The 137,143-nt window shown below is 33.7% G+C and overlaps 11 protein-coding genes and 7 non-coding genes across 18 annotated transcripts; 8 read left to right on the top strand and 10 right to left on the bottom strand.

The window, feature by feature from the left end:
- Positions 1-22,136: 22,136 nt before the first annotated feature.
- Positions 22,137-33,322, bottom strand: LOC106707465. The gene is made up of 12 exons (XM_045684253.1): positions 33,080-33,322; positions 32,360-32,530; positions 31,695-31,793; positions 31,170-31,302; positions 30,110-30,928; positions 26,761-26,867; positions 25,942-26,097; positions 24,991-25,479; positions 24,422-24,507; positions 23,755-24,001; positions 22,930-23,025; positions 22,137-22,306 (listed from the first exon to the last, which is right to left on the bottom strand). The coding sequence occupies exons 1-12, from the start codon at positions 33,170-33,172 to the stop codon at positions 22,178-22,180; spliced, it is 2,625 nt and encodes an 874-aa protein (XP_045540209.1). The 5' UTR covers positions 33,173-33,322; the 3' UTR covers positions 22,137-22,177.
- Positions 33,323-33,854: 532 nt separating this feature from the next.
- LOC106710600 (LHFPL tetraspan subfamily member 3 protein) lies at positions 33,855-54,930 on the top strand. The gene is made up of 3 exons (XM_014502695.2): positions 33,855-34,465; positions 52,026-52,271; positions 54,581-54,930. Exons 1-3 carry the CDS (start codon positions 34,063-34,065, stop codon positions 54,793-54,795), a joined length of 864 nt encoding a protein of 287 aa, XP_014358181.1. The 5' UTR covers positions 33,855-34,062; the 3' UTR covers positions 54,796-54,930.
- Positions 39,332-40,887, top strand: LOC106710589 (tektin-4-like). Its single transcript, XM_014502684.2, has one exon. The coding sequence runs from the start codon at positions 39,382-39,384 to the stop codon at positions 40,885-40,887; it is 1,506 nt and encodes a 501-aa protein (XP_014358170.2). The 5' UTR covers positions 39,332-39,381.
- Positions 41,886-43,434, top strand: LOC106710579 (tektin-4). The gene has a single exon (XM_014502674.2). It carries the CDS (start codon positions 41,906-41,908, stop codon positions 43,424-43,426), a length of 1,521 nt encoding a protein of 506 aa, XP_014358160.2. The 5' UTR covers positions 41,886-41,905; the 3' UTR covers positions 43,427-43,434.
- Positions 54,931-57,572: 2,642 nt separating the features above from the next.
- LOC106710365 (electron transfer flavoprotein beta subunit lysine methyltransferase) lies at positions 57,573-78,882 on the bottom strand. The gene is made up of 5 exons (XM_045684104.1): positions 78,804-78,882; positions 62,858-63,047; positions 58,424-58,554; positions 57,803-57,987; positions 57,573-57,722 (listed from the first exon to the last, which is right to left on the bottom strand). Exons 2-5 carry the CDS (start codon positions 63,040-63,042, stop codon positions 57,573-57,575), a joined length of 651 nt encoding a protein of 216 aa, XP_045540060.1. The 5' UTR covers positions 63,043-63,047; positions 78,804-78,882.
- On the top strand, positions 58,082-58,153 carry Trnaa-ugc. The gene has a single exon. It is a non-coding gene; the product is annotated as a tRNA-Ala (tRNA).
- Positions 75,778-76,439, bottom strand: LOC106707613 (piggyBac transposable element-derived protein 3). The gene is made up of 2 exons (XM_045684103.1): positions 76,361-76,439; positions 75,778-76,150 (listed from the first exon to the last, which is right to left on the bottom strand). Exons 1-2 carry the CDS (start codon positions 76,372-76,374, stop codon positions 75,778-75,780), a joined length of 387 nt encoding a protein of 128 aa, XP_045540059.1. The 5' UTR covers positions 76,375-76,439.
- A 119-nt stretch (positions 78,883-79,001) lies between the features above and the next one.
- Positions 79,002-80,561, top strand: LOC106710523. Its single transcript, XM_014502605.2, has 3 exons — positions 79,002-79,276; positions 79,608-79,824; positions 80,095-80,561. Exons 1-3 carry the CDS (start codon positions 79,215-79,217, stop codon positions 80,311-80,313), a joined length of 498 nt encoding a protein of 165 aa, XP_014358091.1. The 5' UTR covers positions 79,002-79,214; the 3' UTR covers positions 80,314-80,561.
- Trnad-guc lies at positions 79,492-79,563 on the top strand. Its single transcript has one exon. It is a non-coding gene; the product is annotated as a tRNA-Asp (tRNA).
- A 2,368-nt stretch (positions 80,562-82,929) lies between the features above and the next one.
- LOC106710376 (glucose dehydrogenase [FAD, quinone]) lies at positions 82,930-85,486 on the top strand. The gene is made up of 4 exons (XM_014502397.2): positions 82,930-83,211; positions 83,408-83,565; positions 83,891-84,005; positions 84,164-85,486. The coding sequence occupies exons 1-4, from the start codon at positions 82,930-82,932 to the stop codon at positions 85,484-85,486; spliced, it is 1,878 nt and encodes a 625-aa protein (XP_014357883.2).
- A 275-nt stretch (positions 85,487-85,761) lies between these two features.
- Trnas-cga lies at positions 85,762-85,843 on the bottom strand. The gene has a single exon. It is a non-coding gene; the product is annotated as a tRNA-Ser (tRNA).
- Positions 85,844-86,637: 794 nt separating this feature from the next.
- On the bottom strand, positions 86,638-86,709 carry Trnac-gca. The gene has a single exon. It is a non-coding gene; the product is annotated as a tRNA-Cys (tRNA).
- A 452-nt stretch (positions 86,710-87,161) lies between these two features.
- On the bottom strand, positions 87,162-87,235 carry Trnan-guu. The gene has a single exon. It is a non-coding gene; the product is annotated as a tRNA-Asn (tRNA).
- Positions 87,236-89,436: 2,201 nt separating this feature from the next.
- On the top strand, positions 89,437-89,508 carry Trnae-uuc. The gene has a single exon. It is a non-coding gene; the product is annotated as a tRNA-Glu (tRNA).
- A 257-nt stretch (positions 89,509-89,765) lies between these two features.
- Positions 89,766-89,880, bottom strand: Trnal-caa. Its single transcript has 2 exons — positions 89,843-89,880; positions 89,766-89,810 (listed from the first exon to the last, which is right to left on the bottom strand). It is a non-coding gene; the product is annotated as a tRNA-Leu (tRNA).
- An 808-nt stretch (positions 89,881-90,688) lies between these two features.
- Positions 90,689-91,281, bottom strand: LOC106710515. The gene has a single exon (XM_014502595.2). The coding sequence runs from the start codon at positions 91,200-91,202 to the stop codon at positions 90,693-90,695; it is 510 nt and encodes a 169-aa protein (XP_014358081.2). The 5' UTR covers positions 91,203-91,281; the 3' UTR covers positions 90,689-90,692.
- Positions 91,282-91,966: 685 nt separating this feature from the next.
- Positions 91,967-123,144, bottom strand: LOC106710496. The gene is made up of 3 exons (XM_045684162.1): positions 122,905-123,144; positions 93,330-97,793; positions 91,967-93,193 (listed from the first exon to the last, which is right to left on the bottom strand). Exons 2-3 carry the CDS (start codon positions 97,791-97,793, stop codon positions 92,264-92,266), a joined length of 5,394 nt encoding a protein of 1,797 aa, XP_045540118.1. The 5' UTR covers positions 122,905-123,144; the 3' UTR covers positions 91,967-92,263.
- LOC106710506 lies at positions 99,947-100,595 on the bottom strand. Its single transcript, XM_014502583.2, has one exon. The coding sequence runs from the start codon at positions 100,590-100,592 to the stop codon at positions 100,044-100,046; it is 549 nt and encodes a 182-aa protein (XP_014358069.2). The 5' UTR covers positions 100,593-100,595; the 3' UTR covers positions 99,947-100,043.
- Positions 123,145-137,143: the final 13,999 nt, after the last annotated feature.

Below are 137,143 nucleotides of genomic sequence, written 5' to 3'. Positions count from 1 at the left end.
ATTTAGATTCCTAAATCTAAATTATTTTTTTATTAGATTTTTTATTGGTATACCAAAATTCATTATTTTACACTTTATAATAGGATTTTTAAGTATATAACTTATAACTATACTTTGTTTTAGACCTTAATAAAATTAGTACTATTTTGTGAAGTGCGTAAAGTATACAAATTATGTAAAATACATGTCAATACGAGTACATATCGTCACTTAGCTAACAACAACGCATGTCATTTTTATCAACTTTACAGGAGACGAAAAAAAACTGTTATTTAAAAAAAATCGGTTGATTTTTTTAATAAGATCTAAATACGCTATTTAGCGGTTAAGAAGTAATTTCTTTTAATATATTTCTTTAACTTCTTAATTATCATGTGACCAATGATTAGACGCGAAATGAACAACTCCATATAATGGAGTTAAAATGTGTAAACTGCCAATTTTCGACTTGAGCGATGTTGTAAGCTAAGGGACGATTTGTATGTTACATAGCCGTTTGGTTAATGCATATTTCTTAAAATTATAGTTGACAGTGTTCAGTTTAAAAAAATAAGTAGTAAAAAAAAGAAAAACATTATTCATATCATCTGAAAAGTATTCTAGAATTCAAAATTAATAAAGCAAATTAGATGAATGAATAAAGTATTGTAATTTCCTGTCATGAAATACGAATTTTTACTATTTTAGGTTTATATTAAGAGACCGTTACCGTTGGTTTCTGAGATTAAATACTATAAAATATTTCATCCCTGTCATAAAACAGATCAATATGTTTTAAAAGGAGATTTTTGTCTCAGAAACCGCCCACTAACTGAAGTTGTTTTAAATTCAGAAATTAATTTATTTAAATTTAATTAATATATTTTTCTATAATTCATTTAAATTATAAACTATATTTAACACGATAAAGTCGTTTATAAATCAATAAAGTTTTATTACTATAGTTATTCGATTGATTCAATTATTTTCACACCATTTATGAATGTTATTAAAAACATGCGACTGAACAGTAAAACTCCTTGGTCGTACAATAACGAAATGTTAATAAAATATACGAAACGTAGTACAAGTCGACCTTTGTGTGACCTTAGCTCTTACATAAGATATTGTTAACATTACAAGTTATAAAACGTACAGTCGCATTAGTTCGCGGTGTTGCAGTTATGGAAAAACTCCGGCATTTCACAACGCAAACTTAAACTCCATTGTTTTTACTTACAAATATATAATTAGGCTGCTATCGGTCTTTATTCAAATAAAATACAACTATGGGTAATTTTCATTATATCTCTGACTATTGTATAGTGTGAAATACGCTATTGTTAAAATATATACGAACATAAATTGTTTCAATGCGTACAAACGCTAAAATGATCGACTCTTTTAAGATGCGACACAGCGGACGGCGGCGACTGTACTTACGAATCAAAAATCAATGCATTTTGTACTTAATTTTCATAGGAGTAAAGACAATTTCTAGTTTTGTTTGAATGTAAAACTGAAGTTTGAAAGATTGTCCATATCTGCTGACAGGTTGTTATAAAAAATAAATTACATTTTGAACTCTAATCCTCGAGGTTAAAGGTAGTTGTGAATGAAGTTTTATTTAATGATTATAATAATTCATGTTGTTGCTTATAGATGAAGTGATAAATTATTTTCTGATGAGGTACTTCGGTGCCTCAAAAAAATGCCTACTCTTTTCTGTTACAGGTGTATAAAATACGCTATCTATACAGATAAGTAATTTGAGTGTCTGTTTGTAATATAAAAATAAAAATTCAATATTTTTAAATTTTCGTCTGTCTGTCTGCAAGTCTTCGTTTGTTCCGGGTAATTTCCGAAACGGTTGAACCTATATTGACGGGACGGGACGGGACGATAGAAAGTAGCATATATGTACGCAGAAGTAACATAGACTTTTTTTTAACAATTCCACGCCAATGAAGTCGTAGGCAACAACTAGTATAATAATAGTACTGTTTATATTTTGTAGTAAAAGTTGTCTAACGTAAGACCATAGTCAAATTTATGTTAGAAGAAAAAACTAGAGTTACTTTGTAAGTGTGGAGCCATGTTAAGAACTGACATGGACACTGCATTCTAGGTCTGTGATTAGGGTTGTCACCTAATAGGGTTTGAGAGAATGAAACAGACAGAAAGAATGGTAGACAAAAAAAAAAGAAAAAAAACAAACTGGGTTACCATCGTGAATATTCGAGCTACTTGGTTTGACTTCGATGTCTGGGTGTTATGCAACAGATCACTACATGACATTGCTTTTTAGTAGTCCGTCATTATTTTTGTTGTAATTTTAATATTGCCAGCCCTAACCGAGATGTAGATATGTTACTTCCATAGATAGATAGTGATGTTACCTTATTTGTGTTATCGATAAGTTATTTATACGTGTATGCTATGTCCTTTATTTTTAGTTTTCCATTCTTTGCATACAAATATTTTCAACATTATATTTGTTGTTTATTTTATATTAATCGTCAATTAATTAAGTGTTAACATTGATTAACATAATTCGATAAACCGTCTATTTTCCTTCAAATAAACTCAAACCGATTTAACTGTAAAATTGACAGAAGCTTTAGTTACTAACATTTCGACAAGAAATCCAGAAACCGGATCTTAACCTTATATTCTCAAAATAGCTTATCGCATTCCTATTATCAAAATGGTCAAACGCTATCAACATTTATCGATATAACAATAATAAATGTCGATAAATGTCATTAGTATTCGTATGCACATCACTAGACCATCCAAATTAAAATCGATCAGCGTCCTTTACAGTGTCGAACGGATTCCTGTCGCTTACTCACCGTATCTACTGACTAGTGACACCATTTACCATTTTAATCGGTTTTAACTGTATGTTTCGAATGTTTTGAAACTTGTATTGAAACATATTGTCATCCCTCACATTCTCTTTGAAAAAACAGAGACAATAATATGTATGTAAGAATAGTGTTACGGTAGTCAAAACTCTTTCTTGTCGAAGTTGCGAGTAACAGTAATTGTACAATATTGATTCAAAAATAGGCATTTAATATAACTTTTAGCTCGGGTTTCCAAGTCCATCATCTCTGTATAAAACATATCGTCATCCCTGTCATCTATATATATAAAAGAAAGTTGTGTTAGTTACACCATTTATAACTCAAGAACGACTGAATCGATTTGACTGAAAATTGGTGTGCAGGTAGCTTAGAACCAGGAATAGGACATAGGATAATTTTTACCCCGTTTTCTATTTTTTTTTATTCCGCGCGGACGGAGTCGCGGGTAAAGGCTAGTCTTTGATAAAACAGAGATAGCAATATGTTTTGAACGGAGATTTTGGTCTCGAAAACCAACGGTTAGTGAGTTATATTTTCTTCAACCAACGCTACAGTTTAAATAACTATTATTTCAATATTATTGTGGTAATTTTCAATGTATTCTATGAAAGAAACGCTGTCGGTTTTAATCGTTTGGTTACGTTTTTCTTTTCCAAGAAATATTTTCCTTCGATAATTCCCACATTTTTGTTTATACTTTATCGAAACAAAGCTTCATTGTTTTTACTTAGGACAATGACGTTTACTGGAATAGATGTAGGTATGAGAGACCATTTAAGATTTTTTTTATGTATGTATTTTAATACATGGCTACTTATATACATGGTTCTTAAGATGAAGGGAAACATCGTGATGCAACCTGAACATATCTGAGAAGAAATTCAATGATATGTGTGAAGTCAACCCGCACTTGGTCAGCGTGGTTGACTATGGCCTAGTCACCCATAACTTTGGGTAGGCTCCGAGCCCCTCGGTGGGGACGTATAGTGAGCTGATGATGATATAACCATATCTACAGAAAAGGCGTCTTTAAGTAACCACTTAAAGACGCCTTTTCTGCAGTTTTATCATACTGAATCCACCCTTAGTGACCACTTAGCGATTCATTGCGTTTCCTCATGTTTTTACTCAGATGTTGGAGGTTTTTTAGATAACCCCAGAACGGCTGAATGGATCTGGATGAAAGCAACAGAGAGATATTGTTAGAGTCAAAGTTTATTTTTATTTACATTCGGAAAAAAGTCGCGGGCGACAGCTAGTCCTTCAAAAAAATCCACTTAATTGATTAAACATTATTAACATATAAAGTAGCCCGATGTTACGTACACTTAGGGTCACATGTCATTTCGTCACTGCAGATTAGCAGGTTCGAATCCGAGGTCGCGTTGCACATCCACGGAGAAGAATTCTATACGTGTACAAAGTAATTTGTCCTTTAAAAAGCGGGACAAAGACGTGTTTAGAATATATTTAGCTGATTTAAATATTTACGAATACGAAGCCCTAACGATAATAAGCTTGTTTTTTTTTAATGCAGTAATCAGTGATTGTATACTTTAATAGTTATAAATCAACCAGAGAATTATAAATGGCGTATGTTTTTTGCTGGATAACTTTATGTTATTTAATATAAAACATGTTGGAATCACTCTCTTGTTTTTGTATAAGTTTTTGAACAATGGAAACTCTGCAAACAACAGCAAGGATCAGGTTCTTACCATAAGATGACACCATCGATGATATCATCAAAATACCATGTCAACTCTGTTTGTTAAAATCAAACTCTATCCCAGCGTAATAAAGTTCACAATTAATGTATTTAACAATTAGTTTTGTGCGTTTTCGCAGGTCTCTGGGGTCGATGTTTCTCAATCTATTCTCAGAGTACTTGTGATGTTCCGTGAGCGACATTGTTACGAAATAAAACCGCAATACTTTAATTTTACTTTAGTTACAGTTTGGTAAGTATTTCTTCAACTACTAGCTGTCGCCTGAGACTCTGTCCGACGGCGTTATACATCTGAATAACTAGTTAATGTGTTCTTCCAGACTATCTTCTATATCTATGCCAAATTTCATCAAGATCCGTTAAGTCGTTCTAGAGATACCTTCAAACAAACATCCATCCATCTAAACATACGATAATAGCTAATAAAGATGGAAATTAAAGGCAATAATCGCTTGTTTTTCTCGCTAGATATTTGTAACTCTATTATGCGTAAACGTGACATATTTTAAAGGGAATTTCCACCGTCGTTACACTTGTATAACAACAATGTTGCCATCCTTCTTTTAAAACGGAGTTATCAACATGTTTTACCGACATTACGGTGTTCAAACTTTCGTGTCGTATATATTTTTTTAATTACTCAAAAGTTTGAGAAGCTCTTCTTATTTCCCTTAAGGCTTGTTTGATTTTTTGTCATAAGCAAGTTTTTTTTTGTGTTTATTATTTTTCTTACGAATGAAGAAAAAATAAATTGGTTATATATTACTTTTGATAAAAGTACATAAAGTATGTATACATAGTTTTTTCCCCAACAAGTCAATATCAAGATTTTGGCTAAATTTAATGGCTAATAATTTTACATAAAAACCTTAGTTTGTCAAATCAATGTTGTTCTTATTTTATCATTTTAAGTAAGACCGTAAAGTGTTTTTCTGCAATTTACATAAAATTAGATAAACATGTTTATAAATCGAAGACCACTCTGACGATTTTAGAAATCACGAAGCTTGCCAAACGTTGAGTAAAAAACATACAGAGGAATTGAGAACTCCGCCTTTTTTGAAGTTGGTTACTAACTGGGAGAGAATAAACAGTACAATTTCAAGCAGAATACTAACCGATTGACGCCGTTTATTACAAGCAAGAAAAAAACAGATATTAAGAACATTTTCTGAGAAATATCTCAAACACAATAGGCAGTAGTGCCGACGTTTTTACACGGGCGACAGAAGTGGGGCTGGGTAGGGCGACCGCCTCGGGTGCTGGACAGAAAGGGGCGCCACAACTCTTAGAATAACACAGTCTAACATAACCCAGTCATTCCTCCCCCCAAAGGCATTATTATAAAAAGAGAGCACTCTAGAAATCTTGCCTAGGACGCTAGCCGATCTGAAAGTGTTACTGCGTGTTAGCCAATCAAATGCAAGCTAACATTGCTAAACTCGCTACCTAGAGATAACATGTGAATTACATCGTTATCTCATTTATTACGAACAGACACACATTATATACTTGTGAAAAACATAATCTCATAGTCAGTAAATCAACTAATGTACTTAAATACATAAAATTTATACTTTATCCATTTCGACCGGTCATTCCGGTCCTTAAGTGGTCACTAATTAACTGACCGTCCTTACAAATTTAGAGCAAACATCTCGTCGCCACATGTATGGAGATTTACTTAAATTAACCCAATTAACTGTAACAAATTAATACATTTGTTTATAAATTACGATTTAACACGATTGCAAATGAATATTTTAAGTTATTTCCGACGTAATACAGCTAAGATTTGGTATATTGGTTAAGAAAATATCAAATATTTTGTACAAACTTTAATATATTTGGACATATTCTGAGTACATTTAATACATATGCAATATATTAAATTTCTTTGCATTAAAAATCATTTAAATGTTCACTAAAAAATAATTCCAGTAATGATGAATATTACTGACTTAGGAACACGTTTGGTGCTCGTTTATTTGATTTAAATAAACAAAATGTTAGAACATTTGTAATTACAGATAAAAAAAATTGTCACAAACATTTAAATAATGCTTTTACATATTTCTTTTACTTTTATTTTAGTTATTTAATTCATTTGTAACGCATGTACATTTATAGGAAGCGTTCGACTAATAACGTCAGTATAAAGTATACATTAAAAACTTCGAATGTGTGTAAATCGACATAAAAAGCTTTCCTGCCAACAACATTTCACTTTATATGTAATACATATCATTCTAGTAACCTTAATAGATACGTTACTTAAGATTTCTTGCTTCTGTTACGGAGTATCGCAAGGTACAAACCTAGGCCCACAATAGATTGATTTATTACGATATTAATAATTTTGATTAAGTTACGAAAGCTCTATTTCTTCGTATTAAATATGGGCTAATTAAGGTGTGGTACTATACAGTCAGTTTTATTCTCTGTCGCAACGAAGTCGACGATAAAAAGTACTGTTGAGTTAGTATTTTAATTTACACATTACACACTAGAGGTTGCACTTGACAGCATTTAAGTAACAGTTAAGTTACATTAAGTTAATTTATGTTTTAATTTTGAGTCCACTAACCATAGATTAATGAAGGTCATTCAGGTATGTTTAAGGTTTGCATACCTTTTTTAAGTTGGAGTGTATTGCTTAGGAAAACTAATCTTTTTTTTGGTTAAAACAAGTTTGGTAGAAGAAGCATCTCATAAATTAATGATGTTCACTGCCTGTTACTGATAAATAAATTCCAAAGTATTAGATACATTTCCTGCTATTTATTTTAAATGGAAAAAGTACATTACATAACCTCAAACTACAATAAATCATCAGAAATATCTTTACGTCAAACGAAACCCATGATAACGTAAAATTAAGCAATAATAAAAGTTAGATAAATCTCTATAAAACTACCATTAGTTACGAAACGGATTTCTGTGTCGGCCGGCCATTTTTTTCTTAAGTTGGCACGCGTGACGCAAGCGAGAGGCATGCGTCCATTCAGGTTACATTTGTATAGGGTTGCCAACATAAAAAAGATGTAGACCCGAGTACTACCAACGGAAAAAATATGACCAGAACCAATTAGGAGACGCCGCAAAAAATTATCTAGTGACTTGTTTTACATAATCCACACTGACGAAAATTGATGTCCAACCATAGCTCAAATAAGCAGCGTGCATACTCGGATCTCGTCAAACCTGTAGAGGTGGCAACCCTACTTGTGTACCAACTAGTATATTATGCATTGTTTATGTTTGTGAAACTTGTACGCTGTGAGTACTAAGAAACAAGTGTAGTAAATACACGTCTTGAAGCCACTCTTTATACAGGTTAGAAAGATGGAAGTGTAATTTCTGATACAACGAAATGTGTGCGTTAAATATTTTATCAATGGACAGATACGAATGTAAGTGAGAACTTAGTAAAATGTTGGATAATTTCTCTCCAAAAAGGTTCTAATTGCGTGTTCACTTTTATTTGGTTGCAAACAAACAAGCGGCCACCTGAATACGCCGAAATAGTGAAGCGAACGCTGCCCATTCACATCTGTAATTGCAAATGCGTTCCCTACCATTAGTCAACAGAGGTGGGGATGCACAGAAAGAGGATATTTCATCCTATGCGTCCAATCCTCCGCCATACCCACTTCCCCTTCCCGTAATTTCCTTATAAGAAAAGGGTAGGAAGGGAAAGTGGACTAAAATCAAGTCTCCAGCACGCACACTCATCAGGCGAAACGCGGTATAATTTCCACTACACGTCTGTCTTCTGTGTGACTGTGACTTTCAGTCAGAGGCAGTTGCGAGCAACAGCTATTGACCTTAATAAAGTTAGTAATATTACTAATATTATAAATGAGAATGTTTAGATGGATGGATGGATGTTTGTTTGAAGGTATCTTCACAACGACTCAACGGATCTTGATGAAATTTGGCACAGATGTAGAACATAGTCTGGAAAAATACATAGGCTACTTATTAAGTTTTTTTAAGTTCCGCGCGGACAGACTCGCGGGCGACTGCTAGTTCTACATAGAGATACAAACAGTATTTTCCGCAGTCAAATCAACTTTAACTACAAGTTTTTATGTTAAGTTAACATGTTTGTCGTTGAACGGAACGTTTCCGCGAACAAGTTATGTTAACCACTAGTTATTTAAAACTCCGTAACTAACTGCAGTTACGTAAACCTTTCCGTTAACTGGCCGAGACGTTGATAAAATTGTTAGGCACGGAGGGATCTTCGAAACTTAAGCAACTGGCTATATTGTATAATAATTTTGTTGTGTAATAATGAAAATCATAAATCACAGAAAACTTAGTTCCAAATGTTGTGTTCCTTATTTATTTCTTTTGTAGAAAAATAAATACTCTTAGATTTTTATAAGTCACTAATATTTCTTGTTACCATGCCGTGTATATTTGAAAAAGCTTATGTTACGATATGTTTCACGACTTCAAGAAGTCGCATGCTAAGATAGACAGACAGATCTTAGTATCAGACATAGTAAAAACTACTTCATAACCTTATTTTATAGTTACTTTGGTTTATTAATTATAAATAATTAATTTCAAATCAAAATACGACCTACCTTGAAGTATAATCAATTGTATTATTTTATTAACTCTCATACAACATTTGAAACAATACAGATTCCCGTATTCATAATTAAACAAACATGTTATTGATAACAAACTCTTCGTTTCAGTACAAATAGCCGCTTCATCGAGTTTGTAGACAGAACTATGTAAATATTATTGTATTTCTACCAAAGAATTTCTAAACAAATGAGTCGCCTTTGGTTTCACGTATCTTGATTATAGGAGACAAAAGTGTCTATAAAAGTTTCCGAGGAATAATTTATTACAAAAAAGATAAGATATATGCTATCGCGGACTTTTATTTAGCACATTTAAAGAGCTACAATTCGTTCATACATCATTTTATGTAGGTCCTATAGTTAAGCCTACGTAAGCGCTGAAAGCAAAAACGTCCCTAATTTTCGCAACAAATTTTGAAGTTGTATTCAAAATCTACTAGTCTTCTAGTTATTTAGAAAAAAAAACAAATAATGGGACCCATCTGCAAGCACTTCCTTTCGGTTAAAATAATTTTTATCAAAATCGGACCACCAGGGGCGGAGCATCGTGGTAACAAACATAAAAAAAACAGTCGAATTGGTAACGTCCTTCTTTTTGAAGTCGGCTAAAAATTTTGTCATGTCTTATTATATTTGTGAAAAGTAACATATGAGATTACGATTAGTGTTTAGATATAGAATCTCTCAGTAAGAAAGAATACGTGTCGAAGAATTTTAGAGATCATTCTAGAAGTTCTGTTTGGATGTATTTAATTTACATCGTTTCTAAATAATAAATGTAAGAGATTTCTGTCATAAGAAACAATTCAATATTAGTTTGAAATTAGACTGTCATGACATTAATTAGAATTTTTGAAAATGCTCCCGTTTATAAACGTAATATTATTACAACAAATAGTTTGTAAATCGAACTAGTGATGGGACTCGAGTGATTTTTTTTCACTCGAGTCACTCGGTACTGGTAACTTTCTCACTCGAATGCCACTCGAGTGAAAATAAAACTCGAATAATTTTTATTATCATTCAAATAATTATCAATGAAATTGAAATGTTATAATCTACAAGGTACTTTCATGGCTCGAGTCAATAAAAATCACTCGAGTTTTATCTTCACTCGAGTGAGAAAGTTACCAGTACTAAGGACTCGAGTGGAAAAAAATCACTCGAGTCCCATCACTAAATCGAACCTTGATATTATATAGTAATTTAGATATTTGATTATATTTGTTACAACAGTTAGTTTCGTCAACGAAACACTTTCTCTCGTCACACCACTGGCTCTGTTAACGACTCAAAACTATTTGTTTATTGTGTTTTGCAACTTGCCAACTCTAAACTTTCTTTCATAAACAATAAATAATAAATAACTGCTTTATTTTAACACTCATAAACACAATTATGTGGGAGCCTTGTTTCCTGAACTACAAAGTCCTGTGTTTCAGGAGGCAATCCCTTCCCCCTATCATTAAATTGTTTTTTCATTTAGTGACAAAAGTAAAGAAATTATTTTTTTAATTTTGAATTTTCAAAATTAAAAAAAGTTGAAAAAAAAGTAGATTAAAAATAACCTCCTTCTTTTTGAAGTCGGCTAAAAATAACCAACTTAAACTTTATTAAGTAGCCTAATGTGAAAATAATTATCAACATTTTCCATACACAAATGAATGGTAAATATTTAACTCACATCGCCTTTTCTTACGTCATTTATATATATATATATATATATATATATGAATACTAGCTGTCGCCCGCGACTCCGTCCGCGCGCAGTTAAAAAAAAAACTAAATGGGGTTATGAAAAATAGATGTTGGCCGATTCTTAGACTTACTGAATATGCTCACAAAATTTCATAACAATCGGTCAAGCCGTTTCGGAGGAGTTCGAACCCCGTGACACGAGAATTTTATATATTAGATAAATAAAATTGGAATGTCTGCATGTAATAACGAAAAAAAAACACATTTCGTACAAATGATTTATTTACGTTGATGATAATGAATAACCAATTGTGTGTTGTTATCAAGGCAAGCGAGTGATATGTAAGGATTAGTATACATGCTTTACGGCACTGCTACTAGAAGGTCCGCAGGTATGTGAAACTTGCGATCCTTCACGACCGCCTCGTACGTGAGGAATGGCCTAAGGTGACCAAAAGTTGTTGTAATATGGGATATTGAAGTTTGGTATAACTAAAATATCCACAGCTCTATACCAATCAATATATCTTTGTAAATAAACGATGTATATAAAATGGAACTTGTTAATTGTAAGTGGACAATCTGTTAATATTTAAAAAAAAATCTAATCGAAAAAAGGTTGGTGGATGGATGATTCCAGAACATATCTGAGTGTTTGTATATATAGGTTACAGTCTGAAATAAACCATAGACAAGTCAGTTATTATTTAATGAAGCGAACGAAATCGTAGGTAATATTTATGTTTATGTGAATTTTGATACAGGATTGTCCGTCGAAATGTAAGAATAATGGTGGCTTTAGCGATGTCCATTGTGATGCGTACTGCTATGTGACTGGACGACCTTTCTCTAGGCTTTTACTTTTATAATGAACATCGCTAATAAACATTATGTAGACAATGCTATGAACTCGATTCTTAGAGAAATGTTTGTTAATTTAATATAATTAAGTATTAAATATGATTCGCATACTTTTTTTAAATTTAATTTAAGTTAAACTCATTTAATATCTCGCTTTATAATTTTTTTTAAATATTTATGCTTCGTGTTTTGTATTTTAAGATAATACGAGTATGTGACATTGTTTTGGAACAAGATCCAATTGAACACTTCAATTATGTAAACGAGTGAACGTCAAATTCCAAACATGGCGACCATTACGGTATTTGATTTTTTGTCAAAATCTTAAATCTTACTAATATTATAAATGCGAATGTTTAGATGGATATTTTTGAAGGTATCTTCGAAACGGTTCAATGGATCTTGATGAAATTTGGCACAGATGTAAAACATAGTCTGGAACGCATAGGCATATTAAGATTTTTTTAATACCGCGCGGACGAATTCGCGTGCGTCAGCTAGTTGTACAATAAAGTGAAGGAATATTGTATTATATGAATAACTAATCATTACACAATTATGCAATAAAAATTATTTTACCAGTAATAACTCAGAATTGTCTAGATTTAGCATAAAATATTCTGTTTGTTTGTGAACATATTTCGAAGAAGATAACTTAGATCTTTGTCTGGCGTCTAACCTAATAATATTAGCAAGAAATAACATACGAGTAGCATCTAGTATTGCGAGATAACTTGTACTGTCACAGTGAGGAATGCGACGTTAACATCTTACTTGCTAATATTACGTATGTTTGGATGTTTGTTACAAGGTATCTCCAGAACAACTGCATTGATCTCGCTGAAATTTGGTATAGATGTGGAACATAGCCTTGAAGAACACTTAGGCTACTAATATTAAATTAGACAGCTAATATTAAATACAAACTTAATATAAATGTACATTTGTTATTGTATGTTATATATATTACGAATATATTATATATTCAAACATGTAATATTAAGTTTTCTCTATGGATTATTGTCCCATGCCATATGAGAGGCAGTGATCATGGATTTCCATTAGTTGAGATCTTGGTATAGACATCGCCTACGCCTATCATCATCAGCCCACTATACGTCCCCACTAAGGAGCTTGCAGCCTTCCTTAGGTTAGGGTTGCCTAGGACATAATCATGCTGTCTCAGTGCTGGTTGACTTCACACATATTTTTAAATTCCGCAGATATATGCAGGTTGCATCATGATGTTTACCTTCGATACTACGTTACATCGAACCATAATTATATTAAATTATTAATAATATTACCTTTACGTATTAAACAGAAGACAGTATGTTGATAAAACAATGCGTGGGAACGCTCGCTACCACTCTCAAAACACGTAATCTGATAACATCGTAAATATGTCCATCTATAGCCACTACTGTACCACGTACGATATTATGTTTGCACTAGCATACCAGTAAGCAAAATTATTAATAATAACTTCTACTCTCATAATAATGTTCACTGAATGAGGATATTTTTGGTGTGGGTTTCGTGAGAGCACTAAGGAAGTACTTAAGTTGTGTGTATAATTGGTAGTTATACCTTAAGTTGAATCTCAGAAATGCTACGAAAAGAATTTTAAAGAAAATTAAAGGGATAACAATGTCTTTACAAATACATGTATTTCGAGACTAGCACTACTAGACTACTAGACTACTAGAATACTACTATACTACTAGACTAAAATAGTGGCCACGATATTAAATATTTTAAAGTAGCAGTTGCCCGCGACTTCGTCTGCGCGGCATAAAAAAAAAACTAGTAATGAATATAGCCTATGTAAACCGGATACAGTGTAGGTTGACAACAGTGAAAGAATGTTTCAAATCGGATCAATAATTTCGGAGCCTATTGCAAACAAACAATCAAATCTTTTCTATTTTTAAATAAAATGTAGATAAAGATTTCTTTGAAATACTTTATAAGCATAGACGTAAGTAGGAGAAGTATATATGTTTTTTATATATATATATTAAACCATGAAATGATATTATGTTGTATAGATTCCTTGCGGACCGGTTTGACGACATAACTGTTTATACGTGGTCTATTCATAGAGTTCGTTCACATGGACAAACTATTTTTTTATTCATATATACTAACTACGACTTATAACAATATTTAACCTTCGCAAATCTTAAATATTCTATAACATCCGCCTTTGTGTTACTAATGAGAAATTCAAATAATAAAGTTTAAATTACAGTACAAAATATTAGTTCTCGAAACTTCCTAATATAATTACCCTGGAGTATGTTAACACAAAAAGTATGTGAATAATTTAAGCACGATTAAAAATATTTTAATAATGAAAGAACCAAACCAAAACGGTTGATAAATCTGGAATAAATTTGCACCAGAGATAACCTGTTATTTGGAATAGTGCATAGACTATTAAGTTTTTTTTAATACAATACAAACGAAGTCGTCTGTGACTGTCCTTCAGTCGGCGCAGAAAAAAAAAGCCTATCATAGTTAGGTAGCATGCATCAGCTATGTTCCCGTCATAATCCTGTCAAAATCACCCCAAACGATTCAGAGACTCTTACGAAACGCGGATTTGCGGACAGACAGACGAAAAAATCCAACAATTAATTTCTCGTTATTAGTAACGCAATTAAGAACACTTTTATTTTATTAATACGTAAGATGCATAGGTTTATATGTGCGAAGTGAATGAGGTGTGGAGATGAGTAAAAAAATAAATTAAATATTAGAGTTACAAACCTGTCCTAAAAGATGGCGAGAGAAAGATGATCGCATATAAAAAATTAACATAAATATGTTCTTACATAAGGCGAAAGTGGTCGTTGTAAAGAAAAAATACGGCGAGTATGAAAGTTAAAATATATTTTTACGGAAAATGTTTCGTATACATTAAGTCGTGTTTACACCGATGACATATTCATATAAGTATATATTACTATCTCTTTTTTTCTCTCTCAAAACATTGAGACGGCAACATGTTTTGTATACATGTTTTCTAGTGGGAACGATTAACTTATTCATTGTTACGGCCTAAAAACTTTGAGTTATTTTCATGATGTAACTGGCCACTATGTAGTTTGTAAATTAATGAGCGAATGATATTAAAAAGAAAAACGTAATGAACAAACAAAAGAAAACTTTTCTCTTTTTTTTTTCTTTTTATTTATCTTTTAACTTTGTAAAATACATAACTGTAATTTTATACGATTCGTCAAATTATTTTTTTGTTAACTAATTTTATAACGTGTTAACTAGTTTATTATATGCCTAGTTAAATTATAAACTATCACAGTTAAGTAATAACAGAATACGTGTAATATGACATATTTGGAGTACTAAACAGAATATTTCTCAAAACGCTAATACAAGTGATTGCCATCTCAGTTTTCCCAACAAGAAGATTAAGGATGACGAATATGATTTTGTTCTGTTTCGTCAATGAAAACCCGCACGGGCCTAGCACGAATATTTGTGAGAAGCTCCATCACAGAGAGACACCTATCGGGTGGGAAGTAAACCAAAAATCTCATAGTTATCTTAATCTTACTAATATTATAAATGCGAATGTTTAGATTGATGGATGGATGGATGTTTGTTTGAAGGTATCTCCGGAAAGATTCAACAGATCTTGATGAAATTTAGCACAGATGTAGAACATAATCTGGAAAAACAAATGGGCTATTATTTTTTTAATGCCGCGCGAACAAAGTCGACAGTCACTAGAGCGACAGTTAGTTTTGATATAAATAAAGATGTCGATACGAAGTCGATTGTCGCATATATTCATGCTAGGCCCTCATTGGTGTAGTTGCTTTTGGGCGACATTCTTACAACGACCTTAGCGCGGAATTGAAAGTAACCACAACATTTAATTATACACTTGCACTGGCTGACTACTTGCTCTCAGACATACGAGACTTGGCTTTCATTTTACTTTATTTATTTATCTATAGCTTATGAAATAAATAAAATAGTAACATAGGACTTAATATTATTCAAAAATAATATAATTTAAAATACATTAGTAAATAACCTAAGCTTAATTAAAAAAAATATATTCTTGACAGAGACTCTAATAGATGTATAGCGCAATCTTTTATCTGTATTTTTATTTATTTTTTTAAATTTAAATTTAAGATAACTTATTTTATAATTTTAATTAGATAATTTATTTTAGGATAACTCCAAAAAAAGAATTTAGTTTTGAATAAAAAATAAAGTTATGGCGAGTGAATTTGAACTTATTCCTTTTACATGTTTTTTGGAATTTCGGTATTTGGTATTCTCACATCCACTGTATGTGATCGATGTTAACCCTATGACACTACAAGGAAGAAGGCAAATTGTATGACCTAGATCTAGACCGTCAGAATGAAATTTACAAACATACAAACCCACATGCACAAAAACAAAATTACACATGCGAGATAATACATTAACCTCTTTATCACTCCTAAAACAAAGCATCCCAACTGATCCCCCCTCCCCCTTAACACATCGAATTAAGAATTAAATGGCACTTCAATATTAAACCATAGTTTTCTGCTGCGCAAAGTATTATCTGTTCTTTCAAAAGAATAACAGAGAATTTTTTAATTCAGAGAATTGGTTTAAGCTACAATTACACTGAAATGGAAAAATTTAACGAAATGTTCTTGTGATATAATTATTGCGTTATTTAAAAAAAAAACGTTAATATGACAACTTCACGCAATTGCGTTGTCAGTTTTCACGCAACTTTCCAACGGTTTGAAGCAAATTAATCTGTGACAACTTTATTACGGTGATTCTTTGTAATCTCTTCTAATTAAATAAATGTACTAGTAGACCACAAGTTTAGAATATATTTTTTAACAAAGTTTGTATAAGATTTGTTCTTAAGTCTTATATAAATTTTGTCAATGAAGCTACGAAGATTTTCTTGCAAATTTTGTAGCAAGACTTCCAGATATCCTTGTTCGATTATATTTCATGTCACTTGTATAAGGCATTTTTTTTTAAAATTGCGAATTCAGTTTAGTTGAGTTTACTTAAAAATTAAATAAGTTCACTCATTAATCATTGGTTTCCGAGACTAAAACCTCTGTATAAAACAAATTATATCCAATGTTTTAAAACGGCGATTTTAGCCCCCAGTAAAATAACTATTAATAAATCAAGTTTTTATGCCTTCAGGCTTTATTTTCGTATTGACATTAAAATGAATGAAGTAATATTAAACTTGTTTAAACCTTGGCAACACTTTCCAAGTTGACTTGTATACTCTGGCAATAAGCCAAATGAATTTAAAATAACTTATTGCATAAAATGTTGATTTATATAGACCGGCATTGATGTTTTTAGGATTATTTTTCAGAAAAAAGACAATTTAAAATGTTTCGTCAATGAAAACCTATGATTGCTTAAACACTTCAACTGTTTATAGGTTATTGAAAAACCTAAACCTCGATTAAGTAATTAATTTGAATATAATTGACCGTAGGTTTCTGAGACCAAATCCCTGTTGACAACATGTTGCTATCTTTGTTTTGTCAAAAATAATGACAGGGATGACGATACTTCTTTTAAGCCATCTTTATTACTTGTCTCTATGTTGCCACACTTACATAGTGCAGTAACCTTACAATTATATTAGGGAAGTGTTGCCATATACAACAATATATTTTATATGAATAATATAAGCAATACAACACACTACGTATTTTAAAGTGTTCAATAAACATGGGTTTCGATCGTTAATTAAAAAAAATTGTTTCAGTTATTTAAATTTAAAGGGAATTTGGGGGATGTACATGTTTCGGCGGTGGAAACTTACATTAACAACAATACTAAAACGACCTTGATTAATGTGTAAAAACAAAACGGCTGTGTTAATATAATTATCCTATTTAAATATGTTATTAATAAAAGGAAATCAGCGACAATTCAAGATAGATTTCAAGATGAGTAACCAAATCGTAATATTAAAAAAAAGAATTATTAGCACTATAACTAAATAATGAATATTATACCTCTTTAGAATTTTATCCCACGCTTAAACTTCAACTTAACTCGTTTCTTGACAAGTTTACACTTAAACATGAATTTTAAGAATGACAGGTTCGAACCCACGAACTCAATGACTGTAAAATCTTGGGCTATTGGTGCTTTATCTAATTCTGTTTCCAATTTTTAGTCTTCAAACCGTATGTTTCTGAGTAAAAAATCTTTGTTTAAAAACACACCAACCAACGTTTTCAGAAACCAACGATAAGTGTAGCTAGTTACTCATAGTAATTCTATGTAAAAATAATATAAAATAAACTTAAGACATCAAACATTATTTATATCGGCACTATGAGATTGAAATGTAAGATAATATATAGCTTACCAACCTTATTGGATTCCAATAAGCAATATTCAGAATAAAATGCGACACTCAAAATTCTTAACACAACTATAAGTAAGATTAATTTAGTTAAATATTATTATTACTATCAAGAAATTTAATCTTATAAATCAATTTATTAAATTCACTTCAAGTTCACGTAAAAGTTTAAATTCACAAAACTTCGAAACACTGCGCGTGCGCACAACCAAACCCGTCTTCGATGAATAAACGACTGTCACTTAAGAAAATATTCCGTCCAATCAGCGCCATACATTCTCTTATGAGAAATATTAACCAAACAAATGAAAATGCCCTCACGTTTTTATTTCAATAAAACACGCGCGATGCATTCCTATTTAATCGTGTAATATTTGTATTTATTTATTTTAATCTATAATCAAATCTATTCTATTATCTTAGAGGTTAAATTCGATTGAATCGAAACAAGGAATTGCGAAAGAAAATAAAGTTTACACTTCACAATGAGACGTGGTTTTGTTTAGCAATTTATACAATTTACATAGTATAATGGGATTAAAACCTTATTGTAATTACGTAAAGATGAAAGTTGCTTAAAAGAATAAAACCTGTCTTTGAAGAAATGTGACCTCGACAGGTATGGGAGTACATTTCGAGAAGTTATGAAAAATTATTTAAAACATCACCAGCCATGAGTTTCCACTGCAGATAGTTTTATACACATAATATTGTTATCTCTTACAATCTCTTGCTTATAACAGAGACAACAAGTCTCGGCAATCGAAATACACAGTAATAAAATGAACACGTGGGAAGCTTGATTTAAAGCTTACGAACACGGATGTTATCACTCCATGATATTTGGTAACACTATGGGAAATACGAAGGAATATTTGTGCTTGAGAATTTTTTTTAAACTATCAAAAGCAATGCTTTGTGTCGTGAAATTTTTTACGTTGTCATAGTTCGTAAAATTATATTATATATATCTTACTAGTATTAAAAATGCAAATGCTTGGATGCATTGTTCTATTAAGTTTTTTTTTTTTAATTTCGCGCGGCCGTAGCCGCGGGCAAAGGAATAACTTATTATTATAGGAAGGTTACCAGAAATAATAAAACTAATTGTCATCTTTTTAAATATTTTTATTCTCATACAAATTAATAATTCAAGCCTCTGACAATTTTTTGTGTTTTCTGCTTACATTATTTTGACTAAACATCACTCGAAACTTATGTAAATAAAACTTTTAATGCATTATAATTAAAATATTATAAATACTGTTTACCACATTTTAATAAATACGATAAGCGAGAACTGGTTAAGTGAAAAATCTCTATAAGCGAGAAAAATATCGCGGTCCTTTAGACTCTCGCTTATTCCACTATATTACATTTTAGTGACTTTTCTGACTTGTGAAGTAGGTAACAAGTCTAAAATTCTAATTTTTTATATTACATACTTATACAGTTGAACCTGGATACGCGAGTGTCTAAAGGACCCACGGACCTGCTCGGTTGTCCGAGTGGACGGAAAGGTGTACTCCGACGTAGGGCATCCTCGGGTGGTGGATAGAGGAACGCCCCGGCCTATTGCCGGGGTAGGACTAACCTGTCGCTGGGGAGGGGTGGGGGGGATCCGTCCGAAACTAGGGGTGGCACGCCGACTCCCATAGCACTAGTGTAACCTTCAAAGATCCCCATCTAATCGGCGTTATGGGGTGCGTTGGCCACACGACAGGAGGGCTAGCCTTAATCGGTCGGCCCACGAGAAGAAAAACTCTATTAAACCCGACGGCGAAGTCGCTTAAAATCTGTAGACACCTGGCGACCTCTACAGTATGTAGCCCCACCCATCGGAATGGGCGTCACCCCGGGGGTGGACATTATTTTGTCCCATATTCGTGGGAACTAATATGGAAAAAATACACACAACCAAAAACATGACGGAAGGAGAGTAAGGAGAGGGGAAAAAATGGAAGTGAGGCGGAGCACGAGGTGCGAGAGGAAGTAGAAGTCCACTTGGTTCAGTGATTTCACAGAAGGAGGCACAGGAGCAGGAGTACGAGAGAGACCCTCTAGTGGCCCCGCTCCGGCGCCGGAGAGTGGGGAGGAGAAGGCGGCAATATGTCGCCACCTTCTCCTCCCCACGATGAAAGCGAAAGCGTGCCCGTGGTCCCGTCCCGATGCGTTGGAGGAACAGAGAGATAGGAAGAGAATCTCACATAACTACCGTGTCACTCCCCTTCCCCGGGGGCGCGGAGTATGCACAAAGCATTACTCTCTGGAAAAAAAAAAGTCTAAAGAACCGCGATATATTTCTCGCTCATAGAGGGTTCTCGCTTGTCCAGGTTCGACTGTATTTCTTCCCTTAAAGAAACTCACGTTTAGAAATCTTATTAATAATTAAGTAAATTAGTTTTTTTAACTTAATTGCATTCAGATCAATACTAAAAAATAATATCACACAATAAATTATTATAACTGAAAGAAAAAAAATCATTGAGATTTCTTACAACAAAATAATGTACAAATCAAACATATTTTTTTACAATGTCTTAGCATAAAATAAATAGATTTTTATAATACTTTTGTACTTTACTAATCTAGATTACTAAATGTATATAAATAAATACTAAATTGTGGAAAGAATTTCACTTATCGTTGGTTTCCGAGACCAAAAAACGTATTGTTTTCAATTTTGTCAAAAATAATAACAACAGGGATGACGATTTGTACAGAAATTTTGAATCTCAGAAACCAACGATTAGAGTAAAAATGAAACAAATTAATTTAAAATCTATTTAAGTATTATGTAATCTAGTAAAAAATTTAAAAATACTATAATTTTAAAGCCAATCAGTCATCTAAAAGTACAATTCCACTGCAGTTTCAAAATTATTATCAATTAACTAGCGACAAACCGCGACTTTGTTAGTGCAAGATTTAAATATAAAAATAGCCAAAGTTACTCTCACAAACATAAGCTAATTTCCAGTCAAAGTTCTATCAAAATAAGTTCAGCCGTTTCTGAGATTAACCTGAACAAATATAATCTTACGAACAGACATACAGCCAAAAAAAAATTAAAAAACCGTTTTTTTTTTGTTATATATAACTAACTATCGCCGGCGACTCTGTCTGCACGAAATAAAAAAATATATAAATAGGCTATGTTTTCTTCCAGACTATGTTCTATGTCTGTGTCTAATTTAATCAAGATCCATTGAGTTGTTACGGAGATACTTTCAAACAAACATCCATCCAAACATTCTCATCTATATATATAGTCAGAAAGTTGTGTTAGTTACACTATTTATAACTCAAGAACGGCTGAATCGATTTGACTGAAAATTGGTGGGCAGGTAGCTTAGAACCAGGAAACGGACATAGGATCATTTTTACCCTGTTTTCTAATTTTTTTTTATTCCGCGCGGACGGAGTCGCGGGTAAAAGCTATTTATAATATTAGTAAAATGTAATTCCATTATGTATATGAAACATGTTTTTTTGATATAACACACAGACATTCCAATTTTATTAATTGTATATATATTATCGTCTCCATCTTTCTCTTACACAAAACAGAGACAACAACATTACAAGTCTAAATGCAGTGGAATTCTACTATAATTAATACTAAGCTCAGGAATTTTTATATATATTTATAACTTAAATTATGAATTAATACAAATTCTTTGCATTGCATCGCCATTGCAGCATTTGCCTCAATGAGGCAACTACACCATTTATTTCAATGAGGCACATAAAATAACGATTGACTCGTTGAGGCATACCAAATATATCGGATGCCTCAATGAGGCATATATCTATCATTTACCTCAATAAGGCAAGTATCTATTTCACCAGTATTTGTTCACTAACTCGTATATGTTGCCTCAATGAGGTATGAAGTAGTTTCCTCGCGCAGTGATAGTTGCCTCAGCGAGGCAAGTATTTATTTCACCAGTATTTGTTCACTAAATCGTATATATTGCCTCAATGAGGTATGAAGTAGTTTCTTCGCGCAGTACGGTCAGTTGCCTCAGCGAGGCACAGTCCATGCGCTGCGCACTCGGGTCCAGTCCACACCTCTGAAGTATGGATGTTGTTTGATCTCCTGCACGCCGGCGCGTCCTCCGCCCAGACGTTGTGAGGGCTCTGATGTCAGTAACTGTACAAATAAATATATATATTTTAATACATATATATCATATAATTAGCGTAGAATAATTTCAAAATGGTGACGTTCATATGTATGGAGTTGGATGGAGATATTTGTATAGAGGTGAAGGTGTGGAGATGCAATGCAAGTGTGTTCAGAGATCAACAGAAATGAACTAAGATGTGTGTAAGAGCGAATACCTGTATGCGGAGGTGAACGGAGGTGGAGGTGGAGGTATATATTTGCAAAGCAGATATGTGATATTCAGAGTAGTACAGAGATGTATTTAGTTGTGTAGAGTGGTGAATGGTGTGTGGAGGTGGAGGTGCGGAGGTGGAGGTGTAGATTTGCAATACAGGTATGTGATATTCAGAGTAGTGCAGAGATGTATTTAGTTGTGTAGAGTGGTGAATGGTGTGTGGAGGTGGAGGTGTGGATGTGGAGGTGGGAGGTGGAGGTGGAGGTGTGGAGGTGGAGGTGGAGGTGTAAAGATGTAATGCAGGTGTGTGAAATTCAGAGTAGTGCAGAGATGTATTTAGTTGTGTAGAGTGGTGAATGGTGTGTGGAGGTGGAGGTGTGGATGTGGAGGTGGGAGGTGGAGGTGGAGGTGTGGAGGTGGAGGTGGAGGTGACCTGTGTGAGCAGCGAGCGCGCCTCCAGCGGCAGTGTGTCGGGCAGCTGCAGCAACGTGTGTGAGGTGAACACCGACCAGTGATAGTACGACAGCGGCTGACAACAAAACAAACGTACTACATATTTTACATATATAAAGTACTAGCTGTCGCCCGCGACTCCGTCCGGGATAAAAAAAATAATTATTCAGTAGCTTCTGTATCCTTTTAGACTATGTTCTGACATTTATAATAGTAGTAAGATTAGCATATTATTTGAAATTTACCTCCGCACTTAAACTAGTAAGCGGTCGTTAATTAAAAACTAGTCTCATCGTAAACAATATGGACGTAATATCTGTGCTCTAGTCTTCAGCATCAACAGACTTAGTCTTCTTAGTTCCTCTTCCCCTTCCTATCCTTCTCTTATAGGAATAGAATAAGAAGGGAAATAGATTTAATCAAGAAGGGGGCATACAGAAATATTCTCTTACTGTTCCCTCCTCGATTAAAAGTAGGCAACGAATTTGTAATCACTTCGCTATTTTAACGAATTAAGGTGACCACTTTCCGTTTCGTTTGCCAGTTTTATATTTCAATAATAAACAAGGAAATTTTCAGTAAGATAAATTAATTTTTAATTTATCAAACGAGCTCCCGTTTGACCGATCAATCGGACCAAAGGGAAATTTTTAATCTATGAAGCAAATTGGATCTTTGGGTAATTCCCATTTGAATCATTCGTTTTAATTTTGAGTCAATTGAACAGTACAATAGTCCGATTGGTCCAACGGGAAACAACAATCAAATAAATTGCCATACAATTATAACAACTTCATACACTCACCACTCCACATATAAGTTCATACAATACGGCGCCGTAGCTCCAGAAGTCACACACCCCCTCCCTCCCCTCCCTCCCCTCTCTGTCAGTGTCAGTGTCAAGGAACACGTCAGAGTAAAGTTCAGGCGCCACGTACATGTTGACATCTCGCGTCTTGCACACTGACATCTCCACACCGGGGTAGTGGATGAAGTATGTCAGAATTATTTGACCCCTCTCACCTAAGAGAATGTTACGCGGGTTGAGGTCTCTGTAAAATGGAGAAGCGGCGTTAGGTGAAGCGCCCTCCCGGGGCGCCTGAGATGCCCCTAAAATTCTTTAGAAAATGTCACCCGACACCAAATAAAAAGGGGCGCCACAAAAATGTCGCCCAGGGCGCCGGAAATGCTAAATCCGGCCCTGGTTAAATGGTTTCATATATGTAGAATTTTAACATGAAACATATATACGGATAAATATTATTACGGTCTTTTTTTTTTCTTTGAATGATAACTTTTAATAGTATATTGAGATTTGGAAATAAAAAAAAAATACAAAATTAAAAAGTGCTTATGGATTTGCAATTATTTGTTACTAAGCAGAAAAAAATAAATACAACATGTTTTAAAAATGACTTAATAACAAGAGAATGATTGTATTAATGTATGTATGTATGTATGTATGGACTCACACACACACGACGCCGCAGTTGTGCAGCGCCTCTATAGCGACCAGCAACTGCGCCGCCCAACAACAGATGGCGCTGTCCGGCAACGCCTGACAATATTACGTCATCACTACACATACACTTTACTAATTTTACCTTAAAATCAAATTATTTTAATTCCCTTTTTTAATATTTATATACAGTAAAGAAAGTTAACTTTAATATTTCATAATTAAAATTAATAAATTAGTTGAATTTTGTATGTATCTAATATTTCAGAAGTGAGAATTAAATAAGCAAGTAACTCGGGTTAGAGAGAAACTTTTATGAGCGAGAATTCCTTGAACTCTCGCTTATTTAGGTTTGTCTGTAGATATTTTTAAAATTGTAGTAAATGACATATGTTAATACAAATTTATCCTAAAAAAAAAAGAAAAAAAATTTTTTTTTTGCCAAAAAAGTATTTTTTTCCGTCTGATAAATTCAAACGAATAATATCTATCGCACTAATGTATATTATTTAAACAGTAAAAAGTTATTTTAATTTTTTTTTGTCAAATTATCGTTTAATAATAAATTATTAACAAACTTACCCTATTTATTAAATTAGTCTGAATTTCATTTATTTTCGTATCATTTCCTTTCATTTCTTTGACATTTTCAACATTCTCATTACCAACTTCAGTCAAAACTCTATCAACATTTTGTAACAACTTCTGTGAATTTCTCACCAAATCATTAACAGACAAATCATTATTTTCATTAATATCTTGTGAAATCGAATCATTTTTATTATTATCATTGATTTCATTTTTTTTCACAGGTTCTTTGAATACATTTTCCAAATTAACTTGTCTATTTGAAGTATTTAATACTGATTTATATTCTTTTATGTAATCAAATAGTTTTTTTCCCGGTGCATATGTTAATATTAGGAATATCAGATCGTCTGTCTGTATGTACGCGTGTAACGGCACCATGTACGGAATGAGGGTCGGCAGTATTGGTTGCCTCGTCTCATTTGTACGTTGCATAAAATATTCATCAAATTCTGTCAAATTGTGTGGAATTTTTCTTATAACCTGAAAAAAAAATCAACTAATTAAAATGTATCTTAAAATTATGTTATCCATTATTTACTAGCTTAGGTAATTACTTTTTTTTACAAAGTTTCAATGTTACCTAAAGACATTTAAGCTTACACTATCAGTTAATTCTATCTCAGTACTGGTTCTATCAATTATCAAGTTTAACGCCGATTTGTATCACTTTATTGATATATTATAAATCGTATCACAAAATTGTAATAATCATCACTCTGTTAATAGTAAAAAAAATAATAAAAAAATGAATATATGAAATATATAGATGTCTTTCTAACATGTTATATTCTATCCAAATACTATATTTCAGATCCAAGTCATCTTTTAATTTCAGGACATGTAACCAGTTGCTTAATTATTTCTATCTAAAATCTCATCTATCTGAAATTAAAAACTATATTAAAAAATGACATAATTTAAACACATAGTAAAGCAACATACCTTCATAGCATAGTATGTCTGCAGTTGTTTGTGCAACACGAGCATTACATTGGGGCCGAGCACAGCCAGCACACGGTACTGTGCCAGCTCAGCACTGTCACCGCTCAACATGCTCAGCGGCGGCGGGCACAGACCCTCCTCCAACACTGACACATCCTACACAACGCAAATAACATCAGAGTAATCTGAAGATGTGAGATGAAGGAAAGTATTTTGAAGATACTAGTTCAATATTGCAACATTAACAAGCAAAGCTTGACTCCACAACACAGAAGACAGGCGTCAAGTGGAAGTAATTCCGCGTTTCATCTGATGAGTGTGGTGCCGGAGACCTAATTTTAGTCCTCTTTCCCTTCCCACCCTTATTAGAAAAGGAAGGAAGGGAAGGGAAAGTGGATTTGGCGGAAGAGGGGACGCATAGGAAGGGGAAACATCCTCTTTCTGTGCGTTCTCTTCTCCGTTGATTAGGTCAAGCAACGGAGTAGACGATGCATATGCATTTGAGGATGTCTATGGGCAATGCTCGTCTTGATATAGGCAAATACAGGTAGCCGTTTGATCATTTGCCACCGTTTAATATAAAAATAGATTTCAAGAAGTCACATATACTTTTTTTTATCTATTAATGGGATAAGATATTTGTATCCATTCGGACGCACAAAAGTAAAATGGCTTCTGGAGGCCCTTTGTTCGTGTTAATTCCTTCAGTATTGTCATTAGCAAAATGACATTTAGCAAATTGACACTCAATTAGTCATTTAATGACATGAAACATTCTATCTATATATGATCCATCAATTCTATCTAATTAATACTAACATTGTCTTCATTATGTATGAGATGATTGTTGTAAATGGTCTCCGCATAGTTTAAGTATTTGTTAATCTTTTCCTTAATTATAGCACGTCTCTGAGTGTCACGGTCCGCTGTAATACAACAAAATGATAAATTAAACATATATTAGACACTTAAAAATTATCTAGACAAAAATTTATATTAATCACTTTGACGATTTTTTCTTTAAAAAAAAAAACCAAATAATCACAGGAAATTAACGTTTTAGTTTTCAATAGAAAAAAAATCTCTTACACACTATATATGGCCAAAGCATATTAACAGAAAAAATTAATAAAAAAGCCATAATAAATCACAATTGATGGCTCCTACGAACAAGATCCAATGTGCAAATTGACAACTTTACAGGAGAGGCTTTCAAAATAGGCGCTTTTACTTTAGCAAAAAAACATGTTTACACATGTAAATGTGTATTTATGTTTAGTGCATGTCGTTAACTAAACTAAGAGGTAGCTTTTAACATAAAAAAATAAAAATCATCAATTTGTTACTTAGACCCTTATACATAGGACCCATCGTTATATCAATAAAAAGCAGATCAATTTTTTTTATATGTTCATCAAACTTTTTCTTTTCCCATACTAACAAATAAATTGAAAGAACAACCTTATAATTGACAGAAAACCAAAAAAAAATGGCAAGCTTACCTATCGTGGGTTTCTTAGACCAAAATCTCCAATTTTACATGTTGTATCTCTGTTTTGTCAAAGATGACAATTTTATGCAGATATTTTGCTCTCAGAAACCAACGACTTATGTTTAAATTTGTTAATATTAGGTCCTTACATATGAAATTGGCGTTTTTCGTACTGGCCACTTTAATCACGAATTTCTCCTCTTTGGTAAAGAATTCCAAATTCAAATTTGTACAGCTATAGACTCATGTATTTGTGGTTCGATGACCGTCATTCATTTGTTTTTTTTCTTCTGTTTTTTTCTGTTTGCGTCACTCATTTTACAAAATGGAAAACTTAAAATATCGCATTATTTACGAGTACGAGTTCCGCCGTGGCACTAGTGCTGCGGAAACGACTCGAAGGGTGAATGATGTGTATGGCGGTCGTGTTGCAAAAGAAAACACAGTTCGTTTTTGGTTCCAACGTTTTCGTTCTGGAAATTTCGATCTGCAGAACAAGCCCCGTGGACGGCCTGAGGCTCAAGTTGATAATGAAGAGTTGAAGGCTATTGTGGAAGCGGATCCATCGCAAACCACGTCCGAGTTAGCTTCAGGCTGCGATGTTAGTGATAAAACAGTTTTAATTCACTTGAAGCAAATTGGGAAGATTAAAAAGCTTGAAAGGTGGGTACCTCACGAATTGACTGAAGCAAACCGGCAAACGCGCGTCGACTGTTGCGTTACATTACTGAACCGGCACAATAATGAAGGTATTTTAAACCGAATCATTACCTGTGATGAAAAATGGGTTCTTTACGATAATCGGAAGCGCTCAGCGCAATGGTTGGATCCTGGCCAGCCAGCCAAATCCTGCCCTAAGCGAAAATTAACCCCAAAAAAGTTACTTGTAAGCGTTTGGTGGACTAGTGCCGGTATTGTTCATTACAGTTTTCTCAAATCTGGCCAGACTATTACGGCTGATGTCTATTGTCAGCAATTGCAAACCATGATGGAAAAGCTAGCGGCTAAACAACCTAGGCTGGTCAATCGCTCCACGCCACTGCTGCTTCACGACAACGCTAGACCACACACTGCGCAACAGACGGCTACTAAATTAGAAGAGCTTCGATTGGAAAGTCTAAGACATCCTCCGTACTCCCCGGACCTTGCTCCAACAGATTACCATTTTTTTTCGAAATTTGGATAACTTCTTGCAAGGGAAAAAATTCAACTCCGATGGGGCAGTCCAAATCGCCTTCAAAGATTTTATTGATTCCCGTCCGACTGTTTTTTTTTAGTAAAGGGATCAATGAACTACCTATGAGATGGCAAAAGTGCATAGAAAATAATGGTTCATACTTTGATTAATTAAATATATTATATTAAAAAATATTCGACTTTTTGTTCCTCCCATACAAAACGCCAATTTCATATGTAAGGACCTAATAATTCTTTCTATTTATTGAAAAGACAAGCTGTCGCCCGTTAAACTGTTCGCTCGGCATTAAAAAAAAATTTATAAGTAACCTATGTGTTCTTCCAGACTATGATCTACATCTATGCCAAATTTCATCAAGATCCGTTAAGCCTAGATACCTTCAAACAAACATCCATCCATCTAAACATTCGCATCTATATATATAAAAGAAAGTCGTGTTAGTTACACTATTTAACTCAAGATCGGTCGAACTGATTTAGCTGAAAATTGATGGGGACGTAGCTTAGAACTAGGAGACGGACATAGGAACTTTTTTATCTTGTGTGCATTTTTTCTTATTCGGCGCGGACGGAGTCGCGGGTAAAAGCTAGTTTATAATATTATTAAGATTACCTTCATTATTACTTCCATCTTTTAAATCTTTCAAATATGAGCACAAATAAACAAAATCCATTTCACGTGTTATATTCAACAGATCTTTTACTGAACAGATCATATCTGATAATAACAATGTTATCATTTGCCAATAAACTAAATAATTGGAACTAATATCTTATCAGTAGTTGTAAGAAATTATTTCTACAATCAAAATTACATGTGCCAAATGTTATTAAAACTTTTACGTTAGTCATAACTTTGAAATCAAGTAAACAACGAGTAAATTACGTCAAATTTTATAACATTACTAACTGTCGCCCGCGACTCCGTCTGCGCGCAGTTAAAAAAAATTAATAGGGGTATAAAAAATAGCCGATTCTCAGACCTACTGAATATGCATATAAAATTTGGTAAAAATCGGTAAAGTCGTTTTAGAGGAGTACGGTAACTAACATTGTGACATGAAAATTTTATATATGAAGTTTGAAGACTTTTCACTTATTTTGTGAAAATTTTTAACAAAATTATGTATTATTCTAAAGTTAAGGTTAGTTTATTTTATATAGTAATGTGAAAGAAATGTTTACTTGAAAGCATTTTGGTATTTATTACTCTTAACAAAAAATTAAATATAAGAGTTCTTATTTTATCTATTTTTTTTTTTATAAATTATAGTGTCTGCATATGATATCGAAAAAAAAAGATTATATTTCACAAAAATGATGAAAAAAAAAAACTCAATTTCGCGCTTGTTTCAGATTATTTCCGTTTCAGACTGGGTCGATTTTGAAGATAAAGTTTGAAGTAAAGTAATGTACGTGAGAATATAATATACACTAGTTTTACTACTTAAATGAATAATATAAATTAAAAACACTTACATCTAACTCCTATAAGCATCTTCTCAATACCCGCGCGGTAGCAATGGAAGGCGCGGCGGTACTGACCACTATCCTCTGACCTGGCACCTAGAGACAGCAAGTACCCTGCCTCAAACACGTAACTATCTTCAGTCTCTTTCACACGCACTTGACTAGACAGAGAAGAGACATCTTCATATATCTCAGTCTCTTTTACACGCACTTCACTAGACAGAGAAGAGACATCGTATATCTCAGTCTCTTTTACACGCACTTCACTAGACAGAGAAGAGACATCGTATTTATCCATCTCTTTCAAACGCACTGCACTAGACAGAGAAGAGACATCGTATATTTCCGTGTCTTTGACACGCACTTCACTAGACAGAGACGCAACACCATCAATCTCTGTGTCCATTGCACGTGACGTCACACTTACGTCATCGTTGTTCGTATCGTACAACGGACTTTCGTACACGTAACTATTCTCCATTTCTTTCACACGTATGGGAGAATCGCTCGTAACGGAAACAATTTCAGTACCCATGGTGTGATAATCATCAAATTTTAATGCATTCGAAGTTGAAGGTGCATCAAAATTAATCAAATCCGGTAAAACGTTCTTTGTTTTAACACTCGGTTTGGTTTTATCTATTTTTATTTTATTCAATTCGTCGTAGAAATCGCTGTTGATGCTCTCTATAGAATTTATAGATTCAAAACTGTCCGTCCGTGTGGTTTTTGGTGATTGTCGTAGTTCTACATCTGCTGCTTCATATATTGGTATTTGTGATATGTCTAAATTGTTAGCAGATTCAATGTTTTCTTGTGGTGTTCTCGCTAAAAATTAAAATGAAAAATAAAAAAATTAAGCTAAGACTGAGTTTAAAAAATTAAATAGCACAGTTTAGTAAAATTGGCTCTTCTTAATAAATTTCAAGGCAGTCTATTCTGAAACTTGTAATTATTTTTCATCAATATAAGCAGAGAAACATGTTTCTCATCATTTCAAAAACATGTTTCTTATTATCTCAGAAACATGTTTCTCATAATTACAGAAACATGTTTCTCGTCAACTTACCACTATTAGGGCTGCGGGAATCATCATCAGATGTTTGATACTCAAGCGGTGGTGTCTCCTCAATGGGCAGGTGGAGAGATGATCTGATGGCATTGATCACTCCTCCCTGAGGAACTGGCTCCGGATAACCCGTCTGAAAACAATTATTAATAATAATTAAAAGTAATTCTCTCAGTTTTTATTGAGAAGTGTTATTAGAAAACTACACTTCTAAGTATAATACCAACAATTAAATTCCACAGCCACTTGTTTGTAATTCATCTAGGAAATTATAGAGTGTCGAGAAACAGCATAAGTTATTATCTTACTAATATTATAAATGTTAATGTTTAGATGGATGTATGTTTGTTTGTAGGTCCGGTTTGGTGTATCTCCGGAACAGCTCAACATATTTTGGTTAAATTTGGCACAAATATAGAACATAGTCGAAAAGAACACATAAGCTACTTATTACGTTTTTTTTATAAACCCGCAACAATGACAGAGTCGCGGGCGACAGCTAGTTTATATTAATATAACACTTACTTGAAGAAAATTGACAAAAACAGTACTAGTGAACAGCAGTCTATGTTCTGCAATAAATTCAAGTAAGGTTTTTATTGATTTTGCTCTTTCTTCTATAACCTGAAAAAATAAATATGTACATAATTCTGTTGCCTTCTACAATTTTTTAAATATCAATAAATGAAAGAAAAAATTAATAACTATTGAAGCGTTACTTGTTTTTTTTATATATCAAAAGGTGGCAAACAAGCAAACGGCGAAATAGCGAGGCGACTGTTGCCCATAGACATCCGCAAATGCAGATGTGTTGCCTACCTTTAATCAACGGAGAAGAGGACGCACAGAAAGAAAATATTTCCCATTCCTATGCGTCCCCTCTTCCGCCAAATCCACTTTCCCTTCTCACCCTTTTCCTGATAGGAAAGAGGACTAAAATTAGGCCTCCGGTACCACACTCATCATACGAAACGCGGAATTGCTTCCACTTCACGCCTGTCTTCTGTGTGGTTGTGGTATTGCACCGGTCAAGGCCAATTCGTGCACCCAACAAATATTATTGTTGCGGGATCTGTCACTGTCAGTATGGTAACAAAAAACCGCCAAATATGATGATTGAAAAAGATTTTAAAAATAAAGAGCTCTTTAATTTATAAAATAAAAGTTAATACAAAAATATTTAAGTTTACCTCAGACTGAAATCTCTTAAAGTAATTATTCTTTGGTAGTACAGGAAATGTTCCTCGTAGATGTAATCCGGAATGTAAAGCTTTCATACTGCCATGTAGTGCCTGGACATCACTGTAACGTTTCCATACTGACACTACTGTTACTGCTTCCGGAGACTCCAATGGGAATAACTGGATAAATATAATTTCAAATTATTTCAAACATGTTAGTGGCAAATATTTTAATTTAAATAAACAGTGTACAACAAAATTAAGAAAGTTATGTCTATTATGAGTATGAATGAGTCAATAATTCAATGAAGTTTAAATATTAAAAAGTATTGTGCAATTGTTAATTATTACACAATTTAATATATTGTTTTTACATTATTACACCGCTACTTTGAATGTAATATGTAAAATCTTACTAATATTATAAATGCGAATGTTTGGATGGATGTTTGTTTGAGGGTATCTCGGCTCAATGGATTTTGATGAAATTTAGCAAAGATATAGAACATAGCTTAGAAGAACACATAGGCTACTCATAAAGTTTTTTTTAATAGCGCGCGAGTCGCGGGCAAAAGCTCGTTTAGCTATAAAATAAACTAATATTATATTATTATTCTTATTTTGAATTAAAACAACGAGACAAGAAAAATATGGTTGGTAATTTTAATGTGATATATACACAAATAAATTTGAATATTAATTGATGAATAGTATACAAGGAAAACTTACGACAGAAGTAATTTTGTAAATTGTAAATCCATTTTTGTGCTTTGCAGTTTCATCAACGGTGAACCGGCGAACCCACTTGTCTTTAGTTGACATATTGAAAACAATTACGCGTTTATGCGCATTTAAAGTGTATAAGTATTATTTTACGCACAGTTAATTATTTATGAAAAGAGATTAAACATATTTAAGGATTTTTAGGAATATAAAGAAACTGTTTATACACAATCACAAAATCAGTGAAGCGAGAAAACAATTTCTGACTTCTGACGTGCCAATATCAGTGTTACCATATGATAACCATAACCTCCAATTAATTAAATAAATCCCAAAATCATTAAATAAATATTGTAGACGAGCATTTTTAAATACAAATTATATAAAGCAAAATTTAGTGCATTTTCCTGGACCCTAGAAAGCAAAGTTAAGATTTTCTAAAAATCAAAACAAAGTTTTTCTACCTAACACTAGGTGACGCTGAAAGATAAAAACATCAATACCTTTGGGTTCCGTTGATTTCGCACTCCATCGTCGATAGATGTCACTATAAGTGAGATTCACATCACAAAGAAAAAGGTCAGAAAAGTCAGAACTTAACTGAAACTTCAACTTTTTTATTATTAACTGATTTTTCCGAATCTTTTTCTTTCAAATGAATTTCAGTGACCGTATTACTTAGAATCGTAATAAAGTTTAGCACAAATTGCAAGAAGAATGTTTTGTATTGTTAAGTTCATTACTTATCCCCACCACGGCTACAATTTGAAATGGCGCGAGCGAGCGATCGCTAGTCTCGTGTTTCCCCTCGTCTCGGATAACGTTCGTCGTCGTTCAGTGTCATATTCGTGTCCTCGTGTTGTTTGAATTACTTTTACTTCGTGACATGTTTTAAATTCCCTCAAACAAGTGCTTCATAATAAAGTTTACAACAAAAAATGTGTTATACAAAAGTTTTTTAAACAAATAACGTCAAACTAAACGACAATATGGGTTCGAAAATCGAATACGTTGATTCGTCACATTTGTACGCTACAAACTACGTCCGTAATTCGAAAGCTATAGGTGTGCTTTGGGCTATATTCACGATTTGCTATGCGATTATCAGCGTTGTTGCTTTCGTGACACCAGAATGGATTGGAGATTTAGAAACGGAATATCCGAGGAAGTTTGGTCTGTGGCAGATTTGCAGAGCCGATGAAGCTGTAGAAGATTGCAAAGGGAGATTAGATGATTTCTTCTCAATTAATGGATTGGTTTTTAAGATTGCGACTGTGTTAGTTGGGTTAGCAGTCGCCTTGGCACTGTTTACTATATGCGCGATGTTATTATTTTTCTTCTGCCAATCGACAACCGTCTTCCACATCTGCGGATGGCTACAGCTGTTATCTGGTGAGTACTTTCACCGCTTTTTAAGTGAAAGAAAAAAAAATTACAAAGGTAAATACAACAAAGCCACGATAACAAGAAACAATTGGAAACTTATTACACCTTACAGTGACCCCAAAACAATTTTGTATTATGTCTGATAAAAGGTTTGTTGTATTTTATAGTGAATGTTGAATCTACATCTTTGTGATTTATTGGCCTTATTTATTAAACGATTATTTTGTTTAACTATAAACACACAGCCCTGTCTACATTTACATTGTTCTAAGTCTGTATAAACCTTTGTGTCGCATATAAATACTTTTTTATAACTTAAAATTAATAAAAACATTAACATAATGACATTTAGTACATATTTCCTTTACGATGAGGTCACAAAATAATTTATTCATTAGTCATCATGCAAACATCAAATGTCATGTCAGAAAGCCTGCAGTTGCAGTTTTTGGTCACACAAGTACTGTGAGATTTTACTGTACGTAATGTAAACATAAATATGCATTCAAATAAGTTTTAACTGTGTGTCTGTGTTGCTGTTACCGACAAAACGAATATTCCGCCAGTTTGCAATTCATATCGAACGAATCTCATTCACAAATTGAGTTCTTTTTTATGGGTAATAAATATTCGGAAATGAACCATTACAAATTATCGAACTATAGCCAACCATTAGATCAATATTCAATTTCTTGCGTGTTTACGATTTGCCTAGATCCACAATTTGCCGGTGACATTACTATGCATGTGTTAACATCCGGCTCGATGGCAGGTGTGGCTCACAGCGCAGGATTCCTTGCCCCTACCGCCTACTTAAAAAAAAAAACAACCTGTCAGTTCGCTTAGACCGGGAAACGGAAATTAGAGTGAAACGTTAAATAGTAAACTATTTTCACTTTTAATGAAATAAGATGTGAATGTGACGTAAAATGATGTTTTGAATTAAAGACAGATTCTTTGGACAATTATACTAATTTTACTAATATTATAAATGCGAAAGTTTTGTATGGATGTATGTTTGTTCGAAGGTGTTTCCGGAACAGCTTAAAAGATTTCTATGAAATCTGGCATGGATGTAGAACATAATCTGGATGAACACATCGATTACTAATTAAGTTTTCATAATTCCGCGCGGACGGAGTCGCGGGCAACAGCTAGTTTTACATACAGTGAAACAATATTATCTGAGCCGGTAAAGGAGACACTGCTATCGCGTTTAGTTCTGTCAGAAAACATCCAAACCTTACATTTACAGTACAACAAGAATCTTTGACATTGACAGAGTGGCGCTTAGTGAGCTGTCATCACTTAGTTTGACATATGTCCACCGGGTCAGATAATTAAATCGGTCTATTAGTCGCTATAATGACCTAGCATTCACAAGATTGAATATTGAATGAATGATTTTGTAACTTGTGTACACTCCTTTAAATACATCGAATAAACGGATAAGGAAAGTAATATTTAGCTGTGAGATACTGTGTCGAAACGTTGTCTACGCCCTGACTGCAAAACTCGTTTGACCGATAATAGCATTTTTACGAAACGTAATTAATTAACCGTTGGTTTCTGATCATTGACAAAACAGAAATAACCAATATTTTTTAAAAGGGGATTTTAGTCTCAGAAACCTACGGAGTAGCACATTAGCTTATTAATGTTTGAAGATATAAATATTTATTCAAAGGTTTTTATTTTTTATTAAAGACGCTATTTTTATCTTCAATAACACAACACAATAGGTGGAATTAAGTGTGGGTCGACCTTTAATTACATTAAAGATTAGAGATTACATATACGTCCTCAAGTACCGTCTGGTAACTTTATTCTTCCGGGCTTTATTTTTATAAGATGTTTTGCTACTTTTAAGTTATCTAACTAGAAGGTAAAATGTATTTAAATCTTTTATAAAATAAAGTTAAAAAGTACCTACATTTTATTATTACCACCAATAAATTTGCGATGAAATTCGCATTTTTATAACTAGCGGTAGTTGATTTCCCGCCATTTAGTTTGCATCACATGTTTTCATTTATTACGCACGAGTAACGGCCGGTGTAAACACAAGCTATGCGAAATGCTGACGGAGGCACCGCTATCCGGCCGGTAAAACTTCAGCTAACTGTTGCCACATGCACACGTGGATAACTGTGCCACCGCACATGGCAGATGGCAGCTGAGGAATGCCAAAGAAACCTTCATATATCCCGTTTCAATCCAACTCCCAAAACTAATAAACAGAGGAAGGTCAAATAACGGCTTATTTCACACCATTTAAGAAAATGTAGCGAAAGTATTCGCCAAAATAGCGAAGTGACCGTTGGCCACCGACTTCTTTATTTGCTGATGGGTTGGCTACCTTTAATCGACTGAGGACGAACAGAGAAAGCATATTTCCCCATCCTATACATCTGCACCTCAAACAAATTCACTTCTTATTTATAAGAAGGGATGCTTCTTATAAAAAAAAGAGTAGGCAGGGGAAGAGGACTAAAAGTAGGTCCTCGGAATCAACTCATCAGACGAAACGCGTAATTACTTCCACTTGTGTGGGTTTTCAATTATTTTAACTAGCGATTATGTGAAGATTAAATTATCATGAACAATTGAAACCCATAATAATGCTGTATTCATCAGATTGTACAAACAACACGAAGGACATAACCGTGCGTTTCCACTGTGGAAATACATGCTCATAAACATGTGGTATTTTTTTTTAAATTGTGAAAAACACAAAGGTAATAATATATTTTTAAACGTATGTTTCCATAATTAAATTCAACTACTATAGAAAGCTACGAGCTGCTTCACAAATTAGCATATCTAATATAATTGATACTGGCAACAATGTCGAACAATACTCTTGATTCTTTAAAAAATAACTTACAACAGCCTCGTTGTATTAGTCCTAGTATTAAAAATATACTTTCAGTAAATAACACGTGAAAATTAACGAAGAATTTTTATCAATATAAATTTAATAACAGATGTTTGAAATTTTTTTTAGTTGAAATAAACCTAGTCTGATTTTAATTTTCTTTGTAGTCATAATTTAAATCTTTAAAATAATTTTCTGTAAAATTGTGTTTTATTTTATGAAAGTAAAAGTTCATAAAAGCGGCGAAGTCGTTCTATATTGTTACTATGACGAAACACCAGTGACAACTTTCAAACTATTAAAGTAAATCGTTTATTGTGGTCATAATGGTGGTAACATTAAGACAAATGATCGCCTAACGGTCACTGAATCCTATATATGTAACAATAGCTTTCTCCTCTTTTGCACAACACATTATTATGTTTTTTTTTCTACTCATATGCCTACTAGGAGTCGCCCACGACTCTGTGCGAAATTATAAGAAAACACAATAAGTAGCCTATGTGTTCGCCAAGTTACGTTCTACATCTGTTTCAAATTTCATCAAGATCCGTTGAGCCGTTCCGGAGATCCATCCATTTAAACATTCGCATTTATAATATTAGTAAGAAGCAACAATCCTTAGGTCAGAACTATTTTCAAGATTTTTGTTTTTTACCCTACTGACAAGACGGTTATGTTTTTCGCGGGTATTTAAGTATTTAAGGTTTTTGTACACTAAGTTGTCTAAACCATTCTCGCATACATCGTCTACATTCCAGTGAAATTCCAGTCAAAATCGGTCCAGTCGTTTCGGAGATTAGCCGAAACAAACGCGAACTTACATAAAATTCGCTATAAATATTTTTTTGTCGATATCACATACAGATACTCCAATTTTATTCATTGTATATATGTATAGCGTTACAGTAAAAATGCAGCGACATTTACCAGTACAAGCGAATTCAAGGATACCAATATCGTCGTGCATTGGCTAACGTTATGTCTCCCTTCACCGCTTGCCTAGAGGCAAATTATATTGCATGTATCTGGTATTTTTTAATAATACCAGTTTTATATTTGTAAATCCATTGCCGTGACATTTGTTTATATATATTGTTATCTCTGTTTTTTCAAAGAGTATGAAAGAGATGGTAATATTTGATAATACAATTATCACTGCAATGGAATTCTACGGTAAGGATGTTTTATAAGGTCGTGTCGTACAAATATGCCAGGGCGGAGAGCAGAGCAGATTGTTATCGCAAATCAAATTGAACTTTACATATGATTGAAACAAGGTTTATTTTTACTTTTCACGTCTTTTTATGCTTGCTTTTAATATAAAAGACGTGCAAAGTAAAATTAAACTTTCTTTCGATCGTATAAAGCTCACTTTGATTTGCAAAGTAAAGAAGCCTTTTTATTTAATGTCCTGAAGCTTAATTATACAATGTTTCAAATAATTATGAAATCAAAAACATTATAATTTACTACAATGACGGATACTATTTTATTTTGTTTAGGAGAAGCCTTTTATAGAAATAGTGTTAAACGTATTTTTTTGCAATTTTTTTGATGTTCTCAAGCAGTCTTTTTTTCTATTTGTTAATCTAAATATTTTTATCTAAAGATCTGTTGATCTTTTGATAAAAATATTTATTTATTTTAAATAGCATAAGTACTGTGTGATATCAATAGGGTATATGTATGTCTGAGTGAAGGCTGCGGCCACTTTCTAAGTGGGTGACGCCGCGTGACAAACTAGTTTTGTATCCGCAGAAAGTTTAACGGTATTCGAACTTATTTAACAAAAGGGAATTTTTAATTTTTATCAGGATTTCTGGATGCGATATTTTCTTTTTTGATTTTTTTTTGTGCAGTTGAAGCCCAAAAAACATGTTGCCAAAACAATGAAACCTCCTTTCTATTTAAAAAAAATAGAAAAAATGTTTCACGATTTCGACATTATTTTACTTGTCAGAATGACAGTTTAAATTATTTTAATATTTTGATCAATGATTTTACATTATTTGTAATTTTTACTACAATTTTTTCTTAAGACATGGAAACATTGACTACTTTTCCGGAGAAAAATAAATGCCCTAAAGTATGCACGGACATAGGTGCATTTAAAAAAGCCGAGAAAAGTCCGGAACAAGTCAAAGAAGAGATAAAAGAGGCCGAAGATGCTAAAGCAAAAGCCGCTGAAGATCAAAAAGGAGGTGTCGACGAGGGCAAGGAGACTGAGCAACTGGAACCTAAGCCCGGTGCGGAACATTACTTCGAAATCAAACCTGGTCCCGATGGTAAAGTTGACTGGACTCCACTCGCGGGCATGACGGGCACCAGACCTAAAGTCAATAAATACTCCATAAGTCGTTACTCTCTAAACGAATGGCGGCATCACAACGAAAGCGTATTAGACCCGTCAGTAATCACTGAATCGAACATAATCGATTATAATGCGAAGACGGCCATGATGCAAGCGTTTGGTACCGTAGATAAACAACAGAACGACAACAACGAAAGACTGAAACAAAAAGCTAAAGATTTGTACAGATGGAAAGTCGAAGTCGAAAGAGCTTGTAAAGCGATTACAGAAGAAGTGGAACTGTTAGAGATTGAAAGACAACGTCTTAAAGGTGCTTCCAGAGTTCTAATGTTACCGGAATCTATATCTCGTGAGTGCTTGGACTTACGTTCGAACCGGTACGAACCAGATCTGGTTTCCGACTTGGCCGAGCAGGAACTGATAAAAGAAATGAACCTCGTCAGCGAAGTAAGAGCTACTCTTAAAAGTACACTCGAAAAAATTGAAGAACAGATGTTGATTAATAAGGCCGCTAAACATAGGATCGAATACGACTGGTGCGATAAAAGTATGGCCTATGATACAGAGACATTGAATATAGGACTCAACACTAAGACGAATACTATACTGTTTAAACCAGGCTCCACTAGATTTGGGGAGTTTTCAGCACCGTTGGAATATTGGGAATACTTTTGTCGGGAAAATGTGCAAAACTGTGAGGCCGCGAGACAGAAATCTGCAGACTTACGAGGCAGCTTGAACGCAATATTAGTTAACGGGGGCAGAAAGTTAAGAACACAAGCTGATAAGACTGATATAATTTTAGCAGAGACTGTCGCGATAACGCAAGAACTATGCACCAAATTAGAAGAAACTTTGAGAAATACCCTACAGAAGATCGCGGACATGGAATCATTGATAGGTGAACTTCAGAACTCTATTCGTAAGATGGATGCCGCTATGAAGTTGGCACAAACACGACTTGATAATCGTAACACATTTAGATGTCATGGTGAAAGTGTTAGAGATCAGCCGCATCTAGGTTTGATAGAAGAAGTTAAGAAGATACACGAGACGGTGACTTCTCTTCTCGGGCAGCTGAAGAAAGCAGAGAAAGTGAGAAAAGAGTTATGTGAGAAGAGAATAGCATTAGAAAAAGACATTGCATCGAAGAGGAAGACGTTGAATATTGATAGGGACAGATGCGGTATGGTGCGCTCCCATTATCCATCTGCTTTAGAATTGGCTGGATATTAATAAAACTACCGTTTTTCTTTGACTGAATAAATTTAATATTACTCTTACTTTTCTTATTTATATTCACAAAATTACATAAAAACTGTTTAGTTTCTGACATAAGTATGATTTTTCATATGGATATATACTAATACAAATAGAAGATTTTAAAATATCTATCTACTATGCAAATAATATTAATCTGTGTCAACTTACGTATCTGTCACTTCCTTAATATACTTCCTATGTATCACCGTTTTAAATGATCTTAAATCAGGTATTAATGTCAATAATAAAACTTTAACGTTTCCTAGATGTTATGAAACAATTTGAAAATTTGTCGGAGAGTGAAAGGTGACTAATGTACGAGTATCTTACATTTAGTTCGTATAGTGCAAAGGAGGCACTTAACACTGACGGAAAAGGTTAAGTGGTCGCTACTTAAGTGGATTATTGAAATGTTAAAATGATATTGGTATTTGCGTCTTGAATATTGGAGACCTTAAGGTGTATTTCCACTGGCGCTACACCTGAATTACAACAATAATGCCATCTCTATCGTTCAACAACGCTTCTGACTCGTACCTAGTAATTTGGTAAGATGTATCATTACAATGTAGATGTTAGAAATCCCACGGTTACTTGATACAGTTTTATAGTCTCAGAGCTAATAGGACACTGACATTCATGGTAAAAAGATGCTAGTTAAGATAAGACTACGCTTCTCAACTCTTGGCTCTTGAAATTATCAGGTGTGTCTTGTGTTGATTGTGCGTTTAACAATGTAATATTGTTTCCAAATATTTCTTATTTCACTAGAAAACGCACGGTTTAACGAACACAATTTTTAGCCAGAATGATAAGGGAACAGCTAAGAGGTTTTATATACTTGCAAAATGCGACGACGATAAAAATATTTACGACAACTTTCATACTTTTTCATAATGTCATTTTTATCATAAAATGACATTATTTTTGTTATATTAATATTTATTTATTTACCATATTAATAATATTTTTCATTTAAAATTTCAACATAATGAGTTTTAATACAAACATGACGTGTCCAGACATATGCCCCACTTCAGGAACTGACCGGCTTCCGGAATCGAAGTCGGAAAATAGTAACCAAGATGGAGTTCCTACATCGGTGTGTTCCCCTTACAGACCGGGCTGCATACAGCCTCCGGAACCAAAGGTATATCCTCCTAATGCGCCTCCTAGGTACCTCCCACAACCGACCGATACCACGAGTGGGGACTTTCTCGGTATGGGTTCCATAGACCCATGGGCGGCGGGACATTTAGACTGGACCCCTCAGTCAGGCATCACGGGAGTCAGACCTGTCGTCGACAAATACTCCATGACCAGATACAGCACCAGAGATTGGAGACTAAATAATGAATCCGTCCTCACACCAAGATCGATCGACAAAGCAAAATTATTCGAAACCAACACCAAAAAACAACTAGCTGAAACCTTTGAAGAAATGGATAAAAAGTTGAATAATTCGAATAACGAATTGGACAAAAGAATTAAGGAGTGCGAAGATTGGAAAGCAAAGGTCGAAAAGACTCTAGAAGCTATTACCGATGAGATTAATATTTTAGATGAGAACAGAGCGCGGTTGAAAGGAGCTTGTAGAATTTTAATGTTGCCTGAAGCGATATCAAGAGAATGTCTTGAGCTTCGCACTCAGAGATACGAACCAGATCTAGTGAGAGACGACGCTGAACAGGAACTTATGAGAGAGGTGGCTATAGTTGGAGAAATTCGAAGAGTATTCATGAATACTTTAGCTAAAGTGGAGGAACAAATGGCCATGAACAAAGCCGCTAAAGCCACCATCGAAACCGACTGGAACGATAAAGTTGTTTGCTTGAAATTAGATAAAGAGAATTTTAACTGGACAGTAGATTCTAATTTAATATTATATCACCCAGCAGTTGTGAGGTGGCCTGAGAATGCATGTACTTTGGAATACTGGAAGCATTATTGCGCTGAGAGTATTAGGAACTGTGAAGAGGTGAGAAAGAAATCTGAAGATTTACGCGGAGATTTGATGACTGCTATTATCAAAGGCAGCCAGGACATGAAGCTCCAAGCAGACAGAACCAACGCCGCCTTTGGAGAGACTATAGCAGCTACGGAAGGGATGTGCGAACATCTGGAGGAAAACTTGAAGAACAACCTGCAAACTATAGCAGATTTGGAGAGTTTGATTGCGAATTTGGTTGCGACTTTAAGTAATATGAATGATAGAAACAAATTGGTGACGTCACGACTGCAGGCGAGGAATTACGACAGATGTAACGTTGAAAATTGTAGGGATAATGCACAGTACGCGCTGATGGCGGAGGCTAAGTATGTTAAAGAGGCATCGCAGAAGTTTAGTAACAAATTGAGAGAGGCAGAGTCTGTGCGAGCAGACCTGATGATATACCGTGGAATCTTGGAAAAGGAAATTGCTTGCAAAAGGAAGAGCCTTTACATAGACAAGGATAGATGCAGTAGGATCCGCGCTCACATGCCAACACCTGAAGAATTTGCCGCGGGATGAAATTGTAATAGTTTTTATTAAAAACCGAATTGAATTATAATTTCGTAAAAAAAAACTGATCTTATTAATGTATCTAGCGTGAATCGAAAAAATAATTAACTGAAATCAATATTCGATCCCTGTTGAGATCGCGCTCTGAATAAATCTTGTTTTTCAATTGCTATTACGATATTCAAATAGATTAAACTAATTAATTCGAAATCTATCCCAAAACATTGGAATATTTCGACCGTAACTAAACAAAATGATTAAATCTTAAAGCAAATGTATTATCTAACATTCTATTACGAAAACGATCGACAAATAGTAGAAATAAAATGTACTCGCGGAGATTTGAGTTGCAACACATTCCCAACTGATGACCCAATGCGTGATAAAGTTCTTTTACTAAACAATGCTGATGTTAGATTGTGGTGAGAGAATATCTTACCTAATACAAAGCTTTTGACTTCTAAGGCTTACAATTCGAAAACTAATATCGTATCAATGGTCTTAAAATAGTCGACGCAGCGTGGACAGGGCTCCCGCAAGATGGACCGATGATCTGGTCAAGGTTGCGGGAGTATCCTGGATGCGGGTTGCACAGGACCGATCATTGTGGCGATCTTTGGGGGAGGCCTATGCCCAGCATTGGGCGTTACGAGGCTGGATGGATGGATGGACTTAATATAGTCTAATAATTGTATAATTACATAGTTGTGTAACAAACATAAGTGCTTAGAATTCAATGAGTAAGATCTAAGTTCAGCTTATTTACTATTTATATTTCTAAGAAGTATGTTTTTTAATATATCATGAACGTTATGCCTCATACATGCTGGCATACAACTGGCATAAAGTAAATTAAGTGACGCCAGTTGACCCATACAGTTCATGCCAGTCCAGCACTACTGTCCTACTGTACTGGTCTTATGTAAACCAGACACTAAGGAACCATCGATAACTTCATTAGAGCTAATGATTCGTTCTTAGAAAGTTGCATTTTAAACGCATATTACTTGTTTGTTTTTTTAAATTCCGGTGTAACTAAAATTGTAATAAATTCAGGATGTGTTGCAACTACACGGGAAGGTAAATGTTGAAATGTTTCAAGTTACAATTCAATGAACATGCGTGAAAAAAGTTAGTTAAAAATAATCTTACTATCTTACTAATATTATAAATGCGAATGTTTAGATGGATGGATGTTTGTTTGAAGGTATCTCCAGAACAGCTTAACGGATCTTGATGAAATTTGGCATAGATATAAATCATAGCTTGGAAGAACAAATAGACTACTTATTATGTTTATTTTTTACTTCCACGCGGACGAAGTCGCGGGCGACAGCTAGTACATCAATGTTTCGCTTTTGATCTATCTTATTAATATTATAAACTAGCTTTTACCCGCGACTTCGTCCGCGCGGAATAAAAAAAAAAGCACACAAGATAAAAAGTTCCTATGTCCATCTCCTAGTTCTAAGCTACCTCCCCATCAATTTTCAGCTAAATCAGTTCGACCTATCTTGAGTTATATTAGGTCCTTACATATGAAATTGGCGTTTTTCGTACTGGCCACTTTAATCACGAATTTCTCCTCTTTGGTAAGGAATTCCAAATTCAAATTTGTACAGCTATAGACTCATGTATTTGTGGTTCTATGACCGTCATTCATTTGTTTTTTTTCTTCTGTTTTTTTCTGTTTGCGTCACTCATTTTACAAAATGGAAAACTTAAAATATCGCATTATTTACGAGTACGAGTTCCGCCGTGGCACTAGTGCTGCGGAAACGACTCGAAGGGTGAATGATGTGTATGGCGGTCGTGTTGCAAAAGAAAACACAGTTCGTTTTTGGTTCCAACGTTTTCGTTCTGGAAATTTCGATCTGCAGAACAAGCCCCGTGGACGGCCTGAGACTCAAGTTGATAATGAAGAGTTGAAGGCTATTGTGGAAGCGGATCCATCGCAAACCACGTCCGAATTAGCTGCAGGCTGCGATGTTAGTGATAAAACTGTTTTAATTCACTTGAAGCAAATTGGGAAGATTAAAAAGCTTGAAAGGTGGGTACCTCACGAATTGACTGAAGCAAACCGGCAAACGCGCGTCGACTGTTGTGTTACATTACTAAACCGGCACAATGATGAAGGTATTTTAAACCGAATCATTACCTGTGATGAAAAATGGGTTCTTTACGATAATCGGAAGCGCTCAGCGCAATGGTTGGATCCTGGCCAGCCAGCCAAATCCTGCCCCAAGCGAAAATTAACCCCAAAAAAGTTACTTGTAAGCGTTTGGTGGACTAGTGCCGGTATTGTTAATTACAGTTTTCTCAAATCTGGCCAGACTATTACGGCTTATGTCTATTGTCAGCAATTGCAAACCATGATGGAAAAGCTAGCGGCTAAACAACCTAGGCTGGTCAATCGCTCCACGCCACTGCTGCTTCACGACAACGCTAGACCACACACTGCGCAACAGACGGCTACTAAATTAGAAGAGCTTCAATTGGAAAGTGTAAGACATCCTCCGTACTCCCCGGACCTTGCTCCAACAGATTACCATTTTTTTCGAAATTTGGATAACTTCTTGCAAGGGAAAAAATTCAACTCCGATGGGGCAGTCCAAATCGCCTTCAAAGATTTTATTGATTCCCGTCCGACTGGTTTTTTTAGTAAAGGGATCAATGAACTACCTATGAGATGGCAAAAGTGCATAGAAAATAATGGTTCATACTTTGATTAATTAAATATATTATATTAAAAATATTCGACTTTTTGTTCCTCCCATACAAAACGCCAATTTCATATGTAAGGACCTATTAAATAGTGTAACTAACACGACTTTCTTTTATGATTCAAAATAAATTTGGTTTGTTACAAGATATCTCCTGCACGGTTGTATGGATCTCGATGAAATTTACTAGATAAAACTACAGACTAGATAAAGATACTACTTAAAATAGATTTAGGGCACAACTTACTCTCTTTTATTCATATAATTAATAACTCCACAACTGTGGAACACATTGAATAATTTGGCAGAGATATAGAACATATCGAACACATGAAACTCTTGACTCTTTTTTAATTCTCTGCAGACGAAGTCGTGGACTAAAGCTAGTAAGTGTACAGTTAAATACATAAATATAATTTCATATTGAAGTAGCAAAGTATTAAAATGATCTCAGGTTATGATAAAATTATGCAGATGATAAATTTCTTATTGTACGTGCCTCTGAATTAATACATGAATTGTAATAACTAACATATCACGTTGTGACAGTGATAGCGCGTGAACTATCATTGTCACGTAACGTGCTCACAAAATTGGATTATTGCTTCAGTGCTTAATCTTTCTAATATTATAAACTAGCTTTTACCCGCGACTCCGTCCGCGTGGAATAAAAAAAATGCACACAAGATAAAAAAAAATCCTATGTCCGTCTCCTAGTTCTAAACTACCTCCCCATCAATTTTCAGCTAAATCAGTTCAACCGATCTTGAATTATAAATAGTGTAACTAACACGACTTTCTTTTATATATATCGAGGAGTGAAAGGCTATTTGTTTTAAGCGACATTTTTTGCGATATTTACATATATATAGAAAAATTCCCTGATTCTGAATATATACAGGGTGTCCGGTAATGAATGGATAACCTTGAAATGTCTTATAGTACAACTTATGGCCGTTCTGAAAAAAATACGAAACATAATTTATCACAAGTAGTACCTTTGATATATTTTTTTTAAAGAAAAGTCGATTTTTTTCTATCTTATTTTACTGTCTTGAACACTATGACCAAAATTGAATGATTTCTATTGATTTTTTGTTGTTTTATTATTATACACTAACTGTGCTAATAGATAAAAAGTAAACAGTGTGAATAGCTTTTGCAGTTTTTATTTTAAAAAATTCGCAAATTAATTTATTTCTGAAAAACATGCATAAAATATTATTTAAGCGAACTTCAAACCTCTTGGGTACGAAAAAAATGTATGAATGTATGGGTGGCCAATAATTTTAAAATAATGTCGGTTTCATGTAGATTTTATAAGGGTATAATTCATAAATGTATCTTCCATAAATAGTGACTTTTTGCCATTAATGTAGAAAAGGAGAAAATTTGACTAAGTAACAAAATTTGTAATATGGGAACATTTTTTAAATTGAATTGTTACTGATCATTAGGTATTAATGAAAACACATCAGAAGTTGATCATACATGAAAACAGCTATTTTTAAAGAAATTGAAAACAAATTAAGTATTAGAAATTAACTTATTTAAATGTAAAAAAATAACCAATTTTAATGTAAAAATGGTTACTTTACTAGCTTGAAATGGGTCGTGTGACCTTCATTTTTTTATATCATAAGTTGGCAAACGAGCAAACGGCCACCTGGATTCACCACAATAGCGAGGCGACCGTTGCCCATAGACATCCGCAAATGCAGATGCGTTGCGTACCTTTAATCAACGGAGAAGAGGTCCCACAGTAAGAGGACATTTCTCTTCCCTATGCGTCCCCTCCTCCATCAAATCCACTTTCCCTTCCCATCCTTTCCTAATAAAAAAGGGCGGGAAAGGAAAGAGGACTAAAATTAGGCCTCCGGTACCACATTCATCAAACGAAACGCGGAATTGCTTCCACTTTACGCCTGTCTTCTGTGTGGTCGTGGTATTACACCGGTCGACCCGGCCAATTAGTGCACCCAACAAATATTGTTGTTGCGGGATCTACCACTGTTAATTGTGTTTGTTAAAACTGTTTGTTCATATTTACTACCTGCTGTCTTTTGTGTTATATTAGACAAAGACGGGTCTGAATTGAGTAAGCGGGAGAGAAAAGAGCTAAATGTAAATTTTGTGGCTCCCACGTTCACCGGATCTAAATCCATTGGTTTTTTCTTATTGGGGCTTTCTGAAAGAGGAAGTATACTGTAGCCTGTGCAGTCTTTGGACGAACTGCGCAGTCGTGTCCGAGCAGCCGCATCAAAAATATGCGAGCGACGGTACACAACACTGCTCAGAAGATCATTTATTCAAAGATTTAGGGCATGCATAAGAGTGGGAGGCAAACAATTTGAACATTTTTTGTAAACTAATGAAAAATAAAATAAATATTTTAATTTTAAATGTTGTTTTTTATTAATTCTAATGATCAGTGACAATTCAATTTAAAAAATGTTCCCATATTACAAATTTTGTTACTTAGTCTAATTTTCTCCTTTTCTACATTAATGGCAATAAGTCACTATTTATGGAAGATACATTTATGAATTATACCATTATAAAATCTACATGAAACCGACATTATTTTAAAATTATTGGCCACCCATACATTCATACATTTTTTTCATACCCAAGAGGTTTGAACTTCGCTTAAATAATATTTTATGCATGTTTTTCAGAAATAAATTAATTTGCGAATTTTTTAAAATAAAAACTGCAAAAGCTATTCACACTGTTTACTTTTTATCTATTAGCACAGTTAGTGTATAATAATAAAACAACAAAAAATCAATAGAAATCATTCAATTTTGGTCATAGTGTTCAAGACAGTAAAATAAGATAGAAAAAAATCGACTTTTCTTTAAAAAAAATATATCAAAGGTACTACTTGTGATAAATTATGTTTCGTATTTTTTTCAGAACGGCCATAAGTTGTACTATAAGACATTTCAAGGTTATCCATTCATTACCGGACACCCTGTATATAAGTCAATATCGCAAAAAATGTCGCTTAAAACAAATAGCCTTTCACCCCTCGATATAGATAGATGCGAATGTTTAGATGGATGTTTATTTGAAGGTATCTCCAAAAGTACTCAACGGATCTCGATGAAATTTGGCATAGATGTAGAGCATAATCTGGAAGAACACAGGCTACTAATTAAGTTTTTTTAATCGGCGCGGACGGAGTCACGGGCTACAGCTAGTCTTTAATAAATAGTAAATTATTATCATTACATAGAAAGGTTTCATATTTGAGTATTTAGCTTATTGTTAAAGTATGAATTGATATAAGTTTTAGCCAAATATTTGTACAAAATTATTTTTTTCTTGCTCATTACTTAAAACAATAAAATCTTCGCCTAAAATCTAACAGAGATGTTGATAAATTATAAACATTACATAATAAGTCCCTTCTATTAAAAAAAATATTAGACAATTTTAGAAAGTAACTTACCTAACATTGTAAGATCTATATTGAGGGGCATAACGTAACACGGGTTTAAGCCGCATTTATATCGGCTTTGTTTATGATACTTGCAGATTCACATTAAACTTGTGCAATACCATTTATGTTTCTAAATATGTACCTAATTACATTTTTATCGCTTTAAATGATAGCAACATATTCAACTGCCTTGAGATCATAAGTTTGTAACTTAGATTATTATTAAAAGCAATCTGAGCATCGGTGGCTCAGATGTTAAGCACTTGACTTACAATCCGCAGGTCTTGGATTCGAATCCCGCCACGTACCAATGTGTTTTTCGATTTACATATGTACATTTATCTGACGTTCGTACGGTGAAGGAAAACATCGTAATACAACCCATACATATGTGTCAATTCCCGGGAGAAAAAGATTGCGCGTTCTGTCACGTTCCGTCTCCCAAAATGGCGAAAAGTGAATTGTGGAGCTTCATTTGGCCACACCAAATGAAGATCCGTGATCTCTGCCTACACCTCTGGGTTACAGGCGTGAGATGTGTTTTTTTAAAATCAATCTATTTCTATTTTATTCATCAGTTTTTCAGTTACCTGTCTCCGGCGACTTTAACAGCACCGAATTAGAAAATAATAACCTATAATATGCCGACGTGCATCGGCTATCTTTTCAGTCAAAATTGCTATAGCCGTTCTAAAGATTAACGACAGACAAAATACATCATCTGTACAAAATATGAACTTTTTACTTTTCTATATACCATACAGACATTCCAATTTAATAAATATGTATAAATTACGCTATATTCTATTTCTTTCTGAAATATACCGTTGTATTAAACTGTGAAGTCATTTGATGAACTTAAGTAAAAAGACCCACGCGTGAGAAGCGCCATCTATTGTTCTAAGTAACGGATAATTAACATTGTTCTTGCATAAAATCCGTTAGTTAACTGAACAACTCAACGTGTTAATATCCTACGTAAAAATATCTTTAGCTTTTTGTTGATCTTTATGTGTTTATAAATATGTCAGATTAGTTTTTTTTAATTAACCTTAAGAGTCCATAATCTCAAAACATATCGCCATCCCTGTCATTATCTTTGACATAACAGATATAACAATATGTTTTAAATGTAGATTTTGGTCTCAGAAACCTACAGTAATACGTTTGTACAGACAAGGGTTGATTTACAATAATTACTATTTAACTATTGAGTTTCCTGTAATAAAATAAACTTTGTTAACGTCACTTTCCCTCGCTTTTCTTCGATGGTAAAATGTAACTTTCCATGGCGTAGAAAATCATCACTTGTAACTAAACGTAACTGCGCCGTAGATTATAGTTTATTATTCTATATATAAATTATAGTAACCATAACTTTTAACAAGATTATAGATAACTAGCAGCCCTCGACACCGTTCGCGTGGAATTATAAGAGCTGAAAGGAAAAATGTCCCTTATCTTCGCAACACATTTTTAAGCTAAATTCAAAATCTACTAGTCTTCTTGTTATTTAAAAAAATGGGACTCATCTGCAAGCACTTCCTTTCGATTATAATATCAAAATCGGAACACCAGGGGCGGAGATTCGCAGTAACACACATAAAAAATACAGTTGAATTGATAACCTCCTTCTTTTTGAAGTCGGCTAAAAAGTACTTAATGACTAATCAAATTTTAGTAAGATTTGTTGAGTCGTTCTGGAGATAAGTTCTAACATCCGTCCATCTTCTTTGTAAGATCTATTTTTATTAACATTTCATGAACTTCATATAATTATTGAAAATGTTATATGTTAAATTTATTACTTTATAATAACAATTAGATTGAAAGGAATTGAAATGAAAATATTCTACAGATAAACAACTTTTATTTGACCAGAGTTTCATAACTGTAAAAAAAAAACTGAAAAGAAAATCCCTTTAATAAATACAAATGTGTGGTCACTCGTTCTCGATCGCTCGCCAGCAGTTTTCCCTTCAATTAGCAACGAAATTGAAACTGTAACAGCTTTCGTTAGTCGATGCGGAGTTCACGGACCGCTGGATAACAAACTTTCATACTTATCATGTATTTTCACTGTTAAACCGATACAGAAACATACTATTTATATCACTGTTTTACAAAACTCATCAGAAAATTGTAGTAAAATTTATAAAAAAGGTTGCAGTAAACTATATTTTATTGATAAAACCGTAAATTGCAAATGAGTCGCCTTCAATTGACAGAGGAATAGATAAGGAGTACAAGGATCTTTTACATCCAGACGTAATAATTCTTCTTTGTCTTCCCTTGTTAAAGTTAGAACCTTCTTTCGCTTGAATAGGGCAAGACAATTCCTGTTTTTTTGAGGCCATATTTGACTATTTGTGTGTCTATTCGACAACAGATGTCACTATTATTGCAACAGCTGTTTAATTAAGTTGTGTGTTTCTAGCGGCGTGTCTGGTGAGCGGCGTGGCGGTGTACCCGGCGGGCTGGTCGGAGCTGGCCGTGCAGGAGACTTGTGGACCAACCGCTGATCAGTACAACATCGGGCGGTGTCACGTGCGCTGGGCGTATCTACTGGCGGTGATAGGCGCGCTGGACGGCATCGTGCTGGCCGCGCTCGCCTTCATCCTCGCCACCAGACATCTAAAGTTACAGCCTGACACCGCCTACCCACCCCCCTCGCTGTACAAAGGTACGTTATGGTTTATAAGGCTAGCACGTTACGAAGCCGAAACAGAATCAAAGCGAAACCTACCTCGAAGTAAAATAAAGCAGAAATGTAATTAGAGTTTGCTTCCTATTAGAATCGTTCTCGAATTACAAACCTAGCTTGTATTTTTGGCTGGAGTTAACTAAATCAACGCTAAGTTTCTGGCTAAGTTCGCTTCATTTTCGTTTATAAGTCGATGTCTCCTACGTATACTATACTAAGCCACAATCCCCTGTTTTATATTTTTTAAATAAACTTGCTATTAAAATTTGATTTTCAACCATACTACAGTTTACATACGAGCCATATAAGTTGTACTACACACTACCCTCACTATCAAACTTGTACTCAGTTTCACAGTAATCAGGTCGTGACGAGTAAGCCGGACAACTCGTGTTACATTGCGCGTCCAGTTTCAAGGACTCGAGGTCATTTTGCTTATAAATATGTCATGTACATGTTAATATTAACAATACATGAAAGCATCGCATACTGTTTGATGTCTATACTTTGGTTCTCTGATATGTTAAAGAATATTTTGTTAACTCTTTGTCTTTAATGTAGGGATGGCGATTCTTTCCAAAAAAGATCGATTTTTAAATCGATTCGAATCGTAACCTGATAAATCGATTCATAAAAAAATCGAAGTCTAAAAAATCGATTTCTAAAAAATCGATTTTTTTTCAAATTTGTATTTACAATGTAAATATAAATCCATTTTATGAAAAACAAGAATGGTACCATAATAAATAATCTCTGGGATCTCTTATCAGTAAAATCAGGAAATTTTTAGTTCAGGGAATTCGATAATTACAATTATCTTTATTACCATATCAAAATATCAGATCACATATAAAAGAAGATATTTATTTTCTAAATGCATTTGTTAGATTAAAAATTTAAGAGAGTAGATAACATAGCTTATAGTTCCCAATGCTTCATATCTAAGCTTTTTAAAAACAACAATTTGTCAAGTCTACTGGGATCCAAGCGGTTCCGCTCATCACTTGCGATTGCCGGCAATCGAAAAAAGGCGCTCACAGGGAACAGATCCAGATCCTACGATACTCATAGGTATACATCACGGCTATTGAGTGAACATGGTGATAAATAGAGTTTTTTTGTTCTTGCCAATAAAGTATAGGATCATACTTTAGGTGCACAACTGCCTGTGATAAATAGTGTTTAAACTCTTCGTTTAAGCCTTGACTTTCCAGTGCAAGTGTATTACATGTAGAGAGTTGCTTTTTACAACTTATGAAAATCCCAAATTCCTTTTTCTAAATCAGTCCCTTCTATTACGTCAAATTCTTCACTATTATTTTGTGGAAGTTGTTGCTGTGATTGAATATCTAAAATTGAAGTATTTATTCTATTTATTGCTCGAGAACAGGCTACATGGTCAGAAAAATAAATATATTTTGGTATTATATGGTCAGTATATTACAACAATCAACCAATCAAAGCATATATATAAACAAATGAATAAATAATAACAAGACAAAACAATGACGCAATATCAATCAACCAAGTCAAAGATTACCAACGTAACTTTTTTTTTACTAAAGAGAAGCAACGAAAACTAAGCACACCGCCATCTCGCGAATTTTAAAGTAATTAAACCTTTAACTGGCAATGCCGTAATACATTCATATATTCATTACATTCAATACACACATTCAATACATTCAGCTAATTCTAAATATTTTTTTTACCATAAGAGAAAAAATCGAAAGTCGATTTTCAAGGGTAAAATATCGATTCACTGAATCGATTCAGTACGACATATCGATTTAAAAAATCGATTTATTTGGTCCGAGAAATCGATTCTTCGATTAATCGATTTGAGATCGCCATCCCTACTTTAATGCAGTCATATCTGTATCTCTTTATTGACAGCATTTGCTAGCAAAAGTAAACTTTTTAATAGTTAATATATGCAATAAAACAAATTTAAATTCAAAACAACTATTAAATAACATTTGTTCTTAGGATGTTTATGGAAAGTTATTTGTTATTCGAATTATTATTTTATAACATGTGTTTGGTGACGACGCGAACGAGGCCACTACGAGTGACCTCTTTGTGCTCATGAATATTAACACAGTCGCTCTCTGACACAGATAAATACATTCAAAAACAATTCAAATCTTTCCTGTACACAAATTACTGTAATATAAATATATCATTTTGAATTAATATTTATGAAATAATTTTAAGTTTAAATGGAGAAATTTGAAAAAGGAGTAAGAATGTTCATAATTGACTTTAACGCCATCTATTGTTAACAGGTGAAGTGAACAACGCATACGTAACAGACGCGCAGTCAGTGGCGGGATCGCGCAAGTCGCTGGCGCTGCAGCCAGTACTGCTGGTGCGGCCGCCGCCTGACCTCGACTCCTACAGCCACTACTCGCATCCCTCACACCACTCGCACCACTCCAGCCGGACACCGAGACCCAAACACGGATTGTACGCCAATGCTATGCACAACTATCAACTTTAATCTTAAATCTTGCTCATAGATGGCGCTTGAAAGTTACCACAACTACCAACTTGTTTGTGGTTAATGCTGCTCGTTCATAGATGGCGTTTTAAAATTGTGATTGTACATCTAAACAAAAGATGGCGCATTAACAAAATTTGTCTTTACTTTGGCAGTAGATGGCGTTCTACAATATTTCAAATGCAAATAGAATCTCAATTAGGAATTGTACTAGTGATGCAACGGATGTCTGTTTCCGTTTCCGCAAGTGCGGAAGTTCCGCGTGCTTTTCAACATCCGTTTCTGCTTCTGTTTCCGCAACTTTTATAACGGAGATAAAACGGAACTTTACGACGGCTGAGAGATCCAAATGCGCGGCGCGAGACGCGCAGTACGTGCGCGGCCTTTCGGCACTTGTCGCATTTGTTTGTTTACGTACTTTTTCGTGAATTTAAGCGCGTAATATTTTCTGCTGCTGTTTGAAACAATCAGTTTCTCTTGCTCGAGTAAACTGTCTAGTTGTTGTCCATATAAAATTTGACAACTGGCAAAATGTGACTATTTCATACTTACGAGTTATTAAATGTACTTTTGAATAAGTGATAACCATGTAATATATCATCATCATTATTATCATAAGCTCACTATGCATCCCCACTGAGGGGCTCGGAGCCTACCCCAAATTAGTGGTGACTAGGCCATAGTCAACCACACAGGCCCAGAGCGGGTTGACTTCACACATATCATTGAATTTTTTCTCAGATATGTGCGGGCAGCATCACTATGTTTTCCTTCACCGTAGGAACGTCGGATAAATGTACATATCTAGATCGAAAAACACATTGGTACATAGTGGGATTCGAACCCAGGCCCTGCAGATTGCAAGTCAAGTGCCTAATAATTATATCTTTTTCTAATCTAGATTTGGTGTTTTTGATACTTAACACATTCACTGTTTACAAAATAAAAAAATGTAACAGCTGGGAGCCAAAACTTTTTATGGTGAATTTTTATTTAGTATATCTGGGAGTGTTTGAACATATAGATAAATTAATAATGTTTTTTGCATTTGAGCGCTAGGGATCATCATTTTGAGTGCAAGGGATCATCATTTTGAGCGCTAGGGATGGCAATGGTTTAGTTCACTAATAGGTAGATATTTGTTCCACGATTACATTTCTGTGTACTAATATGTTACAAGATTTTGACAAAGTCAAGTTTTTCATCAAATTCCAGAATATTGAGTAAAACATGTCAGGATACTAATCAATACCAGCTTTTATCTTCTCGGTTCAAGATCTTGTGACATTTCATACACACCCACACATACAAACACGTATACACACACACATAAACATAAACGCATACACACACACGTACACACACATACAGGACATACATATATTTAAAAAATATACATACTCGTACATAAAATAAAGCCTTAGCTTCATGTGATACAAGATATTTGTATGTTTGCCTCCGTACGAACGTGGTACTAATCACTGTAACACTGTAAGAATGAAACTAATACTCTTTTTCGTTAGTTGACTATATTGCCAGAGTGGTCGCACAAATCAACATGGACTCGCTTCAAACGCCGGCGGCTTGCTGGCTACTACATAGTGAACGGGCCCCTCGCTCGTATCCGAGAGGGAAGCGCCGCTACTAATAGCTCTGCCCACTCGCATCCGAGTGGTCAGCAGTGAATGTATTAATAAAGAAATATATTTGTCGTTTGTCAACACGAGTGGTTTGGCGAACATTAATTTGTAAATAGTGTAATTTTGTAAAAAAAAAACGTATTTTAACTTATTGCAGCACAGTAAAAATACATATATTGAAGGTTGAAGGACACCGATATCCAATCCCTTAATAAATTAAAAACGAATACAAACTGATTTTACCAAAAAAAAATTGTAAATATGTTTTTTTTATTATTTACACTTCTGTTTCCGCATCCGTTTCCGTTTCCGTTTCTGCTAAAATTTATTTTTGACATCTGTTTCCGTTTCTGGTTCCGGTAAGACACTTCCGTTGCATCACTAAATTGTACTTTAGAAAACTTTAACAAAAAATTTAAAACTTACTGTTCGTAAGTTTATGCAACGTTACTTTTGTATATCATTTTTTTGTTCAAAATCTCAAATAATATAGTTGTATAATGATAATTATTTTAATATAATGTACTGTAAAATATAATAATACATATATATTCGAATTGTAAATAGATGTAATGTTACGATACTTTAGTGTAAGTACATCGTAATATATTCTAAGTACGAAATGTATTTTATAACAAATAATTTTACAACGAATTTACTTGTGCCTGCGAAACGATGCAATTGTATTTTTGTTATAATTTTTATAAATAAATAAGAATTTATAAATTTAGTTTTATTCATACGATTACCCAAAAATCTTGTATTTTCATTCATATATACATACTAGCTGTCGCCCGCGACTCCGTCCGCGCGCAGTTAAAAAAAAAATGAAAAATAGATGTTGGCCGATTCTCAGACCTACTGAATATGCTCACAAAATTTCATGAGAATCGGTCAAGCCGTTTCGGAGGAGTACGGGAACGAAAACTGTTACACGAGAATTTTATATATTAGATTATGCATTATTTTTTTGGTTTTTTTCCTAATGGTAAAGAGTGTCCAATTTAACGTACATTGGTTTTATTCTGTCAAGTTAATAGCGCCAAGACAGCGCCATCTCTTATCTTCCTGGCACAACATTTTAAACTTGCACCTAATATTCTCAAATTGATTAAAAAATAAAACATTTTAATATTTTCAATCAGCTTTTAATCTCCACACATTAGCGTCAGTATATCCGTGATTCTCTTCACATATGTTTTTCGGGAGAGGATATGACCGCATCAGACTCAGCTGAGACCGTCTCTCCCCTGTCAGTCCGTGACGTCCTGGGTCACCTATTAAAACCTGTTAACACATTAAATAATGTTGACATAAGAATGCCAAAGTATACAAAACAAGGTAATTAATTAATTTCAGTAACTGACCAACTTCCCGTCCCGTGCCAAGCTCGTTAGCCAAGAGAACAGTCTGTCAGCGAATTCCTCGTCGTACAACATGTCTCCTACCACCACCAGGTCACAGGAGCAGTCAGTACCCACCAGGTCCTCAGAACTGGTATCTATGGCAACTCCGTTTAATTGAGCGTTCAGTTGTGAAGCTACGATCGCAACTGGAATGAAAAATTCAAAAGCTGGAGTAGTGTTATTATTTTTAAAATAATTTTTTGTACAATCTTGTCTAATAATTTGAGTAATATATCAACAGGGGATGTAGCTCAGTGGTAGAGCGTTCGCTTTGCATGTGAAAGGCCCCGGGTTCGATCCCCGGCATCTCCAGTATTTTGCTTTTGCTATAAAAGAAGACAATAATATCAATATCAAATGTAATAAAATTAGTTTATCCACATAAATAATTATTCCAAACAAAGTTAGGTCTTTTTGAATGTTAGACGTGGCATGCATATATTAAAAAAGATCTGTTGTGAAATAAAAAAACTAAAATTAAATCAGAATTTTTCTATTGTTAATTGTGTGCCATAAATTCATCAAGATTTTGTAGGATTTTATTTTACTGGAATAATAGCGTTATGTAATTTCGTATTTTACCTGGATCTATGTCGTTAGCAACAGCTCTGCGCGCGTTTCCCATTGCCGCCGCAATGGCGCTAGCGCCGCAGCCGCAGCCCACATCCACAACCACGCGCCCTTTTACTAAATGTTTATTATCCAAAATATATCTAGAATGGAAAAATAACTGTTTTAAGTTGTTTTCTAGAAAAAAAGATAAAAATGTTAAAAATTACTCCACTTTTTGGAAAATAAAGGCGGTAGATGGCGCTTTGCTATACCACAACTTCATTCTGATACTATCTTCACAAATCTTACTAATATTGTAAATGCGAATGTTTAGATGTATGTTTGTTTGAATGTATCACCGAAACGGCTGAACGGTTGATGAATTTTCCATAAACATATATAGAACATAGTTTGGAAGAATACATAGGCTACGTTTTACGTTTTTTAATGCCGCGCGGACAGAGTCGTGGGCGACAGCTAGTTTCTTAATAAATCTACAAAATAATCTGATCTAATAATAGGAGAAAAATAACTTGTTATGTAACAAAAAACAACATTTCGAAAAGTAAAAGGTTAGGATTTAAAAATGGAAAATGTTTCCCACACATTTTAAAACAAATTCAAGAATTTTTCCATCAAAAAGTTGTTATACCACTATCATTGTAAAAAAATCGTTGCAGATTGGTTTCCCCGCGTGCGTCATTCTGCTTCCCATGTGTTTGGTATCAAAATTAATAGGGTTGTCACACGAGTTAATTTAATTTTTTTACTGTAACCAAAAATTAGTGTAAACATTTTAGTCTATTTTTTAAATTGTTTAGAATAGAAATAATTTTCTTCACACACTTTAAATGTTCAGTGAATTGTTAACTATAAGTGCACTGAATTTACAATATCAAAAAAAAACATTTAAAGGTTTTATTTTTTTGAACTGTCAATTAAAAAGTTTATTATTCGACAAAGAACATCATTATTATAGATTTTAAACGATGTTGTCACAAAATGTATAGACAACCCTAAATAACAATGATTCGTTTCCCCGAATAAAGCGATAATGTTTCCAATTTATTTGATGTGTTCCGAATAAAGATGCTCAGAATCAGAACACAAAAACAGTTTTATAACCGTGGTGTTCCACGACCGAAAATTTTATTACTTTCGTATTAAATTTACAAATATATCCATAATTATTTTGTAACAAAATCCACTGAATCCAGACTTTTATTACAAAACATCAGTTACGCAGAATAAGTTACTAACTTTTCCGACTATTTCTCAGAATCGTTGTTAGGGGGTGACTTGTTAGGGTTGGATTTTCTCGGTAAAGCGGCTTAGAAAACTTATTGCGTTAATACGAAGAATTGTAGGGATGAAAAGAAATAATTTTAAATGTATAATGGCAGGTCTAAACGATATTATAAAATATTAATTTTTTAAGTTAAAATAATCTTTCATTATTTATACACAGCTCACGCCTGTAACACAGAGGAGTAGGCAGTGTTCACGGACCTACTTTTGGTGTGTCCAAACGAACCTCCGCAATCCACTTTTCGCCATTTCGGATAACGGCTTTTTCTCCCGAGAATTCACACATGTGCGGGTTGCATCACGATGTTTTCTTTCACCGTAAGAAGGTCGAATATAGGTACATATGTAAATCGAAAATCACATTGGTATATGGCAGGATTCGAAACCTGTACCTGCAGATTGCAAGTCAAGTGCTTAACCTCTGAGCCACCGACGTACTTATTATTTATAAATAATCAATAATTTAATTTAGTACAAAATATTTTTAAAAATAAATTTTATCTGACCAGTTCTAATCTAATACAACACTAATACATTATTGATAATCTTAAAACATTTAAATTTAAGCCAAATAAATGTATAAAATTAATATGCTAAGATAATTACTAGGAAATGTTAAAAATAATTTTCTTCGAATTATCAATTAGCTGTCACTCGCGACTCTGTTCGCGCGGTAAAAACTTAATTAGTAGCTTGCGTTCTTCCTGACTATACTTCTACATCAAAATTTAATCTAGATCCATGCAGCTGTTCCGGAGATAACTTCTAACAATAATCCAACCATCCATCTAAACATTCGCATCTATATATATAAAAGAAAGTCGTGTTAGTTACACTATTTATAACTCAAGAACGGTCGAACTGATTTAGCTGAAAATTGATGGGGAGGTAGCTTAGAACTAGAAGACAGACATAGGAACTTTTTTATCTTGTGTGCATTTTTTTTATTCCGCGCGGACGAAGTCGCGGGTAAAAGCTGGTTTATAATATTAGTTAGTTTTACGATACGATAAAGTATTTCGAAGAATTCGTACTATTTTCGAATGAGTCATCCTGATAAATTCTTTATACATTCCTCAGTGACTCAGACATCTCTGTCTCTGCCTTTCACTAAGAACTTTCTATATAGCTATCTCTCTCTACCGTTACCTGTCTATCTCATTCTTATGCAAGGATTAGGTGACTTTGTTTCTTTCTATCACAATGCGGCCACTTCTTTCTCTGTACCATATCTATAGTATAAACGCGTATTTTGAAAACATTTTTAGTATGTTTTGAAATATAATTACTTATAAATATATGTATATATTTTTTAAATTTGCATAAATTTGTAAGAATCCAACTTAAAAATCAAATTTATATTATTCATTTTGTGGTGATACTAGGCTTTCGGTGTTATTTAAACTTGTTACTAGATTATTTTAGACATATTAGCCAATTAGTCATGATAGGATTAACTGGAAAAGCTACATATTCAGCCTTTTTATAACTAATCCAGTTTTTTCAATGCATCTGCATTTTATCTGTCGTTTTTTTTTTATTAAGTCTGGTCAGTGTTTAATAAATAAGTAAATAAATTATTTGAAAATTTAAATTAATTTATACACAGCTATAACAATAAATAAAATAGGAAATGTTGATTATGGTTACATTACTTTATTATTTTTATTGCTTATCAATATAAATCTAAGTTCACACTATGAATAAGCGCATAAAATCCCTCACATGACTCACGATGTACGTTAATGTTGGTACTTCACTTGTTTGTTTACATTTTTTCCAATAAAACTGAACATATTCCCACAACAAGCGAAATATAACTCTATTGCAATGGTATAAGGTCTAATTTGACTATTATTTTTAAATTATAATACAGATAAAAGTTGGATTTACCAAACGAATTGCAACTAATACAGAAAAATCATAAAATGTTTTTTTTAATGTAAAAGTCGTAAATGTTTTTTCTTTCAATGTTCAGGAAGTTTAGTGATAAGTGGTTTTTTATGTTAAAAGCTACCTCTTAGTTTAGTTAACAACATGCACAACAATAAACACAAATATACATTTAAAGATGTAAACATGTTTTTTTGCTAATGTAAAAGGGCCTACGCGGCCTATTTTCCTATGTGGTTGAAACTTTGAAAGCCTCTCCTGTAAAGTTGTCAATTTGCACTTTGGATATTAAATAAATAAAATATAAAAAACTTGAGAGGTGTGTTGGGACACCCGGATGAAACGAAGTTCCTTTCAATTAATTAGTGAAGGAACCAATGTTTATTCTATGAATAAAAAACTTAAGTCTTCACAAGAAGTACATTTTATTTCTATGAATTTTCGTTATATATTGTCACGTCGTTGCCATGATGAAGTAGCGCTCATTCGTCGTTAACATACTTACTATAGCAAAAAGTGTCGTGACAACTTTTCGTAAGAATTTTTTCCGTCTAGCCCCCTTTCACAACGCGCGATAAGGAACTTCGTTCCAATATTATAAATTAAATATTGAATTGTAAAATATACAAAAAAACTGTTTTGCTGATAAGCGTTTTTTTTGTCTAATTTAATAAGCATGAATTCATTTTAAATGATTAGATTGATTTATAATTCAAACATCTTGATTTACACTTGTTAAAAACAATCAGGTTTTACATTACTGTGTTCTGTGGTTTTCCTCATTATATTTATTGGTAAATAATTATAATTCTGTACACGTATTTATGTATGTATGTCTATACACAGATTAGGAGGAAGGAAACTTTGTGTTTCGGGGATTTTTTTTTAATTTTTACGTTTCTTTACTATGTATCAAGTTCTTTTTAATAATTGATATTACTAGAAATAATATTAGTTACCTTATTTTAATAATTATTGAGTGTTAATTATTTTATTTCATTGAATAACTAGCAGTTACCCTCGAATTCGTATGCGAGGAATTAAAAAATCTAGTAATAAAAATAGCCTATCATCCTGGGATAAGTGTAGCTTCGCAACAGTGTAAGGTTTTAAATTGGTTCCGTAGTTTCGAAACCTATTCAATACAAACAAATCATTTTTTTATTATATTAGTATAGACTAAGAGTTAAATAAAGAGATTTAGTTTTCTTTATTAGATTGTTGAATTCATTTCTCTTTTATTTAAAACATAGTTATTATTACCTGGCACTTGCTTGTCCTCCGGGCCAGTAAAATGCCCAATACGGATCTTTGAAGGGGTTTTCTTCAGGTGGTGCGGACCAAAGTGAGCATTGTGGAGTGAGCAGACGTAGCGCCATCTCTGGAGTTAAATGTGCACGACTTACTATCGTGTGTTTTATTATTTGTGATACTAGTTGATTCCTCATAACGTCTGCAATAAAAAAAAATCATTTGATTGTATGTAAGCCACTTAGCCAGCCATGAGAAGAATATGAATTTAACATCTCACTTTTAAAAAACGCGTCAGACTTTTATGGTCCATTGTAAGTCACAAATGCGTATGCTCCAACAAGAGCGGAACTGGTATTATTGTAAAATATTAAATTGTCTACTGCTCTACATTATTGCTCTGTCCTCGTGTGAAACTTGAAGCTCAAAGTAGGATACAGCAAACAGGTAGACAGACAGAAAGATTATCGCGCAATATAACTGATTAGAGTCAATGGCCGTTGCCTGTCAGCGCCCCTAGCGGTGGGGTTGACCAACTTTACCTGCAGTTGATTGACCTGATGTTTCGTAATGTTTTGTTTTTGTTTACAAAATCAAAACAACACCCAGATGTTCAGAGGTTAGTTGATCTGGCTTTAGAACTGACTGTAGTAAATTCGATTCTTAATGAACATAAAATTGGTTTGTTGTTTATAACATTACGATGTAGTCGTTTTAAGCTATGGTAATAATAAAAAACCTGACTCTTTTAACTCCACATGAAATAAAATACATGTGAGAAATTTTATTGATTTAATACAAATTATTTACAAAACAAAATTCATAACATTTTAAGGAATAAATTTAATATTAATATGCTGATTTAGAAAATTAAGCTTTATAAAAAATGAATCTTATTTCCTAGGACTTAAAGTTCAATATCATTAACTTTTATTGTAAGGTGCGACGACCCGAATGTGTCAGCTTACGACCTTGGTCAAGGTCGCGGCTGCGCGGCGCTATACAACGACCTTGTAGTCTTGAGCCGTACGAAACATAGTTGAGTCAGCTTTGATAATTTACGATACGATCGGTGAATAATATCTTTCATTTCAAGGACTGCATATTGACCTTATTACTTTCTCATACAACGCCATACACATTTACTCTGGATATCGAACTAAATTCCATACATTACAATTTTAACGTTAGAAAACCAACCATTACTAAGTACTATGTACTCGTACTTGGATCTAACAGAAAACAAGTGAATACATAATTATATAATTATACAAAAACAATGTATATTACTAATTCAGAACTCCAAGAAATGTATATGACATGTGTATTAATAAAATTAACTATTAATTAAAAAAAAAGAAATTGAAAAAAAAATTGTAATGGCAAAAGGCTCAGCTGATGCTGCCTTCAGCTTGTCATTGTAGGCCACGTTGATTTTTAGTTTAGTAACCTCTATCGCAGGAACATGTTTTACTAACTTGCGTCTTAAACAAGGTTCTGTTAATTTTGTGAAGGAGACAGTTCACTTAATAGATAAAACATTATTCAATTTTGCGAATGTGTTCTATTTGCAAATATGTTTATAGTTGTAATTTGTATTGATAATTCTGTACCTCTGATAGTACGTGTAGTATATCTGCGTGAAACATATGACGTGGGAATACGCCTCTCTCGTACCAAGCGCTACCATTCAACTAAACCAGGTCTTATCTATATAGATTATAATGTTTTTGTCAACAAAACTATACATTTTCCTCAATGGATGTTGAACAAAGCATCAAAGTTGCAGATTATGAAATACAATCGAACCTGGATAAGTGAGAGTCATTGTTCCCTGACGGGCAACGTCCATAAGCGAAAAACTCGAACAAGAAAAATATCTCAGTCCATTCGATTTTCGCTTAACCAAGTTCGATTGTATGTGACAAACATGTTATGAGAAAAAAAATCACGTTCACCAAGAAACACGTGGCAAATATGTCGAAATTGCCCTCTTTCAACATTTCCAACTTTAGGCAAAGTAAAGATTAACGATATCGCTAATTGAAAGCTTTAATAAAGAGGTACTTAAAAAGTTTTTGCTTTTCGTAACAATCAATTCTAACATAATAAGGAGTAAACATACACTTTTTTATAACGCAAAATTGTAACAATCACGGCATATTTTTAAATAATTACTTTTGTTATAAAAAGCCCTATACTTACGACACGCTTTAGACTATATATTTTCACGCCATTAAACTTAGGGGGTGACTAAATTGAAAATAATTGTTATGAAAGAAAGGGACGAAAATTGCAAATCAATAGCAAATATGAATGGTTGTCATGGTAACGGTGATTCACAGCCAATGGCGAAGACATTCGTTGGTCATTCGAGTATTTGAATTTTGACATTTGCAATAGAAATTTTTACGCAATCTTACTAATATCATAAATGCGAATGTTTGGATGGATGTTCGTTTGAAGGTATCTCCAGAACGGCTCAACGGATCTTGATTAAATTTGGCACAGATGTAGAACATAATCTGGAAAAATACATAGGCTACTTATTAGGTTTCTTTTAATGCCACAGAGTCGCGGGCGCAATCTAGTGTAAGAACAAAACAAAGCTGCAAAGGATCAGCTAGTATAGACACATTTGTGCATATTTTAATTTTACTGTATGTGTACTTTATGTGTAGTATTTTACTTTTTTTTCTTAAATTAATGGTGTCCCATTAAGTCATGTCAGATCTTAATGTTTTTTTACATAATTAAGGCTATCTCAATTCTTACTACGTGCATTCTGTCAGTGACTAACAAAACTGGGTTAAGTAAACGTCAAGTGTACGTGATGTTATGTGGATTCATTTAGCTTATTGTTGAATCAACTGTTCGCACATTTTTGCGACACTTTATAAAAGTTCTTTATAAAAGAAAATAGAGTTAAATATGTTGTTATTGTTATCTTTTTCTATCCTTAGGAAGTTCTACCTATATATACCGTAAAGATAACGAGAGATTACAATGTTGTTTTTTTTTTAATTAATAACGAAAGAATTGCGGAATTAAACGACTTAGTAAGTAGTCTATGTTTTCTTATAGACTATTTTCTACATTTGTGTTAAATTTCATCAAGATACGTTAAGCAGTACCGGAGATACCTTCAAACAAACATCCATCCATACATCTATTTAAACATTCGCATTTTTACTATTATTAATGTGTGAAAAAAATAAAATAATTTCTGACAAGTCATTTTTATCTATTGATAACTAGCTTTTACCCGCGACTCCGTCCGCGCGAAATAAAAAAAAATAATAGAAAACGGGGTAAAAATTATCCTATGTCCGTTTCCTGGTTCTAAGCTACCTGCCTACCAATTTTCAGTCAAATCGATTCAGCCGTTCTTGAGTTATAAATGGTGTAACTAACACGACTTTCTTTTATATATATAGATAGATTTAATTTGATATATTAATTAACTCAATCACATTGTCTTTGAACTTTATCAAGAAATAAACAGCAACGTTATCAGTAAGATAATTGATACGTGTCCCAACAACTATCATTAGACACGTGGTTGTATGACTTTGTATGACTTATTGCTATCTAAATATAGTATGTTGTCTTGCGGATGTTCCTACGATACTTTTTATGGTTACTTTTAATGATAAAACAAAGATATTTATTGAGTTATAAATTATAAAAAAAATTGATATCTTACTAATATTATAAATGCGAATGTTTGGATGGATGGATGTTTGTTTGAAGATATCTCTGGAACGGCTTAACGGATCTTGATGAAATTTGGCATACATGTAGAACATAGTCTGGAAGTATACATAGGCTACTTATTAAAAATTTTATACGGGTTGCAGACCAAGAGCTAAGCTAAGTTAGTTTAGCTTAGCTCGCATAGCTGACGCAATTTTCCATACTTGTGCAGACCGCAAACTATGCGAACTAAGCTATGTGAGCTAGTTAACTTAAATATGCGAAGCTAAGTTAGTTGTGTATACCGATGCGCAGCTACCCGAGCTAAGCTAAGCCTCTCCCGCTACCCTACACACTTTGCACATCCTTCACCAGTGCTGTTCAGTGTTCTTTGTTGTACTACGCAACACTGACTGAGCTTTGGCTTAGATGTTGGTGAACACGATATTTATTTCTAGCTTAGCTTACCCTAGCTTGATTGGCATAACTAAGTTATGCCTAGCAAGCTAGGGTAAGCCTTTAGCCTTGGCATAGCTTAGTTTTCGGTCTGCAACCGGCTTTAATTCCACGCGGTCGGAGTCGAGGGCGAAAGCTAGTATTAAATGAAACTACTAAACCAAGTTTTAGAGTTAGTTATAGATAAAAATTTGTTTTTAAACAATGTTTTTACTTAATATAACACTTGTTGCAACATATTAAATATAAATTTGCAAACTACGCAAATATTTTGTTCGTGTGATCTTTAACCTTTGATCTGAATTGTTCTAGACCGTATTTTTTACACGTGTAATTGTTTAACAAAATTATTATTCTTTTTTAATTTAATTTGACTACTATAGACATTAGTGGCGTGATCATGGATGTTTGGGGGAGGCCTATGCCCAGCTGTGGGCGTTACGAGGCTGAATGGATGATAGACATTAGACTTTGAATTTACATATTTTTGACTGAAATAAAATTATATTAATAACTAGCTTTTACCCGCGACTCCGTCCGCGCGGAATGAAAAAAAAAAGAAAACGGAGTAAAAATTATCCTATGTCCGTTTCCTGGTTCTAAGCTACCTGCCCACCAATTTACAGTCAAATCGATTCAGCCGTTCTTTAGTTATAAATAGTGTAACTAACACGACTTTCTTTTATATATATATAGATTATTATTAAAAAAAGAGGATGTTGTTAGTAGAAGAAAAAGACATGACTAGATGGTTTGGACATTTTGAAAGTATGAGTTAAAGAAGATTAACAAAGGATCTAAGTCTAAGATGAGAAAGTGAGTGGCAGTGTTGTTACCCAGACGAACTTATACCGATCGGATTAATGAATATTCAAGAAGGAAGGTATTAAGACAAGATGTGCATGTACGGGATGATGTATGAATGTAGAAGTGAGAGAGGTGTATCAAAACCTCGTCAAGTTATGGTTTATAGTCTCTGCCTATACCTCTAGGTTACAGTCGTGAGTTATGTTGATTATAAGATTTCATGTACACATAATATTTTAACTTTTATAAGAACGATTTAATTTAATGCTTTGTTTCAACTTAGTTTGAAGTAATACCTGTGACCTTATAGCGTTGTCCTTATCACACACGCCCGCAGTGTATATGCAGGACAAGGACGACTAATGCGGATAAATGAAATTAATTCTTGTCGATTAGTTGTAGTAAATGGTGACGATAATGCAAATGTTTTTGTGTTAGTTAACACTTTGAATGCCAGTACGATTTTTATGTAATAAGGTTCGTTCTGACAAGCCAAGTATCTAGTGCAAGTGTTAAAAGACGTTAAGTAAAATTAAACCTTATTTCAATGTTACAAAGCTCAATTTTATTTCGATAAATAAATTTAATAAGCCCATTATTAATTTTTGTTCTATTACGAATATATCATCAACATTTAAGGTGTTTAAAATAAAACAATCTTATACTAATATTATAAATGTGAATGTTTAGATGTATAGATGTTTGTTTGAAGTTATCTCAGGAACGACGAACACATAGGCTACTTATTACGTACGTAAATTCCGCGCTGACGGAGTCGCAGGCGACAGCTAGTTTGGCACAAATATAGAACTTAGTTTGGAATAACACATAAACTACTTAATATGATTTTTAAATATCGTGCAGACGGAGTCGCGGACGACAGCTAGTTTGGCACAAATATAGAACTTAGTTTGGAATAACACATAAACTACTTAATATGATTTTTAAATATCGTGCAGACGGAGTCGCGGACGACAGCTTGTGGACAACGAGGACGACATATATAAATAATAATAATAAAATGCTCATGTGGTTTATGTTTGTTTGTATACACAGGAAACCTCAAAATTTATTTAAATCAACAACACAATTTTCTGAAATTGCAGTAGTATTTTACCTCAAATGACATACAAAATATGTTTGCTTCCTCAATTTATGAATAGTTTCGCTCGAAGTCATTGTTTATTAAATAATATGTTAACAGTCAGTCGGGTGTTTTTTTTAATGTGTAGTGTAGTGTAATGTTTAGTAATGTGAAGTGGAAGCAATTCCGTGTTTCGTGTGATGAGTGTGCATAGCGCAGGCCTAATGTTAGTCCTCTTATCTATTGCACCATTTTCATATAAGCAAGGGATGGGAAGGGGTGGTGTATTTGGTAGAGGATTTGCGTAGAAAGGGGAAATTTTCTGTTTCTGTTCGTAATCTGTCAGTTAAGGGAAGGTAAGACATCTGCTAATCCAGATGTCTATGGGGAACGATCGCTTCGCTATTTTGGCGAATTCTTATCTTTTATATATTTTTGTCTATGTGCTTTGACTTTGTTCATGCTAATAGGTGAATGTCTTATTTATATTATAGTATTTAATATCTCAATCAGCCGTTAGAGGACATGTTACGAGGTCACTTCACGTTAGTGACGTGACGTGCGGAGTGAATGTCCGCGTTTCAGTGACGCGCGTCAACGTGTGGAGCAAACTGGTACATTACAACACTGACCGGCCACACCAAAGTCCGGGTTTAGAAATGGGCAAATCCGTAATTTCTGTAACATTAAATATTGTAATACGGATTTTGTTATTCACTTACGATGGCCTTGTTTATTATTTTTTTAAATATCATCGTCCGAAATATCAAGGAATACTTTTCGTAAAAATTCTTTTGTTTTTCTTCAACTTAATACATTGAAATTGGTAATCGTGGAATTATCGTTGTCAAGGGGGATTGGTAGGGAGTAGGGAGGTCCCCGTTTCCAGTTTATCTCTGGTATTCCCGAGTATGAATCGTATCCTACAGGATGCTGTGACTCATCCATTCATTGAAAAGAAACAACATTTCAACCTTTTACTGCCACAGGCTAAAATAATGATTACTTGATCAGTAGCTCATTGCTTAGTGTAGACTTAACAAACAGTTAACTTAATTAATATTTTGTGTTCGTTAACGACTGATTAACGGCAGAAAACAATATTCGATCATTAACATCGGTCCATTATTTTTGTTACTTTGTACAAAACTGTGTACATACAAAATTATTTGATTACTCTCTAAACGTGTTCTTCAATTGATGTTGCGATTTTTAGATCGGTTTAATTTTAACCGAATAAATAAAAAAAATATTAAAAATATAAGCAAAAGTAGTTCTATATCGAATGTAGATTACGGCAGTAGGTATTACTCTGGTGCTTATTGGAACAGGATTTGAAGGGAAAATGGATTACTCAATGTCATAATAAAAGCTAAATCCTATAAATGATACGTAGAAAGTTACCAATTGTTAATGCAATTGCACTCTGGTAAAGGATTTGGTTAATGTCTCTCCGATCTGTCGGGACTTTTTGTTATATTCATATATAGTCATAAAAATAGGGCATTGATATAAAAAAGTCCCTTCGTGAATACAGAAATGGATGTTATAATGTTTAATGTATATTAAATACGGCAAATAACTGTTGGTTTCTGAGACCAAAATTCTCGTTTCAAACATATTGTTATCTCATGTAGTCATATGTTTTGTCAAAGATAATGACAGGGATGACGATATGTTTTACACAGATTTTAGGTTCAGAAACCAACGGTAAAATAATTATACACAACTATGTAGAATTTATAGATAATGCGGCAAATAGTATTAATCTATATATATAAAAGAAAGTCGTGTTAGTTACACTATTTATAACTCAAGATCGGTCGAACTGATTTAGCTGAAAATTGATGGGGAGGTAGCTTAGAACTAGGAGACGGACATAAGAACTTTTTTATCTCGTGTGCATTTTTTTATTCCGTGCGGACGGAGTCGCAGGTAAAAGCTAGTATATATATAAAAGCAAGTCGTGTTAGTTACACTATTTATAACTCAAGATCGGTCAAACTGATTTAGCTGAAAATTGATGGGGAGGTAGCTTAGAACTATGAGACGGACATAGGAACTTTTTTATCTCGTGTGCATTTTTTTTATTCCGCGCGAACGGAGTCGCGGGTAAAAGCTAGTCTGATCATAAAATTGATAGTTTATTTGTGTCAGATTAGGACTGTTTGGTTATTTTTCGGAACTATATTTGTTATTTTTCCAAATGGAATTTCTATCAGTTAGTTGTAAAACCCAATTACTGCAATATCATACATTTGGGTTATCGTACTACGTAAAAAATAATGTAAACATTGAGATAAGACAGACGCGCAAAATGTTGCATGCCGCAGTCACACTTTGTCTTAGATCATTTGATTAACCGTACTCATGACGCATGACATGAGAGACACGCCTACAAAATTCGTTATATAATGTTATTAAAGAGTTCACTATTTTTTAAAATGAATAACAGACATGCCTGATTTAGTAACAATTCATTTTACACACTGATAACGATAGATAGTTTTTGCGTTTTATTTGCAGTAGAATAAGTATTTTAAAGTCGTAATTAACTAAGGAGCGTCGGTGGCTAAGGTGTTAAGCACTTGACTTGCAATCTGCAGGTCTTGTGTTCAAATCCCGCCATGTACCAATGTGTTTTTCGATTGTCGATTTACATATGTACATTTATCCGACGTTCTTACGGTGAAGGAAAACCTCGTGATATGATCGAATGATATGTGTGAAGCCAACCAACTCGCAGTGGGCCAGCGTTGTTAACTATGGCCTAGTCACCCCTAACTTGGGGTAGGCTCGGAGCCTCTCAGTGGGGACGTAAAGTGAGCTGATTATGATGATGAATTAACTAAAAAACACCTCATTCTTTAAAATGAAGATCACAATTAAAGACATACAAAATATACCTACGCTTAAAATAGTACTGCAAGACTTGCTAAAATACTAGCTGTCGCCTGCAACTCCGTCAGCGTGGAATTAAGAAAATAATACTTAATAAGTAGTCTATGTGTTCTAGACAATGTTCTATATCTGTGCCAAATTTTATCAAGATCCGTTGAGTTATTACGGAGATATCTTCAACAAACATCCGTCCATCCATCTAAACTTTCGCATTAATAAGTAAAATTTTTTTTTACAAAATTAAAAAAATAATGATGACCTATCTTGTATGTACTGGTATTTGTAATTTGATATATCACGTGATTCCAGTACATTCCATGCTTGTACAACTAACGTAACAAGTTCTAATTATAACCTCAAAAAATACCAAGACGTTATGACGTCACAGTCTGTACAAACAATGCGTACGCGCCATTAGGTTCATAACCGGTTCTCATTCAGCCCGTCTGGAATGATTCGTAGAATTTTCATGCCTACGTATGAATGAGTGCTTTATGCTTTTTTTATATTTTAAATTGCTTCCATTGCAGCCAGTTCATAATTCAAACTGTCAGCGAAGTGTTACGTTTTTTTTTGGAATTCTTTTTCTCGTGAAATCTTTTTTACACTATTATCCATGTGGCTTTATAGTTTAGATAAATACAGAATAATTATGTTCTTATTAAGTATTTGTAAATGTTATTTTAATGCATTGATGTTATCTGACATCTATTAGTTATAAATCTTACTAATATTATAAATACGAATATTTAGATGGATGGATGGATGGCTGGATGGATGTTTTTTGTTTGGCAAGGGATGTAGAACATAGTCTGGAAGAACACATAGGCTACTTTTTTTTTTAATTCCGCGAGGACGGAGTGTCGAGCGATAGCTAGTAATGATAAAGAATAACTGTATTGTAGGTTGAAACAGTCTCAATTTCCCAAGCTAATAATAATCTCGTGTTTAAAACGTTAATATTGACGTATATTTAAATATTTTACTGGGAATAAATACGCAGTGTACGAGGAAAAATACAAATTAAATAAGATGAACATATTATGTTAGAGATATATAGGTACACTTACACGACAGAAGTTTTTCCTTATCATTCAAGTTGAATTTTATAGCTGTTGCCAAGTTAATTTTATTTCATTCGACCACATCATCACGTAACATCAGATGGGATCGTAGTCAAGCACTGGTAATTTAAAAAAAGAAATAAGTTTTTATTATTGTAAAATATAAAAAAAAGAAATACGTTTTTAGTACATAAAAAATATATAAAGAATTCCTGTTTCTTTCGTCATGTATGTTTTCTTGAGTTAAAAATTCACTTATCGATAACAATAGTGGACTTATCAAACGTTATACATACTGGTGTACTAGGAATTTATAAACAAAAGGCCGGCAACGCATCTGCAATTCCTCTGGTATTGCAGATGTCCATGGGCGTCGATGAACACCTTGGTATTCCCGCTGCTCGATTGCCCCCTTCTCTTATAAAAAAAAACAAGATTTTTTTTAGGAATAATATTCTAGTGGCCAATTACAATCCCATCAGAATAGTTATTAAAATAAATGGCTCTGGACAGCGGACACTTCGCTATTTTGGCAAATGTAGAGATTTTCCACCTTAAAAGCGACAGTCGTTTGACTGTTTCTTAAGAATTGAGACGGCAGAACAATTACCAATAGGACACAGCTTTTGTGTCTGAACGAATAAAGGTCGATCAGTGGTATACAACTAATTTCTGTGTTTATTGTATTTCTTTATTTAAATTTAGCAGAGTGGCAGAGTTTATCTTTTGCAAGGATCAAAAGATTTTTTTCTGTAAATGAAACACCACAAAAGGATCTGATTGTACCTTCTTCCAATGAAGGAAAACTTAATGATGGGATTTATACATATATTTATCTGAGGAGTTATTCAAAGATATGTGTGAAGTCGACCAACCCACACTAGGCCAGTGTTTGACTCAGGCCTAGCAACCCTAGTAAGCTCAGTCCCGACGGGGCAGCGATTGGGGACAAGAATGAGCTGAAGATAATGTATCTACGTCATAATTGGGGATAAGAGTTGATTTTAGATACTTGACCACGTAGGAATAGTAATGTTGATAAATGATAATGGGCACATGGGCGCCATCTTTCTTATCAAATAGATAACACAACACGTGCTATAAATTAATGTTTGCCATACGTCTGTTGCGATATTTATATTAAGTGTTATAATGATTATATTTTATGCAAGAGTAAACAAACCCAACTAAGCAACTACATCAACAGTGGTAGACGCTAGCAACATCTGTTGCACGAATTGACTCGCCCGGTGAAATACTACGACCATAAAGAAGACAGGCGTCAAGTGAGAACTCATATCCATTGAAACCATTATACAAAGGTTTCCATAGTTTATCTATCGTTAGAAAGGACTTATAAAAATTACGAAAATGTTGATACCAATCAGGGATCAATAAATTGCTCTTAAGATACATAAACAAACATGTTATCAGACATTATCAGTCTGGATTCGCGCGTCACGCAACACGCAGTTTTATAAAGTAAAATATAATGATGACTGCGCAATAATATAATAAGGATATAGGTAGATAAAAACAATAAATTAAGTTCAAATACAAAGCAGAAATATTTAGATTACAGATAAACACTTTAACACCAATAGGCCGGATCGACCGGTGAAACACAACGACCACATAGAAGAACGCGTGATGTGGTTCTAGTTCAGTTATTAGTTCAGTAGCAGACGTTTATAACTACAAGAGCTAACAATGAACTCGAATCGAATTTGGAACAATAAGTACAAAAATAAAGCAGAATACAACCATCTGTTCGTCAAATTTTAAATCTCACTTTTTTCTGAGAACTATCTAATTGGAGGTTTTACTAATTTAGCGTTTTACAATGACTTCGATTTTAAATTTGACCGTGTAATGTGATGTTACGTATGTAATTGTGTTTACACTAGTTTGTAACATGTTAACAAGATGTATATGTTAATTTGATGGAATACTACGCATTTCATCTTTACAACATCTTTTTGATTTATGAAGGAAAAAATTAGAACGTTTTTCTTAAGCGTACATATCTTACTAATATTATAAATGCGAAAGTTTGGATGTATGGATGTTTGATAGAAGATATCTGCAAAACGGCTCAACGGATCTCGATAAAACTAGGCACCTATGTGGAACATCATCTGGTAGAACACATACGCTACTAATTAAGTTTTTTGTAAAGAAAAGTAACTTTTAAATAATAACTGAAATCTATCGAAAAAATTCTTCTAATACAAAACATTAGCAATTACAGATTCTTAGAACTTCACTTTTTTTTACAATATAGATATTAAAAATCGAAATTAAGCTTTAACCCAGATAAGCCTGAAACTAAAATTTTCTGAAAATTTTGAAAAAAGTTACATTATTTAGTTTATTAGATCTTATGCAACATAAAAAAAATTATGAAAAAAAAATTAAGTGTAAGGCTTTCAGGGAAACAGCCGTCCTATATGTAGGACAGTAGGATAATAAGAGGAAATAAAAGACCATTTATGACAAAACAGAATGTAATCAAAAAGTGTAGTTTATTAGATAACTATTGATTATATTACCTATTGTTATATGTAATTTACTAGATTAACACTATTTATGAATGATATGTTTCAAAACACTTGACACACACTCCAACATCACATTTCTTGCAACGTGTCAAACATTTTTTGTGACATTGACGACAGTGTGTTTGCTGCGATTGAGGAATAACCAGATGATTCATTTGGTCTTTACGACTATCAGCATGTTCATGATGGGAGGGTCGGCTAGGCCCTCTTTTGGCATTTTTTCTGTTTGATTCAATCAAAGCAATTGCTACCCTTCTGCGAAAGCCAAGATGATCCAGTTTTCCATGATTTATTTTATATAACTGCCATGCATTATGTTCGGCAAGATCAATCATGTGTGTGAGCAACGGCATGTACCATTTCTTACCTCGTATACCAATTCGGTAATCTTGGCAAGCGCCTTGAACATCTAGCCAATTCACGGGATTTTTTGCCAAGTCCCGTTTTCTCCATGCGTAGGTACCGCCTACGTTTAGTTCGACCTGTAGAATCAGAAGGTTCTTCTTCTGTATCACTCACCATAATCTGCCCTTGAATCATTACTTCAGCCGGTTGAAGCAGAATGTTTCGTGGTAAATTATTCATAGTTACATTATCTTCTTCACCCGAATCTTCGTCAGTGAGACAGTCAGGATCAACAGGAGGAGGTAGAATACATATCAGTCGTTCTCTATAATCTTCTTCATTATCAGAAACATTTTCTAAAGCATCTAAAATTTCATGCGCAGCTAACGGTCTGTAAAGAAAAAGTTGTATTATTGTACTAAAATCATGTATATTATCCTACTGTCCTATATATAGTACGCTAGTATTTGTAAGAAGTTATACGTAATTTATTTATATTATTTTGCTAGAACATTTATTTAGTACAAAAGTTAAGGTTATCAACTAGATATTAACACAGAAAAAAACAACTCACGAGTAAAATATAACTTTTTATACATACCTGTCATTTGCCATGTCTGCAACGCACTTTTATTACACACTTATAAGGTAAAATATGAGGTAAAAACTGTTAAAATAACTGTCTTTTTATTTTTTCTAATAAAGCTGACACGTTTCTTACTGCAAATCATAAGACTAAATAATCTTAGATAAAGAAGGTATTCTGATATTTTTTTTTATTTCTACTGTCCTAAATATAGGACAGTAGGCTTATCTGGGTTAATAGATTAACAATAAGACTTATTTTTGATTAAAATAGAAATGTGGATATTCTTGATTCCATTGCACCGAAGATTGTAGGTCGATGATATTCCGTATTCCCCGACTGATAACGATGCTATGAACCTTGCTAGTTACAATGAACCATGCGGGCAACACTCAGCGTATTTGTTTATATATCTGATCAATATTGATTTTATAAACAACAAGACGAGTTATGTAAGAACTTTGTGATGAAAAAAGAAAATGGAGCAATTAAGAAAACAATTTTTATCAATTAAAAAATAATAACATTTCATTACAATTCCATTATATCGAATGATACGTTTGTCAAGCTTTGAGGCTTTTTGGCTAAAGGTTTGAGTACTGAAATTAGGCACCCACACTCACCCTGACTGTACTTGAAATTACTTTCACCTAACGCCTGTCTTCTATGTATTATTACAAGCGGGTCATTCCAGCTGCAACTAATGCTGCAGATTCTACCACTGTTAAAAAAGTTTTCATATATCTTGGCGGCTTTTAAATTCTTGCGAGTCACTGCGTAGAACACAATTTTTCATGTAGCGTAGCGTGGCGTTGTGGGATGCGAGTGCGAGGGAAAAGAACTACGCAGCGCACCGATGACCTTGAGCCGCCACGATATTTGAAAAAAGTTTTTTATTTGCTGTTACACTATTCATATTTCTGTTTTTTCAAAGTGTATAAAAGGGATGGTAAAATTGTAACTACATACGACAATGGAGGTTATCATACCGATATATTTACATGAATTGATAATGTTATTGTTTGATTTAAATACTTGGAAGACATTTTTAATATACAATAGCTATTTACCTTATCGTACATTATTGATAAATTGGAAGTAGATTATTTTTAGCTCTTCCTAGAAGTATTATCACTACGCCGTGTTAAGGAATTTGCGTTGTAATGTTTAGCCACGATTAGCGTTGCCAGGCGTCTGGATAAAGCCGGACATAGGTAGGCTTTTTGATTGCGTGTTCGGCCAAAATAAACAGTTGTACGGCTTTTGTTAAGCTTTTTAGATTTCCCAAACGAGAGTGTACTTATTAATACTGAGACAAAATTTTAAATAATATAGGGTGTCCGACCTTTCTACCAAAATGTCCGGGCAAACTGGCTGGTCTGTCCGGCTAGTAGGTTTGGCGACCTGGCAACCAAACACGGTCAATGGTTACAATGAACTGAAGTTGCAATTTCTTCATTGTGATAAAACTATGTCAAAATGAATTTGTAAATTCATCTTTTTACAGGAAGCATGTAAATGAAAAAAATGTAAATGCAATATAAAACCAGTTTTAGAACTATAATTATAATTAATTTAAATCACTTAGGGCAGCCATAGACTGTGCGTATGGCAGACGTTAACTCTTGATCTTCCAACCCGACTGATTAAATCGGTCCGTCTATTTCTGCCCTTATTTTACCCGTATATGAATGATAATAGATAATCATGGAGCATTGGATCGTAATCATATTATCTGTTTGATAAGCAAATGAAAACCACTACAAAACTATTGCGCAAGAATATGCCAGAATAACTGTTATAGCCTCGATTGGTTGAAACTGTAACCAACTTGTATGAACAGGTTCCTTTCTGTTAATGCTTTCACAACATGAATGGAAATATCCACGTTTAATGTCAAATCAACTTGCGTCCTTCACCCAGAGTAAGGCAGAGAGAGCGACCATTTGGCGCAGTCTTATCACAATAATTCATCTCTTTCACTTTCCAGAAGAGATATCGTGTGATTAGAATGAATTTAAAAATGCTCTATTTAAAAATTACTCTATTCTTTAATCGCTTTTAATTCATATCACATGTCAAATCACGGGTGAGAGTAAAATACAAAAATGGCGCGAAAAACGGTTTTTAATCATGAAAACGAAATAAATTATGAATGGAATTTGATATAGCCATCATTTAAAAAAAAAGTTTTTATAATTCTAAAATCAGGAGACAAAGTTGATTGTGTAATTATCCATAGTCCACCAATTCGATTTGCGACAGACGCTGTTTCCCTGTTGTCAAAATAAACCCAAGCGCGCGGGAATTCCAAGTGGCGTCGGAAAACACGCACACATACACAGAGAGACGTTACCTTCGCTTCGTGAAACACCACGACAAGGTTCACGCGATTGACACACTATTTGATAACTTTACTACGATATTAAAGGTCATTACAAACTGGACATTTACTTACGAACTGATATGATTTGTAGAGAAATTCACTCACACATATATAAAGTTTATAGACTTGTATTTAATTCACTACGCGCGTGAATTTCGAGGAATCTCCGTTGGAACTGGCGCTGCGCACACAAACACACATAGATAACGCGGCGCGTGCCGACACGTGTATAAATATGCCCCCACTCTGCACACCAATTCAATTTCCTCCCAGCATTGGAAGTGAGAACACGCTAGTTGAGCTCGCAAAGTTGTGAAATTATTGTGACACAGTTTACGATCTTTTAGTCCTTGTATTGTTTATAAGTGAACACGTGTTATTTGCTGTTTGTGTAAAGTGCCAGTGACAATTCGAAACTCACCTTGGATTGCACCAAAAATAAGTGATATTTACAATTTGAAGAGTATACATTTAAACAAGAAAATGTACAACGAATCAGTAGTACCTGTGAAAGTGGAGTCCTTCAGTGGAATGGCTGCTAAAAGGTAAAAGTTCATATTTCATAATATTGATTTCGCAATGCAAATAGTATTTGTTGTATTGAGTAATGTTGCATAATTCAAGTTTAAATGTGTTAAAATTATATCCTTCATAATTTAAATTAATATTGCTTAATAAATTATTAAATAAATAAAAAAAAAAACGAAAAAAAGATAGTTTAAAAATAATCAAAGCACAATTTTGAGATGTTTCAACACAATCCTCGGTAGTATAGTGGTAAGTATCCCCGCCTGTCACGCGGGAGACCGGGGTTCGATTCCCCGCCGGGGAGGCTTTTTTGTCAAGTTTATTAATTTTTTTTTTTTTTGTCCACAGCCCAATCGGTCAATGTATAAAGACGGTACTCAGGCGGGCTTGTGTTGAGAAACGGTTGACTATAGGTCTTCTTCCCGCCATACAGTACTTGTCAAACAACTGCAATGGCGCCTTGTTCTGTGTGACGACGGAGGCATCTCCCGGCGACAGCGCGACGCACATGCAAGAAGTACTGTTGCAAGCATTCTGCGTTGAAAATGATATTTATTGCATTAAGGTGAGAATTGTTTTTACTTTGTTTATAAAATAAATTCCATATTAAAACAGTTTAAAAGAAAATAACTTTCCATTTATAATTGTTTTTAATTTGTAGGTTGGTTGAAGGACAAATTTGTTTTACATTTAGCTCAAAAAAAAAAAAATTGAAAATATGTTGAGTGTTAACTATTTGATTTTTCTCTTTTTCATATATTATTTAAATAAATTCTTTTCCAACAAAAATCTGCATTAAAACATATTTTTAACATAATTTTATTTATTGTTACAGGTTGACTCGGAATCTAAATTAAAGAAAATCCTCGGCTGCTGCAAAACATCTGTCGACTTCAGCTGCATTTTGGTCCACTACCCTTACACTGACCCATTTAGTGACAGTCAGGAAATAGACTTAACGAGCCTCACTGACATGGAAAAAGACTTAATTGATTACTGTGAGAATAATTGGGGTCATTCACAAATCCCTGTTGTAAAACTTCCCGAGAAGTGAATTCTTTGAAAAGGAATTGAACGGATATAGAATTAATGACCATAAGGTCCTTGTATATTGAACGATTTCGTTCTAAGCTTTTCTTGAATAACCACTGTATATTATGTATTGGATTTTAGTGGTTTTTAGAGATACTCTTGTAGAAAAGGTGGTTTAAATTATGGATAAGAAAGTTTTTTCTATTGTGGTACAATTTAATGTTGCCGTTGTAGCTTTCTGAATAAATATTTGTATATTAAGATGTTGGCAGGAGATTTTAATGGTTTTCTATTTGTATATTTGTTAATCTGAAAAATTATGTTTAATAAATATAATAATATGGAATGTGTTTGTTTTATTTATATAAAGTTAATATTTAGTAAATCATTATTCCTAGTAAAGTTATATAAAATATCATAAATGATTTATTAGTAGCCCACGACTCAAGAAATACTAAATAAGTTGTCTATCTTCCAAATGTTCTACATCTGTGCCAAATTTTCATAAACATCTGTTGAACCGTTCCGGAGATATCTTCAAACAAACATCCATCCATCTAAACATTCGCATTTATAATAGTAAGATGGAAACTCAATGTAATATAAATCGAAAACTCTTAAATAAATATGTGTGTGATAATTAGGCTGTATTTGCAAGAATATTTTAAAAGTGAAAGATAGTAAAAAAAAAGGTGATTTACTATAAGTTCAACTTCTATGTACTCTAATCACACAGACAAAGTCGCGTGCAAAGGCTAGGCAAATTTCTTCTGTCATTTGCGTGAATTTTAGCTTCTTGATTATACTGCCATCTATTTTATGTAAAATGAAATCGTCGTTTCAAAAACCAAAGGAATTAAAAATTAAACTACCCAACGCTAGATGGCGAAATTTGATATATATTATCTCACTTTTTAAAACCACAACTTTCCAACAATTTGATATTAATCTGTTGTAAAGTAAGCTTTTAATAAGTTATTTTTTTATAATATAAAACATTTTTTACCTTATTCCAATGGAAATATGAATACTTTTGTCTTGAAGTTGATATCGTTAATCTTCACGATCGATGTGAACAATACAAATACAAAATTAACATATCAAATATGCGCTACCGTATGCGTGTGGATATTGTACAAAGCATTTTCCAACAGATTGTTTTGGCAATGAGCAACTGTTAAACTGTGAAATCTTTAGCTTGAACTTGGACCAGATTACGAACCAATGTAATCTACCGTAACTGATTGGATGATTTATTGTTTTTAGGTTTATAGGTCAACAGAAAATCAGGAAATCCCCTATTTTATTCTAAATCCTGCTCTTTTTAGGTCTTCCTTCTTTTAAATAAATACCCAAGAAAATAGATCACTTGACTTCAATCTCATCTCTGGAACCACGACCATGGGCCGTGTGCCTATTTAATTTATTTCTTCATTGGTAGATGTCTCTACAATCAAATTGTCTGTTATTTGCCTAATTAGTAATAACAAAACTAAGTAATTTTCTTAGAAATGTCGGTTACCTAAGTTCAGGTTACAATTTTCTCTTTTGTCAGATTTAGTTTAGCATTTATAGACGTAACTAGTTTATATACAATTTTAGTTTCTTTTATGTTATTAAAGTAATTTATCCAGAAATATAATAAGTACAATTTTCAAGTAAATTTATATTGATTTGAACCGATTTTCCTCATTCATAAACAGTTAACATGTTATTTAATATTGTAAAATAACTGTGAAGTTTTGATACATAGTGAAGGAAGTTCGTTATTTGCAGTCATTGATGCGAGACTGAATTCTTTATATTTGCAGCAAATTACGAGTGTTATGCTTCTATTATTCTTTTGTAAAACAGTAAAATAAAAATTTTAAAGGTTTTAATTGATCAAAAACAATTGTTAATTAAATGGAAGTCAAGTGGGAAATATGAGGAATAAAAGACAAAACAATATTTGACAAACCCGTAATAGTCCTTAATAACATTAATCTTTTAATTTTCAAACAAAGAACTTCCAAGATTATTCAAGGAAATTGTTTAAAAACTTTATTGATTTTCAGTCGATACCTTTTGACGATAGATGGCGCTACTTAAAACGTAGAGATCTTTTTTCTCCTTAAATAATCCGTCCGCATAATATCAGAAGGTCTACCGGATGAAAAACATTAACAAAAATAATCGTCTACGACCTACTATTTCATACTGGACACGTAAAGCCAAGTATAAATGCGTTGGCAACAAATTATTTCTGCAAACGTAAAATTGATACGTAAGAAACGTGTTGTTGTTTTTTGAAAATATATTTTTTAATCCTAACAATAATAATTGTGTATTAGTTCGTGAATGAAAACTTAGAATGAGCAATAAATTATTTTAATTTAATTGTGAAATTGTGCTTCAGTGATAAAAAAAGAAGTAAGTGAATGTAAAACATGGAGTCGGATTTCTTTTAGAAGGACTCTAAAATCTGTACTTCTTTATCTGTAGTAATATTATAAAGAGGGAACATTGGTATTTTTGTATGTAACGACTAAATGCAAAAACTACTGGACTGATTTCAAAAATTCTTTGCCCATTAGAAAGCTATCTAAACATGTTAATGTTTATTTCATAAAATATATTTGTTTTGTTGTCAGTCACGATGGTGTGGAGGCCCCTGAACCTGTCAGAAGTGTGCCCCACTCACACACATCTCTCTGCCTGCTCCCACTTCGCGTACGTCTACTTGAACCTGCTCGTGCAGCTGTACGGAGACTCTCGCGACCGCAGACTGAGCGAGAAGATAGAGAGAGAAGATGATACTGTGGTGCAGAAGATAATGAGTTATGAGCACGGAAGAGAAGAATATGACTTTATTGTGGTAGGCGCAGGGGCAGCCGGTTGTGTGGTCGCTAATAGGCTATCCCAGAATAAGAAGTGGAAGGTAGGAATTATCTTTAGAAAGGAAACTTTTAATAATCACAATTTTACTTTGTAATTAACAAATAACATGAACTGCTATCAAAACATTTCGAACTAAGAGATCTATTTAAATTGATTAACACTGCAGCATTAGTTGTAAGGAACTACAGTTACCAGCAAGTTACGGTTACCAGTATAAACTGTACTTTCCCCTTTAGGTTCTATTACTAGAGGCCGGTCCTGAGCAGCCGGACGTGTCACTGGTGCCGGGTTTGTCGACGGTGCTGCTTGGCTCCAACGTGGACTGGGCGTACACTACTGAACCAGATGGGAAAAGTTGCCTGGCCTCGCGCGGCGGGCGGTGTGCCTGGCCGAGGTAACAATCATCAACAATCATCGGTTGATGAATAATTAAAAGGCACAGAATAATTTTTCCATCATTACAGTAGATTTTCATTTTGCCATCTTGATAAATTGGTGTATAATGTAACAGTTTCTTCGATGAGCTTAATACTTTTCAAATGAACATAAATCGCTATTTGTGCTTATTTTAAGTGTGCACGAGGGCATCGGCAGTAGGACAGAACAGTACTGTTTTGTCAGTAAGTGTGAATTCAAATATTAGCAGTACTGCACTGTCTACTGGTCTATTTCATTGTGCTGGTCTCGTGTGGAAGTATTATTGTGTAGTTTTGTTATAGAGGTAAGATGATGGGCGGCTCGAGCGCGATCAATTCCCTGGCGTACATCCGCGGCAGTCGCCTCGATTACGACACATGGGCGGACCTTGGCAACGTAGGCTGGAGCTATAAAGATGTTAGTATATTATAAAGTCTTTAGCACGTTCATGCAACTATATTACTATCTTCATGTATTGAACATAATAGGCGTGAACACGTTTTAAGTTAGCAACGACATAGTTGTGATAATTGAAAAGTATTCTAAGTTAAGTAAGGTCTTCTAATTTCCTTCAGGTGCTCCCTTACTTCAAGAAATCCGAAAGAAATTTAAACTTCGAAGGATTGGACCGTAAATACCACGGTGTCACAGGCGAGCAATACATATCACGCTACCCTTACTTCGATAAGCCATCCATCATGATTACCGACGCCTTCCACGAGAGAGGATTGCCTCTGACGGATTACAATGGAGCTCATCAGATAGGAGCCATGCAGGCGCAATCTATTGCTCTAGACGGCGAACGAATATCAACCAACACTGCATTCATTCGCCCAATAAGGTTTAAAAGGAAGAATTTAACAGTAAAACCTAATTCAGAAGCCGTGAAAATACTAATAGACGAACATAAAAGAGCCTACGGTGTTAAATATATCAAAAATAATTTAATATATACAGCGTTTGCAAAGAAAGAGGTTATTGTAAGCGGTGGTCCTATCAATGCTCCGAAACTTTTAATGTTATCAGGAATAGGACCAAGAGATCAATTGGAAAAAGCTGGCATTAAAGTTATAAAAGATTTAGCTGTTGGTGAAAATTTACATGATCATGTCACATTTAACGGTATTATAATAGTTGTACCTAATAATACAGCGACTTTACGTACAAATGACGAAGTTTTACAGGAAGTAGTTGATTACCATAATATGGATATAAAAAGAGGTCCTTTATCAGGAAATGGCGCAGTCAGTTCTGTATCGTTTATTAAAACTGAGCCAGATTTACCCGCACCTGATATACAGTATCAAGTGGATAGTATTAAATGGAGGGAATATGTAAAAGAACCCATAGATTATGATAGAACGAGGATATATCCTACTGGTTTCTATGATGGTTTGATACCGAGAACTATGAACTTAGTTCCATATAGTAGAGGAAAACTTTGTCTAAATACAAGTGATCCAAACGGTCATCCACTTTTGTATGCTAATTACTATGATGATGAACGAGATTTGATACCATTAATTAAAGGTGTAAGATTCCTTTTGTCGTTAGAAGGTACAGAGGCATTTAAGAAGATGGGAGCTCACTTCTTAAGGGTGAAACTTCCTGCTTGTAGAGATTACGAATGGGGTACAGATGAATATATTGTTTGTTTAGCAAGACATTACACGTCGACTCCTTATCATCCTGTAGGATCTTGTAAAATGGGTCCCAAATGGGATGAGAAAGCTGTAGTGGATCCAAGGCTTAGAGTGTATGGGATTACAGGTCTACGTGTAATAGATTCATCCATAATGCCCATTGTACCTCGTGGTAATACAAACGCACCTTCTATTATGGTGGGGGAAAGAGGTGTGGCTCTGGTGATTGAGGATTGGACTCAAAATAATCATTAAAAGTAAAATTAAATATGTAAATAAAAAAAAACCGTTTGTGTTTATTTATTTTATAGCTACTTAATTATTTTTTTTTAGATACTTTTGGAAAATTATATTAAGAAAACAAGCTCTATGTATGCTTTTTGGCAATGGTAATAGATGGCGCTCTTCTTTATAATTCAATTATTTTTATTTATTTTTTTGTCATAATGTTCATTAAAATTAAAAAGTAATAATAATAATTGTATGTACTTTATATTTTTGAAGCTTTTGAAAATTACGGCAAAACAATTCGCAGCCGGTAGGATTCGAACCTACGCTCCCAGAGGGAATCTGATTTCGAGTCAGACGCCTTAACCACTCGGCCACGACTGCTACATGACAATGTGTTGAATTTACTGTTTGAATACATTAGGTTAAGCATTTTGTAGAAAATAACCAATCTACTGTTTTTTATTATTAAATATTAATTTAGATAAATAGAAACCAAATAAATTTAAATAAAAATAAAAATATATGTAATATATGTATGTAAAAATATTTTTTCATTTTTTACATAAGAATGCCTGTTCGCTTTTTTATAGGTTAGGTTATTTCCTTATGTAATAACACTTTAGTTAACAAGTTTAGTCTAAACAAGACATTTCTAACGTCAAATTATAATTTTCAATATTGCTTTATAGAGATCGTGGCAATAACTCTGCAAACTTCAATGGCTCTTTTGCTAATTCCGTAGATGTTAGGAATCATATCGATGTCTGTAACCGGCCAAAATTTAAAAAATAAATTGGAGAAAATAAAAATATATAAGCAATTAAATATCCGACTTCGTTATAAAGTTTTTATTTTTTATTTTTATGAATACTAAACTTTGCTATGTCAGTTCATAATAAGTGGTCAATCAATATAAGCAGAGTAAACATATAAAAATGGGGTAATGAGGGTTATAAATGGAAAAAAAAACGTCATTTAAAAAAAACTCAGAAACCTTAATAAAAAAAAGTTATTAATCTAAGATCATTCAATATAAAGATAATATTTACAAAATTTAAAAATTTATTTATTTATTTTTTGACGTTTATTACAAAAAATGAGTGGCATTAAAATAATAATGAAGAAAGTAAAATATTTTTGAGAGAAAATTAAAAATAAGGGCAAAATGGAATTCCAGGGGACACCCGGGTTTGAACCGGGGACCTCTCGATCTGCAGTCGAATGCTCTACCACTGAGCTATATCCCCATTTAGTTAATTTGTACAAAATGTACTTCTGATCATGTCAATTTTTGGTTTAAATTTACAAAATTGTAACAAACAAAAATGTTACACAAAGTTCATTTTCTAATAATTTTGATACGTTTCTTTATCATGTCGTTTTAGAAAGAAAAGACTCCTTCACCCTCCTCCCTTCCCCTCTTCCGTTCTTTAAAGGTAGGCAACACATTTTCAATTGCAGTTTTCTATGGGTAGCGGTTGCTTCGCTATTTCGGCGAATTCCGATGGCAACTTGCTCGTTTGTCACTTTATGATATAAAAAGAAAGGAAAGGTGGAAAAATAATTTAAAAAATTAGAATAAAATGTTTGGTTTTATAACTAATACAACACGATAAATTTTTGTCACAATAAAATAAAAAAATTGGATAAATAAGAAAAAGAAATTACTATGAATTTTAAAACGGGCAAAATGTAATCACGCCCCCGGGTGGGCTCGAACCACCAACCTTTCGGTTAACAGCCGAACGCGCTAGCCAATTGCGCCACGGAGGCTATATGTGCTATTCGAAAATTACGAAACTTTTAATTTACAAAAAAAAATACCCGAAGTCTCGCATCCAAGCTTATGACTAGTGATGCAACGGAAGTGTCTTACCGGAACCAGAAACGGAAACAGATGTCAAAAATAAATTTTAGCAGAAACGGAAACGGAAACGGATGCGGAAACAGAAGTGTAAATAATAAAAAAAAAAAAACATATTTACAAAAAATTTTTTTTTTGGAAAATCAGTTTGTATTCGTTTTTAATTTATTAAGGCATTGGATATCGGTGTCCTTTAGCCTTCAATGTATGTATTTTTACTGTGTTTCAATAAGTTAAAATACGTGTTTTTTTTTTTAATTTATTTTATGGAAACAAAATTACACTATTTAAAAATTAATGTTCGCCAAAACCACTCGTGTTGAAAAACAACAAATATATTTTTTTATTAATACATTCACTGCTGACCACTGTTAAATACCTCCTGAGACCCATTTTGCTCTCCCTTCCTTGTCGCCTTCAGAGCTACGTTAGGGATGCGATCCATACCCGGCGCCTTCTTATTCTTTATTGCGTTGTATGCGCCTACGAATTCCTCGTTCGTGATTGCAGGGACTTCGGCGGCGTTTGCGGGTATTTCGTAGTCCAGCTCTTCTTGTTGTGGGAATAATGTAGTGACAATGCTATGACACATGTGTGTATGTGTGGGTGTGTATGAAATGTTACAAGATCTTGAACCGAAGAGATAAAAGCTGGTTTTGATTAGTATCCTTACATGTTTTACTCAATATTCTGGAATTTGATGAAAAACTTGATTTTGTCAAAATCTTGTAACATATTAGTACATAGAAATGCAATAGTGGAACAAATATCTACATATTAGTGAACTAAACCATTGCCATCCCTAGTGCTCAAAATGATGATCCCTAGTGCTCAAATGCAAAAAATGTGTTTTTTTAAATAATTATAATAACATTATTAGTTTATCTATATGTTCAAACATTCCCAGATACTAAATAAAAATTCACCATAAAAAATTTTGGCTCCCAGCTGTTACCTTTTTTTATTTTGTAAACAGTGAATGTACTAAGTATCAAATACACCAAATCTAGATTAGAAAAAGATATAATTATTAGGCGTCGGTGGCTCGTCGCACTTGACTTGCAATCTGCAGGTCCTGGGTTCGAATCCCGCCATGTACCAATGTGTTTTTCGATTTAGATATGTACATTTATCCGACGAAAACATAGTGATGCTGCCTGCACATATCTGAGAAAAAATTCAATGATATGTGTGAAGTCAACCCGCTCTGGGTCTGTGTAGTTGACTATGCCCTAATCACCCCATATTTGGGCACCCCTCAGTGGGGATGTATAGTGAGCTGATGATAATAATGATGATGATATATTGCTTGGTTATCACTTATTCAAAAGCACATTTAATAACTCCTAAGTATGAAATAGTCACATTTTGCCAGTTGTCAAATTTTATATGGACAACAACTAGACAGTCAACTCCAGCAAGAGAAGCTGATTGTTTTAAACAGCAGCAGAAAATATTACGCGCTTAATTTCACGAAAAAGTAAGTAAACAAACAAATGCGACAAGTGCCGAAAGGCCGCGCGCGGAGGGCGCGTCTCGCGCCGCGCATTTGGATCTCTCAGGTGTCGTAAAGTTCCGTTTTATCTCCGTTATAAAAGTTGCGGAAACAGAAACAGAAACGGATGTTGAAAAGGGTGCGGAACTTCCGCACTTGCGGAAACGGAAACAGACATCCGTTGCATCTCTACTTATGACCAGAGTAATTCGTTTCATTTCTACTTATTTTTCCTTTCTTATCTTTACAATTAAGATTTAAATTTTGTTTCAATTACATTGGTAAGGTTTCCCAAAACAAATGTCATCAAATATTTTTTTTCTCTAAGCGGTTGATGAAATAGTGTCTCTAAAATTCTGAGGACTGATTTAATTGTTTAATTTAATGAAGGCTAGATAATGATTCCAATTGATTTAGGCACTTGTGCCAGAAATAGAATTACTTTTCTATAAGGGTGCGAAGCAAAGGTCGCATGCATTGCACCGTTGCCACTAATTGACACCACTGGTAACTGTATTAAGTAATACATTAAAAAAATTATAAAAATATAAAAATGAATAAAAACTTTAATTTTATTTAACGATAAAATTTTATTAATTCACTTGTTCTCATAACTCCCGTATGGTCTAGTGGCTAGGATACCTGGCTTTCACCCAGGAGGCTCGGGTTCGATTCCCGGTACGGGAAAAACTACCTTTTTGCTTTTATTTATATACTTTTACGTTTTTTGATTATCTTCCAAGGATGTGAAATATGATTGTCAACACTATTTTTCTATTAATCGTTAGCCTCCTTTTAGTTTTTGATCATTATTTTTAGTTTCTGTTTTTGTGATAACTTGAAATTTTAAAAGTGATAAAAATGTCATCACGATGTAAATGAAGTAAAAAAAATTTTTTTCTTAGGCATAACTTTTAAGAAATTCCAAAAAGTTACAAAAGATTTGTCAGAAGTGGGATTCGAACCCACGCCCTCAGAGAGGACCAGAACGCCCGGACCCACATATAGTGGGTAAGGTAACCTTGAGTCTGGCGCCTTAGACCGCTCGGCCATCCTGACATGTGGTAGTGCAACTGAAATTATAGTTTAAAAAATCAATTTCTGAATCTAAAAAAAATGAACGCCTAAAGAACATAACACTTCTGCAAATTAACCGAGAATTTATATTATATATCCTGCATACTATATACCTGAAGTTTTTATATAGTATTTATATCAGTGTTATCATAAATATATAAATTTAAAAATGTTATGTAATAAATACCTAAGATTATGAATAATATTTTGCATAATAAAAAATGTACTGGACAAAATTGAAAGATGTGGTGTTGATAAACATAACAAATTGTTGAAATTAATTTTGCAAATTTTTTATGAGCTTGGTTTTTGTGGTTGAAAAATACAAAACCATTGGCATTTTCCACCTTATTTAAGACATCAAAAATTTTGCTTTAAGAGCTTGTAACAACTAAAGAGGACTCATCATTTTTCCGGCCTTATCTAATTTACATAGAGTTGGTACAAAAGGTTTTATAAACCTTAATGCTTGGCTTAATTTTTATTGGCTGTCTATCTGTTGCCAACTAAAGAAAACAACTATTTATAATTTCAATTAACTTTTTTAAAATACAACTAGCTTTTACCCGCAACTCCGTCCGTGCGGAATTAAAAATAGAAAACGGGGTAAAAATTATCCTATGTCCGTTTCCTGGTTCTAAGCTACCTGCCCACCAATTTTCAGTCAAATCGATTCAGCCGTTCTTGAGTTATAAATAGTGTAACTAACACAACTTTCTTTTATATATGTAGATTAAGTGAAAATTATATTGTTATAATTTAGGATAAATTAAAAGAGTATAAATGGTTTTTATCTATTCTATTATTTCACAATCATCATCATCGACAAATCCACCATTCATAGCGTCATTTAAAATGTCCATTTTCTTTTTATGAATCTCACTGTTTATGAACCTTCGCTTCTCCTCTCTGCATTTAAGTTGCGTTGATCTGTCCAGTGATGGACGATCAACTAAACCTTTGGTGAATGTGTACAGAACTATTGTAAAATCTTCTTCAATAAATGCTAGGTTAATTGTAGGACCAGTTTCAACTGTGCATAAATTCTCTTGCATTTTATTAATATAATCGACGCTTATGTCAAAACTTGTAGGTATGGGAACGTAGATATTCATCTTTTCGTTTTTATTTGGCCTGGCTACAATATATAGTGTGTCTACATCTTTGTTGTAACAATATTCTGTGTCATACATTAATTTTTCATCGAGCAAATAGATATATAGGTGATACGCTAGTGTTACTTTCTTCTCTGATTGACAGCCGAGCTTTCTCATGTCTTCTTTTATTTTAGCTTCTACTTCCATTATTCATAAATCGATTTTAAGTTAATATTTTTCAATTTTGTCAACAATAACAACAAAAGCAAACATCAATTTCAAAATTCTAAAGTAAATGTCATTTTGACAGATGTGCAACAGATAAAAAATAAAATAATAAAATGAACTCCATTATATCATAACAATACTTTGATTTTTACTGATATCTTTTCTTATTTTTTTTCTTAAAGAATTATTTAGTTATGCATCAACACGATATTCAAGGTTTAAATATCGTGTTGATACGTTTAACTTTAGAACAATATTTTTGTACCAAACAGCATCAATGTTTTGTTTTATTTTAAGTTGTTTAGAATACCTCCAATAGATGGCAGTAATATCATTGCTTAATCTCGAAAAGTCAAAGATAAAAAATTGAAACTGCAGACTGTACTTGTATCATCATTGTTATCGTTTATTTTTACCTTATGATCGATAAAATAATTATGTTTATTGCAAAAGAAAGACACACAGTTTATTAATAATACTTTTATTATAAATTATTTTTAACCATGGTACATCTACAAATCCACTCTAAGAAGCAGTAGATTTTTTACAATTTCTTTTAAAAATATAAACTCTTATTATAAGTAGAAATCAAACATGTAAAAGGTCGAAAAACTGGAATGTTATCTATTTATAATGTTTATATTTATGGATAAAATATCAGTCAGTATATTACAAAAGTTACAAAAAAAAACTTAAATACTAGTCTCTTTTAGCGTAAATTGATATAATACATTATTAATAAGTAACCAGTAAACACTAACCTTAAACGTATCATTATGGGTACCCTATTCAATAGAGACCGAGGATGAAATTAAGTAAAGAGTTAATAGAAGACAATTTACAAAATTTCACCCAAATTACTGGTAAAATACGTACCTTTAGTATAAGTACTAATAAATATCGATAAAATGGATAAGTTAATGAAATATATTAAAGATGGTTACAAAAAACTACCACTGAATCGATAGTTGCAGTTTCATCACTTAATTTTATTCCACTACAAGTTTTGAACACAGTCTTAGCACCAATTTTGTATCACTTTATAACATCGGTTTATTTGTTTTAATACATTTTCCTCTGAAACATATTTCTGTTTCGTGTGATATCTCTGTTGACATTGATGTACTGACTACTTTTAGAGTATCCATAAATGAAGACACCGTAGTTGTTTCTATACGATTTTGCAAAGGTTCAGTAGATTCACGTACATTGTCTTCTTTATTGGTGATATCTTCACTTTTATCAGTGTACTTAGTATCAAAATCTTCGTCAGATGTTACTGCAGTAAATTCTTCTGGTATATATGTTGTTTCTGTTGTTGTCTTTGTTTTAGATTGTTCTGTTTGTTCTATTGTGGTTAAATTTAATGCGCCATTTTCATCAATTTTGGTTTCGTTTTTTGTTTTTTCGTTATCATCGTTTGGTGAAGTGACACCAAATAAGTAATCCATGAAACTAAAACCGTCAGATCTGTCGGCTGCAGAATTGTCTTTCTTAGTTGTAACAGGTTCAGTAGCTGTAGCAAAAACTGCATTCTCTCCAAAAGTAGAATAAGGAGATCCGGTGCCTAAGTCCATTTCGCTAGGATAAATATTGTCAGTAGATTCTTTCGTCGTATACGCAATTGTAGTTCTCAGAGGATCTTTGTTTAGTTTAGGTTGATTTGATTTAACTGTTGTTATTTTTGGAATGTCTATATCTGGTGTAATTTCCATGTCTTCGTTGTCAGTCTCGAAAAGTTCTTTGATGAACTGATATGTTGGTTTGTACGTGGTGACTGCGTGTTTTGATTTGTCATGTTTATCTGATTTTTCATGACCGGTTTTTGATAATTTGACTGGTTGCCCGAGTCGGTTGACTGCGTTTGAATAAAATTGGGATTCCGCCGCTTCGAATGACTCTGTGGTTGCAGGACGGACTTTTACTTTTTTCCAGAAACCACGGCGTCGGGATTTCCGCTCGTGCTCTTTCTGAAATGAGCAAAAAAGATTACGATTACTTTATTTTGTTGAATTGTACGAAATGTTATTTATAGAACTGTGGACGAATTAAGACTGGAAAAGGAGAATAAATAAGTAATAAGTAATTAAAACTATTTGTTCATACCTGTCTTATTTGGTCAGCGTCCTCAGAGCTAGCTGTTGTAGTGGTGACATCTTGAGTTGCCGTGGTAGGTGATATTATTTTTTCCGGTGGGATTTCGCCGATTTCTCCACCTTTATGCTTCATTACATTCTTAGTGTATTCGTCCTCGTCCTGCTCTTCCAAACTTTTCATTACTTCTTCAAGCATACTTTCAAATGTGGACATAGTATCGCTGCCTTCTGTTTTAGTCAATCTACTTTGTTCTACCAACGCTTCTAGAGTCGGAGGAATGTCTGGAATCTTCTTATTGACTCTATTATTTGTCGCAGGAGTAACAGAGATGAGAACATTGTCGTATTCATTCTTAGCTGTGATTATATCGAGCTCGGGTCCATCTGCCGTCTGTTCATCTACAACAGGTATTTTTGCTTTATCTGTAATATCATTGGGATTGTAAGGTTTGAATGAATTTGTGGAAATTTTTGGTGACCATCGATTAGAATCTGGAACAGCGTAATTAGGTCTTTGTATTGAGTAGTTTGGATCTTGATCTTCCGGTTCCTCAGGCTCATGGTTTTTGTTGAACTGTTCAGATAAACGTGGTCTGTCACTGTATCTCACAGTCAGTGTATTCCGTGCCGTTGTTGTTACTTCAGCTTGTTCCTCCGGCTTCTCAGTTGGTTTTTCGGTTGGACGTCGTCCCCTGAATCTGTTTCTATTTTCATAAGATTTTTTGCTGGTTGACGTCTCAGTGGAAGACACTGTGTACGTTGGTCGTCTACGACGGTAAAGACCCCTTTTGGTCGTTTCTTGTGTTAAAGGAGTTGTAACAGACGGTTCAGTAGTTGGTTCAGGTTTATAAACAGGATGCCTGTAGTCTTGGACCTCTGGACGCGAATGAATTTGTTTCGTTTTCAAATCGGCTTCTATTTCATCAATACGCATAGTAGTTCTGCGTTTATCGAATGTGGGTCTATAAGTTATTGCTTGTCCTGGCCTCCTTCTGTCTACTCTAACTCTTGAAGACTCAGTGGAACTTTGATGATACTGCCTAATGACTCCCGGTCTCACTCGGACTCTGTTATACGATGGAGTAGTTTGAACAATGTTTTCTTCTTGCTCCGGTTGTTGATTTTCACCTTCATTTTGAACATTACCGTTATCAATATTCTGTGGTGTAGTAGATTCTTCTTCTTCTTTTACAGAATCATATTTATATGTTGGTGAGTAATGATCCTCATTTCCTTGTGTCCCTGGTTCAATAACGGCAGGCACAGTGACCTCTTCTACTGCAGTTGGTTGTATGGGGGTTGTTTGTTTGCTGTATGTATCATCGTTGTTTGATTCCTCGTGTGTAGTATAAGTATTTTCAGGCACAGGACTAATTCTTGATTGATAAGCATTTTCTTCGTTTCTAATCGACAGTACATTTGAAGCTGAGGAATCTTTGGAGTACTCGTGCAAGTCTTCCGTATTTTCAGTATTAAAGGAATGTTCAGTTACAGTCACTTTATCATTGCTGTAAGCGTTTTCTGTGTCCTCTGAATACCTTGTGCCTGTAGGAGAAGCTCTGAACGTTGGTTCAGTGATCGCTTCAATATCAACAGTACTAGTTCTCTCCATGAGTGTCACTGGATAGTTTTGATGTAAAACATCTCTTTGATATGCAAGATCATTTTCCTTGCTGCTCTGTTTCGATCGTTTTCCAGGAATGTCATCAGCGTCAGATGGTCTATAATGGACTCGCCCCCTAGTCCTCGTTCTCGTGTATTTAGTAGTAGTTTCAGTTGCTTCTGTGGCTTTTCTGACAGCTTTCTCTGTTGTTATCTTATTTGGTTCATATCTTGGCCTGCTCGGCAGAGGTCTTCTCTCTCTCAGTGGTCTTCTAGTAATGGTTTGTTTAGTTGTGTACTCTCCGGTATCGGCTTTAGTTGTAGGATACCGCGGACGTCCTCTAGTCCTCAAAGGTGGTCTTCGTGTTGTTGTTGTGGTAGTGGTAGTAGAGCTTTGAGTAGACTGTTCGTATTCACCTGCACTGTAACTGTTATCATATTGATTGTAGTCGAATGGAGTATTTGTTACAGGAATATGATTCTCAGTTGATTCGGATGGTGCATTATAGTTAGCTGAAGGGTTTGTGGGACTTGTAATTGATTCAGTTGGTGTTTGCTCATTGACAATCCTAGATGGTGTGAGATCACTACTCGGTTTAAAACTATCTTCTTGAATAACTGGATTATTTGTTTGACTATAATCAACCTGTTTATTTGTTTGCTGGTTTGTATCGTAAGTAGGATATCTTGAATTTTGTACTTCGGATTCGTAATGTATTTCTGGTGTATATCCTTGTAAGTAATTTGGCGATCCTTGTAAAAATGTAGATTGTGTTCTTTCTTTCTCTTGAGTATTAGTAACTGGGTTCGGTGAAGATACATTTACTTCAGGTTGCCCTTGTGAGTTGGGACCTTGTCCAGGGGTAGCATAATTTTCTTTGTATTCGTCGAAAAAGTTTTGATAATCTATCGGTGTACTGAAATGGAACGCGTTGTTGATAGAGTAAGGATTATGGGTTTCTAGCAGTCGACTAGGGAATGTTGAGGGCTTCGGAGTTGTTGTTGTGGTGGTAGTAGTTGTTGTTGTTGTTGTTGACGTGGTTGTAGTTGTTGGTTTTTGTGTGGGAATCGTACGCGCTGTTGAACTTTGATAGGTTAGATAGTTCTGAACTACCTCCGGTGCTGACGGAAAGTTAACGTAATTATTTGGATTGTATTGACTTCCAATGTTGCTTAAGAAATAAGAATTGGCTTTCGATCCTGTTTCGGGTTCTTTTCTTGTTCCTTGTTGTTCGAAAGTATAATAATTTGGCTCGTAATTCGATGGTTTTGGTGATGCAGTTGTATAATAGTTGGTCTTCGATTTCTGAGGTTCTATATTTTGTACTTGTTTGGTCGGGTATTGATTGTACGTGTGAAAACTGGGCGGGGAATCGGATAATGTCGTGGGATGAATTTGAGGCGGCGCCTCTTTATTAATTTGAGAATTAATTACTACAGATCCCACGTGCGGTGAAGGGAAGGGAATTTTCGCAAATCCTTGAGGAGTTTTGTAGCTTAGAGGTGCTACGAAGAAAGGTAACTGTCGAAGTTTCTTTTCAATGTTTTCAATATTAGATAAATATGGCAATTCGAATTTTACATAACTTTCTGGTGGGGTCAAGGAGGAGGGGCCGATGAATACTTTCGGAGCAGTTTGAGGGTTAACAGCATCCAAAACAGCAATAGTGTTAGCGTTTTTCAAAGAGTACAATACGTCTCCCACTTTGACTTGTTGATCCTTTCTCGCTTCCTGTGTTAAAAATATCGCAAGGGGAGGTTGGTGTGGCTTGAGCTTCTTTGGCTTGGGAGTTGTTGATGATGATACGGGTGGGAATGGTGAAGACAATGTAGTAAACTTAGGTATTTGGTCCACATTATTCGTCTTTGTGTTATAGTTTGAGAAAATTTCTTGTCTTGGACTTAAATTGTCCACATTTTTTATTGTTTGCTTTTGGAAGTCTGCAGAGGGTTTATTGATGGAAGGTGTATTAGCAGGTATTTGTTTTTGTATTTGAGGAGGGTTCGGAGGAAACTGCTTTTGCATTTGACTATAAAGATCAGAATTTATAACTTGAGGAGTAGCGATAGGAGTTCTGAAATTAAATTGTCCTGAGTTTAACGATTCTAGCGGAACGTAGAGCAACTGAACTTCCTCCCGCTCGACTTTAGGTTTGCTCGGTGAAATAGTCTCCGTTTTTGCACCATCATATTTCAATTTCTGTAAAGACTGCGGTCTCTTTGTGTTAAATTCGTTGCTCACATTCTGTATGCGGTAACCGTCGAAGTATCTTGGTATTTCGGGCTTTATCGGTGCTTGAGTAATGAAAGGTTGCACCTGGGGTCGTATAGGTTGGCTTATTTTCGGTGGATTGTCGAACTTAATTTGTGGACTATGCGAAATTTGCTGCGGCTTCGTATTCAACTGGGGAATGGTTTCAAAGCTCAGCGGCTGTGAGACGAATCCTTGGTTTAATGGGAAGTTCGGTTGTGACAATCCGAAACGAATACTTTGTCCGAATCCTTGCTCTGTTAAATAGTTCTGTGGAGCTGAAGGTACTGCGGGTAGAGACTGTAAGTACAGTTGTCTATTAGTCGGGGTGTTTAGGAACATTCTCGAAGGGAACGGGTCCTGGTTGAATACTCCTTGGTTGAATCCGCTCGACCTCGTGTAGGTGGGGAAGGGTTCTGAGAGTATGCGAGGTTCGGCCACTGGTTGCTTCTTTGTCTGTGTGAGTTCCCTCTCTACGGGGCCGGGTAACGGCACCCAGTCGCTGATGTCCGCGGTGTATGAGCTGATCTGCCGCGACCACCTCGTCTGCTCCTTGTCACCGCGTGTCGCAGCAACGGCCACCAGAAGACTCAGTATCCTAAGCACGGTGTGGTGCGCCATCTGGAAGTTAAAAGAATAAACTCATGTTATTATCTGACATTTTCTATGATGACTAAATCAATAATTTTCGTATGGAAGTAATTAATATTGACGAAAATGGGAATAGAAATAAGAGTAAGAAATTGTTTTCTAGGTATTTAAATTTCTTTTACAATATTCAGTTAGATTGGATCGGGTTATATTGGCCGACTTAAATAATTTATCAAGAAACATGTTTTGAAGGAAAACTAGTCTATTCCACTGGTATTGCTGAAAGTATTAGTTACTAACTAAAATGAAACCAAATGATGTAATAAAACTCAAATCTTACATACTAGGCATTTTGTGTACATCTAAATTTTTTATAACTAATTCAAAAGTCAAATCCCAACAATAAGCCAATAAAAAAAGTAAACTAAGTTTAAAAAAGGAGATATTACATCTTAGTAAAATTATTTTTTACGTGTTACCAATATAATTGCAACAATATTATATATTCAAGGTGTTATATAAGCGTTACATATTCGTGCTGTGCGCCTGTTCGTTTGTTACGTGTAATTTCGCGCCGTGTGAGCCTGCCCTTAATATTTAACTAGCATGACTGTTACCCCTTTTTGACCGAACATTATTGGATTATATAAAAAGTTATACAATTCGATGTAAAAATAGTTAAAATTGATATTGCAATTTGGAGTGTTCGAAGGAGATAAAGAAAACTTAAATTTAATGATTAATTTCAATAAAAATAACAAAAATATTATCGTTATCAATTATCGAACACATGTACGTTTTTACGTGAAACAACACCGTAAGTAGTTTTTGAACTCTGTGGAACTAGGTGTCGTCCGCAACTACTTGTAGTCCAGGAGCCAGGTACATTTTCGGTCAATTATTTCTTCTCGAGCGAAACTTCGTAAAATGCATAAGTGACTTATACTATGAATACTCGCGACCGTCAGCTGCGACTCCGTGTGTGGGGTGGGCAGTGGCTGCCTCCTCTCATTTGAAAATTTATATATAATTTTTTATTTATCAGGAGGGTACTTGGTCATGAAAATCTGTCACTGGCTCCTGGACTATTGCGCGCGGTTATAAAAAAATATATTTAGGAGCCTATGTGTTCATCCCATTGTTTTACATCTATGCCAAATTTCAGCGAGATCCGTGGAACCGTTTTGGATATAACTTATAACAAACATCCATCTATCCATACATCCAAACATTCGCGTTTGTGCAATATTAGTAAGATGTATGAATACGTCAACGCGTGAACTTCTTTCAAGCAGAGTGCTAACATAATAATATTGTATTAAAGATAATTGCAGCTTTTCCTTTCCAAGTGAAAACGTAAGACTCCTTAAGCCCCGCTTTCACTGCGTCTCCGCCGGATCAATCAATACGTGCGGATAAATTACAATCATTAGTGCTTTATGTATGTGTTCTTAGATTGTAGCCAGTTATTTCACTAACTGTTGGTTTCTAAGACCAAAATCTCCGTTTAAAACATATTGTTATCTCTGTTTTGTCAAAGATAATGACAGGGATGACGATATGTTTTATATAGAAATTTTGGTCTTAGAAAACATGGATATTTCAAGAAGATTTTTTTTTTAATTTACAAATATATCGACGCTGGAAAGTATAAACGCTGTAACCCTTGAAAACTCGAAAATATGTTTTTATTATAGGTTTGTTTAAACGATAATGATTTTATTATAGGTTAGCACAAACTACACAACATTGCTAAATACCGCATGCTCGTAGGCGTATCAGCTCACGAGTTATGATTTTTTTTTCTAAAATTCCGAAAGAATTTCGGCTCTCCTGTAAAGTTCATACTTTCGATATCTTGTCGATATCTTGTGCCATTCTAATTTATCACTAGGCTCATACTAGGATATGGTTCAAGACAATAATTAAATTGTGGGATTCGAACCTTTGGCCACGTGATTGGATATCCGTACTCTTAACCATTACACTATTGGTGCTTCAATTACGAATGAAACTATGTGTTAATTTGTACATTGATTATAACTAATAGAGAAATATTTAAAAAAAAAGTTTAAAAAAACCTTAAAGAAAATGAAATAAAACAGTTCAGTTTTTTAAATATTTATATAATTCTCTGAAATCAAACACAAAATAAAACTAAGATTCCATTTCGTATAATTAATTATTATTATTCCCTGCATTCTTTTTAACAGAGATAAATAATGTTTCTATACACGTATGCGCAGTGGAAACTTAACAAAGACATTACCGGGGACATAATCACGGGCACAATACTGTACCTTTAGTATTTTTTAAGTTCGGTAAATTATTAATAAAAGCTTTAAGTTCCTCAGGCTTAGGTACTTCTTTAGCTAAAACATATGTTCTTTCACCTCCTTGTACATATTGCAGCAAATAATCACCTTCTCCTTTCTGTATTATCGTTCTTGATCTATTCGATGGGGTGCAAGTACATTTATTGGCTACTGTCGCTTCGAGATCTTCGGCATTATCAACAAAATCAACTAATAAATTGAATTGCATATTCTGACTTGATTTAACTTCTTCATGTATTATTATTTCTTTTTTTGGTGGATTTTCGCAGTTACAATTTATGTTAACATCTGCTGGAGGCTTCGAGAAAACAACTTCAGTGCATGGGATTGGTTGAGTTGCTTCGGGTGATGTGTATACAACTTTATACGTTCCGTATAATAAATCACCCGAATCAAGATTCTTCGTCTGACAGGCAACTGCCAAACACACAAATGTTAACAATTTCAACATGATTGTAACGTTGTTTATAGGAATTATAATCGAATGAGACATGTTACAAAGTATTTATACAGAAAAATTATCACAATACTGTCTTCCGTATCAAAAGGTCAAAGTTGTTTAGTGATAATTTAATAACTATAGAAAAATATTATTAATTAGCTGACGCCCGCGACTCCGTGTGCGCTAAATAAAGAAAAAAAAAAAAACTAAATTAGTCGCCTATGTTTTATTCCAGGCTATGTTTGTTTCTATGTAAAAAATTTCAGCGAGATCCATGTTGCCGTTTTAGAGACACCTTCTAACAAACATCCATAAATTCGCATTTATAATGTTAGTAAAATGTTTGGTTTACATTAAGCCAGTTGTATGCCAGCGCTGATTTTGTGCTCTACTGTCTTGCTGTACTGGCTTAATGTAAACAAGGCATAACTGTAAATGGTCTTAAATTTTTTACAAATTATGTCATTACTGAATGACAAAGGAGGTAACGTTTTTCATGCCTACTTTCTATGTATATACTTGGTTTTGTATGTCAATTCCATTCAGACCGCCTGAAGCCTAAAGTGCTGAACTAGTTTTGACAATAAGTGTTATTTGATCCTTTTTTTTTATTTGTCTTTCTATGTCCGTAGTCAATTGTTTTTTTTTATTTGATTTATTACATTAAACAAGTTTGACAGTGACAGACAGTGGAAAACCACTGTTGGATAACAAAGTTCACTCAACTGATAAACGTAATATTATCTAATGTATGACTTTTGTCACGTCTCATTGATAAACATGTTTATATGACCCAAAGGTGCACTACATTAATAACTAGTTGTTGCCCACGACTTCGTCCTGGCTCTGAATTAAAAAAATGTTTCTTCTGTTCGCAACATCTATAAATACATCTTTCATTATCGGTCCAGCCGTTTCGGACAGACAGGGAGACATACAACATTTTTTAAAATTGTTTCTGTAAGTAATGCAAATGCTAAGTATAGGAAATATAAATAAATATTTTTATATTACTAGCTGTTTTCTGCAGTTTCTCTCGTGTTTATTATTTTTGTTACTGAAACTACTTATCTCAAAGTGAGAGTAATTATAATATTATACTTATATGTTAAGTATCTATGTGCTACGTCAATGCCACGTCGCTTTACTTTACTTTTATGTCTTCAGATTCGCATAATTTTATCATCAGTGAGTATTTTTTCTTATTATCGCAGAAGTATCCATCGAATTCCTAGCATAACTCAACTAGTGCATCGTATCGCATCTCATCACTAGATGGCGCTTTACTACGGTCAACGACCGCCAACACTGAGTTTACGCAAACGCGCGTGTTTGAAATCAGTCCTATCACAAGAGATTGGATATAAATCCGTGCAGTAATTGCATTGCGTATTATAATTATTTACTATCACTTATTATTTATGAGATAAAATATAACTAAACCAATAAATATTCCATACAATCTAATAATATCAAATGATGTTCAAATTGTTGTCTTAGCAAAAAATTATAACATTAAGTTTTGGAGAAAATAAATTGTGACATGAAAATAAGACCAAATGAAAGTTTTGTTTTTCTCTAATGAAAGCATCAAAAACTTCTAGTCATAGAGACGATGTTTTTTTAATAGAAACATATAAGCGTGCGCAACTCTCAACATCCGCGGTGTCGCGTCGCTGACTATGTCGGACGCGTTGCGAGGAATGGAACGCGCCTCACACTCGCACCTGCACGCCCCCTTTCTATATTGCGTTCCCTTTTACGTAATCTGTGACAAATTACAGGTTACATACTGTTCTGAGCCACTGCTCAGCTGACACAAGAACTGAAATACACAATTTATTCATTAGTAGTGTAAAGATATGATTAATTACCATTCCTTTGTAGTGATCCATGCGTTTGAACAGAGCGGTCATCTTAGGTGCATGTAAAATTTAACGATTTTAGCGCCATCTCTTGAGATTAATTTTTCAGAGTCCTAAATGGCACAAGGGTGTTATTAGTTCTCGTTGTTTTCCTTAATAATAGTTAAGTCAAATGGATGAAAACCATAAATTCAAGGTAGTATGCGTAAGTTGACTATAGGTCGAGGCATGAAGATCATTTGTTTCAACACTTTAGTCAATTTATAGATGTTATCCAAAGAACAATTAAAACTACCGGAGCGTGATAAAGGAACTTAAGCAATCCTAACAAAGGAAGTTGGGAACATCCTTTAGGTGTTTGTTACATGGACTAACAATGATCTGGAAATTACTGCAGATAAATAATCAAAACTCTTTGTTAATGTACTTACACCTAATTGCTAAATATATAGATATTTCTAGTATTCTTTCAGATACAAAATGCATAAGTATTTCTTTACCTAATGTTGGTATCAAAGAAAAAAACATTGTCTCTATTTTTGTTGTCAGTGAAAACTGAAGTTCAATGACGATAATTAGACAGTTTGTTTACTGTGTACGATGTTGTTTGTGTCGTGTGGTCCATTGTGCGGTCGGAAGCGTGGTCTAGAGTGACCGCAACACGACTCTCTGTTGACGCTTCAATGTACGCGGTACAATGCTCTTGTAACGTTACTACAATTGCATTGTTTTGATCCATTTACTCATTGATCATCACGTATTGAAATATCAGATGTTGGAAGGAATTTCTATTGTTTTATTAAAACTTTGGTCTTATAACTGTACTTAGTAACTGGTACACTATTTTCAAGTGAAATACATGTTTTTTGGTTAAAAAAAACTCGTTCGAAATCTCTGTACTACCACTACTACTCTACCTACTCTGTGATTAATTTCAAAGAGTACAGAGATTAAAATATTTATTTCATTGTATATTTTGCGCAAGATTCTTGTCTTATTTACAACGATTACTTTCTTATACTGCCTTTTTACTGACTGTATATAGGAAACTATGTATGTGGTACATTTTTTTAAAATTATAGGGTGGCAAGCGCGCACACGGCCATTTGAATACGCCGAAATAAGGAAGCAACTTCTGTCCATAGACATCTGTAATTGTAGATTGCTTACCTTTAATCGTCGGAGGAGACGCACAGAAAGAGAGTATTTCTCTTTCCTATGCGTCCCCTCCTCCGTCAAATCTACTTTCCCTTCCCATCGTTTCCTTAGACGAAATGGGGGAAAAGGGAAATGGATTAAATTATGGACTCACGCAGACTCATCAGACGAAACGCGGAATTACTTCCACTTGACGTCTGTCTTCTGTAAGGTCGTGGTATTTCACCGGGCGAGTCGGCCCATTCGTTTAACAGATGTTGCTGGCGTCTACCGCTGTTGTTTTAGGTTTGACCTTGGACCAATTGTGCAAAGCTCTATTACGTGTTTATAATGTTAGTAGAGCAATGTTGACATATTATGTAAACTAAATGCCACTTGTTTGATAAATGTTAGTATATGCAAACTACAGCGGTAATGGCAATTTGTTTCCTTTCTGTTAAATGTTATTCACTCAATTTAATGATTGAATTGTATTGTACTTGTGTAACTGAATTAAAAACGTACAACAAACAGTCTAATCGTGGTAAGAATTCCGTTTCTTACGAACAGTATATTAGGAAAAATCACAAAAGTATGAAGTTATATATAAAAGCATACTGTTTGATTCTAAGTTCGTTTTTAGTATTACACTACTCACTTCACACTACCACCCAATTTGTTTTCAAAGGCTTTTTTTTAAATTATTAGGCTTCAAATTTAAATCTAAAAGAAATGCATAACAATCCAGATCGACAGTACGCAGCTGATACGCTTCAGTGATGAGGAATGTAGTCTACTCCGGTTTGCTTTTGGAGCAGAACACGCTGCTAAATCAAGTTATTTATAAATAACATAGAAGCGCGTGGTAGCGTTTAACTTAAATTTAACTTAGGCAGAATATATATATTAGAGGTTTGAAATAAATTACCTAATAATTAGCTTTATATTATATACTAATTGTCAATGTAAAACTGAGAGTGTTTTTCGAGATTATGTCCTACATTTGTGCTTAATTTCATCAAATTCCATTGAACCGTTCTAGATATACCTTCTAACAAACATCCAACCAGTTATTCATACATCCAAGCATTCAAGTTTATAATATTAGTAAGTATTTATTTATTTCATAATACAATCTCCAAAAAAATTGTGACGAAAAAATATAACATTGCGTAAATTCCATTTTAAAGTGACTTTTTTATTTACAAAGTTCTGGTTTTAATTTGAAGAATACTAACATTAAAAAAAAAATTACAGATAAAAACTAAATAAAAATTGACCTACATAATCTAAGAATATCTTGTGACTTAACTGAGCAACAATCGCCTCAACTCTCCATAAGGAAGACATTTATAATATGTTCCGCAATTTGATATGAATCAGCGATTACATTGTAGTTTTACTTGAACATCAGATAGAGGAAAATAATATATTATGTCTATCGACATATTATATTGTTGTGAGATTTTTATGTTTTCTTTTTTGCGACATTTATGTGATTCTTGTTCTAGAGATCTTTGTCTTACTATAGACTAAAAACTGTTTCAAACTATGAAGTGGTCAATGTTTTAGTAATATAATTTACTTTCTATTGAAAGAAACTTTTGATATACAACTGTCGTAATATGCAAATAACTAAATCTTTAAATTTATCTAGACAGATTAAAAATGGACAACATTCACGATCTGTCGGTGACATATCCATTTTAAAGTTGAATGTCAACTATAAATTATTAAAGTCAACCAAAATATTCCAATCGAGAATTCTCACGACTACGTAACTAAATTCTTGGGTAAGCGATAGAAATGTGTAAGAAAAAAGTTAAACGACAGGAAGAATGACCGATTTAGTTTGGAAAAAAAATCCGGCCGACACCGGGACTAAACCGGTTCGGTCCGGTTTTAAGCGGATACCTTCGATTATTAATGCTTGTTGTAATAGTTTTATTGCATCTCTAGATATTACTAAATTCTTTATAGAGGTTTTACGATTAAAATCCATAAACGATCTTCCAGATCGCTCCGAAAATGTAATTACTTTGTATGAAAATGAGTACAAAACTTATTTGATTGTCGTCTAATCTAAAAATTGTATAAAAAATCGATATATCGTTCGTCACCATTTTACGTAAACCATACATCTCTACTTAGAACTACTCCTACTGCAGTACCTCATCTCATTCATATTGAAAATTCTCCTTATCACATACAATTCTTCCTCACAATAACTACATTTATAATAAAACGAATCATTTATCCAGCAAAGGGAGAGGAAAATTTATTGGAGCTCGCCACGCCACGCCGGGGGCGATTTATAAATTCACTTTTCACCTTCGTAGCGGCGTTCACTTTCGCCCAAACTGGTCGCAATTGGCACTGAATTCAAGCCTTCAACAGCAAGTTTTTTTGTACATACTGACCGCAATCTTTGTAGCTATAATAACATTAAGAAAATGATATTTAACTCTGTTTCTGATTTTTAAAATTGAGTCCAGCAATTTTTAGTTGACGTATAAGTTTTCGATAATTTCACAACTTGTCATCTTTGAACTGGAGTTCGCAGGAACTCTATCTCTCTCTAATTATATATATCTCTTCTTCTATTAGTTCAGGTCTATAGTAAAACGTTTCACATCTTCTTTGAGATAAGACAAATGTTCTTTCAATTACTTTTTTCATGTAATAATAAATTAAGTCATAATTACAATTCTCTACATTAAGTAAGAAATTACGATTTTCCCAAATTCATAGTTTATTTACAAATAATAAAATGTGAATAGAGCAACAACCCATAGCAATCGACAAAGCTTCGTGTCGGCGGTCAGTGACCCTATAACGTAACTCTAATGACCTCTAGCGGCCAAGCCTTGCAACTTGACCGATGTTTTTATCTAATTACAAGTTACGAGACCACTAAGTTGTATTTAAATACAATGAAGTTGGGTAAAAGTTATTTAGCATTAGATTTTTTGAGTTTAACCTTTTTTTCTAGATTTAGTAAATTTTTTCACTACTCTTACTACTAAAATAATTATATGAAAAACACAATTTAATATTTTTCTTTCTTTATGGAAATACTGAGACAATAATGTTTTAAATGTCTGATGTTTCGTCACTGAAAACGCACGTTAATTGCGGTATATTGTGGTAATTACAATATCACTAAGTTTTTATACGTGATATTTAGTAAAGATTTTTTATTGCACTCATCTTAACTACTTCATAAGGAAGCAAAGTGAAAGTTTAAACAAATTTTATAGAAAGTTGACATTCGTTTTGTTTACACTTTAATAAAATTATTACGTGAACAATCAATGTCTGGTGCCAGCGAGTAGCGCCGCGCCGCCGCCACAACGAAATGTTTTTAAACACCCTGTGTAAATAATAAGCAAATTATTACGAAACATATTTTGTAACCAAAAAATTAAAAAATTGTTACGAAATTAATTTTTAATAGATAAAATAGAAACGGAAACTTGTAGTAAGATATATGTTTTCAAATGACATCTTCTATATCTTTTTATTTTATTTAACAGAAGGTTTATAAAAAAAATCAGATCAATCGGTAACCGGAAAGTGGAACTTTAATTTCGAAGATTTGTTTACAAACATCCTGCCAGTTGAAATTAAATTTAGGCTTGTAAAGTAAGGACAAAAGATTTATAACATTACTAGCTGTCGTCCGCCACTCCGTCTGCGTGGACTTAAAAAAAAAAACATAATAAGTAGCCTTTGTGCTCTTGCAAGCTATGTTCTACATCCGTGTTAAATTTCATCAAGATCAGATGAGCTGTTCCTTAGATACCTTGTAACAAACATCTATCCATCTAAAAATTCGCCTTTATAATATTAAGTAATTACAAATGAGTATAATTAAAATAATTAGTGTGAGTTATTATCGGATGTTTACCAGTTTTCATCGGAAAAGAGATCTCTCTTCACACGTGCCAACATATCGTCCACACATCCTGAGAGCTTTCTAGGGGATGTCAGATTCCGTTCCTAACAAATTGCACTGTTCAGTGTACTGTAAATTAACTTTTGTATTTATATCGTACAAGGTTAATGGAAAGGTCAACATTTTCACAACATTCCACGCCAGGTGTGTTGAGTAACTACAATTGTAATGTTATAATATTACATATTTATTGGACTACGTAATGTCAGGAGCTTGTGACCACAAATGGTTGAATATAATTGTTTAACAACCATTCAAATATTACATTAAGTGAACCACAGAATGTGGTTTAATATCTCATCAAATCTCAATCAGGTAAATACAGTCTTTACGTCATCCGAGTACATTGGATATGTTGATTTCAAATTAAAGTTATAATTATAAGTAAAAAAACATAATACATTATTGCTCTGAGAACAAGAACAAACAACAACCTAAATCACGCTCGTAACCCAGAGGGGTAGACAGAGACCACGGACCTCCATTTGATGCGGTCCTGACACACATCTCTTGCTTCTTCTACATTCATACATCTACGCATAACATGTACGTCGGTTTCGGGTGGTCTTAATACCGCCTTCCTTGAGTAATTCAGCAAAACAAGAAGTGAACTAAATAAATACAGAAGGGTCTGTTTTGTTTTTTATTAATCATATCTTCTGCTTTGGTTATAACTATCGAGCGTGATGGAGCTTATTTGATTCTCTTGTTATTGTTAATGTTTTAAATAACTTTACAAGCCACGTGTTGTAATGACGTAGTTTCGGCTCTCTCTATATCGATCGTGTCGGAGAAAGTGTGTCGGCGTCTGTGTCGGCGTGTCGGACATCTAGTGACGTAACGTTACATCCACACGAGGTGAAGATCACGCATGTTTTTTTGGATAACTTAAATCAAAACACGTAGACGAAAAGATGAGTATGATTTTCAAATGTTTGGTAATTTACTATCGGCATAAAGTTTATGATTTTTTATTTTAGAGGAATAAAAGAAAATCTCAAATGTTATGTACAGTGTACCTAAATAATATAAGTACAAATGTCATAAGATTTATATAAAGAAGCCAACTTTTAACCACAATTCCACATGGCCTAGAGTCTAAGTTGTTATGCCGTTGTAAGTATAACTGAGCTCCAGTATACTAAAATAAAAATATATATGACTCACATTTGTGTTCTAGTATGTCTCATGCAATGACTAAGTGTATAACTTGATCTAAAAAAGCTCGGTTTAATATATTTGTTTATCCATATATATATATATATATAAAGACTTAATTACATAGCACTGACTCATAACTAGTAATACGAAGTTACCTTGTCGCTTATTGCAGACAGACAAACTCAGTACATACCTGTAAACAAAAACAATAGTATATAAGAACGATCTATGTGTGGTATGTACGAACTATAAAGGTTCACACTGACGCCTTTCCTACTATAAAATTTATTGCTAACGCCGACAATGAAAGTGTTTATAATACATTGACCTTTAAGTACTTAATCGAATGTGCAAAAACACACCATAACCCGTAATGTATAATTATATTTTAATGTTGCGATAAAATCTTTTAATCGTTGACTATAATTTTATTAGTAGATAATTATGTATGTATTAGATACTAGGTAATAATTATTTATTAACAAATTTTATACAATACATTGTATATAACAATAGTTATGTATCGCTAATTGGGGGGCTTGTAATCAATCACGTTTCTATTTCCATTAATAACTTTTGTATTCGTTACTCAATCCCGTGAGAACACTTTAAAGAATCAATCCGTTGTACTATCAGAAAAAAAAATCACATCAATTTGCATTGTACTAAGGAACCTTTCGCTTTGAAACAATGGTACAGTTTAGCATAGGGTAGGTCAGTTTGTATTGGCCTTGTAACATATAGTTTGTTAAACATACAATCAGAGAATGGACCATTTATTAAACCTTACTTTGCTTATAGTAATGCATGTTAATTCAATATTTATTAAAACACTAGTTATCGCCCGCGACTCTGTCCGCGCGGCATTAAAAAAACTTAATAAGTAGCCTATGTATTCTTCAAGATTATGTCCTACATCTGTGTCAAATTACATCAAGATCAGTTGAGTCTTTCCTGAGATACCTTCAAACAAACATCCATCTTAACATTCGCATTTAAAATAGTTAGATCGTTGTCGTCAGCTAATGCAAATCCCCACCAAGAGCTCAAGTCTACCCTAAATTAAGGGTGAATAAAATTTACGGGAAAATCAAAACACAACTTTAATTATATCTAACAATAAATAGTCAAATGAAGCTTAACTAAGCTTAATACGCGTTGATGTCTTTTATATGAAGCAAAACAAAATCTTTGTACAATACGTCAAAGCATTTTGCGGCAAATGATTGATGAAGGCGTAATAAACAAACAAATTTATTATTTAAGCATGCGAATCCGGTTGCGGTAAGTACTTGTTCTTGTCGGAATTCATTTTAGAGCCGCTCTAATAAATACTTTCGTCTCAATAGAACTATCCGCGGACAGTAGCCGTGGTTTTGTCAGCTTCCGTCAGTCGTCACACTTTCTGCACAAAATACATTTCCGTTTCCCATGACAGATCCGAATAAATGTCTTTACCAATTTACTTATCGAATTAGGAAAGAAAGTATTTTAATGTTGTACTTCCTTTACTTATCTGCGAACATGAACTTTCAATTTTAGTATTTCAATTAATATGGCAATTAATTCTCATTGGCAAATGGCTCAGGAGTTGAGTACTTGACATGTAATCTGCAGGTCCTGGGTTCGAATCTCACTATGTACCAATGTGTTTTTAATTTACATACACACTCATTACATACATAATGTACACTCATCCAATGTTTTTATGTTGAAGGAAAACATTGTGGACCAACCTGCACATATCGGAGAAGTAATTCAATTATATGTGTGAAGTCAACCCGCATTGGGCCAGTGTAGTTGTTTATGGTCTAGTCACCTCTGACTTAGGGTAGACACCGACCCTATCAGTGGAGACGTATAGTGAGCTAATGATGATGATGTAATGATTAGATATTGAGACCATTAAATTAAAAAAAAAACATACTTGACGTCAAAAGTACATTCACGCTTACTAAACTATTAAAGTTACGAAACAAAAGAACAACGTTTGTTGTCATTTAGCTTACCAATGTTTAAAATTTAATTTAAATCAATAAACTAGCAGTGTATCTTCAAACCTAAATGAAAGGAGGAACATCAACGAAGCTGAACAAATAACAATAATAAATTGTATGACTACGTTCCGGCCTCGCATCTAACCATATTAAACTTATCAATGCTCTGGAGTATACCACGACCTACAAATCCATACGTTTGGAACAAATTACGAAAAAAATATTTAGAAGTCGTAATAAAAACTACGTCAGTTATTAAAAAAAACGATAAACCAGCTCATTATACGTCCCCCAGAAGAGCTCGGAGCCTACCATAAGTTAGGGATGACTAGACCTTAGTCAAACACCTGACAAAGTTCGGGTTGACTGTACAAATATCTTTGAATTTACTCGCAGTTATGTGCAGGTTGCAGTACGATGTTTTCCTCTTAGATTACAATTGATGATTTGATATAATTTACAAACCCACAAACAAAACATATTTATATATAAGTGATATATTGTATATACAATATTATTAATCTTGACAGTTGGTCAATAATCATATTAAAAATTTATTACAGTATAAGAAAAAAGTGAAATTAGTATCGATCGTGTTTTTTAAAAAAAATTACTTTTCACTATCGATAATTCAATGTCACCAGTTCTGTCACAGACTGTGTGTGTGTGTGTGAGTGTGTCATTAAGACGGCCATATTTCACGGTCACAGCTTTCTCATAAGAAATGCTAAAATATATTATGATAATTCATTTCCTGTTTACTAAATTAGATTTCTTTCCAATTTCATAAAGCTTTTAGCGCGAAAGTGAAATTTTAGTTTATAAACGGATATCGCGCATCAATTGACATACTTAATAAAACTATGATTAATTATGTAAAATTACGATTATTTATTATTGTAGTAGATTAATTTATTTTCAAATATAAGGATATTAATAACTATAGTATGTAATATTTATAATTTAGTAAAAAAATACTAGCTGCAATTCGCGACTCCGCCCGTGTGGAATTAAAAAAAAATATGATGACTATGTGTTCTTCCAGACAATGTTCTACATTTATGCCAAATTTCAGCGAGATTGTTGAGCCGTACCAGAGATACCTTCAAACAAACGTCCAAACATCTAAACTTTCGCATTTATATCATTAAGTAAGATTAAATTCATAATATGTACAATGTAAAGGCTAAATAATAAGATTAAGTTAAAAAAAAAAACATAAAAAATACAAAACTCACGATATATTAAATTTAACGCGAACCTGGTAACATTCTCTGAATAAAGTCTCTTTTGTTTGTTCAAAAGTCGATTAACGCACTCAATAACTTTCACACGAAATAAGTCAACGTTGTAATTTAAGTTGTGTAACATTACGCACTTAATTCGACCTCGGTCGTGTGCGTTCAAACACCAAAGGACTCTCTTACAATGCGGTGCACGTTATATTACGTTGTTAGTAGAGGCTGGATTTTGTATACATTTTAGGAATTCCCTTTTTCACTATACTTATTAAAATATACAATATCTTGAATTTAAAAAGATACAGTGTGTTTTCACTGATGGAACACATGTACGAAAAAATCTCGTCATCCCTCTACTTCTATTTAAGATAACAGAGACAACTGTATGCTTTGTGGAGATATTTCGGCAGTGAAACCTAAGATGATTAGTAATAACCAATTCTAGTTATTCTTGCAATGCCAAAGTCTTTGATTATTTTAAAGGTAAATAAAAATCGATCGACTTGTAGAAAACTTCATATCTAAAATGAATAAATTCAAAGGATTTTAAACCCATGGCCGTGTTAGCAATAGACTCACTCACGCACTCTCTCGCAACAACACCATGACCGTAAAACGATTGTTAGTAATCTGTAATTGCCGGTGTGCGCTGACCTTAAACCAGCCTTGGCTATAGCCTGTAGGCGAGGCTCCTATATTAATTGCCTACAAATATCAAGCTCCCATGATTGATACTTGTTATTAAAGATTTCAATGTTCATGGTACATTTGTATATAAATTACTTCATTATATTTGGTGCTGGATGCATTTCAGTTTGTCACAATCAGTGCAGCTTAATCAAAGGACTGTATTTATCATATAACTTATTCCTGAAAATCTATTTCTACGACATACGGATACTCTATACTCAAGTATAAGATTGAATGACAAAATTATTGATTTAATTTTATTTATTATAAGGTGGCAAATGAGCAAGCGATTACCTGAATTCGATGAAATGCCGAAGCCCCTGCATTTGCATTTGCAATTGTAGATGTGTTGCCGACCTTTAATGAATGGAGGAGGCAAAGAAGATATTTCTCCTTCCTATGCTAAATCCTCTAACCCCTTATAAGAAAAGTGTGGGAAGGGAACGTGGACTAAAATTAGGCCTCCGGTAAACACACACATCAGATGAAACTCGAAATTGCTTCCACTTCACGCCTGTCTTCTTTGTCACATAAAAAGCAAGATTACATTTCAATTTTGAGGAAAAAAATATAGATAACAATTATGTCCAAGTTTTTCTACAGTAAAAACAATTGTAATTCACTTATCATTCCGTTCACATTGTAATATGATGGCAAATGACGTTGTCAACCGCTCGCCAGCACGAATAGGAATTGTCAGTAATGAGCGACAATGCGGTTTGTGGGCCGGACTCAGGATTCGAGTCTGACGCATGTTATGTCACTAATGAGTCTCTGTAACACACAACATTGTCTTATACCGACGTGTTTACGTTTAAGTAACGTAATGTTACAAAAAAGTGAAGTATTCATAAAAATAGCTTCAAAATTACCCAAAGTGACTTTAAACATATTGATTTGGTCAATGATTTGAGCATTTTTTTAACAATATTAAAAAATAATTAACAGTAAGCACATAATATTAAAAATTAAAATTAACTTAAAAAAACGTTAATTAACACTGATATGTCTATAAAATCGTTCGTTATCTTTTAAAAGCAACAAAAAGTTATTTAACCACAAAAATGTAACAAGCTAAAGAAATAACAGCAAAGTATGCATTGTTCGTAACTTGATTCACTTAGATAACACAAACAGCTTACAACTTCGTCTTAATTGTAACTTAAGTGTAACACGTAAACGGTGCCATTGTCTTCGTGTGTATTTTGTACACAACCGAATAGGAACAAAGTTCAGAATTAATGTGAAAAAAAAATGATTTGTTTTTCTATATCTACTGATATTATATTGGTCAGTAAATTTTTTTTTAGTTACAAAAAATGTTTTTATTCAAGAAAAAAAAATAAGATTGCTTAGTATTCGGAATTTAATAATATCTTAACCATTCCAATCAAGATAAGATTTTTGCAATAGAAATGATTCAAGATGATAATTGAATGGCGGGATTCGAAGTCATGACTACTTGATCGGTTGTCCTACTCTTAACCATAAAGCTACTAGTGATAAGTTATACGATAAAAATATTTTTTAAGTGAAAGTAAAAACACTTGTATAATTAAAATAAAGCGAATTAATTTTATAACAATAAGCTGACGTAATTATGTAGTTAAGCTTAATACTCGTATTTTAATATTACACAAGTAAATGAATTTCAACTTTAATTCGATATATAAAAGACTATTGTAGTATATGTTATGCAATTTATATGTAATGTATAAAAATAGAAATTCGATTTTAATTCATATGTAAAAATAATTGTTATTTGTTTATCCAATAAAAATTGTACGCAAAAGTATCTTAAATTATTGTTTTTTTTACTTTTAGAACAGAAATGTTTCCTCAAAAATACTTATGTTGTTTAAATGTCGCATAAAATAATAAAATTCGGAAACATACTTATTATTATGAAAATAACTATATACAACCCGCGACTCTGTCTGCGTAGAATTTTAACGAATACTTAATTAGCGGCCTGTGTGTTCTTCCAGATTATGTTCACATTTCAATATGCCAAATTTCAGCGAGATCCATTGAGCTGTTTTGAAGATACCTTCTAACAAATATCCAAACACTCGCATTTATGTTAGTAGGATATCACTCAACTTAGCTACTTTAAGTTGTAAACTAAGTTGAAGTTAGAAATCTAGGATGCACATTTATTCTCTGAAGTTTCTCTACGTAAGAGAAAACGAGAGATTTTGCTGTGTTGTGGTTTGAACATTTATTATTTTATAGCGGTTTATGAATGACAAAGTAAGAGTGTGTCGTATACGATAGTGTTCATTTCATATAATTTCTGAAAAGTAAGAATGCTACAAGTCAACATTTTCAAAGTAATAGTGAGGTTGCAACTCCAAATAATAATAAAATGTAGAGACAACGTAACAGACCTCCTAAAAATATTTCTTTTAAATCTAAATTTTGGAGTGCAAAAATAATGATGTAAACCAGTTTTTGTTAGATTAATTTACTAATAATATAAAGAGGAAATATTTGACGTTTCTTTGCATTGAATAGGGTCCAAAGCTACTGAACCGATTTGAAATTTTTCACTCTTAGGTATCTATCTATCATCGGATGAAGTAGGCTATATATATTACTAGTTTTTTTTTTCCGCGCAGACGAAGTCGCAGGCAACTATTAGTAATGTGCGGTTGTAAATTTGGTTACATTACATAACTTTGTATCGTAGGCGTTACTAGTTACAGCTAAGGCCTACGCTCATACCGACATTTACGTGGGCCCAAGGCGAACTGCTCTAACTACTGATTGTACATGTAGATTATACTATTTACATTTTGTTGGTACTCTAACTTTATTATATATTATAATACTTAATACTTGATTATACTTATCATAAACTTAAGTGAGTACATTTCACTTATACGAAAAGTTAAGGTCAATAGAAAGTATGAATTCTTATATTTTAGGTAAACAATTCTTACGCTATCGCTTTTTAAAGAGCTTTTGGATTTGTGACTTTTTGGGTATCAAAATAATAAGCAGGATTCTTACTACATTTAAAAGGACTTAAAATAATATCCGCTATTATTTAAAACAGACTCTCATTCTTTTGTTAAAATTTGAACTTGGTTATATACTGCAAACTGGTAAGTGTTAAATAATATTTTTTACGAAATTAAAAAGGGTAATTAAAATTAAGTTAATTTATCTAAGTTACATATATGATATAATGATTTAATTTGTAACAAGTTGATTACAAAATTATGTAAAGGTGTAACCGGATTTTATACAGCTAGGGCAATGTTTCTAAATATAGTCAACTGCATACATTCGTGGTTATTTTTTTCTGTTACGATTTCAACGCGTAGCCTATTACATAACAGATAGTTTTTACTAGTATTTGAATACTTTATAGAGCTAGTTTAAATGGGGACGATTTGTTTTACATAAACTATATTAGTATATGTTTGAATACTTAAAGGCACTGAACTAGATTAGATATGAATATATTAAGAATCAAATTGAACGAAAGTAAGAAATTATAACGAACCTATCTAAACAATTTTACCTTTATAAGTCTGTAATCACAGACATATTTGTATCATCAATTTGAACAAAGAAACTTTTGAAAATAAATCCATAGACACTAAACCGTACAGTCAGTGAAATACCATAGATAAAGCAGCATTTCTGTTCCTTGTTTCGATATGTTGATGCCGTTAAAATTAAATCGCATGTTGTAACCATGATCCTCCACTACCGAAACATTTGTCCAATAATATAGCCATCCCTCTCATGTCCTTCGAAATAGAGTAACATGTCCTTCTTCGATGGAAACCAACAATAATATTACTTAATAATAAGCTGTGTTCGTGTCTAGAATTTCATTTTATCACTAGCTAAGTATATATACTATGCTATATTGTAAACTAGCTGTCGCTCCGTCCGCGCGGAATATAAAAAAAAAAGTAATAAGTAGCCGATTTATTCTTCCAGATTATGTTCTACATCTATGCCAAATTTCATCAAGATTCGTTAAGCCGTTCCGGTGATATCTTCATCCAAACATCCATCCATCCATCTAAACATTCGCATTTATAATATTAGTAAGATGTATACTGAATGTTTTGCAATTTGTAAATTATCGTACAAAAACTTGAATTTGTAATTTCAAGTTGTTTTCAAGTTCAGTTATTTTTTTTCTTTAAAGAATATCCATCAATGGGTTGGTCAGATCGTCGTCCGACCGGTGTTGCGGCGTCCGTTCACACCGGAATGTTGTGGGCTGTTTCACTTTCGCCGGTGAGTACCGAACCACTTTCATCCGGCCAACCTCTCCGCACACACTAATTCATTGAGTCACGGCTATTCGGAAATCTTGTGTAACTTTTGCGTTACTATATTATGTTGTACATAAAAATGTTTCACATGTTCTCAAATCCGCGCTTTTATGTTTATTGTTATTGTTGTAATGATACATTACAAGATGTGAATAAGTATTCATGTTTTGAATGTTAAGTTAGTTGTTACATTGTTGCGTAGATTCATGTAAAAGTTGTGTCTATAAGTTACCCGCAACAACTACTGTGTGAAATAAAATGAATAGGCATTTATTTTGTTTCTGAGATACTACGTGACATAAAATAACTAACATATTCCAAGGGAATTTATTGTATTTACTAGCATTAAATGTAGCCTATATGTTATTCCAGATTGGAATTAATTTCTAGGAAATTTCAAAGCTATGTAGTAGCAAGTATTATGTATTTACTTATTGTAGTACTATGTATTTTCATGCTTCGTATCAGTTTCAATGTTTGTTATATTACAACGAATAAACGCTACCTCCTGTTATTAGATTTCCCGAATTAATTTAAAATACAAAAGATAATAAAAATAATTGGAAAATTAAATTATGAAAAAATTTCTGCGTTTTGTTAATTTGAGAAAAACATTTAAGTAAATCAGGTCTTTTTTATTAATGGAGAAATCCTAGGAAATAAACATTACTGCCAATTAATGTAATATTGCTCAAGTGACATTTTAGGCTAATTTATATTTTAAATATTATTTTTTTTTATTGAAATTAATTATAGTGTTCCATTTTTATAGCGCAAATACGACTATTTTTTTTTTAATATTCTTATTATATTTCGTACTAGCTGTCGCCCGCGATTTCATCCGCGCGGAATTAAAAAAAAAAAACAAGTAGGCTATGTGATCTTCCAGACTATATTCTACATCTGTACCAAATTTATTCAAGATCCGTTGAGTCGTTCTGGGTATACCTACAAACAAACATCCATTCATCTAAACATTCACATCTATATATATAAAAGAAAGTCGTGTTAGTTACACCATTTATAACTCAAGAACGGCTGAATCGATTTGACTGAAAATTGGTGGGCAGGTAGCTTAGAACCAGGAAACGGACATAGGATAATTTTTACCCAGTTTTCTTTTTCTTTTTTTTTTGTTCCGCGCGGACGGAGTCGCGGGTAAAAGCTAGTTTATAATATTAGTAAGATAAGAAGTGAGATTTTAATTACAGTAATGATATATAAATAGTTGATAATTTATTATTTATAAAGGTTTATTAATGTATTTAATAAATTAAATATTTATCAAACGACGTTTTTATTTACTTTTGGAGGTTTCCTTAGTAATGACGGTTTTTAGATTTCATTTTAATGATATTATTATGAATTAATTTTATCGGATGTTCTCACAACGTAATTATTTTAATATCTTATATATCAGGATATAGTAAATTGATTTTCCATTTCAAAAGGTTACTAAAATTACAAACTTAATATATGACATTTTTCCTGTGTTCTATTATTTTTATATAGCAACATTGTCAGACATCGGAATTGATTTGTGCAAAAAATTATTATAGTAATCTTAGAAAAAGTTTTCAACTGGCGTTACGAATTTACTTTCATAGTAAAAATATGAAAATTGTAGTAAATTAGACAGCTTCGAAAGAGTGGTGTTTACATACTTATTTCACTATTGAATAAAAACTTACGCAGGCCATTAAATCAAACATATCCAATATGAAGTGTAAAAAAACCGCAACAATAGCACCATCGGATTCGAACCCGTTGCGAGCTGCGAGAGAAATCCGAGCTCCAGATGTGGAGCGGAGCGCGGCAGTCGCGGAACCACGCGCTTACTCAGTGTCCACTGTCATACGGTACGGCAAAACAAGTACGTTACGTTAGGCGTAATTAAAATTATGTTCTAAAGTAGTGGTTTTAGTGTAGGTTGGTGACCAATTAATAACTAAATGCGTCGGTAATTTTTTGCAATCAAACACAGTTCTTTTATTTCATCCAAATGTAGTCATTTCATTACTAAGATTCTGGTAATAAGAATAAAAAAAGAGTCATGAAAATCATTTGGAAAATACGAAAGAGCAAGAGCTTGGCTTTGGTGCTCTATGTCCATTATGATCGAATTGATAATAGTCACCATTCTAACTGCTAACTACCGCTACTAACTACAGCTCCGTCGTAGATAAAAGGTAGACAACGCATCTGTAACTGCAGATGTCTATGGGTAGTGGTCTTTTTGCTATTTCGGCGAATTCAGATAGCCGTTGCTCGTTTGCCACCTTGTAATATAAAAAAAAAAAAGCTTTTAGTAATGACGTGACGGATTTGCGAATGGAAACAGTCGCCCCAGTGCGCCACAAAACAGGTGTTGCGGAGAGCGTGAGCACGCCATCGAGCGTTGACACCGCGACCACCACTCGCCACGACACCGATACGATACCGATACGATAAGTTAGGTAATAACTGATAGCTTAGAGATGGCTAGCAAATCTTGAACTAGATTCGTTATATCCCATTAAGGGTGAATAAAAGTTAACATTAACGAGAAACATTAACAATTTAATTAAGGAAATAATGTTAATTTATGACAGTAATGTTTGTGCTCAGCACGAATATATATGACTATCGCCTTAGTATCGTCATCGGTCATCGCTAATTATGTCTAAACTAATAAGAATTTTTTTGATGTACTTTACACCCGATAGATGGCGCTGCACAAATTTTAAAATAAACTATAATTATATCTATTATAATTCATTTATTCGAAAACTGCAGCTAAAGGAAAACTTTGAAGTTTTAATAATGCTAATTTGGTATGTATAATATTTGAACGAATTTTACATAAACATTACAACACGATATATTCGTTGAGCACACATTTCACTGTCAATATTACGAAACGTCAATTGACACCGGCTTTATGTTTATTATCATTTATCAAATGGTTCCGGATTTCTCTGCGACACTCTAATCAGTTGCTGGCAACTTTCTTCATCTCAGTGAAAGTGGTCAGCGACGATTGCGGTGGTCAACGTGGTCAACGTGGTCAACGTGGTCAGCGGTTGTCGACACCGAGCAACCGGTCTGACGCGATACAGACTGATGTGACTGATGTTTTATGATTAACTTTGAACTTTATCTTTTTAGTTAATTACTTTTTTAATGGAACATGTAACAGAGATAGTAGGTTTTAAACATAATGAACAAGATTTTTATATCGATCTGAAGATTATTTAATTACTTCTTACGAGAGGGAATACGAAAATGAATCGTTCGACTTCTAAAGGATAAATCAGGTTTTTCGATTACTGTTGTTGATGTTCGTGATCGATAATTGGGAACAACAACACTGTTAGTAATAGTTTGGTGATATCTAATACACCAATTAAGCATTGTAAGTATTGTATATAACATCAATAACATTGTAAGATAACTTGAAGTGATCGTAAATCAAGTATGTAAAAGTTTCACAACAACGCGCGGCATTTGCTTATATCGAAGCGACTTTCCATTCATTAATCTGGCGACAGTGTGCAGTCATTTACACAAAGTCACCGTCAAACCGTACACTAAATAGTTAACAAATAAGTAACTATGATTAAGTACAAGTTCTCTGGTAAATATAGTATACTAGCTGTCAAATGCGATTCTATTGAAAAAAAAAATTGTAACTCATGTGTTCTTCCAGACTATGTTCTACATCAATGCGTTATCCGTTGAGCCGTTCTGGAGATAACTTCTAACAAATATCCATCCAAATATATAACCTTTCGCATTTATAATTTAAGTTATATACTACCAATAAAACATCTATGTTACCATTAATAATGTTAAGTTTGATACTCTTTTCTACACTAGCTGTCGCGGAATTAAAAGAAAACTAAATAAGTAGCCTATGTTTTCTTCCAGACTATCTTCTACATGTGTGCCAAATTTTAACATAATACATTGAGCCGTTTCGGAGATACCTTCTAACAAACATCCATCCATCCATCCTATCTAAACATTCGCATTTATAATATTAGGAAGACTATTGTCCAATTGTATTTGCTACAAGAACATATGATCAAGAACGTGTATTTATACAAAAAATACTGGTATAAAAGTATGTGATTCTTTACGACCTTGACTCTTTTACTATGTGATTGTTTTAACGACCGAGACACTTGGCATACTGCCATCTTGGAAGATAAACAATACTTGCTAACAAAAGAACTGTTTTGATTCTGTACTTAAGTTCGATATAGTTATAGTGCGACTAACTTATTTGGGTCGATAAGTCTATTATGCTAAACCTACAAATGAAAAGATAAAATATGATAAGAAAGTTACAGTATTATACGACAAGAATCTTGTTACAATTTTATTGGTACAGTCAAAACCGTTTATAGCGACATCGTTTAGAACAACATACCGGTTAAATTGACCAAAATCAAAGGCTGAATGTTATTACATATCTTTCCTATTAATACCTGTCACCGGTTGTTACAACTATCGGTTTTTACGACTCAATATGAGTAGTCCCTTCGATGTCGTTATAACAGATTTTGACTGTATTATCAAGAGGGCGCTAGTGTGGTACCATAATTTTTTGACTTATGTCCACCGGGTCAGATAACTTTGTCGGTCTATATGTCATTGTCATATTGTCAATATTGTTAGTTTGTAAGAAGCCATAGTTCTAATATTATAAAGCAACAAACAAAATGTTACAGTGACATTGTAGGAAAGAGTTTAATTTAGTTAATGGAAAAACTTATTATGAATTCTATTATAAAGTAAAATATAATTTCTAAATTTCGAGTTCGAGAAAGTAAAATAAATTTCCATTTCTTGTGCAAATGTAATTTGTTAATAACGCATTAGTTGTTTAAATAACACGACATTTAATTTAACTACGTACAGTAAAGCACACAAGTTTCTCGTCGCTTTTACGCCGAGGTTCCACTGACCTACAGAGATTATCGTCGAGTGAAAACATAGGGAGAGAAATTAGTTCCATCGTTAAAGATTTCCACACGTTGACAAATGACAATCATTAAGTTTCCTCGCAGACATATTAATATGTAAACAAATAAGATTTATAACATTACTAGCTGTCGTCCGCGACTCCGTCTGTGCGAAACTAAAAAAACCTTGATAAGTAGCTTATGTGTTCTTCCAGACTATGTTCTACATCTGTGCTAAATTTCATCAAGATACGTTGAGCCCTTCCGGAGATACCTACAAACATCCATCCACCCATCCATCCATCCATTAGTAAGATTAAGCGTCGAAGAACATAAATAAGATGGTTGATGTACAAAAGGTTGCACAGTTGGTTTCCACTGTCTTAAACATGTCATTCTCTTGAAATAGTACAGTTAAATATGTTTTAATACAATGGTTGCAAGCAGTGGTACATGACGGTTACAAAATGTCGATAAAAAGAAATTAAAAGCGGAACAAGTATGATAATAGTTACTATATTTCTAGTCAAAATATAAACTAAAGAATATATTATGTCTAGGACGTACATTTTCTCAAAATAACTCATGTAGAAAGATACACGTATAGATAAAAGATTCAACAATGGATGTTTGATATAAATTAAACGTTGATTGTTTAAAAATTTGAACATAATTATATTAATAATACGTGTTAAACGAAAACTTGGTGCCCACTTAAATACAAGTAGTTAATACGGAGAAGTGCATTAAGCCTTTCATTGAAGTGCATTTTCAGTTAGAAAATTTAAAAAAAATGGATTATGAATTACCGATGTTTTTTGATCTTTCAAATAATTTTCCGTTTTTGTTAAATAAGTCTATTTTCAGTGCATTTCGTTGCTTCTTAAAAATTTCTTTATTTAGGAAAAAGCTTCAAGTAAATGTATACTCCATAAGTATATAAACTTAACAAAGCTTGAAAAATGCAAGCTTAAATTATTTCAAAGTTGTTCTCTGTCTAGTTTAGCGTTTAGTGTTTTAGAAATTTTAAACAACTTCTTTAATTTAACATAAAAACTCACCTTTGTTGCGACCACTATTATCACTAAAAAAATCCTTTTTTTTAAACTTTGTCCGCACCAAAAAAAAAACGAACTCAAATTTTTTTAACCCTCTGCAGAATGAATCACATTTTCCTTTATACAAAAATGGTTCATCGTTGCACTATAACCTACTATCGGTTAACCTGCGTTAACCTGAAGGCTTGACCTTTGGGCACGTGTTACCCCGGGGAGAGACGCGTCTTGACTGACTGTCTTTGGATCCGACTCTACATTCGCCGAGCGCGGCAGGTGGAGGTGCCCGCACTAACATTTTTAGATGCCTTGTCTGTCTGTACTAATTAAAATTCATTGACATGAACAATGACATTATTTTGCATTTTTTTTATTACAATCTACAAGTTACTTTCTTTCAAGTAGCGGTTTCAAGGTTCAAGTGTTATGTATATAGAAATACTTATGTAGGTAAATTTTTTATGTATTTCTCTCGGGTCGAAAATAAATAATTTCTACATGATCAGATTACTACGAGTATGTACGCTGTTGGCGTGATTAAATGAATCTTACTAACATTATAAAAATGCGAATGTGGATGGATGGATGTATGGATGTTTGTTTGAAGGTATATTTAGAACGGCTGCATGGATCTCGCTGAAATTTGCCATGAATGTACGAGTAGAACATAGTCTGGAAGAACACATATTCTACTAAGTTTTTTTTATTCCGTGTTGACAGAGTCGCGAGCAATAGTTAGTAAATAAAATAAATACGATTGAATTAAAAGTCTTTTGCATCCGAATATTTTTAGAAACATAATAAAGATATAATTTTTGTTATACTTTCTTGATATAAACTACATTACATTATTCAAAATTTAGCCAAACTGGGCATTGAACGGCGGACAACTAATTATAAAGCACGTACAAATAAGTGCAAATAATTCATTAATTGCAATAAGAGCATTAAACAGTACGAGTTCTAAACTTTGCACATTACAGACAATGTGCTCAGGAATTTAAATATTTGCGTAAACTGTAATGAAATATTGCTGAAATGGTTGTCATCTTCTACGAGTAATAATCGTTATTCAAATAAAGGTCGAAATGTTACAAAAATTACTCTATTACTTTGGATATAGAAAATGTAAGATTGCGCAAAGACGCGATTTATTGTGAATTAAAGTTAAAAGGGTAAAAATCATTAGTACAGCGTTCTGGGCTCAAGTTACGATAAAACCATGAAATTATAAATAAACGGTATTTAACGAAATAACTTTATATTTATATTCCTTTACAAAGACGAAATGAAATCTTAGCTTATCGTGAAATCTTAAATAATCCTGTATCTTGATAGAATTTCCTAAAAATTTACCCGAACTTCGGTACAAATTTAATGTTTGACGCAACTTTATGTCCATGAAAAAGAATAGGCATCTGACGAAATCATCCGGCCATATATGTATCAATATCGGGTTGTTTGTCGCTGTAGGCATATTTCTACATCCACACATCCGGCAAAGTCTATTTTCGGACGAGAGGAGAAATTATTGCGCATCCCCTCCCTTCCCCGGTTTAGTCAGTAACACGGCAGGTACCTTCGCAAACATAGTTTTAACTTTGATTTTTTTTTTAGTGTAAAACTGAATTATTTAACACTCACATTTATAAGTTTATTATTTGATTTATAAATAATTTTTATGGACCAATTTTATTTTATTTACTTAAAATAAAATGTAAAATTGTACACAACGTTTTTTAAGACGTATAAAACATTAAGATTTGAGAACTCTTCAAATTAAATCCAGTTAATAGGGATACGGTTCAGGAATAATATTTTGGCAAGAGATCATTGTTTGTTTGCGACTGTACCGAAACTTGCTTATAAGTAAATATTGAATGGCCACTTTCTTCGGCGCGCCCTCTCGCGGCCGCTTACGTAACTCGCATAACATGAGGCGTGTATGTATGATGTGTATGAAGTTTGTATGTGTGAGGTGTGTAGTTCATGTTCATGGTCGATGTCTAATCGTTCCTTCTCAATATGTACAATCTTTGAAACACCTGCTCGAAAACGTATTCATTCAATTTTTTCAACGAGTATAAAAGGGATAGAAATATATGTTTGTATCAGAGATACGTCAGTGGAAATAAACACTAAAAATTAAATTATACTCACAATAAATCTATTATTTTCTAAAACGTATTTATGTGAAGTCATTTAGATCAAAAGAACCTTTTTTTCTAAACAACAGTATTTGCATAATTTTGTATATATTAAATGAAACAGGATGTCGGTATGTTTGACCATATTTTCCTCTGCGCTTGTTAGAGAATTATAACTATAAAAATATAAACTTTCACTAATGTAAAATTTTGGAATTAATTTTACGGCGATGTTAAAATGTAAATTCAATCGGAATAGCTTTATGACGCTGACGATTCCGTTTATAGTGTTGAATTCCCGTGAAGATATTACATTATCAAGTATCCAGTAAAGTAAAAGTATACTATATTTTTTAAACATATTTTCATTTAACTGACCTAATTACATATATTGCTGCAAACATACCTTACATATATTTGAAGTTGTGATCAAAATTACATAACAAAAATGTGACAATGACGTGAATTCCTTGTGTAACTCTGACACATAATGTATAACAACTAGAAATGTGTTACGATTCGTATCAGTCCATCAACAACTATTTCCCTAACATTGCCTTTAGCCGTAAGTTACGTGAGCGACAAACAGAGGCCGCTTTCAAGCCCGCAGGCTGAAGAAAGTTTACTCTGAAAACATATTGCCAATTTTAAATAACATATCAAATTGTTTCTATTAAACTGTTACAATAAGCAGTTAGATCTATTGAAAATCGAACGATCGAAATCTATTTTATAATGTTGAATAGTCACCGCTCGATCACATAACATGTTTTACAGTGATGAAATTGTTAAAATATTTATTGTTTTAAAAAATAATGTATTTTCAGTACTAAACAGTGATGATAAGTAACTGCGGTCATATATTAAATTGGTATGAATCATACACACTTTATTATTCATGTCCAAATGTGGTAAAATATATGAAATTGTATACAATTACTAGCTTTTACCCGCGACTCCGTCCGCGCGGAATAAAATATAAAAAACGGGGTAAAAAATATCCTATGTCCGTTTCCTGGTTCTAAGCTACCTGCCCACCAATTTTCAGTCAAATCGATTCAGCCGTTCTTGAGTTATAAATAGTGTAACTAAGTCGACTTTCTTTTATATATATAGATAGACTAGCTTTTTTTTTAGATAATATGTAGTAAATATAAGTCTATTTTGGATTGAAAGAAACTAAAATTTTATTCCCATCATGTTTCAAGTATGACGATAGTTCCATCATTACAATAGACAAGCCTCTTTCACAACTTGCAGTGTTAAGTAAATTATGTATGAGAGTATTTCTCTAGTGTGTAAGGGCTTTTATTTCATCATACCAGTAACTGCGAGCTCCCAATACTAAGTGAACACTGTTATGTAACATGTTACCCCATCTTACTTCTGATAGGATGATTCTGTAAACATCTTAGAAAGGTACTGCGTGTGGTTGCTTTAACGGTTTTATATCTCTGCTCTTTCTAACATCTTCTTCATCTGAATCTATCATTACAATAAGTTTACTAATTTTAATAACATAGGAATAAATACTTACATCACATTTTTCTACATGCAGACTCATCTTATAATATTAGTAAGAAAGTAATCTTTAATCCTAAGGAAGTTCAAGACATCCGTAGATGCTCAAATTTGGATTAACTCTATTGTTAGCTGTTTTATTTTATAGTTCCATACATAATATAGTTAACTTATGTTCCATTTAGAACCGAAAAGTTAAAAACATGTCTATTATATTGTGATGTCTATGTTGCAGGCAGGATCCTTGCCGTTTTGTTATTATGTGTATTCTAAACAGTTACATTTCGCAAGTCGTTCTCGAGCTCAGCCACCGTGGGAACCGATCTCTTTGAAGAAGGCTCGACCCACTTCTAGTGACTTACGAAACTACCCTTAGAGTAGTATGTTTTCGGACTTTGCAATTTTCATAATAGCGTTAGCATAGTCTGCTTACATCTTGCATATCGACTCGGTGCTAGAGATTTGGGTAGTTATAACTTGAAATCTGCTGTACGGTTTTCAACTAAATCTTTGAAAATTCCAGGCCAGGATGAGCAAATAAAATATGCTCCCAAAACTTTCCAAAAATAGATGCCATTGACTTTTTTTTATTTTAAAGATTTTAAGATGCAGTTTTGTATATTGCCATCTAGTGCTGAATTGCAAATTGATTTTTCTGTTAGTGTTTTTATCATTGCTTGATAGATGGCAGGTATACAAAAAGTTACATCTCGTAAAGTGTCATCTATTGGTAAATATTATTACTCTTGTTTTTAAAAGTGCACAATAGATGGCAGTTGAAAAGCAAAGTTTAAATTGAATACGTTGCCATCTACCGATAATTTGCAGAATCATTACAAAACTATAATCTTAGTTTACCTACTTCACCCTAACTGGAGTTCAACTTGAAACTAAATATATAATAATAAAATTAATACTAGATGGCGTAGACAGTACATAAAAAGTATTTTAGTGCATCAGAAAATATTTTTGTGTGAAATGAAATTTATGCTAGACAAAGATTTTAAGTAGATGTGGTCCTTTTCGACAGTAAAACAAATTACATTGATTATGTTTTATCAGCCAAAAAATTACTTAAAACTTTGTTGAATAGGAAAGCCACAACATGAATAGCGCCAGAGATTTTCCAATGTTGTAAAACTTGTTTAACAACATTATTGCCAACCATTTGATTCTCTTTGAAATAAAATAACCAAAACGGCCTTAAATAAGTGATAGGACAGTAGAAATTCACACTAAAATAATTACATACTAATAACAACACTCACCCTCCTAATACAGGACGGCGAGAGGTAGATAGAGGATTTCCATGTAGAGTCATCGTGGCAGAACTCTCTCTTCTATATCCATACATTTATGCTCGTCATCTCGATCTCTCGCATCTATTTAATATAGCTGTACAATTAAGTAATTCTCATTAAATTCCAGCAATTTCTGTTTGCAGGATACATATAAGATTAATTGTGTGTATTGTTCCATTAGGTTACATCAGAGGCGTCGTGTACAGAGCAATGACGTCAGAGACAACAGACAGTTGCAATCGATGGCGCGAGGTGTCTGCTAATGAAGTTTCCGTGTCTCTGCAGACATAAATGAAGTGCGCCCTCTGGGGACCGCCTCCGATACTATACCTACGTGTTGTCTCACAAGGGGATGTTCTTTAACTAGCATTCTAACAAAATTCGCCATTAAATTCAATGTTGTCCATTAAATAAGTTACCATTTTTATTGCAAATAATTCGGATAATATAATATCAATGCAGCTTGCATTTACAATTATTAAATTGTAAAGTAGTCAAAATGACAAAATAATTATTAAAATTATTGCAAAAAAAAAAATTATTTACACGTAAAATTTTTACGGGATGAAATTAGTTCGTTTGATATCTTATCCGTAGCTTAAAAATTCATGTGCATTTTTATCACAAATATGAAAATTGCATATCCTGTTTGTATTTTGTAATCCTTTTTTTTTTGGTATCGGGGGGGGAAATCTTCGAAGGATACCCTGCCTTCTGGGGGGAAGACAGGGTTATGTGGGATTTGACCCACTAAAATCCCCTCGGTGGCCAGCCTCGAGTGCAATCAGAGAAGGTTCCGGTATCTCCGAAGAACGCACCGGAATCCTCAGCACTTTACTACCCGGGACAGGAATCTGCCCGTTACTCTAGGTGTTACGGTAACATAGGACCACGCTATGTCACCGTCTTCCCGGGACCATCTTTGTCGACGATCAGGACCCCCACCCTAATCGCCAATGGATCCAAGGGTCCCTTAGATCGTTACAACGATTTAAGGGACTAACGACCTGTTGTAGCCGTGGCAGATGACTCAGAGCGGCTCGAAGAGACACCCCGAGCAGTTCGCCTCCGACCAGCCCTCTCTCTATTTTGTAATCCTACAACAAAATAAACAAAACAAAAGAAACAGCAAAAAGGTTAGTCAACATCACAGGAGACCGAAGAGCTAGCAGTTACCTCGGACAAAGAATTAGTTTAGCTATTCAAAGGGGGAACGCTGCCAGTATCTTCAGAGCCTTGCCTAAAGAGACACCTTTTAATGACATATTCTAGTTTTTATATTATATTTTCTAAGGTTTTTTATTGTAATGTTACGTTCCAAGATTTAAAAAGAAAATTCATTTTGAATCTTACTAATGTACTTTTATGTATCTGTTAGTTTCCAAAAAGTAACATGGAACCATTAAATTATTAAAACCATGTTCGCTAGAATTATTTGTACAAAGATTGTCATTGTCTGCTGTCACCGAATAAAGCCATTTCTGTTTTAGAGAATAGTTCTCAATTAGAGATCGTGTGTCAACAGTTTTAGCACATTTTGTGTTGTCAAGTTACACAAACTTCTAGCAACGAATTTGGTGTTTTTTAAAATGTTTCAGTTGCTCTATTTGGTATGAATGTCGCAAGATTGTAAAGCACGTTGTACACTAGAGTTGAATATTTAAGTCGATAAAGCCTGATCATAGATATTTCTTTACTATAGTGATAAATTCATAATAGGTAAACAAGGCTTGTAAGTAGTGTTTATTCATCATATGAAGATGTAGAGACTAATTAGACTTTAAGATATTGAATAAATAATTGTGAAAGCATACATTCTAGTGAATAGAAACCTTTATTTCAGAACCACATTTTGGATTGTGTACAATACAAGTATTACTTCTTCAGCTAACAAATAAAACAGTGACTTGTTAAAATTAATATAAAACGTGTTTGATTTCTGTAATGTCTGTCACCTGCCTGCTAGAGCTAGAGCTGAACTGTTTATAGATAGTGCATTGTATAAAGCCAGTAAAAAATAATTAAACGGGAAGACATCTGACCTCTTGAAGTTGTTTACTTAGAGAGAATATTGTAACTGTATTTTATATATCTCTTATCTCTTTTCTCTCCCCGTTTACTTGACAAACATAAAGACAAACATTTCTGTGTAGAACTTGTAAACGCGGGAGTGGGGGGGGGGGGGGGCGTCACGAGCGACACGACACACAAACAGACAGATGTTTGCTTGAATGTCACCTATAAATCGTGAACAATATCCGTTTGTAATTTATCCCGACAAGTGATAATTTGAGAAATGGCATATCAAACTATTACAAATGGTCGAAATATATTAATTTATTTTGTGAATTAATTCGCATATGTTCGATATGCATTTTGCAGAGTCTTTACAATTTTCCTAGGCAAATTACAAAATAGCAGCGTACACGAGTTGCCGGTGACTGCTCGCCTCTCACCGCTTCCTGTATACTGTTATAGTTTCACCATCAGAATGTAGAGTAACACGTTATTTACATATTTCTCCGAAGAATTCCAGCGCCTTTTGGCAATGTATTGTAAATTGAAATGTCTGGTTAGTAACTAACTACAAGTATACACTCAGACGCAATATTTAATGTTAAAGCAATATCATAAAGAAATTCCGTTTCAAATTTAATTCGTCGATTTCAAAACTTTTGACCGGAATAAAAAATAATGTACATAAATAATGAAGTGCAAACAGTATAGGAAATTTTTCCTTTTCTCCGATCGAGCGATGACTCAGCAATGATACAAAGCAATTAACAGTATCAATTAGTGTCCGTAAAATGATTGGTATTTAGGTCACGTGCAATGTGCAATAAAAAGCAATCACTATATACCACACTTGAACCTTGTAATGACTACAGTTGTAGAAATATTAACCATTACTTTTCATTGTCAAAACACTAGTACAAAATGATAGGTATTTCTATTTTTTAAGCAGAATCAGAGAAAGGAAAGGATACGGTACGGAGTCTTCCGCCGTTACATTTGTGCCGCACAGGTGCAAGTTCCGAGTGCAATGTAAAGGAAGAGTTCTGCAGTTTCTCTCGTGTTTTCCTTTCGAAAACTTGCCTGTAGAGTGTATGATAGCATAACTGTATACCAACGTTTATAAAATAAAAAGAAAATCACGTATAAAATAGGAAGCATTTATCTATGGGTTGGTGTCGACCCCATGGTGCGGCGGCGCGGTGGCGATGGCTTACGGCCTTATTAGCAATAAACAAAGTCGGGGCTCCGCGTTGAGCCGACAGCCGGCGCCGCAACACATGAGCTGAGGCGGGGGGGACAGCGGTAGCGGAAGACACAGGGAAATGTTACGCAAAAGATTTATATTTGCTGGTTGTAAGAATTTAATAAAAACTTATACTGTATTAAATTCAGTATTAAGTATTCAATAATTATTAGGTATTTTATGGAATGGAGAATAGACTGTTGATTTTTTTTTCGTAATATTATGTAAAAAAAAAAAAAATAGGAAGAAAGAAGAAATCATTATGAATTTCCTCCGCTATCTTGGACCATTTACAATAAATCACTAAGGTTAAAACATCATTAATATTAAATCACGGAGGTGCTATACAGAGGGGCGCTCCCCCAAGCCCGCGCTACGACCTGCGCCGCGACCCGCACAGACGTAACTTGTTTATTGTTTGAGTAAGAAATGCATTTTGCCTATACTCTTATTACAGATATTTTTACTATCAATGTGTTATCTTAACGAAGATTTTTGATGATAATTAAGGATTGTTTGTAATGTTTTGAAGAGTTTATTCTATACGCATTAATGAAATTGAAGTGTCCCTGTCATATAGAAAAAAATAAAATAAAAACATTTCGTACTCATTTTGTATGACGCTGATATAGCTGATAAAAAAAACTAATTTTAGATTTTTTTGTCCGTCGCGTTTGTCGGCTAATCTCCGGAACAGCTGGACCGATTATCACGGGACTTGAACGGCAAGGAATTTCTGTATCATATCATTAAAATTCTAGAGATTGTCTATATTTATAATGGAAACACATCGTGAAGATGTCCTGAGAAGTATTGAAACAACAACCCCCGCGCCCCCCGCGCCCCCCGCGCCTCCCGCCGGCCACGACGTGTGAACAGAGCGCCGTGCTGCGCTCATTTGATGATATATCGCTACAGTATGTTACTAAACATTATAAAAAAGTAAATTAAATGTAGTTATTACAGCCTTTACTAACAACAGCAATAGATGATATTTATTTTAACATTCCTAGTTTCAACAGTTATTTTGTTTTTCATAATGTATTAAGATGAAACAATAAATAAAAGTTTAAATTAGAATTAAAATAAATAAACAAAAAATATTAACTACTTCATATATAAATAAGTATTTATTACTAAAGAATTTTATAGATAGTATATAAGATGTATTCTAAAATGTTGTCTTTAGAGCCTCCTGTATGTTGTAGCGCAGTTCACATAGAATTTTAACATGAGGCTGCTAATTGAGGCTTCAGCGGCTACCGTGCGCCGGAGGGCGGGAGGTGCGCGGGGGGCGCGGTGTCGGACAGGCGGGGGGCGCGGGGGGCGCGTTGTCGGGCAAGCGGGGGGCGCGGGGGGCGCGGCGCCGCTTCCGGTAGCCCGCGCCCATTCCAATTTCAAATATTCGAAATTTGAATTTCGAACAATCGAACGTGTGGGAGGTCGAACACTTTTAAAACTACCCCTAAAAGTTTATTATCTCTCTGGATATGCATTTTAAAAACACTTCGTCTTTTTTTTGGAAACAAACTTTTGTGTTTTGGAATTCTCATATGAATATGAACTTTATTATTTCCTTTATACCTTTTGACAGAGATTTTATTATCATTTCTGAGGTCTATTCAAAATTTACCTTCAAAACACGACTTCTCTGTTTATCAGAGAGGATATAGTCTGACGAGTTTTATTCTATCCGCAGCTTTTCAAAGCAAATTTTGAACCATTGAAAATGTAGCAGTGTGAAGTATGGAAATTTCTTTTTTTTATCTATATTTTTCTTCTCAGTTTTATAATTTTACATTAAAATTTTACCAAGTTTTCGTTTAATTTTTTATTCTGCAAGTGATATTTTTTTTTCTTTATATAACTAGGCTTAGTTTTAAGTGACTCATCAATAAGCTGTTCCCTAGATTCATAGCTCATAGCGTTCTCTTCACGAACGCTGTCTATCTGGCTGCCACTTTGCATCAGCACATATATAATTTATGAATTAATTTAAACGTCTCAGGTACACATCAATGTCTGTCCACCCCACTAATATTTACTCGCTTAATAATACGCTTACACGTGTATTTCTAAATCCACACAAGTTGCGCACGCGCCGCCACGCGCCGCCACGCGCCGCCACGGGGCATTAATCGCCTAATATCTATTTATTATTGTTACCCCTTGACCCCCGACCCTCCGCACCCGTCCCTTCTGACCCCCTGCCCGGCGCCCAGCGCCCGACGGCCAGTCTCAGCCCGTCCCGATCTGTTTGCAAGCTCGTTAGCGCTGCGTCTGTACACGCCTTTATGATACAGTTCACACGCACAATCTAATAAATTAATTGAAGTTTATGAGTTCAAATACGGTAAGATTTGATTCAGGAATGATAAATGAGTCAGACTTTTTGATTGAAATCGATTCATGTATTTGAAGAAATTACTTTAGTACTTACATTGTGTACACTGTTCTGCGTCAAATTTACACCGTTTGATTTCGGTTAGAACATATTCAATGTTTCACAAAATAAAAAAATCTTAAGCTATTCAGCTAGCAAAGTGACTAGCAATATATGTATAAAAAAATTAAAAATAAACGTCGCACATGTGTCAGTCGTATGTGCAATAAAAGGAGATTGACAAGTCATCACGTCAGTCGGAGCGTGTGTGACGTCACACTGAATGGTCCTGACTCTGACGTCACTGTTATTAAATTAATGGCACAACAAACACACGTTCCCATGTAACATTTAAAACTGATAGACACTAAATTTATTTGATTAAAGTAAAAAAATAAAAACTTGTAAATTTTATCGCATAAAATAAAAATATAAATTTTTCTTACCATTTGTTTTTTTCATTATTTAATTTTATTAATTATTTTTAAATAAAATTTCAATTATTTTTACTTGAGCTTTTTATCAACTATATTCGCGATGAATTAAAAAAAAATATTCTAGTAATGAAAATAGCCTTTATTATTCGGTGATAATATAAGCTTTCTAATGACAAAACAATTTTTTAAATTGATCCAATCGTTTTTGATTTTATTCGTTACATACAAAAATAAAAATCTTTCCTCTTTACAATTACATAGTAGGTATAGATAAATTATAATATTCTAAATAAATACTTTTATTAAATACTAGCTGTCGCCCACGACTCCGTCCGCGTGGTATTAAGTATAACGAAATAAGTAGTCTATGTTTTCTTCCAGACTATGATCTACATCTGTGCCAAATTTGATCTTCATCCGTTGAGCTATTCTGGAGATATCTTCAAACAAACATCTATCCATACCTCCATCCAAAAATTCGCATTTATAATATAGGTACAAGCAGAGCTGGGCATTAACTCGTTAATCCGTTAATCGTTAATTAACGAAGTTAACATTTTGCTTAACGGATTAACTTTTAAGTTAACTTCAAAAAGTGTTAACGCTTTTGTTAACTTCCGTTAAACTCAACTTCCGTTAATAAAAGTCCGTTAATCGTTAAATTAGAAACTTCGAGACGTGCTGTCATTTTGTTTAAATTACGCGCCACGCCACGCTCGTAAGTTCAACTGTGTTGGGCGACTGTCGGCGACTCGAATGGTGAACGAACGAGTTGATAATTGATATATGTGAAGTTCACGTGCAAGTGTGATGCATCAGAGCGTCCGGGAAAGACGTGACCAACAGTACAAAATCAAAAGAAGGTTCGAAATAGTATATTTCATAACGAATCTATAAAAGCACGAGTATGTAATAGCCCACATTCCGAACGCTCTTCGTCCCTGCAAAACGCCACTTTTTGAGCATGTATTAAAAACACTTTTTTACTCGTGCTTTTTCTTTAGCTTTTCCAAACTCGTGCGTTCTCTTTCCCAACTGTCAAAATAATGTCTATTAAAAAGAAAAAAACAACCACGAAGTTTTTATGATTCATGCAAATATTTCTAAAAAGAAGCTCCTAATTTATTACAATATCAGATTTAATGATTTGATTCAATGAATTGGGTTGGTTTCATTTTATTTCATCTCATTAAATTTCATTTTCATTTCATATCAATAAAAATGATCTACCGAAGACTTCGCTGTTTGGGCATAGTTCCCTTTGCATACCCAGAATGGGTGAAGAAAATAAAAAAAATCTCTGTTTGTATTCTTTTACGGTTGGCGCCATTTTCCAAACATTTTAGTTAGTTGAGTTTATTGTGTTTTTATTATTATATTAAATTGCTTCATTTTTTCGCAACTGTATTAAAAATAGTTGTTTAGTACACGTGCGAAACTGTCATTACAACTTGTGCCAACTATCAACCCTCACCTTCGGCTGCGCCTCGGCTCGGGTAGACATTTGTCGGAACACTTTGCAATGACAGGCTTTCCGCACTCGTAATGAAATAAACTATAATGCATTCATACTTGTCTCCAATACTAATGCTTTATAGAATTAAGATTAATTTTTATATTAATAAAAAATAATTTTCATATTAATAAAAAATAATTTTCATAGTTAAAATAATCAAATTAATATTTTAAACAAGTGTCGCCACCATAAGTGTGAAAGTAGTATGTATAATTTTGGTATGGTTAACTGTTAACGATTAACTTTAACTTGCGTTAAATTTTCCAGAATTTAACGCTTTAACGATTAACGAAGTTAAATTTTTAATTAACGAATTAACGATTAACGAAGTTAACTTTTCGATTAACTGTGCCCACCTGTGGGTACAAGTACTTGTTAGGTACAAATATTTCTCAAAGGCAACACAATATTACATTCCATATCTAATCGAGAGCAAATCAAAACGCATTTGTCAAAGTGAATCATGTCAATTGTCACAAAAACATCTCCCTTTCTCACGTCAAATATATTCTCTTTGTCACAATGAATGTCTACCTTTATTTAATTACGATATATTATCTTAATATACCAACTTAATTATGTATATAGTAAAATTAAATACATGCAAAACTCGACCGTAAAATTATTTCTATAAAGACTACAATTAAGTTTTTGGATAGCAGCAATAAATTTAGAATTATAAAATTTCTATTCTTTGTAACAAATAAAAATATGCAATTATCACATTTATTTCATAGTAATAAGGTGCATATTTGAATGCATAAATAAGAATGAACAATATGAAATTATTGCAAAATTATATTGACTCTAATTTTTAATGTGTTGTAACAATTTAAACTTTAATGCATAGGAAATAAAGGTGTGTAATAAATAAATGATAGTAAATATAATATTGTGTTTGCAGGTCAAACGCGAGGCCTCGTGCAATGAACATCAATCAAGCCGCTATTAAATGCACCTTTGCTGAGCTTTGGAAGGTGTGTTCCACTTGGTACTTGTTTAGTCTGACAGTAGCAAAAAAAGTTATTTTTAAATAACACTATGGGGTAAAATAAATAAGATTTTCCGTGTAATTTCTGGCATCAATTAAAGCGTTAAAATTCGTAATTTTATCTGTGGTATGCAGCGTATATTTTACAAATCAAATCATGTAATCCACGTCTATAACTTTACCTAACATTTGAAGAAAGATTTCATTTTCACCACAAAACAGTCACGGTCACAATAGGAGTACACCTTTGTCAGTTCCCCCCGCACCCCGTCATCAATCCCTCCCCCTCGACCACCTGACATCGGCACGCGCCGGTTATCCATCAGCCATCAAGTTTGATTGGTGTTGTCGCCCTCCCCAACGGGCACCGGGCACCGGGCAAAGGGCTGCATTGCACATCACATTGTAGCCTTTGTGATATGCCGGGGTGAGGGGTGAAGGGGCTGTGGGGGAAGAGCTAGATTGAATTTCATATAACATCTACCACTAGGAAATGTAGCATTTGTTTAATATTAGCTCAACCTTTTATTCTAGGCAAAGGTGGGAGGTGACTTTAAAAATAATATTATCGACTTGTTTTCCAACAAATTTCCCTTCTTAAGCGTATTATTGCGATATAAACATAAGGCTGGGTTTACACGACGATTACAGCAGGAAGGCTCGCTAGTGCGATGTCAGGGGCGACTAGTC

Source organism: Papilio machaon, chromosome 25 (genome assembly GCF_912999745.1).
Source record: "Papilio machaon chromosome 25, ilPapMach1.1, whole genome shotgun sequence".
NCBI lineage: Eukaryota > Metazoa > Arthropoda > Insecta > Lepidoptera > Papilionidae > Papilio > Papilio machaon.
This window is presented reverse-complemented; position numbering and strand designations above follow the sequence as displayed.

Bases quoted from the DNA above. Each gene is read 5' to 3' on its own strand.
- LOC106707465 (XM_045684253.1), bottom strand. From the start codon at position 33,172: ATGTCAACTAAAGACAAGTGGGTTCGCCGGTTCACCGTTGATGAAACT. The intron at 31,303-31,694 runs GTAAGTGTTATA...AATTGTTTTCAG, and splicing joins TTTTTGTCAATTTTCTTCAA to ACGGGTTATCCGGAGCCAGT. The intron at 24,508-24,990 runs GTAAGTTTGTTA...TAATATTGTCAG, and splicing joins AGACTAATTTAATAAATAGG to GCGTTGCCGGACAGCGCCAT.
- LOC106710600 (XM_014502695.2), top strand. From the start codon at position 34,063: ATGGGTTCGAAAATCGAATACGTTGATTCGTCACATTTGTACGCTACA. The intron at 34,466-52,025 runs GTGAGTACTTTC...GTGTGTTTCTAG, and splicing joins ATGGCTACAGCTGTTATCTG to CGGCGTGTCTGGTGAGCGGC. The intron at 52,272-54,580 runs GTACGTTATGGT...TATTGTTAACAG, and splicing joins ACCCCCCTCGCTGTACAAAG to GTGAAGTGAACAACGCATAC.
- LOC106710589 (XM_014502684.2), top strand. From the start codon at position 39,382: ATGGAAACATTGACTACTTTTCCGGAGAAAAATAAATGCCCTAAAGTA.
- LOC106710579 (XM_014502674.2), top strand. From the start codon at position 41,906: ATGAGTTTTAATACAAACATGACGTGTCCAGACATATGCCCCACTTCA.
- LOC106710365 (XM_045684104.1), bottom strand. From the start codon at position 63,042: ATGAGGAATCAACTAGTATCACAAATAATAAAACACACGATAGTAAGT. The intron at 58,555-62,857 runs GTAATAATAACT...TTTCCATTCTAG, and splicing joins GGAGGACAAGCAAGTGCCAG to ATATATTTTGGATAATAAAC. The intron at 57,988-58,423 runs GTAAAATACGAA...TTTTCATTCCAG, and splicing joins TGCTAACGACATAGATCCAG to TTGCGATCGTAGCTTCACAA.
- LOC106710523 (XM_014502605.2), top strand. From the start codon at position 79,215: ATGTACAACGAATCAGTAGTACCTGTGAAAGTGGAGTCCTTCAGTGGA. The intron at 79,277-79,607 runs GTAAAAGTTCAT...TTTTGTCCACAG, and splicing joins AGTGGAATGGCTGCTAAAAG to CCCAATCGGTCAATGTATAA. The intron at 79,825-80,094 runs GTGAGAATTGTT...TTATTGTTACAG, and splicing joins ATGATATTTATTGCATTAAG to GTTGACTCGGAATCTAAATT.
- LOC106710376 (XM_014502397.2), top strand. From the start codon at position 82,930: ATGGTGTGGAGGCCCCTGAACCTGTCAGAAGTGTGCCCCACTCACACA. The intron at 83,566-83,890 runs GTAACAATCATC...GTTTTGTTATAG, and splicing joins GGGCGGTGTGCCTGGCCGAG to AGGTAAGATGATGGGCGGCT. The intron at 84,006-84,163 runs GTTAGTATATTA...AATTTCCTTCAG, and splicing joins TAGGCTGGAGCTATAAAGAT to GTGCTCCCTTACTTCAAGAA.
- LOC106710515 (XM_014502595.2), bottom strand. From the start codon at position 91,202: ATGGAAGTAGAAGCTAAAATAAAAGAAGACATGAGAAAGCTCGGCTGT.
- LOC106710496 (XM_045684162.1), bottom strand. From the start codon at position 97,793: ATGGCGCACCACACCGTGCTTAGGATACTGAGTCTTCTGGTGGCCGTT. The intron at 93,194-93,329 runs GTATGAACAAAT...TGCTCATTTCAG, and splicing joins ACGCTGACCAAATAAGACAG to AAAGAGCACGAGCGGAAATC.
- LOC106710506 (XM_014502583.2), bottom strand. From the start codon at position 100,592: ATGTCTCATTCGATTATAATTCCTATAAACAACGTTACAATCATGTTG.